We start from the raw sequence: 136,855 nt of genomic DNA on the forward strand, positions 1-136,855 counted from the left end.
ATAAAAACGTACAAATCACCTGCAGCACTCACCTGACTTGCCGGCGCCGCGGCTTCCCAGCAGGGCGAGCTTGATGTCGTTCATGCCTGTTGTCTGCGTGGCGTCTGCGATGCCTGCAGTCCAGGCTGGACGGGAGGACGCCCCCCCCCCCCCTCCCTCGCCCCCACTCAGAAGGGCTGTTTAACTTGAGTTTTTTTGAAAGCTGGAGAGGATGGAAAACAAGCGTCCTCCTCTTTTCCCTCCCTCTGTGTGTCTCTCTCTCTCTCTCCTGTGTTTCTCCCCCCCCTCTGGACCCACATATCTCCCCCCCCCCCCCCCTTCCGACCAAGATGTTTCTCAAAGGCTCGCGGGCCGACTGAGTCTAATCTGCTGCTCCTGTAGCCGGGCTTCCATCTGTGCACGTGTGTGTAATTCGTCCTGTGACGTTATGGGACGACACTAATGCCACCTTGTGTTTTAGAAAGGGTTCTTTAGTGAGGTTTTGGGGACTCGACCCACCAGATAAAAAATCAAATCTTAGCCCAGACCACTGTGGACACGTCCCTCACCATCCTGGATAAAAAAGAATAACTGTTACCTGTTTTTTTTTCTCCTGCTCGTCAATTAACTCTACTGTCCTTCCAGGTCCTGTCATCAACACGAGATCCTCTTCACCTGGTCCTCATGCGCCCCCCCCCTGCAGCCCTTTCCCTCACTAGTGCCTCACTTTTTAGGTCCCCACACCTGCACTTCTGCCAGATTGTCTGATGCGGTTTCCTGAAGATCCTGATTGATCCTGTTCTGACTTGGTCTGTCTTTTAAACCAATCTGATGTCTATTTTAAGCCTTTTTGTAAAAAAAAAAAGGTTTTTAAACACCCAACTCCCATCTTGCTAAACATGGCCCCCTGTTCCCCTCGGGGCCCCCGCAGAGCCGTGCACCACCTCACTTTAGACTAAACAATGTCTTAAAATACTCCCCCTGTCCTTAGACAATTGGTGGCTCCTGATTCTCCAGACTTTATAGAAAATATAACTATCTGGATTAAAGGAGAATGTTTATCAAAATGGAATCATAAAGGAAAGTGCAATGATTTCTTGATGACTTTTGGTTCCGTTCTTCATCACTTCATGGCGTCACAGCTCAGTGGGCTGCATCAATGTGGCCAGATTTGAGGCTTTTGATCTCCACCCCGGATGCCGAAACCACTGATTGGAGCATCGGTCGCGGCCCTGACGTCACGCTAAACGCATTCAGACAAGCGATCCATTTCCTGGAGCTCCAACTGCCACAGCGAGCGGGGGGGGGGGGGGCAGCCGATAAATCATCCTCCCGTAGCTTCGATTTCACTAATGGCCGCAGGCAAAGGGAATATTCTTCCTTAAACCACGTCTCGGTGGCCTTTGACCCTCCTCCTGGGATTTCTGGAATTGGCTGCACTTGTATTGGTGTTACAGGGTTTCTTTATGATTATAATGGGAGGGGGGGGGGGGAAAGTATCCCAACATTTAGGATTTCCTGAATCACTACCAATGTAAACGAGGCTTCAACATGTTATGCAACACAGAACAATTCATCCACGCGTCCTAAACGCTGCCCCTCGGCACCAAGGGGCGTATTTAAGGCCCGCCGGCGGTGTGTTGACCTCGGGGTCGAGGTTCTTTAGGTCCCGTTAAACAAAACGAGAGAGATGTAAAGCCCGCCCGGCCGCGCCCACGAAGCCGCTCGCGGCGCACGCCGCGCACCGAAAGGATGATCTTTCCACTCAGCTATGTGCAGGGGGTCACGCACCCCGGGCTAATCAGCCCGCCATTCCAGGCCGCGTAATTGGTACCACGTTTTTTTGGGGGAGTTGAGGGAGAGGACTCAAGGTCCCAGAAAACAAGCCTCTTAAATCATCAGAATGGGAATATTGAGAGAGTGGAGAGTTTGAATAGAAGCCGCTTTCCTGCGGGTCTGATCTCCAACTCCAGCCGGGGGGGGTTTTCATCACAACGTCAAATCATTGCCTTTAAAAAATACACGGATTCCAATGGCTTTTTGCTTGTTTCCACAGCTGAGATGTTGAAACTATGACTGACAGGGTGCGACGGAGCTGTTTGGAGGCTTATGGCTTTCGAAGCATCCAAATCTGTCTTCGGCACAAGTTGAACGCAGAAGATGATGTGCAACATTATCTTCTTTATGTGCGATTAGTCACACAAAGGTAAAAGACGTCTTTTGCTGGCATTTTTCTTCCCCTTTGGATCAACTTTGCTCATAAAACTAAAAGGTAGAATAACTGCATCAGCAACAGCTACAGTGCAATCTGTAATAATTCAAGAAAGTAGTGCATTAATCCAACAATTGTTTAATACTGTAAGAGAGGAAAGGAGTCAGAGTGACCTTAAGTTACACAAAGAGAACCGACCAAATGTTGGCGGGCAGATTTTGGGAGGAGGAATTCATCACAAGCAACTGTTCCAGGGGGAAGATAAATGAAAGTATCAGGGATCTAATCGTGGCTGATGCACTCACTCCAGTTGGGTCTAAACATCACGTGTGGCTCTTATCTGAAAGAAGACCACTGCTGGTGTGACTCACTCCACTTCAGAGCTGCACGAGGTCTTCTTTTGATGTTCTTGAATGAAACATCTGCACGTTACAACACAGAGAGAGGGGGGGGGCGGAAAAAAAAGACAACGAGAGCAGACATGTGACCGTGAGGTTTACTGGACGGAATAAAGTGGGTTTAAGAGACCCGAGAGGGGAATAAACCTCCCTTTGAACACATCTCATGGTCAATTTTACCTTCACATTAGCCACGGGGCGGCAGGGCGCCTGAACGCCTCGTCTCATCTTCCTCTGAGCGTCTTCTCTGACCTTCAGCGGATGCACGGATCAAAGTGCTAAACAGCGAGTGGGTCGCATCAGTGGTTGCGACACATTTTGTTCCTTTATGAAAAATCTATTATTGGGTTCAGGGAATAAAAGCACTCACAGTGCAGCCTTTTTGATGGATTTAAATTACACACAAAAAGCCTTTTGACCAAAATCTGAAGTGGAAGCGGAGGCGCTCTCTGGCTCAAATTGACAAATTACGCCGAGCTCAACATCGAGGAGGATAAAACGTCCTGAAACACTTAAGAAAATAACGCCGACGGGCCGAGAGTCCGACGATGGGCCGACCATCGAGGACGTGAATCAGGATTCACTCAGGCAGCAGATGTTTGTGAGATGTTTGTGAGGGAGAACAGCAACGCGTCCTTCTCACAATGATCATCAAACCCAAGTCGTGCTGTGTGAGGATCATTTTATCACAACAAGAGTTGTCCTCTAGTTCTTCAACTGTAACTTGAGAAGTTTCTGGTTTTAAGCAAGTTATCTTTCACGTAAATGTGCAACATGTTGTCTTTATTACTCTAAATTATTCAGTCTCTACGAGAAACTGATTCTTTTGTATAAATCAACAAGGCTTTAGGAAACGTTTGTTAAATCATACATATTAAAGAATAAATACACTAGGTGTGAATATGGTGTTTCTGTCTATTGGAGGGTTCTCTGTGATGAATTTAGGAGCTAAAACAGTGTAATGGTGGCAATGCAGGTTTAATAATGATGAATGGAATTATTGTAGGCTGTATACAAACTCTTTGTAAAGGGTGACTTATCAGTTTTTGTTTTTTTCACGTTCTTTTTCCAAAAATATAACTAACTAGTAAGTAATAGCCCCCCCCCCCTGGATCCGTCATTGGGTTCAGTTCACCAGGCGACAGTATTTTACTGAAGACTTCAGTGTTTTAATGACGTGGCTCCGCATGATGTCATCTGCCCTGACAGGATGATGGAGTTCATCATCAGCGGCTCGCGGGGTGACGCCAGCGTAAAGAAACCTGCTTTGTGGAGAATACGTTCGAGTCATGGTGCTCCGGCTTTCTGACATTTCAAACAATTATTTTGGAATTTGGACTGTAAGCCTTTGTTTATTTCAATACATTTAAAAAATTGAGAGGATAAGAGCTAAGCTGCCTGCAAAGAGAGGATAAAACAGGGGGGTTTTGAGGGATTATTTCTTGTGATGATTGATCAGAAGCGTCGTTTCACAAAGATTCCCAGCAGTCTTCAGACATGCCCACCCATCAAAAATCACACCATGACATGAATAAACCAAACTAAGGGACAATAAAATGCGGGACAAAAAGACGATGGACTAAATAAACTATGGATTCATTTTTAATGTAATTTATTATCTGCTCGGGGGTCAATTTTTCCTTCAGAGCAAGAGAATCGACCTGAAAGAAACCAGCTGGGAGAGAAGTAGCAGGGTTATTTAAAATGGAAAAAAAAGAAAATGCTAAATAACCTTTAAGCTGTAATTTTAAACCTTGGACTGTTTATCCAAAAGTCTAAGATCCAACACGCCACCTGGTGGGAGAACATTGGAAAGAGAAATGAAGAAGAAAACCCAGTAATCCAACGTATTGTAAGTAAGATTGATTTTCTTTTTGTATTCCTACTCAAGCATTTTTAACCTGGTAGTTTTACTTCAGTAAGATCTTTACCAGCCAAATGATAAATATTCACCGTAGCAGGGATGATAAAAGTCCAAGACCGGAGAATGATTTATATTATTTTAAAATACATCCGACTTTAACTTCAAATACAGTAGATACAATGTAAACTTGTGTTTATTTAGCCCGGGCAAAAAAGGACTGCGAGATCAATTGTGTTCATACATTCAGATGAGCAGTTGGAGGGTGCGCAGGTAGACCGGCAGGTGGACCGGCAGGTGGATGGGCAGGTAGATAGGCAGGTGGACCGGCAGGTGGACCAGCAGGTGAACCGGCAGGTGGACCGGCAGGTGGACCGGCAGGTGGACCGGCAGGTCATTGCTGGCATGCCGAAGCAGGAATGCCGGGAGTCCTTTGGCTGTGCGGCTTGTTCTTATTGTTCAAACCAATCAAAGGTAGTACTTCTTCCCACTGAAGACGAATCTCCTCTTCCTGTGGTTCTCCCTCCCCTTCCTGCAGAGCCGGCGGAGGCGAGCGCCGTCGCTCCAGCCCCGGCTGCTCGAGGGGAACGCCAGGTGGGGGAAAACGTCCGTCAGTTGGCTCGCGAAAAACTGATGGAGGCTTCGGCCGGCCTGGGCCACCTCCGAGTCCGGCTGAGGGCAGACAAGAGGACGGATGTGTGACTCACGAAGCTATGCTAATGGATTTAAAACCTCATTTATATTTATAGTCCACCAAGGAGCCCCGTTGACAAGTTTGTCACCTCAACAGCGGGCGACATTTCCTTTTAATTCACCACTCAAAACATGTCCCTGTTTACTTCTATTCTCTGAAACTTGGTGACACATTAAACTAAAGATGGAAAAGATGTTGCATTGAACACGGCGACATCAGCATTGAGCTCAAAGCTGAGCACTGGGCCTCGTAAAAAAAAAAGAAAAAAACTGCCTGGATCTGGTTAGAAAGCTTACACACGTGGAATACGTTTGGGCCACGGTGCAGAAATAGTTCAAATCACGCTTTAGATGATCAGATCAAGGCGGGAAAAAGACGCACTCACGTAGTTGAACGTGGCGCAGTTCTTGAACATCAGCAGCACGTCATCCACAAACTGTTGGGCAGTGAAGTAGTGCAGAGTGTTGCTCTTGTCCAGTTTCCTGCGAATCACCGACAGGTCGATGGGCCTCTTGATGATCTGGTAGTAGTTTCGGGCCTGGAGGACATTCACAGAGATTACGTCATTGTGGTGGAGATAGTTTTCCGTTTTTTTCCCCCAGATTGTTTTGAAATGTGAGTGGAACCTTTTGCGCGGAGAGATTAACAAGCCGATGTTTTCTCTACTTAATGCCGTCATCACCTGCTGTTTGCAATAACCTCTCTGGACGAGAGCTTCTCTTCGCTGTTGATGAACCAACAGTGGTGTCACATGATGGCGTGTAGGATGGAACCCATGTTGACGTTTTTTTTACATACGTTTCTTTAACTTTCTTGAAGATTTGTGTAGGTTTACTGAGATTTATTGGCAGAAAAATAAGAATTTTACTGGGGATTTACTGGCAGAAAAATAACACATGTTTCTGCAGTAGGCCAGAAGAGACTAACCCAACACAGGTTCTGGAGGGAGACTCTTGAATGTGACCTGAAGGCCACCTGAAGTTCTCCTTGTGAGCAGAGGGGTGTTCTGTTGGTAGCAATCAGCAACTAGACTTCACTAAGTCCTCCACACCGCTCCTTTTAAACAAAGTACGCGGCGCAGTTTCTGATGTTTGTGGTGTGGGCGCGTTGGACTGACCAGGGCGCTGACGGGCTCGTGGAACGGCGCGCTGAGCGCGTGGCGGTACAGCAGCAGAGTCAGCTTCTCACACCTCTGTACGGAGGAAACACACACACACACACACACACACACACACACACGCAGAGTCAGCAGCAAACATCTGCTGCACCCACTGGTGGGATGATGTCTGACGTTTGAGACACATTTGGAAAGAAGAATGGAATGGATCGACTGCATAACTTTCTGTACACTTGGTGCATGATGAATGAACCCGTTTCTACTGGTCTCTTTGTGTTGAAACCATGGAAACAGAACAGGAGCGGAACCAACCAATCGCCCCGCAAAGCATCGCGTTGTGGCGTTCCCCCCCCCCCCCCCCCGCGCTTTAAGTTTCTAACTTCGAGTCAACCTGTCGCCACGGCAACGAAACGGACCGTCCAGACGTGTTGCTCACCCTCTGGTCCCGGCTGGACAGCGCGTACGGGGCCCCGACCCCCCCGCAGGAGGGCTCGCTCTCGCAGTCGTAGGTCTCCAGGGGCTCCTGGTCAGCTCTGCACAGCGTACACGCCCAGTCACCTCTGTAGGACACACAAGAGGGGGGTTGGGGGGGGGGGGCGTTACTTCACGGTCTAAACATGGGAGACAATTCACCTTGTGGTGTGTTTTATTTTGTTGGTGTTTTTGGCGCGCTGCGGCCCTCTCACGGCGGGAAGCTGGCGAGCGCAGGTACGTGACAGGCCAGGTGGTAAACTTTGGGGCAGCGGTCGCAGCAGAGCAGATCTCCTCCGTTCCGACACACGGCACAAAAGTCTTCGCTCTCCGCTTCCTCGGATCCGGGTCCGGGTCCAGGTCTGTGGACGGATGAGTCCTCCTCCTCCTCCTCCTCCTCCTCCTCCTTCGGAGAGCGGCAGTCTCTTTCGCATGCGCTGTCGTCCATTTGTACCACCTCGCATTCGATTTCGGCTTCATCCTCCAGCTCCAGGAAGCCGCCGTGATCCGCCACCGGTTCGGGATCCAGCTCGATCACGATGGTCTGCTCCGGATCCGGATCCAGATAAAACGTTGCAGAATCGGCTCTCCCGTCCGGGTCCCAGTCGTCGGAGCCGGAGTCAAACAGGATGTAGGCCTGGTCTGGATTAGAGTCGCAGTCAAAGCCCGAGTCCTGCTCTGGTTCTCCGCAGGGGGAGCCGTCGGGGCAGTACGGTTCGGTCCAGGAGGTCGGCGCCGTCTCTGGTTGGCCACAGTGGTTCTGGGGGGACGCTTCTGCTGCCTCTGAAGGGTCCGCCTGCGCGCCACTGACTCCATTCTGCAGACAAGAGACACGCAGGCGGTCACAAAAAGATCTTAAGCACAAGTCAGGTGCTCGGACCTCGGCCTGCGTACCTGCTCGTTGGGCTCGGCCCGCCCCCGGCCCGGCAGCCGGACCAGAGACACCACGGGTTGCAGAGAGGTCAGGCGAACGGACCGGAGGTTCAGACGCCTCAAGCTCACAACGGGTATGCGGGAGTTACCCAGAATCCTTTGGGCCTCCGGGGGAAACCTGTGGAAATATATATATATATATTTACGAAGGCTTGTTGGACTGGTAAGTAGAATATTAGCTGCCTGGGGGAATAGTCACATGACGAGCTACGGCACCGGCGGTATCGTCCGACGTGGACAACACAACAAAAGTGAAGGCCCACTTCCCTCGTTCTGTGACACACACGCACGCCAGGCTTCTTCAACACAGCGAGTCTACGACGCCAGAAATCACGTCAACACGTTTCCACTCTGTAAGCTGAAGAGGTTCTTCACCTGCTTATCACTGCTAACGAGCTTCCCCCCCCGGTTGGCCTTTTTTTATTACCTTATTCTTTTCAGTAAAGCTGCCACAGCTCTTCCAGGTTGTGGTTTTCCGGATGAAGGCGAGGCGGCTGCCGTCTTCCCGTTGCAGGAAGGCGACTCTTGTTCCATCTCACAGAATCCAGAGCTTTTAACCAAATAGAATAAAAGAAATGCCGCCTTAGTGACTTCTCGTCAAATCAAACAACAAGAACCCTTTGATGGCTCCCTCCCTCCCTCCCTCCTCTTTAACGGTGTGAATTCTCCCCCCCCCCCCCGCCCCCCCGGGCCGTCGTGATGAGCGCGTTCGGCTCGATCGTTGAACCCTCTACGTGTGGAGAGTCTAATGATCGGCTCGGCTCCTCTGCCGTAGTCGTGGGACTCGGGCCGGTCTCCGATGGCGGGGCCTCCGGTGCCAGCCGCCGCTCGGCTGCCCGTGGCAATAGTGCGGCCCTGCCGCCTTTTGGGGGGAGTTGCCATGGCGCCTGTGAGGCAGGTGAGCCATCTCCATGAAGATGGGGGGGCCTCTTGGGGGAGACACAGTTGAAAACAGAAGATGCTGCTGGTTTTGAGATGTCCTCCTGTGTGAGCCCAGCTAAATAATTAAAAGAAACAGAAAACATCCAAAGAAACCGCAGAAGTAGTGTAATTTTGAGATGGATTTAACTTGTGCAAGAAAAATATATATTAAAGTAAACACGTGAAACAGTAATAAACAAAAACATTTTACATATTGAAGGGTAAAGTTGCACTATGATTATTTCTTATGTGAATGTAGGCGAGAACAAAGCGAGGTCTGCTTCAGGAAGACAGGTGAGTGTGCCTGCAGGTGTGAGCTGGGGACCTGAGGGACGACACTTGTATCGAGGGGGGGATCACTTGAGTGGTGACATGAAGTACAGCCATCAGAGACCCGGGTAAAAATAAAAAAAGAGAACAATCCCCTCCAGGTGTGTTGAATTCGAATCCCGTGGTGGCTCCGATTATTTCCTCTTCGTCTGAGGATACAAACATATTTCACGATTCTGACCAATGACCAGCAGGCTGTGAAGTTGACTCAAACTCTGAATGACAGACAACGTGTAAATGTTTCTCTGGTGCATGTTTCTCTTTTGGATAACTTCATCAAGGTTTATTTTTTTGATCTAAATAAGTTATTGCATATAGCCAACATGCATTTGGCTTTCTGGGGGAAAAATTCTGATTAGTAAAAGTACTGATAACACTCTGTAAATTCTTCACAAAAGAAGTCTATTTTTCAGAATATCAGGTGGCATTAGCTGAGCATTTTTTTATCTTTAAGGAGTTGCTGATGACCTTGGGCTACGAATGCTCTGAAAAGTGGTATTGATTCATCCTCTACAATGGAATTCAAATTAATTTTAAATATATATATTTTAAATTGTATTGAAGGTATAATTGTTGAGCAGATAAAACAATTACATACATAAAATGTATATATATAAATAAAGTAATTTTCAGATAGTCAACAACACTGTGTAGCAGTTCTTCGAGTGATTTATAATATTGCTGTATTTCACCTGTGTTTTAAAAATGTCGAGATAATTGTTCTTTCCAAATCCTATATTATTACAGGGGTGAAGGTTTACATAAAATAAGCCTATGAATAAAACGTTTCAATAAATAGTTCATAGTAGTAATAGTAGTAAGAACTCATCTGTATTATTTGATTTCTCTGTACATATAATATCTTCTTATATTATAGTGGGTGTTTTGTGTTGTAATTCCCGTCGTCCACCGCTAAGCGTCGCTGTGGGTTGATTTGCACTCTGTCGCCAGGGAGCCAAATCTCGCACAAAACCGCGTGGTTTGCGAATCCCGTTCCTCTTTCAACTAGCCTCCAAGATGGTAGGTGCCGTCATGAATCCCTCTGCTCCGAAATGCATCTAGATCTATGCCCATCCACGTTGATTCTTACAGCAAACTATCGTCCGGTGGCAGTATATTATCTAGCCGGCACCTACGGTTAATTACAGGGTTGTTTCCCCCGTGTTATAGTAGCATTATGGGATATTGTGAGCAAATTACTGTCGACTCGGCGGCCTGCATCACTCAGCCAGCATATTCGCTCTTATAATCACACGTCGTACCCGCGTACTCTGAATAAATGTTAGAGCCTTAGTCACGGTTTAAAATGCAGAAAGTGACCGGTAAAACATTGTAAATCGTATGCTGTACGTTGTGATGGACCACAGTCGCCCGGTTTATGCAGTTAGCATTAGCTTTCTGTTACTTTAGGCAGCATGTAAGCTGCTAGCTTACCAAGGGACCACGGTTTTGATTTATTCCGTAATAATTAGTAACCGCATGCGAATGCCTGCTTCGGTGTTATGTGATGTCACCGGTTTAAAGTTAACAACAAAAGGCCGAACTAAAATCCAAGTAACGCAAGCAACGATTAGCCTTCTTTGAACGTGCTAGCTAACATTGCGCCACTAGCAATGATCGAAGCACGATTGTTGACGCTCGGTACTTATTCTAACGATACCAAGTGTTTCTGTTACAGCCCACCAAGAAGACCAAGACTAGGAAGCTCCGAGGACACGTCAGCCACGGACATGGTCGCATTGGTAAGTGATGACATGACCTGTATTTTAAAAGTACCTCCAAAGCTTCAGTTTGTCTCAATGTGGGCGCGACACATGTTTTACTTTCAACTCTTCCAACTTCCACAGGCAAACACAGAAAGCATCCTGGAGGTCGTGGTAATGCTGGTGGTATGCATCACCACAGAATCAACTTCGACAAATAGTAAGTGCTGCATAACACGATGAGCTTCTGCTAATTGTGATGGTGACACAATCTGTTGGTAAAGTGAGCCCGTAAATTGCAGCTGTTGGACTGTGTATACTTTCCCCAGAAAACGGATCATTAAGCCAAATAGAAATTGGGTTTTCATCATGTTACTTTGCAGTTTTCCTTTTGCCTCATGTTTCGGTATCTGTTCAGTGGGTGATTTTTTTTCTTTTGCTGTAGAGACTAGAGTCTCACCTTGACATGACTATTGGCTCGGTGTGCTAGAGTACTCTTAGATTGAAGACTGTTCCTATTCACCGACTGGCCTGTTTTGTAGTCCAGTCAACCACATGGTCAGTTACAAACTGCTTGATATCGCTTAAAATAACGGGAAATAATTGAAGAAAGTACTTGTGACGTTTTGCATTCATAACATCTTGCCACCACTGCTCCTAACCTTTCTGACGCAGCTTTCAGCTCATGACCTGGAGTTGCTGTTTATTTCACTCTTTGAAGCGATGACATTTGACCTTTTTTCTTTCCTCCTTGACTCTTTAGCCATCCCGGGTACTTTGGTAAGGTGGGTATGAGACATTACCATCTGAAGAGGAACGCCACCCACTGCCCCACCATCAACCTGGACAAGCTGTGGACGCTGGTGTCCGAGCAGACCAGGCTCAACCACAGCAAGAAGCCCGACGGACCTGCACCCATCATCGATGCTGTGCACGCCGTAAGTACTGACCGATGCCAGAGTCCCAGACGAGTATTTGGTCTCCAGCCCTCATCTCTAAACAGAGTTGGGGCCTGTTTCAGAGTCCATGAGCTGATGTATCCACTAATAGTAGCAAATGCATTAGCATAGATGTTGTTGCTTTTTAAGACTGAAAGTATAGACGTACAAAGTTGTATCTTGTGACAAACGGCTGTGGGGGGGGGGAACAGGTCTTGGTCTTAGTGGCAGGTCGCCCACTCATTGGCGCTTTTTGTTTACCAACCGATGTGCTTAAAAAAACTGCATCCTGAAAGTCGATTGATTGGGGTATGGCTGTTACCTATTCGAAATAGGGTCTTTGGTGTATTTGAGACATGGTTGAAAGATAACATTTTAAAATTAAGATTTGGGGTTGCAATCTGGATACAAATGATTATTTCACTGGTCCCATTTTTGATAAACATATTTAGTACCTCCCTCTGTATTGGATAAACTGATCTCATCTGATGTGTACAGTATTAAGTTAACTTTTTTCCTAGTCAGAACTCATAATTTTATACTATTAAATAATTCAATAAATTCAACCATGCTTAGACCATGAGCTTTGATACTATAGTGACAAACTTTCTGTCCTTACTTAAATGTGTTGCTAGTTATAATACAATGAATAATAACATGACAGTAGTAGATAAGGTAATATCTCATCTACTGATTCAGAAATTCCTAACTGTACTTTGTATATAGTCTCTCATATGTGTTCATTAAGTGGGATTAATTTGCCGCTGTGGGATAATGGTGGTGGATCCATAATATGATGGGCTTATTGTCCATTTAGGGAAATGGGTAGAGCCGAATTGTCATGTAAAAAGTTCACATATGGTTATCGGGTTGCACTAATATTGTTTTGTTATTTGCAGGGCTACTACAAAGTCCTGGGCAAAGGCAAGCTGCCCAAACAGCCTGTGATCGTCAAGGCAAAGTTCTTCAGCCGACGGGCTGAGGAGAAGATCAAGGCAGTGGGAGGAGCCTGTGTGCTGATGGCATAATGTTCCTGTCAGTGTTTTTGCAAAAATAAACTGTATAAATGGAACTACATAATTGTCATGTCTAATTTAAATACTTAAAATATGACAGTTGTGATTTGTGCTGTGTTTGAATCTTGAGCTTAAAAGTCACGTGTTGCATGTTGAATTAAGTGCAAATTTGTTAATTAACATATTTCCAGAATTGCAGTGTGCTCCGAATGTATTTCTTATCCAGCAGTGCTAGACTCAACCTGCTGGGGTTAACAGTAAAAGCCTTAACTCAAAATGTATAAAATTAAGCCAGCCAGCGAAATCTAATGGTTCTCCTCTGAAGAATATTTCAGACCCGGAGAACATTTTCGAGTCTTTAAGCTTAATTACAATTGGCTAAGTGATAAACTTGCAATCCTAAAGTAGAGGAAATCAAGACTGTCAACCAAAACGGCATTTAAAAATACCAGAAACTCATTTTAGTGACTTCTAACAAGTTACAACTAAGCAGTTCTTACAGAAAGTGTATTTATAAATCCAACATGGGTGACTAATGTCAGGGAAGTTTTTTTAATTTTTTTAAATTTGTGTATTTATATTTTTAAAGTGACCTCTGGCTACATCAGGGCCCAATTCCAATACCCCCCCCCTCTCCTAAACCTGAAGTTACCTGACCTCACCTGGTTAGTGGTTGAGTGTGACTGAAGCCTTTAGATGGTTGAAATATGAATGGGACAGCACTTTCCTGCCACATGTCAAACTTCACGTCAAAAAACATGATATACAATTGTGGGGATTTATACTTTTTATACTTATTGCAGGCTCATAAGATGAGGATAATGTTATTGTTTATACTATGGTTTTGTCATTATTGCGGTTACAAGATGTTTTAAGTGAATATTGTCTTTTTTATCTTTCATGTTTTAAATGTATGCATTTTAATATGACAGTCTGATCCCACTGTGCAGTCTTTGTTTACGTTTTCAGCCCGTTTCGAAGGATCCGACGGAATGGCGCAGACGAGTCGCAGCCGCTGTGACGCGGTCGGTCGATGAGTGATGACGTAGGCTCTAGTGGATACGGCAGCCGCTTGATCGGAACACCGCTGAAGAAAGGTTAAGTTGCAAGGCGGGGTTTCCTGTCCCGTCACTTGAAGACACCACCGCCTTCATGAACATTATCGTGACATGCAGCAAGCTGAGAGCTTGTGACGATGTGTTTTTCCCCTGTGACCTGCTGATGGTCAGTGCGTTTCACAGGTAAACACACACACACACACAAACTCTCTCTTCGCCCGGTGGTTTGGTGACGCTGTGATAATTGGAACGTGTAATTGTTTGACTCGGTGTTCTAATTAGACGAATCGCCACGACTGTTTTCTTTTTTTTAGAAGGGGAAGTAACGTAAGTAACCACTTAAAGTAAAACCCGAGCCGCTTTATGGGTGGTGTGAGTTGCGTTAATCTTCACGCATGCGCTGTTTTCCTGTCAAGTATACTTAGTTATTTTTCGTTGATCTCCAAACTTTCTGTAAATCGATGGACAGTTCTAAATGTTCATTTCATATCCCCCAGCCTTCAAAATTCATGTTAATTCTGTTTGATACCAAAGAAGACAGCAAATATTCAATATAATGTTATGAAGACTGGTATCAAATAAGCTGGAAAGACCAGTAGATTTCTGCTACAACTGAACTCAATGTGTGTACTGTGCGGTTCAGAAGGGTAAAGAAAGCAGCCTGTTCCTGCCCTCAGGTGAAGGACCCCTGAGTTTAACTGGACCTCCTCATGGCTAATCAAGCCTGGCTGGAGTCCTCTCTGCGTCGCTCTGCCAGTTTGGGACAGGAAGTGCTGCAGCGGGCCTCCAGGCGCAGTGTGGACTGGACGAGCACCGGAGTGTCCCGGACCCCCACTACGACCGACGAAGACGCACGGATGCCCGCCAAGGTGCCCCTGCGTGCTTTCCCTTACGTCCACCCCTGTCGTTTGGGCCTCAAAGATAATTCTGTGTCTCACTTCCATCGCATTTGACATTTTGCAGAGACCCCACACAGAGCTCGACGATGTCTTTGCAGCCCTTGCAGGCCTCATGGCACAGACGACGCATCAGTGCAAGGTCGGCGACCGTTTGCCTGCCCCTCAGCGCTTTCAGCCCTCGACCCCCGAGCAGTAAAACGTGACCGGTTCCCTTTGTCTGCAGAGGCTTTATGAGTCCGGCTGTGGCTCCGAGCCCTCCGACGCCGAGAGGAGCCACGTGTCCAGGTTCCACTCGCGGCCGTCTGTTGGGACGACGTCAGCCAGAAAACACCCAAAGGTTCCCCGCTGCAAGGTAAGAAGCATCCGCCCCCTTTTTGAAAACACTATTTTTATTCAAGAGATATTTTGGTGCTTATGGATTTGCTGATTTCTTGGAGCCAATGTCTTTCTCTGCAGGGTCGTGCGTCGGGTGAAGATTTCGTCATTGAGGTTTCGCCGGGGACGTACGCCGTCACTGCCATCGTTCCGGAGTTACAGCAGACTCAGCTGGTCAAGGTCGGAGATGGAGAGAGCATCTACCTGACCTTTGATCTCTGACCCCTGACCTGACCACTCAATACTTAAACCAACCAAAGCTTGTGCGTTTTTTGTGTGTTTATTGCCTGGTTTTGCACAGATTTAACATTTTATTTTGCTAATAATGTTTTTATTTGCATCTATATTTTAATTTATTTTACACGTTACTTTATCTCGTGTCCAACAACATCATGACTTTTTAACTTGTACTTCAACTGCATCAGTGTAGAAAAATAAAGTTTTATTTTTTATCAAATTCATGAATCTCTACCTTTTTTTTTCTAAACAATATTTTTACTTAAATCAGCTAAGGGGGGGGGGGGGGCACAAACTGTCTGTACTTGTATGTAAATGTTGGACGTGTCACAGCAGACTCTTCGTGTCCCGGAGGTCTTGGCCCTTCATGCGGGGGGGGGGGGCGAGCTGCAGACCCTCCCCGCTCTGGAGGCCCGTGAACGTCTTCTACCTGCAGGACTCAGGTGGTCCGCCCCAGAGGTTTCCTGCAGTGTTTGACCGGGGCCACAAGAGAGAGCTGTTGTTCTAATGAATGTTTCCTCCTCTTATGGAAAATGTTGTCCCTCTCTGAGACCAATGCACAAGGTCAAATCCAGATTTCAGAAAATCAATTCACACTTTTTCAGCAAAATTTTGACATTTTTTTTTCCAAAAGGTTCAGTTCACAACTTTCAAGAGGAGCTATCAAGTGATTTAATTTGGATCAGTAGTTGACAATTGTTTTGGACAATAAAGATACCGCGGAAAGAATCATTTGACAAACCCTTTTTCTTACACTTCTATAAATAGTAAATATATATGTATATATATAGTTAGAAGTTAAACTGTCAATTATTTCTGAATCAACAGTTCATAATTGATGTTAATAGTTTTTTATCTGTTTTTTTGCGGCGCTATAATGTTTTAAGTTGGTCGGTAAACCTGTGAACCAGAGGAACTACTGTCAATTATTAACAAATGTATTTTAATTCTTAATATAACATAATGGATGTTAAACTTTTTGTGTTTGATGAAATCCCCTTGTTTTAAACGTCCGTACGGGCTTTATTGTTGTTAAACAGGGGCATGCAGATGTAGCTCTTTTATCATCAAAATGTTAGATCAGTGACACCTTGATTTTAAGTTTAAGCTTAATTTGAAAGGTCAGAACACAAGTCGCACGTGGCTTCCTGCCACAGGAGTCACTTAACTACCTGCACGGCTCCTATCTATAAGAAAGTGACTAATGTATAAGCACCAAAAGCAATAGTCATATTGAGTGCAGGTTGTATTTTGTAGTTTCGTAATTGTAACCTTTACCGTAACAAAATAAGAGTATTGATACTTTTACAAAAGTTAAATGAGTTAACTTCATCCACCACTATGTTATATGTGAGTTGAAATCCAGTTTTGATTAAGGTTATTTATTATCGCTCCAGCCTCACTTCTTCACTGCATTGCCCACATTCCCCCTTTTTTTTACCCACACGACCTTGTTTTCAACATGGATGCCGAAAAACCTCCACACACATCGCTGTTTATACTGCAGGGGAACCCGTCTAAACAGCTGGAGTTGCACACCGTGGCTTGTAATCGACAGTCTCGTTCGAATGTCGTCTTGAGTTGAAGCCCACACACTTAGTTCCCGGCGACGACACTACGCATTTTTAGGTGGAAAAACCCCGAGACAATACGAAAACCGACGCGGAATGGCGTCTGCCTGGGGCCCGGGAAGCTGAATGAAAGCAGCGCGGCCTCCGAACGACGAATCGCAGTCGGCGCTGCGAACAGCTCGACGAATCAGCGCGTCCGAACCGCGAGGAGGCGGGCGCAGCCGCGCGCCCGGTTCTGCCGCCATACATGTTCCCGGCCGTGCGGAGCGTTTCCTGCACTGGTGCATGGTGGTCGAACAGGAGGAATTGTTGGAAATTTTTCGGAGGTTAGTGTATAAATTGGTTTTTACCCAGTATGCATTATTCCCACAGCCATCTCTGAGACGGAGAGGGAGTGTCAGGTTGCGACCGGGATTCAAAAGACGGATAGGAAATAGTGTTTAAACGTGAATTACAAAATGACACCCAGCGAGTCAAAATGCTTAAGTTATCATTAATTAGCTCGGTGTTGTTTCCTAGTTGTAGTAGCTCGGCTGTGAGCTGAACTGAGACCGCAAGCTAGCGACTCCGGCTGTCACAGATCGGACCAAGTCTACAGATATCCAGTCCTCTTATTGCGGGTGTCTCACTAACGTGACAATCGGCAAGAAGCAGTTTGCGTGTACGCCACTAAAGTAAAAAGGAGTCGTGACACCACCAAGTCTGTTAGCGTAGTTAGCAACGCAGTTAGCATGGCGGCTAACCCCGCCGCGTTAACGTTGCGTGACATTACTACGTTCCGGCTGCGCGTTCGGACGTACTGTCCGTCCGAGTGCGCTGACCGGGCGGCCCGCCACGACAGAACCGCTCCGCTGCGTGCGCGACCGGCCATAATGTTTTATTACAGAGGGACACGAGTAGCAAGTCATAGTGGTGCTAACGTCGTAGCTAGCTAACCACCTCCGAATGCTCTGTTCAAAATATCAAGCGCCAAAAAACAGCTGACATGCAGTAGGAGCCCCTCAGGTGGGGGGGCTTTCATTAGCATGAAAACACAGTAACTCAAGTTTTCCATCCTATTATGTCTTAGTGGTGTGTATATACGTACTTCAATAATACATATTAATAATATGAGTGTGGTTGAAATGTATTTAAGGTCATACGTTTGTATTGTTTACTCTCGCTGTTTTAAAACTGCTAAAGCTTTCCTTCATAAAACTGTCCGTTATTTAGATTTTTTCATCCACATCCACAATAAACATATTACTACTGATCTATTGGCTCTTTGCACACTTTAAAGATGCTAAACCTTTGATGTGTGCAAATTATAGTTAATTTGACATAAAATGTCAAAAAATAAGGTCAAAAAACAAAAAAAGCTGGCAGTTTATTGGCAGGTGTGGGTATAAGATTAAGGATTATAAGTGTCACTGGTATATAAGGAAAGTTTACAGTAATTAGTCAAAATTTAAGAGGAAATGTGAATAGGAACATCCACCCCATAAACCACAGTTGCATTGATGCAGGTTGTGCTTCGTTCCCTTAAAAGACTTAAAGCCTCCGGCTTGTGGCTGCCTGTGTTAAAATCTGGCTGCGAGGCCTTCATTAGGTTTTAGATTCTGTTTGCACATTGCATGTTCACCGTCATGTGGACACCACCATAGAGTTTCATGCAGAGCTCCCCCCCCCCCCCCCTTGTGTGTCTTCTCCAGCAGCTGAAGCATGCTCTTGGCCCAGATAAACCGGGACTCCCAGGGAATGGCAGAGTTTCACGATGCAGACGGGCAGCCGGTCACCCTCTGTCTGGCGGAGGCTGTGAGCGTGTCAGGTGAGCTCCCCAAACCTCGCTCGCTCGCTCGCCGCCGCAGCACAAAACTGGAATACAGCACAACCAAATTGATCTTATTTCTTATATCATAAGACGCGACAATCAGATGCAAGACATTTTACAGTACACAATGCGAAATGTGCAGGTGCATTGAATAGACTTTATAAGCATGTACTGTCAACAATATGACGCATAACAAATATGTGGAAATTTGTAACGGTATTTCTTATTGCACTGTCTGTCAACATGAGCGTGCAGGGTGCATTTTAAGTATTGTCCCTTTCACATGGTTTCCCCAGATGGCGATCAGATGGAGAGCATGGACACCGTGAGCCTGCAGGCCGTCACTCTTGCGGACGGATCCACTGCTTACATCCAGCACGACTCCAAATCGTCCTTTTCGGATGGACAGGTGATGGACGGCCAGGTGATACAGCTGGAGGACGGCTCGGCGGCCTTCGTTCAGCATGTGTCGATGCCCAAAGGAGGTAAAATACACACATGCAACCAGTTGTTATTTTGTATTTCATCCGGGTGGCGTAACACCATCTTACTACTGTGGAAATGTCCACAGCCTCAAGCTGAGCAGGGGTTACAGTCGACTGCTTTCTTCTGTTTTAGGAGGGGACAGTTTGCAGCTTGAAGATGGACAAGCAGTTCAGCTAGAAGATGGAACAACCGCCTACATCCACACACCCAAAGGTAAGAGGATTTACTTTCTTTCGTCAAGTGCCACTTGACATTTTATTCCATAACAAACCATGAAAGGTGAGAACCACAATAAAAAATAACGTTGTTAAGCTTCAGCAGGAAGTGCATTTCACCCCCACTCACATTCACGTAGGAAACCAAGTGAGCAAACGACCATCTCGTAAGTTCCCCACCTGAACTTCCCCCTCCGCGCAGATGCATATGACCAGAGCGGCCTGCAGGAGGTGCAGCTGGAGGACGGCAGCACCGCCTACATCCAGCACACGGTGCACATGCCCCAGTCCAACACCATCCTGGCCATCCAGGCCGACGGCACCATCGCGGACCTGCAGGCCGAGGCCACGGCCATCGACCCCGAGACCATCAGCGTGCTAGAACAGTACACCACCAAGGTAACCGCGACCGGACAAGTTTGAATCTGTGTTGAGATTCCCTGTAAACAGTTGGTGCTTTAGTGAGAAACTCCTGACGATTCAATGAGTGCTTATTCGTGTAAGTGTTAGTGAGCGAAGGATTGATCCAGTCGAGTCCATTTTAAATGATCCCAGATTTATTTACATAAATAAATAAACAATTCAAATTGGTCGTCAGTTTTATTTTATAACTGCAAATACATAAAACAATTTGAATGGGGTCAAGTAAAGATGTACTTTGGTTAAGTCGATTTTTAAAGTGGGGAAAAAGGATGCTGTAGATTCATCGCTATGGTTTATCTTGTGCAACGTTTTTGCAGATGTGGATGACGCAGCTGTGTGCGTTTGGTTGTGAATGTTCATAATTCTGAGGCATGTGCCGTAATACTTGAGTGTCCTGCTGCCCGCCAGGTGGAGAACATTGAAAACCCCTTGGGTTCCTTCGGCAGAGTGGAAGCAGACAATGGCGTCCACATGCGGGTATCTTTTTCTACAATAACTCATTCATTACATTTTCTTCTCTTAAAACAAAGAAAAAAGGCCGGGGTCTTTAATTCAGGTGTGTCTTTCAGATCGTGTTGCAGGGTCAAGACAACAGGTCGGCGAGGAGCTCGAACGTAGGAGAGAAGTCTTTCCGCTGTGACTACGACGGCTGTGGAAAGCTCTACACCACCGCCCACCACCTCAAGGTGCGCGTGGGATTGTTCGAAGACAGGCAGCGTCTTCCCGTTGGTGTTTGTGCTTTACGTCTCCAGCCCGCTGTGTCTCGTCCCTGCAGGTACACGAGCGCTCGCACACTGGAGACAAGCCGTACGTCTGCGAATATCTAAGCTGTGGGAAGAAGTTTGCAACAGGTAGAGACCATTTCTCTCTATTTATCGTAGTCATTTCAAAGTCAACCAATATCTTTATTAATGACTTCCAATTACAAAAAAACTAGATGTTTTCTTCTTACCTAGAAGAACTTCAGGTGATTTTCTGACATGGAAGAATTATGCAAAATAATACCAGAAAACAATAATTAGAATACCAAAGATATTAAAGAGCAAAAAAGGATTTCTATATCGTTTTAATCTTTGCACAATGTTTCAAACTCAAAGATATAGTTGACATGGAACAAATCAACAAGTTAATAAAACGAGTAAAATAGTTTACACCTCGCCACATTCACATTTAATAACGTATGTCATCTTTTCACAGGTGTAGATTTGTGGATAATCAACTAACTTTGTTTGACCTTGCGAGGGAGCGAAAACACTGTTTTACAAGCATCACAACTATCAGACTTCTGTCATATTTTTTGCCATATTGCATAATTTGGATTCAGCAGAACATTCAGCCTTTAATTGTCCTGGAATTCTCAGGGATTCTTTATTGGTTGTTGAAATACTTTTATTGGACGCCTCAGTGAGAGTGCTGTTGTTATTATTATTATTATTATTATAGTGTTCTTATAGTGTTACTATGCTGTCGTGTCGTCATCAACTAACATTTTGAGTTCTAAGTGTTGAGGTGTTGTGATTAACCCAGAAATGAGTTTTCATGGTGTAAGTGAGTGTTTCTTCTTCTTTTCAGGGTACGGACTGAAGAGTCACTCACGCACACACACGGGGGAGAAGCCATATCGATGTCAAGAACTCAACTGCTGCAAGTCCTTCAAAACATCTGGAGACCTTCAAAAGCACACAAGGACTCATACAGGTGAACATTCCTTGGAAAGTCTTGTGTTTATTTAATCACACAGGGTCAGGGTCAGATTTTATCCTCTGAAATGATGCTTTTAGTTTGATAGGGAAGAGATTTAGTGTCTTGTTTTGGAACTACCAGCGACACCCTGAGGTGTGGTTTGTGAAACCACACCTCAGGGTGCTTTGCCTCTGTCCAGGCTGAACACACTACATGGTTTTGTTATGTGGATGTGTGGAGCTGATCTTCCCCACAAAGTGCTCAAGGACTTTCCAGGCACAGGGTCACATCACAAGATGATTCTGTTCTTATTTTTGAATAAGCTTTGAAATCTTATTGGCTCAGGGAGACGGACAGAATACCAGCACGTGGAACGACAAACCTCTTCGCCTTCCTCTGCAATTTGAAAACCCATCAATTCATTTTCATAGCTGTTAAAACACATCGAAGAGCTGACATATCCGTGAACTCAACGTATAGAGTGTAAAAATATAACATTGTCTTTAGGAGAGAAGCCTTTCAAATGTCCGGTGGACGGCTGCGGCAGGTCCTTCACCACCTCCAACATCCGCAAAGTCCACATCCGAACGCACACCGGGGAGCGGCCGTACTACTGCTCCGAGCCCAGCTGCGGCCGCTCCTTTGCCAGCGCCACCAACTACAAGAACCACATGAGGATACACACGGGTCAGTCCTTTGCACGCCACCGCCCGTCCCCACCCACTCGTCCCCCAAGTCCTGGTTTGGTGTCCCGAGGCGTGACGTCCAGTTCTTCTTCTTCTTCTTCTTCTCCTCCAGGAGAGAAACCTTACGTCTGCACCGTGCCCGGCTGCGAGAAGCGCTTCACGGAATACTCGAGCCTTTACAAACACCACGTGGTTCACACGCCCTGCAAACCGTACAACTGCAACCACTGTGGGAAGACCTACAAGCAGATCTCCACGCTGGCCATGCACAAACGCACCGCGCACAACGACACGGAGCCCATCGAGGAGGAGCAGGAGGCCTACTTTGAACCCCCGACGGGTCGGTGTTTCTGTGTGTGGATAAATGTATAGTGATGCAACAATTAGTCGATGGCCCAAAAATTAAATCAACCCTTTTATTTATTTTTCGAGGACATTTTTTTTGGGCTGTGGAAAAATGAGAAAAGTCCTTTTTTACTTAATTTTGTGACACTTTGTGCTACAAACCATTAATCAAGTCAAAACATGCCAGTTAATAACTACTTAATGATTGTTGAATTAATAAAATAATGAACGACATGGAATAAATATCTCAAAGGAGGATAAAACAACCAAATGTTTCCTCTCCCTTCAGACGCCATCGACGACCCAAACGCCAGCTACACGACGTCGGTTGTTGAGGCGGACGACTCCGGCTCGGAGCAGGCTCCCGTGGATGGCTCGGACATGATTTGTCAGCAGCACGTTGCCTTGGTAACGCAGGAGGACGGGACACAACAGCAGGTAATGACACTCTTAAGTATATTACTTATGTTCGAACTGAGAGATTATTGCCCTTGAAGACAAGGGACTGGCTGGTTTAATTTGGTCAAACTCAATTATGATTGAGCCTGATTGTTTTTAAACACTAAATGATGTTTGAGAAAGAAGTCAGAAGACCACTCGTATTTAGCATCAGCTGCAGTAGCTCCATGCGCAGTTGATTCATCCAACGTTAAGTTAGTGAACGCTACATGAGCTAACGTTACTTTGCAGCTATTTCATCAAATAAAACAACCCAATGTGGTTAAAACTTTATTTCACGTCTTGTCAGAAGTGCTTTACAAGATAAAAAACATAAAAACTCACTTATTTTATATAAAGGCTGAAAAAGGCAACACTTGACCGTGTTGTTCATTCTTAGTTTTCAACCTTCTTCTTCTCTGTGTTTTCGGCGCTTCACGTCAGGTCAGCATCTCCGAAGCGGACTTACAAGCTATGGGCGGAACAATCACCATGGTAACCCAGGAAGGCACAACCATAACCATCCCGGCCCACGAACTGACGACGCACGCCGGTCACTCGGTCACCATGGTAACAACGGACGGCTCAGATGAACAGGTGACCGGGCCCTTCATGGTGCAGATGTGTTGATGGAGCGATTGGCTTTGGGGTATTTCGCGACTCATTGTCTGTGCACCAAATCAGGGACAACGAGGTGGAAATGGGCCGTAAACAAAAGGCCGCTGTCTGTAAACGATTAAAGGATGGTTGTACGGATAGAGAGTTACTTTATTAATCCTGAAAAGAAATTAGAGAGTATTATATGAAATGCAAAATATATATACCAAAGTGATGGATTTGACCAGAGGTGATTTATTTAAAAAAAAGAGAGTATCCTTATTTTGCGTTTACATTAACTGCCGCGTGATTTGATCGGGTGTCTCCCTCAGGTGGCCATCATGACGCCGGACATGGCCGCGTTCCAAACCGTGGAGGAGGCCGGCTACAGCCAGGAGCAGGATGACATTCACCCTGTCACGTTACTCGCCACCTCCAACGGCACTCACATTGCTGTGCAGGTTGGTAGAACGACGCCGTAGGAGTGAACACGCCGGTGGGTTGAGTTTCACGTCTGTGGATTTGTTTAGTTGATCAGAAAGAAGAAGAAGAAGAAGCTGGAAAACCGACTGGAAAATCCAAGTCTGCCATGTAGTCTAAATGCAGACGATCTGTGAAATGGAACATTTGGGAACAAAGGTCCGGCAGTAGAGGCCCGTTGAGCTCAGAGGTATTAGTCATAAACGTGGTATGGATCCGACAGGGTCTGCTGCATTTGTGATTGATTGATTTTACTGACCACTACACTCGGGGTGCTGTCGTCCATACGATACCAACAGGAGTTTCGGTCATTGCGGTATTTAAATACCCGGATCCCACCCCAGCGAGCTATTTGCTTTGACACTTAACTAAAAGTCATTGCTAGGTGGGGTATTACGTCCCAAAATTATCATAATCTTTAATCCATGCAACAAAAAGCTTTAACTACACATTATTGTAATCAATTCAAAGGAATAAATTGGCTTATCAAGCCTGAAACCACAGATTATAATCTCATCAAAGGTCACAGGTCTCGTGACTTTACCGTAACAGGAAAAGCTGGTTTTCCTTCGCCCCCTTCGGGTCTTTCTGTCATGGTAATTACGCAACAAACCTCCTATTCCACCTCTTACCAACATGTGACCGAGCTTTCAACGCGGCCGGTCAGTCAAGCCTTGCTGTAAGTCTTTTGAATGCGTGTTAGTTAGTTAGTGATTAACGGCGGCTGTCAGTGTGTCGATGGGTGGGTGTGTGCGTCATGTCCATTGTTTTCCCTCTCTGTAGCTCAGCGATCAGCCTTCGCTGGAGGAAGCCATCAGAATAGCATCGAGAATTCAGCAAGGAGAGTCGCTGGGCCTGGATGATTGATGCCCCCCCCCCCCCCCCGTTATGGACCGTGAATTAGGATTTTAAAGAAAAACACGTCTCACTTGGACTATTATCTGCGAGAGAAATCACACGTCTTCCTCCATGTGTTTTTTTTCTTTCTTTTTTCCACTAAAGGACTTAGCTTTTATGTGTACATAGGATTTTGATAACTGGACTTCTGCTCTGCTTCTTTGTTCCCGATGGGAGAGGGAAAAAAATGCTTTCTTATGTTTATGGTGCACAGTGCACAGTTCAGTGTACAGCTAATGCTATTTCTAATAAAGAAAAAAAGAAGTGTCATTTGTTGTTCCTGTTAAACATATATATAGAAAATTAATATATATCTATATATAGATATATTAGGGCCGGGACTTTAGCGCGTTAATTACGATTAATTAATTACAATGTGAATTAAGATTAATTAATTACACAAAAAACACATTAAACATTTTTTACGCATTTTTACACTTATTTTTTGCACCGCGGAACGTTTTGTGCGATTAATTTTGATGAATTAATTACAAAGCCTCTAATTAATTAGATATTTTTAATCGAGTCCTGGCCCTAAAAATATATATATATTATATTATATATATATTGACCTTGCATATATATTTTTTAGAATTTTTTACCTATTATTTAAAAAAGGTCTTTTCTTTTTTGACCCTACATATTTTGACTTTTTTCACAATATTTTTTTCCCATGACATGACTGGAATGATCTTAGATGGAGCAACCTACACGTCCCTGTCACTAATGCCAAATGCCCCAAATTTCTGTACTTTAAACCTTATCTGGGTTCAACCCTCAAGGGACCTGGTGGCTCTTCCTAAATCCTTTTTTAGTTTTGGGTAACTGACATTTATAAAAAATCATAATGGGATATTGCCCCAGAGACGGATTGGTGCATCTTGGAGGATCAACCGTGCTATTCATCCTTCCTGCATTGGTAAAGGCACAAGTGAGTTGAATTTGAATGTAACAGAGAATTGGAGGGTGGATGCACTAAAAAGGGTAAACAAATCTACACCCTGTGCCAGACTGTCAGTTTAAGGTTGTCCACAGGATGCCCTGAAGTAGACAAACGTGATTGTCTTGAAAAATGCCCTCAGAGGCTGTAATAAGTTTCATGTCAGTGTAACCACTGAATGAGACACATCTGCTCATCTACTGACTCATCCGGCCTTCTCTCTCGTCAAAAAGGTGGAACCCTATAGGCTACGTAGCATGGCTAATAAGTGCTAAAAGCAAAGCAATTAACATCAAATGTAGTCAATTCATCACCATTCAAAAGATTCTTCATCATTCTTGACAATGCCATCATAACTCCAGTGAACGCGCCTTGTGTTTCTGCATAACCCCCAGGGTTCACTTCTCTGAAACAACCAGTGGGGACAATGCCCCCACTACTACCTCCGCGGTAGTGCGCTCAAGACTTGGCGGGTGGGATTTGAACCCACTGGCGGTGCGCACAGAGGCTTTTGGCACCCTGCACTCATCCCTACACTACCAGTCCTGGTCACATTTTGGCAACTTTGATTCTCCTATTTAACCTTGAGCATGTGAGTTAAACTTTAAAACTGTTTTAAATGCTGTTTCCACATCTGGGCTTGAACCCACAACCTTCAAATGCAGTGCAGGCTTGTGGCAGCAGCTCTTCCGCTGTGCTAATTCACCACACACTGACCAAACCTTTGTTTGTTGTATTTAACCTTGAGATTGCTACTCAAACCTGAAGTAAAGCCAAAGGCTCAAACCCACAACCTTCAAATGCAGTGCAGGCTTGTGGCAGCAGCTCTTCCGCTGTGCTACTTCACCACACACTGACCAACCCTTTGTTTGGTGTATTTAACCTTGAGATTGCTACTCAAACCTGAAGTAAAGCCAAAGGCTCAAAACCAAGACTGGGCTTGAACCCACAACCTTCAAATGCAGTGCAGGCTTGTGGCAGCAGCTCTTCCGCTGTGCTAATTCACCACACACTGACCAAACCTTTGTTTGTTGTATTTAACCTTGAGATTGCTACTCAAACCTGAAGTAAAGCCAAAGGCTCAAACCCAAGACTGGGCTTGAAACCACAACCTACAGGGTAAGGACAGTAGCTCCTCTGCTCTTGTGCTGCACTACCTCACCATGCACAAATTAAATTTTTGTTTCTCGTATTTAACCTTGAGACTGCTACTCAAACCTCAAAACTCTTTCAAAGCAGAAGTGATGTCTGCATGAAGGGGCATGAACCCACAACCTCAGACAGCAGGTTGGAGCCTGCAGCCCTTCAGTTGTTCCCTTGTGCTATTCAAGCACATACCTCATTGTGTCCGTTTCTCATATTAGACCTTGGGATTGTTTACTAAACCTCAAAACTGTTTTAAAGTTCACAGTTTGAAGCCCTGACTGCAACCAAACCCTCCTTCTGAGAGAGCAGGTTTGAACTGAGGATCCTCCACACTTCACCCTTCCTGCTATCTCCCTGCACTGTTCCACCACATACCTGTTGATGCTTTTGAATCCAACCTCAATTCTCATAGATTCTCAGGCTGGAATCCACAACCTTTCCATACTTACTACTTAATTTCGATTAATTAATTACAAAGCCTCTAATTAATTAGATTCATATTTTTAATTGAGTCCCGGCCCTACTTAAAACACATGATCATCATATGAATGAAAAGCTCAATTTCAACCAAATACAAAATAGTATGTTTACATTGTGTTTTCTGTACATATTGAAGTACTTAATGGGCAGGCTGGTCACTTTTTTATTTTTTTAAATTTTATTCGAACATTAATACTGACCCCCGTAACCCCATAATTACTGATGGGTGATTATATTTATAATGCATCATCATATACTTAGTGTAGTGGAATGAAACGTAAACACGCTCGGGTCTTCCCCTTCCTTGTGGTTGGGACTTATGACCCACTGCAAACCGTTTTATTGCCGTAAAGTAACAGTTGTTGTGTTGCATGTGCATTGTGTTGGAACTGGACCTGCGTGTATTCCCGCATCGCGGCTTCACTTCATCTCGCCGACTAAACAATGGCCGCATTGTCTCGCGCTTTTAACGTAAAAGTGTTACTCCGGTGACTTCAAAAAGGGCACGCGGCATTGGCGCTGGATCCCTCGCCGCGCCGCAGATGACGTAACGCCTCCTCGCCCCACCCCCCCACCCCCCAACTCTGGAACGCCCTTCTTTCAAAAAATCAAGACGCGTTTCGATTGGCTGCCCGGGGGACCGCGTGACCAACGGTCGCGGGAAGTCCTCTGCCACGCGCGTGATAGGAAGAAGCCCTTCTCCACTCGTTCGAACTTTTTTTCTTTTTCCGTAAACATTGGTTTGTTTTTTCGCTGTGGAAAGACGTGTTTCTGAATCGATGAGTCACCGCTAACTTATCGACGGATACCGATACTCGACTGGACCCCCGTGTATTCCGTGCTAGTGGGTTTTTTCTTTCTCCAAAACACTTCGGGGACGTTGTTCCGTAACTCACTCCGGGGCCATTTCTCCGCGCTGGATGGGCGTGTTGGAGTTAGCTCACATGTTAACGTTTCACGGGATGCTAGCGGACCTTTAAGCGACTTATTTTTGACACTTGGTGGAGTCGATACCTTTATTGGAAGGTAGTTGCTGGTTGTTTTGAGTCCTCTCTACTAACGGTAGTGGGGTCCAGCCGCGTTATTCTTTTTCCTTTTTCTTTTTTTTGTGGTTTTTCCTCCTGTCGACGACCCCGGGGTTTAAATCCTGAACATGTCGAGCTTCAGTCGCCATCGGCACGGATCCGCGTCCCCTAAAGCGCCACCGATCCGCCAGAAGCTGCAGTTCGCGTGCAGCGACGGGGAGGACGAGCCCATCGAGGACGTCAACAACAGCACCGGAGGAGAGTCCGGCTTCACGGAGATGGACTCCCCGATGCCGGCGCGACGTGGGGCCGCCGCGGACAAGCGGCTGGAGGGCGACAGCAGCCCGCTGAACCGCTCCGGCGGGGACGACGACGTGGAGCTGTGGGACGAGGAGAGTTTCGGGTCTCCGTCTCACCTGCGATCGCCGAGAAGCGTCGTCTCCGCCAACTGCTCGCCGTCGCCGCGCAAGGCTTCCCGGCTGTACGGAGGGTCACCGGAGCGGTCCTACGTGCAGGACGACGGGGAAGGGTCCAGCTCGCCCATCCCGGACTGCCCCGACACACCGCCGCACAAAACCTTCAGAAAACTCAGACTTTTTGACACACCGCACACGCCAAAGGTTCGTGTTGGTTCATATGTGACGTGCACACTTCGTGTGTTTTTATTAGAGAACTTTGGCACATAATATAATATCACCTTTTGCACGGGGCAACTTTTGGCATCGGCCTTCAAGAGCACGTATTTTGGGCTATTCGCACATTTCTCTTGTCTGCTTTTGGACTTCTGTCACATATTTCAACACCAAGCCTAAACAAACACCAGGGCCATTTTTAGAATCCAGTTAATATCGGTGACCTACTTAATGCAGAAGGAACCCTTGTGCAATGTTCCCACTGTAACTGATAGGACACGTGAGGCTGTATGTTTGGACATGTTTGGGCTTTTTTTAATCCTAGATTGTAGCCATCCCTTCAAGCAGCAGATTTAAAACCTGCAATACTCCCGAACTACTAACCCTTTTTTATTTATTAACCCATTTTAATTGACTCACTTTTATAAGGATGGTCTGCTATTAAATCTTTTTTTAATTAACAAAGAACTACATCTGCCTTGTATGTTCTCTTCCTGCAGAGCTTGCTGTCCAGAGCCAGGGCCTCCGGCTCGGGATCCTCCAGCAGGAGAGTCGCCCTGTTCAAGAATGCGGAGCCTTCAGGAAAGTCGATCACAGACACGGGCAGGAGACAGCAGACCCCCCTGGTCAACTTTAACCCCTTCACACCCGACTCCCTCCTCATCCAGTCTGCGACACAGCAGAGAAACAGGAAGCGAGCACACTGGAACGAGTGAGTTAAAACACCTGTAGTGCTGGTCAAAAAATAGCATGGGGGAGAGGGGGGGCAAGCTGTAGTCAATATAATGGTTCTACATTTACCCGTCAGTTGGTGTGTTGTAACATGTCCTTGTGTTAGTAAAGCAATGCAAAACCTATTAACCGCCAAGCTGGACACGTTCACCGTTTGTCTTGAGCTCAGGTCGAACCCATTGTTCTAATTATGGATACTTTAAGTGCAGGTTTGGTTGGGAAAGGAGACCTCATGGTCACCGCAGGACTTTGCCACGTGCTTGTGAAACCTCCCCCCAGTGCTGCCCCCTGCTGTGCAGAATGCTAACCAACACTGTCTATTGTCTTTCAGCTCTTGTGGAGAAGACATGGAGGCAAGTGACGGTGAGGGAGATGATGAAGTCTTGCCCCCATCGAAGGTAATTAAATGTTCTCGTAATTTGCATAGATTGATATTCTGTTATATTTATGTTGGTGGGACACTGGTTGTGTTTTGTGCAGATCATCTGCTTCACAGTTGTCCAGCATGCACTTGCTCGTAAACTTGTTTAAGAGTTGTAAATAATGACTTTAACTTCATTGATCAACCAGTTACGTGTTTATTTCATTTACATAAATGCTGACATGACATAGAAAATATTCTGTTCTTTTTGGGGGGGATAAATGCTACTCATTATAAGTGTTCCTGTGAAGATTTATTTGCACAATAGAAGCAACAGTGGACGGATTGAATAATCATAGAAAAGTAGTAAAATAGTATTTGACTCAACATTCATATTCAAAAGAAAAGAAAGTCAGATATATTGCAAATAAATAGTATGACCATCATTTCTCAAAATCACTGTTCTAAATGCTGAACCATGCAGATTGACTCGAGACACATCTTTTAGAGGAAATCACTTTAATTTAAATGGCTGTGTAAAATGGTTGGTTATGAAATGTAAATGCTAATAACGAACGTGTCCTTCTGCTCTCAGAGGATCACCATGATGGAGAGCAACATGATGTCCAGGTACGCCTCAGAGTTCCTCGAGCTGGAGAAGATCGGCTGCGGAGAGTTTGGTGCCGTGTTCAAGTGTGTGAAAAGACTCGATGGTTGCATCTACGCCATCAAGAGGTCCAAGAAGCCTTTGGCCGGCTCAGTAGACGAGTAAGTTTTTTTTCAAAGACATGCATGCTTTTAAAAAGGGCTTGCATGTCTCAATAATCAATATTTCATTTGACACATTTAAAGTTACATACTTTTCCCCCCAGCATCGCTTAAAAAAAGCCCTACAACTTGCCCGAGCCGTGTGTTAATTAAAACGTCCTGTTCTCCCCCCCCCTCTCCTCCGCAGACAGAACGCCCTGCGGGAGGTGTACGCCCACGCCGTGCTGGGCCAGCACCCCCACGTGGTGCGCTACTACTCCGCCTGGGCCGAGGACGACCACATGCTCATCCAGAACGAGTACTGCAACGGCGGCACGCTGTCCGACGCCATCGCAGAGAACTACAGGCGGCTCAGTTACCTGAGCGAGCTGGAGCTGAAGGACCTGCTGCTGCAAGTCACACGCGGCCTCAAGTACATCCACTCCACGTCTCTGGTGCACATGGACATCAAGCCCAGTGAGTACCTGTGGTCCTGATAACATCTCGTACAGGGTGATGGACTTTAAGATGCGGCAGAAGAAGTAGAAACTAAAGGAAATGCCTTTCTTCCCCCCATAGGTAACATCTTCATTTCACGGAAATCTGTATCCAGCTGCGATGAATGTGACGATGACGAAGGAGTGACCACCAGCGTCGTCTACAAAATAGGTACGCTGCCTTCACTCGGCTTCGGTTTGTCGCCCTTTTGACTGGTATTTTAAGTCGAGTGCCGGCTTTGATCTGTCCCCATTGTGTTCCTTCTCCAGGGGATCTGGGTCATGTGACACGAGTGAACAATCCACAAGTGGAGGAAGGTGACAGCAGATACCTGGCCAACGAAATTTTACAAGAGGTTTGTCTTCCTACTCTTAAGAACGGCCTTCTTACTTTTGAATGGGGCGTCACAAAGGTGTTAAACGTTTCTCCCCGTGGTTTCCGATCTTCTCTCGTAGGACTACAGCAAGTTGACGAAGGCGGACATCTTTGCCCTGGCTCTGACTGTCGTCAACGCCTCGGGGGCGGAGCCTCTCCCCACCAACGGAGACAAGTGGCACGAGATCCGAGAGGGAAAACTGCCCGCCATCCCTCAAGTGCTCTCTCCAGAGTTTCTCAGTCTGCTCAAGGTAACGGACAACAAGTCTGCTCCACTTTTATCAGTTCACGTCTCTGTGAAGACGACACACGTCTCTGTGAAGACTACACATGTCTCTGTGAAGACTACACATGTCCTGTCGGGTGATTAAATACTTGCTAAATATGTTTTGAATAAAGGTCCTTGATGAACAGATTTCGAGGCCACTTAATGCTGTTTTGGCAGAGACCGACTTTTGATCTGTAGCTTAGATCGGTTGTAAAAGTTACATTTTTAGCTCGTTTAAAGCTAATCATTAGTTCTGAGATGAGTTGAACAAATTTAAAATATATATATTTAAATAACTGAATAGTTTCTATTGGGAGATGACTTTTCCTGTTTTTCTTCTCACGTCACATTGTTTTTTTCCTTGCAGCTGATGATCCATCCCGATCCAAGCAGACGGCCGTCAACCTCCGAACTCATCAAACACCCGGTGCTCCTCACGGCGGCCCGGATGAGCGCCGATCAGCTCCGAGTGGAGCTCAACGCGGAGAAGTTCAAGAACGCACTGCTCCAGAAGTAAGTACTCAAGTTGAGGGTGATGTAGAGGAGCAGTCCTTCAGGTCTCAATGCTAAACTGTGTCCCCCTTTTCTCCTCAGGGAGCTGAAGAAGGCCCAGCAGGCCCGAGCTGCCGCAGAGGAGAAGGTTTTGTCCACCGACCGGATCCTGACCCGCTCCACGGTGCAGTCGAACCCCAGAACCTCCAGACTCATCGGCAAGAAGATGAACCGGTCGGTCAGCCTCACCATCTACTGAAGCTTCACACCCCCGACAGGAAGTGAAGCGCAAAGGCTCATGGACCTATTTAATTGAAACGCATTCAGACGGAATCAAATCTTTTTTTTTTTAAAGGTTTTTCTTTTTCAAGTGAGCCGTGTCAGTCGTGGTGGAAGATACTGAACTTGAACTCCTCTCCACGGACTCTCATTGCCAACATGCTTCAGCCCTTCTTTTCTTTTTCTTTTAAATGAACTTTTATCTTTTGGAAGATATACTGTCATCCCTGAAAGGTAGATTCTTTACCTTGCTTTTATTTTTATTTTTACACTGTCATTCCTTAAGTTTGCATGAACGTCAGGCTCCATCACCGTTTCTGTCCTTGCACTTCGACAAAGCCTGTTGGCCGCGGACCGAAGCCGCAGCGAAGCCCTCTTCAGTGTGAATGTACTTGCCGTGCGCACCTTACTGCCTGTCAAATGCCTGATGCTGGGTACCAGAAGGTCCGAGAACTGACAATGTCCATGTTTGTGTGGAGCACTTTGGAGGCAACAACCTGGAACTTGCCACATTTTCTTTTTTTTTTCTTTTTAAAGAGAAAAAAAAGGAAACCTGCTGCTATTGATGTTTTGTGTGTATCGGGGTTTGGCCCATTTCAGGGTGGATCGTTCTAGAGGTCTTTGGCTCTTATTTTTATGTAGCAGGAGTCTGTACCCCCCCCCCCCCCCCCCCCCACATGTAGTGTTTATTCTTCATGGAGAGTGGAAAATGCTATTCGGGCCAAAATCCTCCGTTTTGTTTTGAAGTACCAAAACCAGTGAGCTGACTCATTATCTGTGAGGTTAGACGTTATCCCGTGTCTGTTAAATCCCCCGTCAATAGGTGCTGCCGACCCCCCCCCTTGTAGCATTAGAACAATCATCGTCCTGTTCGTTAGTTTTTCATGTTTGTTATTTTCTTTCTTTTTCCACTCAACACTCATCTTCTATCACTGGTTAGAAAAGTATTTGTCTTTTTTGTAATTTCTCCTTCTAAGCTCTAACACAACGTTTCTGTTGTTAACCTTGTATATATATGTTCTTTTAATAAATGCTTACCATCTACATTTTGTGTACTTTTCACTGAGTGTAGGAGGTTAACTTTTCAAAATCTGTCCAATATCTGTCATAAAATATAAAGAGTGCATTGTCATACAAAACGAGGTGGTGTAATAGTAAAGTATGCCGCAAATGTATAGATTGTCAAACAAATCTGTTCTGGCTGAAGTGGCATCGCACGGTTCCAGGGGAAAGTGGTCTCCCTCTTTGGAGAAGTATGCTTTCTATAAAAGTGGATGGAACTTCACACAGCGATCCACTCAGGCTCCGTGTGAACCACATCTGGCCCGACATCCTTGGGTCTGTGAGGGCAGGAAAGTATCAAACATCTAAATTATTTATCATGTATTATATAGACATTGAAAAACTTAAGACATTGTAATATTAGTATAGCAGGACATCAAAAATAAATGTTAAATTCATATGTTGCAAAAATATTGTACAGTAGGGCATAAAGAATGTAATATGACATTAGAAATGTAGAAAGTGTACTGTATATTTTAAATTAAAATGGCACGTTAAATGTCAGGAGAGAGTTCCAGTACTCAAGGCGGGAGAAGAGCCTGGATCAGTACCTGCGCTTACTGTGTCAAATGCTGCAGAAAGGTCCAGAAGGATGAGGAGTGGCGGCTCCAGCAGCGTGGACAGCGAGGAGATCAGTCTCCGTGGAATGGCCCGCCTTGAAGCCTGACTGATTGGGGGGGTCAAGGAGGTTGTTACGGTGGAGCTAGGAGGAGAGCAGGTGGTGGGACGGGCAGAGGTTACCAAGGTAAGAACTTGGTTAGGAGACAGGGGGGTGAAAGAGGGAAGGGAGGGAGATAGAGGTGAAGTCTGTGGGACACAAGTGGAAGGAGGTGGGTTAGAGATATGGTGTAATAAAAGAATATCAAAGTATGTACCGGCTTACGTGTGAAGATAAGCAGCCGAAAGAATTAGTTCCGTTTTTAGTTTAATTTATTCACATTAAAATGTTTTTTTTTTTTTGCAAACACTTCTCTCAATTCACGAACTTGCGAACACGCACAAAACGTCAGCTGTTTTTCGTGTGTGTGTGCGTGTGTGTGTGTGTAGTTCTCTCGCTGAGCGGTGCTGCAGCTCTTCAATCACAGCACACGCGCACAAGTGTCATGTGACTTTTCCCCTCATCGCGTCCGACAGAAAGTTCCTCACTCGAAGAGGAGAGGAGGAGAGAACCGAGGAGGAGACGACACCAGGAGAAGAGAGGAGAATAAAGGAGAAGAGAGGAGAATAAAGGAGAAGAGAGGAGAATAAAGGAGAAGGGGGGAGAATAAAGGAGAAGGGGGGAGAATAAAGGAGAAGAGAGCTCCTCATCATGGCGCTGCGGGACGAGCTCCTCAAGTCCATCTGGCACGCCTTCACGTCTCTGGATGTGGACAAAAGCGGGAAAGTCTCAAAGTCTCAGCTAAAGGTAAAACTGGGAACATGCAGTGACGCGCGCGCACCCGCACACACACTCACACACAGACGCGCGCGCGCGTGTGTACGCAGAGACACGCACCTGTTTCCTGATGACACGTCGACGTGAAACCCCGCTGGTCCGAGGAAGAGTTTTCCTCTCACCGTGAACCGATGCTAACGATGCTAACCGATGCTAACGGAGGTGATGGCAGGGTTAAAGGTCTACTGTTGAGTATAATCCATGAAAACAGGATTCCACCGGAGTTTGTAAACTGTTGTGTGTTGTTTTCATTATATTTCATTACTAAAACTTAGAAAACAGTGAGAGAACCACAAGTTCTCAGCACAAGGGGCTTATAAATACCTTTTTTTTCTTTTTGTAATAAACTTGTAATAAAAATCTTTATTACAAATCAATGTAAATAAATGAGAAAACCGGGCCATGTGATGCACAACTAGTGAATGATCGGTCAATCAATTCATTCACCAAACGATCGTTTCAGCTGCATTTTCATACAATATTTCCCACTGAAAATGTAGCAGAATACAAGTCTGTCCCTAAATCAGTAGTCAAGTACACAAGAGTACTCGTGTACATAAGTAAAGTACTTCTAAGTAGAGTACTACTGACTCTACTCTGATCGTATTCAAAGCAGATAATTGGTGGGGAAATGCAGTGAGTCAAAGTAAATGTTTCCTCAGAACCTGACACTCCCACATATTTGCGGCTGTGTGTCACACAGTATTTTTGCACTTGTTTTGGCTTAATTATTTAATGGAGCCCTCCTCCCTCCCTCCGAGTGCAACGCGTCGTCTGTCCGATGCAGGAAAGCACGACGACGACGTCTCCGGCTCGACTCTAACAAAGGCTTTTTTTATACAACATTATTTAAAATAGACCCTTCTTTAAATAGGATGGACGACGACCTCACACAAAGAGAACTGCACAACTGCTCGCGGATAAAAGAGACAATCAGCTTGGTTATTGATCGATGTGGACATTTGCTGATATTTTAAAGTCTTCAAAATGACAGATCACAGATCTTAAATCTACTAATTAAAAGATGACTTTCTTTTGACAGGTTCTGTCCCACAACCTGTGCACGGTGATGAAGATCCCACACGACCCCGTGGCCCTGGAGGAGCACTTCAAAGACGACGACGAGGGCCCCGTCTCCAACCAGGGCTACATGCCCTACCTCACCCGCTTCATCCTGGACAAGGTAGGCGTCATACGGAGGGAATAAAAGGGTGTCGTGACCTCTAACGCCATCCCTTCTGGCTGTTTGGACTCTATTGTGTGAGGTCACAATGCTGCAGATCTAGATCTCGCTTTGTTGTTGTTTACACCTTATTAACTAAGTGTTTAGTGTCGCTGCATCTTCTTGTTTGGCTGCATTTCTTGCATTGTTGAATTTGAATGTCTTATCTGTAGATGTTGTGATACAGTTTTTAGGATTGTTTCTGAGCTGTTACTATTTTATTTGATCAGGTGGTCGACACTGCAGGGACAATCGTGGGGTTTAAGATGACGTCATGGTTTAGTTCTCAATAAGACTTCTCGTCTTCAGCGGTGAAACCTTTTAACCACCGATCACTTTTCTTTTTTCTTCTTCTAATTTAACAAATGAAAGATTCTGTGACCTCGGGGTTATTTATTCTTTCACCCGTAACGTGGCCTCATCAGTTGCTTGTTCCGTCCGACACATTTAAAGAAAGTTGTGGGACCGGTTTAACTGGACCGCACTTCAGTCTGTGTGAAGTCATCGAACTTTAACTCGCCGGGTGAAACACACACACGTTTCCCCCCGAGAGGCTTTATTTAAAACACTTTTTGAAAATGTAACTTCTTTAACTGGAAATCCTGCATTTCGGTTTGGGAAGACGTCATTACTGTACGTCCCCCCCCCCCCCCAAACACACACACACACACACACACACTGAAATGTAGGTGACCGGATGTGGAGAGCAGGTTCAATATATTCAACTGCCCTCACCTCAGGAAACTCCACCCGGTCAGTCAAGGAAACTCTGTGTGTGTGTGTGTGTGTGGGGGGGGGGGGGGGGGGGGGGGGGGGGGGGCGTGTGTAATGATACCCAAAAGGCAGAAAAACAGGAGACTTATTTTCCACATGAATGGAGCGTTGGATGGTGTTTAAAACCGGTTTCAGATGGACAGTGAGAAGTGGTGCAATGCCACTGTTGTAATAGAACATTTAAGGCTTTAGTCCCTCATTTATGTGGCAGCAAACTGCTGCACGTCTTCTTTTTGGTATTTCTGCTTGTTGGTTTGACCGCGTCACTGTGGCGTGATCGCGGAGCTCCGGCAGGCGTCTGATTGGTCGAAAGCTGAGGACTCAGCACTCTGTGGTTTGCTGAGGCGCTGAAACAAGTGACCCTCTGTGACCCTGAAGTCATGAGCGAACGCCACGCTGCATCTCTGGGGCTGACTCGGTTCTGATATTTATGATGCATTTCTCTCTTTTTGGTCGAGATGCTGAAAATTGGAGGAACTGGCAACTTTGCTCTCACTCTGACTTCAACACTTTGACATCTATGTTTCCACGTAGGTGACTTTGCCTTTTTATACGTCTGATAATGAGAACTTGAAGCAGTTTTAGTGATTCTGTGGGGCGAGTTGCTGCTGCAGGTTGCAGGAGATGAAGCTGCAGCCTGAATCCTAATGAACATGTGGCCTTAGAGAGAAAGAGGGAGGGGGGGGGGGGGGGGGCAGCACCCACAAGGCTCTCATTGTTTCAGTGGAGAGAGAGCGAGACAATGACAAGGGGAAACCCAGAGGAGCGTGACAAGTGATGACAAACGTCTCTGCCGTCCTGCGACTCACTCAAAGCCTGAACCCTTCTTCATCACCCTCTTCCTCACCAGAGTCACCACGAGAGGATTCTAGTGTGACCGGAGTCGATATTCAATGCCGGATGTTTAATTTGGTTCCATGAGAGTAGATACATGTTTTTAGAATCTTCTTTGAAAAGTCAAGCAGTAAAATGAACCAATGACAAAGCGCTCTTTCATTTCCTCATTCATTCATACTCTGAATCAGGTGGATTTTAGCGCAGTTTCTATATAAATAAGATCCTATTACGTTAAAGACTAAAGTGTCTTCTGGAACATGGCCTTTTCTGGACGATCCTGTCGATGAAGAAGCAGTTTTACTTCGCAGGGTGTTAAACGTCGGGAGAGAATGAGGCCCTGATTAGATTATATTGTCATTTACAGATTAACCATGTGTTTGAACGGTATAGTTTTTCTTCACAGTCCATTAAATATGTAAATAACCTCACCCGTCCTCATATAACTAACGTCCCCCACATCAGAGCACATTCTAGAAGGAATTAATCACAAAATGAGGAACTTAACAAATTCAGTGCTTTAATTCCAGGCCCAACAATGATTGATTGGATGGTGTGTAGCATTACTTCATTTACAAACTAGTGCATTCTAACAGTAAATTAGTAAAACGTATGGATTATGATTAGTTTGTACATTAAATATTAAGCGTCGACCCGAGCAGCAGTTTTTCTCCCACGTTTCTCTGTCTTTTGCTGCAGTAGCGTGTTGCTTTGGTTCTAATCACGGTTCATACTCGCCGTACACTTGCATTAATATTTACACCTCAATAGGGGCGACGTATGCCGACCGATTGTTTGTGGTCGTTGCCATGGTAACTTGTTGTATCACGGCTCCATTCATGCTGCCTTCAGTGCACGCGCTCAACTCTGTCAACCTGCCCCCAGTTGATTGAACCAGCACTAAACAGCTGTTCTGAAACCCAAAACTCAAGAGTTTCCCATCTCAGGGTAAATCAACCCAGAGTTTGTTGAACCTCCTTCTTGAAACGGACCCCTCGGCCCAAAATGATCAACCTCACGCCCGAGAGGAAGCTACGACGACGGTGGACATGAGCAGATGACCACTTGAGCTGTGATTTAAGACGGGTGGAGGAGCCGTTTTCTCGTTTCCTCGGTGGCTCGTTCGACGGGAGGACCGCCAGGCGTCTCCATGGAGACGCTCCGGTTCACCAACCCGAGGAGAACATTTCTCCTGCAGAGCACAGATTGTCCCCCTTTTATCTTTCTCAAGAGGTTCCCTCCCTTTTTGCTCTGGAATCTAATCTCTGTAGTTTTTCTAAAAGGACCAGTGTGGCGTCTATGAATACATAAATATGTGTGTTTACAGGGTCTTTACCGTTAAACACCGTTTTAAGAAAAGAGGATGAAAAAAAGCTGAATCCAAGGAACAGATAAAAAACCCCGAAAACAAAAAAAACGGACTCACCCAAGTTGTTGTTGTTGTTCTGCTTCAGGTGACGGGCAACTTTGACCTTCAGGACTTCAACAGGATGTGCTGGACGCTGAGCTTCAGGAAGAATCTGAATCAGAGCCAGCTGCTCATCTCCAACGACGACGCCTTCAAGATCTGGTGCATCTTCAACTTCCTGTCGGAGGACACCTACCCGCTGACCGTGGTCACTGAGGAGGTGAGCCGCCTCCTCACGTCAATGAGTACAGGACGCCACCATTAAACTGTCCGGCTTGTAATGTGAGCACAGCTGAATCAATCAGTGGCTTCACCGCCATCATCCAGGGCGAACGTGACACATGTCGCTGATCTTCTAAAACTGTTAATTAACACTGACTCTCAGGAGTAGTTTATTGGTGGCAGTGTGAAAGCTGACATTCAAGACAAAAAACTCTTTTGCTGTTATATTTCGGAAAAGCAACTTTCACGTAAGTCATTAACGTAAGCGCCTTGAGAAGAGTTTCACTCGGACACCAGAGAGAGCGGCGCTTTGGTCGCACAGTTGGGTTCAGTGTTGCTCAAGAGCAGAAAAGGAAGTGTGCGGCTTCCTGTTCTCCTACAAACACTGGAAGATTTATTGTGGGGACAGCAAACATCGGAGCAGCGTCACAGGACGAAATGTGGATTCATGCTGTGTTTACGTGCCATGTAGAGATGTTTTTTAATAAAAAAGGGGACAATCAAGTAGCTTTTGTCTGTTACTATTTAGTTTATGCGAGTGTTCGTGCACTAACGCCCCCCCACACCACACAGATCGAGTACTTCCTGCGTAAGCTGACGGAGGCCATGGGGGGCAGCTGGGTGGAGGAGCGCTTCGAGGACTACAAGCTGCAGCTGGACTCGCAGCAGCAGAGCCTGAGCGCCTGGCAGCTCATCGGCCTGGTGGGCTCGGGTCACTTCAGCAAGGGCATTGACCGCCAGACGCTGTCCATGGGGGTCAACGAGGTCTACCAGGAGCTCATCATGGACGTGCTCAAACAGGTGAGTGGGGGGGGGGGGGGGGGCAACGTGAGAAATCACAGTAGAACTGCGCCTCACAACACTTAGAACATGTGAAATGAGGAAGTCAAGAGTTTGTGAGAGGTCAGTGGATTTAGGTGTGAAAGATTGTCGTCAGTGTTACCGTGGAGACCGAAGACACATTCGTCCTCTCTTTGGCGGTTTGCATGTCCGCGAGAGCGATGGAACTTACTTCTTGAGCCGCTGTCTGCAGGGCTACGTGATGAAGAAAGGTCACAAGAGGAAGAACTGGACGGAGCGCTGGTTCATGCTGAAGCCCAACTCCATCTCTTACTACGTCGGGGAGGACCTGGCGGAGAAGAAAGGAGACATCTCACTGGACCTCAACTGCTGCGTGGAGGCAAGGACGATGCATTTGATCTATTTATAAGTGTTGTTTACAACCTTAAAGCATCATCACAAAGCAAAAGATCTCATTTTTTGTAAACTGTATTCTGTGCCACTGCTCTCCGCAGCCTCTATCAGATAAAGAGGGGAAGAAGTGTCTCTTCCTCATCAAGTCGTCACAAAAAACCTTTGAAATCAGCGTGTCGGACAAGAAGAAGAAGCACGAGTGGATTCTGGGTGAGTGGGGACTCGTTCCTCTCGTCACTCTCATCACACTACGTCTTAAATATTTGTATTGATTACACCAACATGAATGAACCAATTGAATAAAAATGTATTACTAAATCAACGGTTCAAAACCCAACAATGAAAACCGATAAAACCAGAAAGAAAACATAAGAATATTTCATTTTTGCTTGAGACTCTTTAAAAAAATTCCTCAATTAATTTCCTTATAATTCCATTGTTAATTGTTTGTTTCTTGGCCCTCAGCCATTCAGACCTGCGTGAGCCTGCTGCGGCAGGGCCGGCCGGCGCCGCACCGCGAGGCCCGGCAGAAGCGGCGGGAGCTGCGGCTGAAGCTGCGAGCCGAGCAGGAGGAGCTGGAGCTGAGGATGAACCAGCTGCAGCTGGCCAACGAGGCCAAGCAGCTGGAACTGGAGGACATGAGGAAGGTGAAGAAAACCAACCCGACGCACACGTGGAATGTTCCGTCCGGTTCTTTGTTTTTATTTTTTGTATCGGGTCTGAAGTGGAAGCGTTGACTCGAGGAGGGATCCCTGATCACATGGTTCATGCGGAGCCTGTGACGCACCCCCCCTCAGTCCCATCTCTGACATGCGGTGCTGGAATGGAAAAATTTGTATCAGCACGTGAATAAATGGATTTATTTAAGTCACGAAATCACACTGAGGATGTTGCTTCTGGACATCAGAGGAAGGAAAAATAAATGATATATCTAGAGAGAGAGAGAAAAAATGATTGATGCAGTCACAATGAATACTGCTCATAACAACAAAAGCCTCTAAACTGATTGAACAACATTCCTCGGCGGCAGCGTCGCACCTTTTTAAAACGAGAAACTGGGAGGAATGTGTACTATCCGTCAAGACCTAATACACACACACACACACACACACACACACACACACACACACACACACACACACACACACACACACACACACACACACACACACACACACACACACACACACACACACACACGTTGAAGGACGCAGCGTCTCCGTTAATCATGTTCCTCCAGTGAAGCTCCCTGAACTGGATTGCCACGCTGTGATGTCCCCCTATGTGGATTCGTTGTGGTTTGAACGTCTAAATCCTTGTTTAAATAGACTTGTTCACAGAAGAGTTATCCTGATAACATAAAGAATCCCTTAATGACTCTTTTTTTTTATAACGGTACTTCTGTCTTCAGTAAAAGCAGCGAAGAGGAAGCTGCAGGATTATTTACAGCAGCATTATTATTATTATTGTGAACTCATCACATGTTCCTGTGAAAAATCTCCATCATCATGTCTGCATGTTACATGAAAACAAATGCTGCAACAAGCTTCATGATGGGATACAAAGAGCAGTGAAACAGGAAATAGAGGTCGATCCTTCATGAATCAGAAAAACCACCGACGGGTTCCGTGTTTGTATTCTGTGTCTTTACTTCTCCGTCCTCGTTGCTCGTGTCCTGCTCAGAGGTTAACCTCGCTCTGTTCCCCTTTTAGGAAAATCAGTTGACAAGTGGGGAAATGTGTGTGTGTGTGTGTGTGTGTGTGTGAGCATCGTTTACACATCTGGCCACTGGCAGTTTGACTGGAATTTCTCATCTAAGAACTATTGGAAGGAAACAACTAGTTAAATCTACTTTACCTAGTTTTTATACATATTTCGACGGCTGAAGAAGAGATCTCAAAAGGATTTTACCCTTTAACGTAACTACGACAACACAATCACAGCAGCTGTTGTTGAGTACAGTGCAGCACTCAAACACAGTGGTTGTGTAACGTACAGATTGCCTTTGTGCCACACTGCTCTCTAAAGAACGCACAACAATCTGCCATTGAGGTGAAAGTCCAGTCTCACATACTGATGGTTGCATGAATGCACAATGAACGCACACACACACAATAGGCAGCCGGCTCTCACACCACGCTGCTGAATTTAGTGGACAGTCTCTCACACACACACACACACACACAAGGTTACAGTTAAACTGCCTGTGAAACGTGACAATTAACTTCCTCTCACACAGAAATACAACGACTCAAAGACTTTTTGTCCCAACACTCACAGATGTTTTTTGTGAAGTGTTTTTTGTGCTATTCTTTACCATCTGATCCTCCTCTTTGTCTTGGACCACCAGGCTCTGGAGGAGGCGGCGATTAACGCAGCAGAAGAAGAACAACGGCGTCTTCAGACCCAAACTGAGCTGCAGGACCGCTACCAGACGGACCTGGAGAGAGAGAAAATGGTACGTCATCCTCCGCCATCGGAACAGGTGGTGCAGCAAGAGCACACCCAAATACAGCTTCCTGTTTTTGGAATACTGAAGGCTTTTTATTATTAGTTAAGTTACATATTACAATGCTGAAGTATTTCTCTGTTCAACAGGTAAGCAAGAAGATGGAGGAGCAGGTGGCCCAGAAGTCCACCGAGCTGGAGCAGTACCTGCAGAGGGTCAGAGAGATGGAGGACATGTACCGCCAGCTGGAGGACGCCCTGGAGGACGAGAAGCGCGCCCGGCAGGAGGAGGAGTCCGTTCGTAGGCTGCAGGCACGGTGGGTCTCTGGAAGGGTGGAGGAGGCCGCTTGCAGGCACAGTGGCTCTATGAAGGGTGGAGGAGGCCGCTTGCAGGCACAGTGGCTCTATGAAGGGTGGAGGAGGATGAGGCCGCCTGCAAGCACAGTGGGTCTATGAAGGGTGGAGGAGGTAGAGGACAGATTTATGAAGATATTCAGCAAAGAGGGGAAAGATTAAGTATGTAAATACGACAAAGCAGGTGATATTGATGTGGATTCTAAACCAACCACTCAATGTGAGCGGAGCAGGTCATGTGACCAGAGAAACTGCTCGTCTCTTTGTGGTTTTCTTACATGTGGTCACAGGAGGGATGTCGCTTTTAGCCACAACTACAGTTTGGCCTTCACACTTATATTGTGGCTAAAAGCGCCGTCTCGGTGCTCCAACAATTGACCAGGGCGGCGCCCCCTGAAGCCCAAAAATAAAGTGAACAAAGTGACATACAAACGCACAGCGTGGGAGTCGGTGAAGAAACGCTTCACTCGGCCCGTCCAAGCTGAATTCAACCTCACAGCATGGATTTTAAATCCTGAAAGTGTGACACTTGATAAAATGTAACACGCCGCTTGTCATCTGACAAAAGTTGTTAGAAACGTAAAATCTGTTTGTAAAATAAGCCACACGTGGGTCTGAGACGTTTATCTTCTACTTCCCTCTCTCCACGTTTCCTTCCTCTTCGCTGACATTTACTTTCCACCTCACGTTTCACCAAAGAGCAGACCAGGGTCCTGTGTGTGTGTGTGTGTGTGTGTCACCACTAGAGTTCCTGTGTGGCAATGAGCTTGTACAATTTTTCTGTCACTATATATTCGACACAAAGTCAATGCAGTAGAAAACTCAAATGTACATTAACAGTACACATTAGTTACATTTTGGTTAATTAAATCTCTGGAAGGATTTCTATTTCTGTTTTTAATTAAATTAATTAACCCAGAAGTGAACTTATAATTGAAGATAAAGTACAGCCTCAATCAGGAACCAGGAAACATTTATTACCGAAATATGTCAGACATACCAGGAATTTGACTTGGCGCTTGGTGCATAACAGCAGACAGTTTGACAATGGGCAACAAGACAAGATAAAATATAATGCTATGGGTAAGTAATCTAAAGCTATGGGTTAGTTTATAATAAGGGAATAAGAGAAAAAAAATAAAAATAAAGTGCATCAGGTGAAAGTGACGTAACGTGTGTGTACATGTGGAGTCAGAGTCAGTTGGTTGATGAGCCTGTTCGTGTGGCGTAACCCAAGTATCTTGCTTTTATAACACGGTTAAATTATACAAGTTAATAGCTGCATTTCAACACGAAATAGTTGTGGCCACCAAACGTTTCTTACATTCTTGTACATTTCATCAGTCTAGAGGAAAAATAGTCCCCGTACGCATGTAAACAGCATTGTTTAATAATGGACCCCTCGTGACTCACTCTCAACCAATCAGAACGCTGGATTTCATCTGCCCATTTTATAATGACCCGTAATCCTAAAAATGCTCTACAGCACCACCTGCTGACACATTGACGCGTCACACCCAGATCCACACATCAACTCTTTCATAGACTGATAACCATAAAAGCAAAAACAAAATAGATTTAATACATTCACTACTTGTATAAATATTGTTCATATAAATATTATGTATAAATAGATAATATACAGTACCAGTCAATAGTTTGGACAACCTTTCTCACAGAATTAAATGAGAAATCTATATTATTTAAACATACTGGTGAAACTTGAAAAATTTGAATATTGTGCAAAAGCTCATTACTTTCAATAATTAAACTTAAAAGGTGAAACTAATATTATATAGACTCATTACATGCAAAGTGAGATGTTTCAAGCCTTTATTTGATATAATTTTGATGATTATGGCTATATAATATATATATATATATATATATATATACATGATTAGTTTCACCTTTTAAGTTGAATTACTGAAAGTAATGAGCTTTTGCACAATATTCATATTTTTTTTTGTTTAATATAATATGTATCATATAGCGAAAATGTTGGGATTGTTCATCAGCTGTTTGAAATGTTTGATTTATTGATAAAGACAAAGGTTTCTTTCGGTCTACAAAGGAGGGAAGTGATCGTATGCAGGTTATTAAATGCCTCCTACAGGATTAATAGACTTACCTGTGTGTGGAGCAGGTTGCTGGAGGAGGAGGCCACGAAGAGGATCGAGTTGGAGGAGTTCCACCTGCGGCAGCAGCGCGCCATCTCTCAGACGGAGGCTGAGAAACGGGAGCTGGAGAAGGAACGTCTGGTCAAGGAGAGCGCCCTGCAGGCAGCCATGAAACAACTGCAGCAGCTGGAACAAGAGAGGCAGGGGGCGCTGGAGCAGTACCAGGTCAGCTGACAGCAGGGGTTGAGGGGGATAGTTCTACTGAGTTTATAATTCTTTTTTTTATTATACCATGACATGGGACCCATCTGCCATCATATATCTGCGCTGCTCCGTTTATTTTTGATCCGTTTTAAATTAGTAGTTCTGTGGCGTAGTACCTCGACTCACCACACGGTGTCACTGTGTGAATGCTAAGTGGAAGGCAGCTACTTACACACGATGCTGAATCAAGACAGGAGCTTAATTAACTATAGGTTTTATTTACATGAATTAAATGAAGACCACTCAACAACTCTGCCTCTGTGCTTTCTTGCGTGAGCAGACGGTGATGAAGAAGCTGGAAGACGCAACTAACAACACAAAGACCTGGAAGCACAAGGTGGCTGAACACGAGGGCATGCTGCGGCTCATTCAACCAGGTAACAACAACAACAAGGGCACAATAACCTCAGTCCGTTTGTACAATGTGTCATTAACAAGATGAAGTATATTTCTCTGGTAATGTTTTACTGGGAGCAGGGGAACTAGTGACCTGCACGTGGCATCAGTGCTCGGATGAAGGCTGAAACAAACACGGTGGACCTCCGTTTATTTAAACATGAGCTCCTTCATCACTGTTGCTCTTGAGTTGCCATTTAAAATCCATTGTATTGACAAATACTTGTATAAGTATTGATACCTCTATGGGACCCCCCCCCCGTCTAAAATCCAGGTTCCAAGGGACAGCAGATGATCACCAATTGGGGTCCTGCTGCGTTTTCTGATGCAGAGCTCTCCCTGAGGCAGAAGAAATGGCAGGAAGGGAAGAACCAGACGACCCAGGCCCAGTAGAGCCTCCGACACGCAGCTCAGAGGATGAGACGCTGCCAGAGAGGTGGGCGAGCTCTCTGGTGACCGGGTGGACATCTTCAAATAAGACCTTTCTCCCCTTTGAAAACCACCGTAGATCAAAAAGCAGCAGAACAGAAACGCCCAAGTCACAATTTCACAACGTGAGGATAAAGTTCACTAATTCTAACAAAACATACCAAGAGCAGACATGGAATGATGAAAGCTTCCTTATCATCTAATAAACATGTTTGTTAGTAGCGTGTTTTAGGGGGAAGTGACGGGAGGAATCATGCACAGGACATGAAATGCTCCGTGTGGCAAGTCGAGTCATTCCTATTGATGAAGTGCATACGGCAAATTTGGAGCAGGATGACGTTTGACCTTTGAACCCTCGGGTGCTAACATGCTAACAAGCTAACGGCTCACGCATACGTTTTTGCATGTCATTAGTGGAAAAGAGGGCGCGTCACTACCTTTTATCCTCTATTACACTACTGCTTCTAATGACAGTCCATTCGGTTTGAGCTTGTCATGTTGTAAAGTTAGGAGATGTTGACCAGCATCTATTGGGTTGTAATATCTTGGCGTTACTGCTACAAATTAGTCTCTTTTTGATATATCCCCGTTAGTGAAAATCTATAAATAAAAAGGGATTTTGTACATATATATTAACATTGGTTTTTGCCGTTGCCCTCACTAAAGTTAAGCTGTATAAAAGAAGCATCGGTAACGTCCACGATGTCTCTCAGTTATCTTCTAATAGAATGTACGAGTTTCTTTCCCTTCTGTCGGTCCGACCAAGATTAAAGAACTGCCGCTTAAACATTTCCTGCTTGTAAATACTGTCATAAATAAATAAATAGGGCGATCTGGCAAAATGTCCCCCACAAAGCAGGATGTTAAACTGCTGAACATTTTGTTGTACTGTAACATTAGTGCCGTTGATATTGTCATTAATGAACACTGATTTCTACATTGTGTTTTTATATATAAAAATGTAAAAAAAGAGTAAAAAACGTTTTAAAAAACAGGCCTACGGCATTCCCTTTATTTTGTATTAATGATCATTCCCTTTATTTTGTATTAATGATAATGCGCGGAACAACCACTGCAGCAGACATTTTAGAAACAACTCACCACCTGCTGCACCGCTGCTGTGACCTCACACGTCCACCGGGGGGCGCCGCAGGGCCGTGAACATCTCAGCATGTCTGATGGCTCCACACTTCTGACTCTTCTGCAGTAGATGCTTGAACTGTGTCTCAGAGGAACGTAAGTTCTCAAGCACTTGAAGTAGGAGAAGTTCCATTGAGACAGAAGGAGACACTTTGGACACTAAGTGTTGATATGGAAATAAACTGGGTTTGAACCAATTTGATCAAACTAAGAATAGGCAGTAATTCTGATATATTTTTATGTCTTAATTAGGGCTGTCAAAAATAGCGCGTTAACGGCGTTAATTAGCTGTTTGTTGTTAATTACGTCAATTTTTTTGACGCATTTCACGCATGCGCAGTGTGACAAATTATTCAGGTCCGGAAAGAACCTCTTCTTCTAGGGAATGCACTTCATCCTATACAACACATTACTGCCACCTGCAGGCATATGTCAGGCCGTCAGGTTCAGCAAGTCGTTTGCGCCAGAGACCCGCCCCCTCCTCCCCCCCTCCCTCCCCGGTTCTCGCGCAGCGGAACAGAGAAGAAAAAAAGCTCCGCCCAGCAGAGCAAGAGCAGCGCTGAGATAGAGGAAAGACCATCGGAGAGACCCGTAATACTGTTCTGAAACATGCGGAGGAAGAGAAGCCAATGCGATCTGAATCCTCCCAGGTATGGGGATATTTCACACTGAAATGGGGGTGGTAGCGGATTTCTTTGCAGCGCCAGTCGTTCTAATCGCCGCGCTCGACTTCAAGGTGTAACCTTTATTATTGTTCGGTCTGAAACGGCGCGCCCAGTGACGGGTGGTGCAGCAATATTGTTGTTCGGGTGGAAATCGGGAGAAAGGTCGGTCCGGGAGATTTTCGGGAGGGGCTTTGAAACATCGGGAGGGTTGACATGTCTGGTCATGTCTGGTCATCGCAGCCCTGAACCATCAGGAGCACAAACTCACAGCAGAGTGGGATAAACTGCAGAGGCTCGAGACCCTTCTAGAGCCATGCAGGGAAATCAGTCTGTAACTTATCAAATAACATTGATTTGATTATTTTCTGGAATGAATTAAACCAAGTCAAATATCAAAAACATGTATTTATGTAAAAAATAATAATTATGATAATAATAATGATAATTATGTATCTGTGTCCTGTTATTTATCTTTAGTATGCATTTCAGAAAGAAAAAATGGTTAGGATTCAGGTGTGATTAATCATGATTAATCCACTGAAAATTCTGATTAATTTGATTAAAATTTTTAATCATTTGACACCCCTAGTCTTAATGTTTATTTCATCAATAACTAATTCATTCAAGATTTCAAAATTCTAACACTAAAATGAATGAGCAAAGTTTTGATTTTAATAAAGTAACTATCGGGTCGCTTATGTCATCGAGGGCGCAGAAACGGTTAATGTACAACTGCTATTCTTTATTTTTGTAGTAATTGATCAATTGTTTGAATCATTTGTCAAGTGAAAAGAGGAATCTGAGGATTTAAATATTCAGCATATTCATTTCCCGATATGAAGACGTCACTGGTTTACCAGCAGTCTCCAGTAAACAGCTTAATTATGCCAGAATGAAAAAGAACTGTTGGCTGCAGGTATTCAGAAGATGACCAATGCAGCCACACAGGATGTAAAGCTAGTTACAGTACAACCATAATGTTTTAATGGCGCCTAGATGGTGAAACATTTTGGAAATCAATGTGTTCATTTTAGTTAGTACCGAGTGAGGCTGTAAATAACTTCGTTATCATCGATGAGCTCCGGGGGGAACGTTACCGGACGCGTCGCTGCGGGTTCGCTGCCGACGGGCCGAGCGCGACTGGATGTGCTCACACGCCTCCGCCTGCCAGCACACGAAAACACAGCATCATCTAAACGTTATGCAAAACAGACCGCCTGCTAAAATCAGGCCCAAAGATCCCCAACTAAGTTAATTCGCTCCATCCGCCCTCCGTATCGTGCAACAGTCGTTAATTTGAGTGAGACAGACCAAACACACACACACACACACACACACACACACACACACACACACACACACACACACACACACACACACACACACACACACACACACACACACACACACACACACACCAATACTCTCCCAAAAATCTGCAGCCCAGATGCGCTCTGCACATACCACAGCTGCACTAACATTTCTTTATGCAACAAGATGGTCATTAAGGCAGAGTGCCGCGCTCTGTCACCCCCCCCCCCCCAGCAGCGTCTGTATCCCATCATGCCTCTCTCTTTTAAACATCCTCACACTCATCAGCCTAAGGTTATGAGGCTTGTGGCACGCGTGCTGCATTCCTGGGAGGTGATGTGAAACAGAAATGCATTAAATTCCCCGATCTGGAATCCATCGCAGGGGGTGTGTGTGTGTGTGTGTGTGCAAGAGAGACAGTGGGGGGACTTAGGTTGGAATAAATGGCGGGGTTAAGGGGTCTCACTGCCCCCCCCGAGTACCAGAGCATCTGAGAGTTTTTAGAGTTTGAAGACGTCTGAGGAATTCAAAATATATAGGGGTTTGAAAGTTTGAGGAATTCTGGGTATTTACAGCGAGTGGTGTCCCCGGGGGGCTGTAGAGGTTTTACGGATCAGAGGTAGCGCTCCTGGGACCATAAAATAAAAACGCCTGCAGAACATTTACCTTCCTTCACAGTATCACCGATGACAATTCATAGACCCCGGGGGGCCGATCCGGGCGTATCCACGGCTCAGAGCATCTGGCGCGAGGGGCGGACAAAAATAGCTCATCACTGCATCTTCACGTCATTTCTACAGAAGACTGAAAGGTGTCGGGGAAAACAGATGTCCACCCCGCTCCTCCTGGAAGTGGAAAACACCGAAGCAGCGTTCCACTTCCCAGCGAACAACAAGAGCTGAGCCTGATTTCACCTGCATCGCCCCCCCCCCCCCCCCACCAAACCCAAATTCAGATTAAGATAAATCAAGACATTTTGTGAGGTTCAAGGGTGCAAAGAGACGGAATTTGGGACAAAGGATCTGGCTCCAATCGGCTCAGGTCGACTCCTCACAGGAAGGCCCAATCAGAGCCGTCTTCCTCAAGTCTTCATTCCTGATATAAAAAAACCCTGTGACCTCCCGTCGGTCACTCTCCCCTCACAGGTCAGAGGTTACTGTGGGTACGTGTTAAAAGACAAATGCAGACATTCCTACTGGAAGTCACGTGCCAGTGAATACGCACCCCCCGCCCCATGCGTGCTTAAGTGTCCGCACCTGGATGAGTGAATGCTGCACGACAGCAGCGCAGCAAACAACTGAACCCCTAAATGTGCAAACTGGAGGACGCCAGTCTCTGTCTCCCCCCCCTCTATGGGGGGAGGAATGCCTTACGTGACAAGATGGAGAGACTTCAACAGTCAGCGTCTTCCTCCTCCTCCTCCTCCTCCTCCTCCACCAACACTGAAGAATGTGCGGCAAGGCGCAAATATAAAACACAAGTGTTCCTGTGAAAAAGAAAAAGAATCCCCCCCATGGACCGCCAGCACATGCACTTCTTCTTCTGTCTCTTTTTTTTTGTTTTCCACTTGAAACGGGCTGACTTCTCCCCACTGAGCCAAGCTCGGCGCTGGCCTGTGACCAGCGGATTGTTTACCAGCATCCTTCTCGCATCCTAACTGCACGGAGCGGATAAAACCGGGCTAAAAATACCCAGAGTGCAGCGGGCTTAAAAGGAAGCAGGTGGACGCGTCTCCAGAGCTTTTTTGTGCTTGGTCAGTTGACAGTGGGTGGAATGACCAGCACGCTCTTGCATCATTATCATCATCATCATCATCCTCTTCCTCCCATTCCCTCGGCACTCAGCCTCTCTCCTCCTCGGGGGTCAGCGGGTTCTTGGGGCTCACGGACCTCCTGCAGCGGGGACGCCTCCACGCTGCCTCCCTCATGTCACACAATCCGTCCTGAGCATCCCTCGCCGTGCACTTAAAGGAGATATGAGATCCGTTAATCGCTTTTAGGTAAAAGTGCTAAACAGCTCGTCAGCCGATGTCATCGAGTTCGTCGGAGTGATCAACCATCCAATCCACTCCTCAGAGTTTACCCTGTATTAGGACCAAAATATGTAGAAACTATTTACTAATTATCATTCATAATTAACTTATGCAAACTATTCAGATTATGTGTTTTATGCTTATATTAAAGTCCTTGAAGACCCACTAATCAGCCGATTGTTCTTATCTGTTCTCAGATTATGTTAAAAACAGGCAGGTGTGTGCACCATGTGATCACTTTATGATTAAAAGTGACTAGTCAGTATTATTCAATGATAAAATACTTGTGTCTGCTTAAAGCAGAGAGGAACATTCAATAATAATAACACATAATTACAAACATGTTTTGAGTGATAAAAAGCCTCCTCTTAACAGACGGGATTCTTACCTCAGAAAAGAGTTCAACAAACCCCCTCGAAGATTTCAAAGAGCACGTCTTAGAAATGCAAAAAAATACTAAGCCATCGCTCCGTTTGGTTTGAAAGTGATGAAACGAGTTCTAACGAGGACAATGTGACAGGAATGCTTCGGCTCAAAGTGCCAGCAAAGCGTCATCTAATCAGAGAGAGCTAAACGTGTTCTTTCTCAAGTCCACCGAGGACACATTTACTCTTCGCAACGAGGACATTTGTGAGAAATCAAACTCTCCGAAACAGCAGAGACAACAAAGTTAAATGTATTCAGTTGATGTCTCTTCAAATTCCCATTGAGGGAAGGTTCAGTTAAATTGGATCAAAACTTTTTTTTGCAATTTAGTTTACAGAAATGTACACTTGGGGAACCAAGATGTAGCCAGTAGGACAGTAGCAGTAGTGTGTCAATAAATAAATCTTAACAAAAACACAATTTACAGCTTCAGAAATGTTAATCTGATGCTGGTATTTTCTTAATCTTGAATGAGCGTAATGGATCTGGGTTTTGAAATGTTTGTAGAACAAAATGAGATATTTTGAACATTTTTTTTTAGCTTTACTAGCAACAGACGAGATCAAGTTTCATAAATAGTAACATTAATCATTTTGTAGAGCACAAAGAGAAATATCACAACAACATTTTGGCTGAATTGCTTTGAACATTTGAACACACAAGAGGAGACTTGGTGTTTTTTACCGGAGCACCAGCACAGGGTTTCCAATTCCGTGAAACTCCTTTGAGGTGTGACACAGCTGGTGTGTGATCAGGTCAAAAGGTTTGAAACCGCGGAGATCAGAAGCGTTTCGCGCCTGTGTTCATTTCGGTGTAATTGGTGAATCACGGAGGAGTTTGATCATCGCAACTCATTGGCACCTCTTTCTTGGGTAACGCATTAAACACAATGCTCAAAGCAGGAGATTAACATCTGGGGCTTCAATACGCGTCGAGATATCTGGCCTTCAAAAGACGTTTCGGGTATTGTTTTGGAAACAAACCTCTCCCCCACCGCCACTGACACGACAGATTTCTACAGCCTGATGATGGGAAACCGTGCGAAGACGGAGCCACTGGCCAATCACTGTAGCTCGGAATGATCCTCAAAACTGTCAGCTCTCACGCAGCACCAAACTGTGCTCTCAGCGCGGCGTTTGGTGGAGATTCACCTACGAAAGACTGCCCAAAGAACACCAGACGGCTGCCACGGGACACACGAACAAAAAAAAAAGAGGACATCTTAGATTGCTTCTTACGGCTTTGAGCTGGGCGTATAAATTATACTGCAAAGCATTTAATAATCAGTTGGAAACCTTGTGTTACGCTGAGTGAAGCTTTTTTTATTTCCTCAGTAAACGCTGTAAACACACGTTAACAGCCTTAACGCAGCATGATGTTCATTTAGTAAATGGTGGTCCGCTTTGAGTCAAACAGAACATAAAACAGGGGATTATTTGCGGGCGGGGCTTACGGTGATTGACAGATTGCTACCAGCGGCGTATACAAGCATCACTACGTCACCCCTCCACGATCACATCCAACACAGTCACATCCTTCCATGGTCCAAGCTGCAAAAAGCCCAAATACAAATCCATCCGTTTCCCAGTATATTTGAATATTATTAACTCCCAGTTATCTTCTAACACGGTGTCCACTGGCTACAAGAACAGCTCATTCTCACAAAACTGATAAACAAAGGGTCACAAGATTGTAGAATTTCAAACATGCCAAAGAGGCCTGTTACAGACTCCCACTTAAAATTCAACGCCTGATTTTTCTTATTTAATTTAATTTAAAAGACTTTTAACCTAATTGAGTGTAAACAAACTAGTTTGGTTTGTTCTGTTGTATCCACCCGAACACATGGGTCATGAATACATGGAACATTGCCGTTCCCTTGGGAAAAATGATATTTTCCACCTGTAATTGGTAAATATCTCATCGGACCAAAACAACACATACGGGGATTTTCCGTTGTTTGGGAAGGAGGCGAGAGGAATGTTTAGAGTGGTGTAAATCACACTGTTCAATTCCAGGGAGAGTTCTCTAATGCAACCCGTTTAATTCCTGCGTTTCTATCTCTGTAGTAATAAAAAACCCCGGAGGATATATGCAACTATAAATAGCGTTTAAATATCTAATATTATCACACAATACGAGCGTGCCAATGTTTAGCTCACATCGGGTTCCACTGACCTCTGACTGTGGAAATCAATAGCAGCTTCGTCCCCTGAGCAAACACCACGTTGTCTTCATTTCTTGGATATGTAATGCAACAGCTATTCTCGCAGCAAAAAAAGTCAAGACGGAAAAATGATTTACAGTATGTCTTGGCGTACCGGTAGGGATAGTGACCATTTTTTGATCATGTGTTTTGGAGTAACGAAACTCGGCATCAAATTGATCACTGAATCATCTCTTTGGCCGCGTTGTTACCATGACGCCGTTGTGTTTACCTGTTCAAAGCATTCCAATGCATTACTCGTGTGCCTCTTTAGACCCATCCAAGCTGTGTGTGCCACTGGGCACTGGGTTTGGTAAAGTCACACCCCCCCCCCGTATAGTCAATCAACCTCTCAGTTACGTCCGTCAACAAATAGTGAGTAATCTCCTATTATTAACACAATGTCTTCGGGGAGTTGAGAAATCGCACCCAATTCATGGAATTCAGAAGGTAAAAAGATAATGACAAAAGACGTGTGGATTTCACTCCAAACTGTAGGTTGGTTTTCATGTCTTTCCATTTTCCATTTCTCCGTCCACCTGGGAGACCCGCAAACATTTCTCAAGTGGAGAATTCAAGTGAACACGAGTACTGAAATATGAATCTTCGTCATTTCAAAGAGTGAGATATTAGCAAACACTTCCAGTGGAACCACATCTCGACACAGACCAAACTCTTTGGCTTCTTAATGTGGCGTCTCTCTTGGGGTCAAGGTCCATGTTGACCCCTGTGGACACAATGCGCTGTCGGTGTGTTCGCTAACGGGAGGGAGTCATGTGTGATCAACACACTGGTTTTAATGCCGCTGGCTGAGTGGCGTTCAGATTGATTGAAGTGCACCAGTTCAATTAGAAGCACATGTTGCTTGCATAAGCCTTCACGGGGCATGCAAGTTATTTAAAGTTTTTTAAACCGTATTTAAACATACTTAAGAAGCCATTTAAAAATCACAGATGGCCGACTGACTGAACGAACGTCATTCAAACACACGTCTCCTTTAGAACACTAAAAGCCAAAAATAACCAGTTGCAAGATGGATGTTAGACAAGAGATAATGGCCTCCATTTGCAAGAAATACACTTTGAGAGAGAAAAGAAAAAGTTAATATTTGCTAAATTTACAAAGCCTCTTTTTCCTTTGTCACAAGCTCGTCTGCATTAGTCACCTCGTTAGCTGACTCCATTGTAATGCCTGCATGTTTTTGGTTTGAGGGTCTTCATGTGGGGTGGATGGGGTGGACATGAACGGTCCCACAGTCCCTCCCACTGGCTCTGGGATTCAGGTACAGCTCCCTCCCTCCTTCTATAAAGCCTCTCATGTTAGCCGTGTAAAACTTCAGACTACAACTCATGCTAAACTCTTTACAACCGCAGAAAAAAGAAACTGGACGCGCATCATAGATTCTCTGCATTGAGTGACGAGCTCAAACGCCACGTAAGTGACTTCTATTATTTTAATATAAGTTTAAAGTTTAAAGTATATTATTATTTTCAAGTGATGGGTGAAGAGTTCTTGGAGTGGAAAATAATCCAAATTGACTGAATCGAAATTTGGTTTAACAGGTTTGTAGGAAAGCTTTTTATTTTTTTTTAAACCAGTGGGTTTTGGGGTGCAATGACAGATTCATTTGTGATTGACAGGCCAGCCGACTGTGACTCCCGAACCCCCCCCCCCCGCTGTGCAGGCTGCAGCTGACGTTCCTTCGTCTGCACCTGACGGTGTCGCAGCCAACATGAGACTGGCTCTGCAAGCCGCCCTGTGCTGCTGCGCCCTCTCCGCCCTGCTGCCGGCGAGAGGCGCCGCCGCGGGGGAGCTCGACCGCCGCCCGGAGGAGAGGTGAGCCGCTCATTCCATCACTGCAACCGGTCAGAACAGATGCTCAGACATCTGGCCGGCTGCAGGTACAGGCCGATGCAGCTGTTCACCTGTGAAATGCTCGGGTCTATCAGTCGTGCGAAGGTTCAGAGCTACAACCCAAGTGTTCTTTGTGGTCCTGGATGTCGTCGCTGTGTGTTCAGGCTTAAAGCGCGGCTGCAGAGCCGCGTCGAGAGAGACGTCGGCTTGAGGACGGCCAGTGACCAGCGGCTCCCCGACGGACAGGAGGAGAACGCAACCAGTGTCTCGCCTCCACCGAGGTAACGGGAAAAGCGGCATATTCGTGATTTGATTGGATTGCCATGAGACAAAAAGGAAGAAAAGAGATATTTCTCCAAGAGAATTTAAGGGGATGATTTGTCCTCCATTGCTTCTATACATTAAAATCACAGCGTTATTGATCCGAGTTTTAGATTCAACAACCAAGCACACATTTTGGTTTCCTTTCCACCAGCTGCGGGCTACTCATCAGATCCAGGAGGTCAACGTCCAAACCCTCCGGCTGCCAGTTGGTCACGTGCGTCTACCACGACCTCATCTTCCAGCTGCACCAGATCCACCAGATAAAATCATGTGCTCCCGTGAGAAAGATCGGCCCAGGCGGCTACGGGCGCCGCCGCCGCCGCTCGCTGGCTCCTGGACGCCGCTCGGCCCGCCCTCCGGACACGAAGACAGCGACAACGGAGCACTGAAGATGGTCAGAGAGTCCGCAGACACTAAAGCACACGCACAGTGGCCTAGAGACAGGCGCGGAGAGGCAGAGGAGAATCCTAGTTGGGGTTGTTTGCTCACAGCAGATCAAGATAAGTCCCCTCAGAAGTTTCATTTCACAGATTTACAACTAGATAAAAACAACAACAAAAAACAAGCTCAGGTCACTCTGGATGAAAGCGAGATTGGGAGCATAGATCTGTGGAATTTAATTAATTTAAATAAAAGCGTGATTCATGGAGGAGATCGAGTCACACCTGACAAAAATGTCTGTCTCTTCTTCAGCTTCCAAAGAGCGCTCGGCCGCTGGGATACGAGAGCATTCCTGCACATCTCCTCGTAGCAACCCGTGAACCGGGGAGGAACCGGGGAGGAACCAAGGAGGAAATTAAAAATATATATATATATATATATATATATATATATATATACACACACATTTCTGGACCCCAAACTGCATCAAGCAGCAGCATCTCTTAAACAATATGAACTATATCCAAAACATATAATCACCAGCCTGTATATAACAAGGAAGTATAAAGCCACCTTATATTTAAGTATACTATACAACTATATTTTTATACGGCCTAAATACATATCAAACATGATTTTTTTTTATTTGTAACTTCAATGAAGTGTGTATCTTGTAACTATCCTGTCCGGTAACAACTTGTTGTGGGACACTGTGGTGATGGATACGCATTAGGTCCTCCGGTGATGGTGAGTGGATTAAAGTGCTTTGCTGCCATCTAGCTTCACAGCAGGAAACGCCTTTCAGCTTCAACGACGCACAACATTTGGTTTTATTAACCTTTGCTTTGAATCGTATCCGCTCATACAGCCTAATTTAGTCCGCTGCAATTACTAAAATACTGTTATCTAACATGGTGTGTTGTTGGGAGGGGGGGAGGGGGGGGGGGTTCACTGTAATGGTTTTCAGCTGGAGGCAACATACTTGGTTTTGAAATAAATGAATGAATGCAACAATGAAAAGAACTTCAAGCGGTTTTATTTGGTGACCTAATATCATATTATTCTGCTCGAGTGCACGTGTGTGTGTGTGAGGTGTCTGAAAGCAAGATGCTTTAGTGCCAAGAGTCCATTTCTGATGCTTTGGTACATTCCACAAGCAACACATGATTTATCAGCTGCACAAACTAAATTTGTCTCGGGGTCAAAATATTGCTCAAACTGTGTAAACATGTCTACGAAATGAGTTATGGGATGTACGCTTTGACGGATGGGGGGAGAGAGAGCGGCATGGGGGGGGGGGGGGGGGGGGGGGGGGGGGCTCCTCTTTAAATCAGGACAAGACAAAGATGAAAATCACCATGGAATTTGACCCCCACTCTTTACAAGTCAAACCCTGGATATTCTCATCAAAGCGCCTGTATTACAATGACGAGATTAAATGAATGACTTTCTAATTTCATTTGGCAAACATTTTCTAAAGAATATGTTTGCCAATTATTGTTTGTGTTTTAAGTGAAAATACATGAGTCTCATTAAAAAGTACCCAATAACCTACTCCTTCAAAGCTGTGTATTTAGATACAGGTCCCACGTACTGCTACACATTTTTTAAACCAAATAGATTTTGACTTTTTCTTCCGTGACATTTGACTTATTTTTGTTTCACAAACACTTTGGACCGAATATTTTTTCACATTTTCTGAAAACATTTTCTTGCCTCACTTCTTTTTCACGACATATTTTGGCCTTTTCTTCCCCCCAGACCTTTTTTAACCAAAGATTTATTGACACATTTTTCAACCTAATATTTCTTTAATTTTTCTTCCAAGACTTTTTCAACCTAATATTTTTGGACTTTTCTTCGGTCATTCTTTGACCCAGTAATTTTTTACTCTTTTTCCAAGACATGTGTCATTACACATCCCATAAATCTGCTTCTCATAATTAGATGTAGGCTGATGAATATCCCATCAGAAGTTAAATAGATTGTCAAGTGGTAAAAATACCAAACTAGGTTTGAGGGACTTCTAGAAGCCTTTAAATTGTTCGTCCACTAGAGAGCGGTGACACGTTTCTTTAACTCACCTGCAAAAGATCTTCATAATTAAAAACAAGCACAAAGCATCCAGCAGATTTAATACTGGCTAAATACTGTTGGAATAAGTCAAGCAATAGAAGCAATGAGGGGAAATGAACCGTCCACAGCGGGCCGTTGTGAGCTCGACCACAGCTGATCTAAATCAACATCAGCCTCTATTTGCATGAGAAACCGTCTCCCTTTTTGTCCACGGATCAACTGACACTTTGGTAGTACATTGACAGAAATGTTTCCCAAACAAAGCTATTGTAAACACCTGAATTAACAATCCTCTCCCTTCCTGCGTGTAGCTGAGAGTTAAAAAGGGTAAGGGACACCGCTGTGAGACGCACTGCATCGTTCCGTAAAGGTACCACAACACACCTGGAAACAAGCAACACGGCATCATAGGGTGTTTTGGACTCCCACACTAAGCGGTAAGTTGACACTGTAAATATTGGCTCAAACATAAATGGAGATAAACCCTATGCTTCTGTAAATAGCGGCTCCTTCATAGGCGTTTTTCTTTTTCAACAGGTTTGCCTTCACAATGGACTGGCATATGTCCAAAAAACAGAGACGGGTGTGCTCTATAAATAGTTTCCTGTGGTACTTCCTCTACAGCACAGAGAGAACAGAACCCCCCCCACACCCAACCCCCGTCCCTCCCGCTGCGATCACTTCCTCGTTCGCAGCGCTGGGACTATAAAAAAACGCCAGAAGCGTGCAGTCCTTACACCTGTCCAGACAGGCAGTGAGAGACGAGCCCCCGTGAAGCCTAGCGAGGGTCTCTGTGGCGACGCGCCTGCAAACAGTAAGTACGCTGCTGTCATCGGCAGCACAGTTCTCGGAACATTCTTTTCCGGGCCTCCTATCAATCGCCTCGTCGCTTCCCCTCCCTCTGGGGGTCTCTGTGGCGTCTTCGCGTGGTGTCTGGTGACTGAAATACACTGGCTGGGCTTTTCCCAGGAGGGATTCTACGCCGAAGGAAATATTTCTGAAGTGTCACAGGATTTTAAGTCCAATAATATTCATTTTTATTTACATCAGAAAGCATCTAGACAAGTCACACACGAGCCACATAGAACGTTGGCACATATCTGCTTCTCTTTCAAGGAAAATCCTGCAAGTGAGGGGCGATTAAAGCTGTGCTGGCAAAAAACATTGTCAGGAGATCTCTCTCCTCTGCAGCATCGAATCAATACAAACCACAAACAAAGTTCAGGGGAGCAAAGTGATTTTCCCCCCATTGACAAACAGTCGAAGGTTTGAAAGGCAAAGTGACGACGGCATCTTTGAGCCTTCAGGAAACGCAGGCACTGTGACGACTGTGAAGCAACACTTCCTAGACACCGCACTCACGCGATTGTGAAAGTTCTGTTTAGCCAACAGGTTTGGACCCTATTTGGGAAGAGCCTCAGAATAAAAGCGCTAAACCAACCCAAGTTGGTTTATTCCACCTAGTACTGTACTGTGAACGCATCCACGCAATGGCGTCGAACAATATACCCGTAATATAAAAAACAAAACACGAACAAAAAGAAATGAACCATAAAGGTGCGACAACGGGTACGTTTGGTGCTGGCTTTTTGGATTTGGACAAAGTCACAGCTCCTCATATTTGAACATTTATTGCACCTCTTTGTGGCATTTTGTGGATATTTGAAACAGCTAAAACGACCTTGATCCTCTGGCTGGGCGTATTTTCCAACATTTTTAGCGGATGGGTCTGGGCTTGCCTGTTAGTACAGATGTAAATGTGTGTGTGTGGACAGGTATTTTTACACTCATAATGCCAGGCCACTCTCAGTTGATGCCACGCCCCTCTAAGCCAGAAAGGGGCTCATAGTCAAAGTGAAGAAATACGATCTAAAAGTTAAAAAAAATAAAAGATTTTAAACAGATTTGAATCTGAAAATTAAAAATCTGCAACTGGAAGTAGAAAAAAAAAAAAAAAAATTAAGAATGAAAATAATTTATTCAAAATCATTCACAAACTGAATCAAAATGATGTTTGAGCAAAAATACTAATATATATATATATATATATATATATATGAATACATTATTGTATTTTTCAATATTCAAGACCAAAACTTTTGGCCTGAAATCAGCCCTATGAATGTCTAAGTCCAAAATCTGGATTAGATGGAAAATGAACTGTATTCTTAAACACTGAAACAGTAAACCTGTGAAAACTTCCGTCAGTTACCAGAACTCGACACGACATCCTTCCTCTTGGATCAACAGAAGCACACAGAACAATTGTTACCAGAAGACAAAGCGCACTCAGCCACGACTCGGGTGACCCCGAAAAGCAGCCGTAGAAAAGTGCAGTGGTTGGGTTGGGAAGGACGGGCCCGAGACCATTGGGGCCAAAGTCTGCCTCACCGGTCTCAGCGAGGTGTGTGTGTGTGTTACCTCACAAACAGTGACTGCGCCCTTATGACTGCTGCGTGAGGTGTGTGTGCTGCGGAGTCTTCTTTTACTCAAACCAGTCGAGCACCTCGCAGTGAATGCAGGGCTTACACTTCATATCTAGATCTAGATGCTGCTCCTGGCTTTGACTGAGAAGGCTGTCGTGTGGAGACCTGAATTGCACTTTAATCTCCTTTAACCCCCCAGCAGGTCCCTCATTACAAACACATGTTGCCTGGCCAAGCTGCGTCCAGCCTCACAATCGTGGCAGTCGAGTCGATATTTTGGCCGCGCCAAACATTTTTCCATTTGTACCTGCACGGAATCAATGTGTTATTCTTACAACACTTGGCTGTGTTCAGATCCTGTTTTATTGTTTCACTGTTTTCTCTCAGTATGAATCTTCTCACAACATCAGCATCTGCCAAACTTGACCTCAACATGGAGAAGAGTATTGTTGAAACCTTTCTGAGGCTCAAGTCTTTTTCACCTTTAGAGAGAACCAGAACGTGGTTCTCCAGATTTCTGTTTGAGCCAAGTGTTTATCTACAACTGCATTATGATAGAATATTTATTAATCTATTTAATTTATGATCAGTAACAACTACAACGGTCGGTCGGTCGCTCTCTCTCCATTTAAAAAAGGGTTCCTATATGGACTATTGACCCCCACTATTCACATGTGAACATCATACCGTACCACTTTGGAGCCAACTAATTACGAGCTTCATTTGGTTCTGAAACCCGCTCACGCAGGAGTCCCATCTGAGATACTACACCCTTTAACTGTGTTAATTAAAGCGTTATTTCTCCATACAGATCAAAATGGAGCGACGGGACACGCCCCTTCTCAAGCAGCAGTCGACACCAGGCCTTGGGAAAGGTGAGAATGTCCTCAAATGTAACGTCATTTTTACTTTATCAAAACGCTGTTCTAATCGCCTGGAATCTTAAAACTGTCAAATTAGCATCTGCTGTACACCCTGATATCTCTACCGTATGGCGTTTAGAGTTTATTTATCTGTGTTGTAGCCTTCCCTCATAAATAGACCGTGAAATATTAAGAGCTTTGAGGAAACTGGTTGACATTCACAATATGTCATAATAAATGTGTAAAACATTATTATTACAATTGTTTCAGGGGAAGAGTAATTTAAAATGTTGGGCTGTAAAAAATATAAATAATGAAATATTGATCCGACTACAGTAAGATTGATCTTTAGGCCTTTTGGGAGTCGTTCGTGGTGATGAAAAAGGTCCCAAAAATGATGTGAAAAACTTGAGACTCGACCAACCGCACCAGATACAAAGCACCTGGGTCCACTGTGGTATGAACATGGTTTACATAAGCACAGACACAAGTACACTCCACCGACGTAACTCAACCCCGACCTCCACCCAGCGGACCTCAAAGGTCTCCCTCCGTCACTAATGCAGCACAACCACAATCCTCATGCTCGACTTGTTGTGGCACTAAATACCCAACAGGAAGCAGTTTTTAATCAACCTAATAAAAGATAAATTAAGTTATGTGTGGCGTTGTCCGAAGCCAGATGTCTTATTTAATTCAATTCAGTGAGATAATCTCTCGACAGTGTCCTGAACATCCATGAGTATCTGTAAATGACTCTTTGCTTGAGCCCTGACACGCCCGGTCAACAGTGCACGATTACTGGAACCGTTGTCTTTGGGTGAATAATGGATGCTTTAAAATACCAAAACCCTCTATATATTCTAAATAGTCCCTACGGCCCTTAAGTTCACAGGCCAGTGACTGTCATCTGGGGGAAAGTCCCGATTTTTCACACGATTTATTTATAATGGCTTTGAGCCAGAGCGCGTTCACTCTCTCCTCACAGATAGCTGCTCGCGTGTGACGTACCAGCCTGGATAAGCAGGCCCTGTTGCCATGGCGTTGTCACCCTAAAATAGAGGTAGAGAGGGACACTCCAGACAACAACAACTAGCAGCTGCATTGTACATGCAGCCGCCCTGGACCACATAAACAGCGGAGCGAAGCTCGACCGAGGCAGAGCAGCAACACAGAGCCTCAGGAAGCAGACCCGAGGACAGTGCCGACCGCGTCCACGGGTTTCCGCCTCACTTTGAAAGTCTTTTTCCGAGCGAGAGAGAGACGTCTGGGAGCTATAGTGAGTAATAAAAGAGACCGAAGCAGACACATAAGAGCTCAAGTACTTGACTCGCCAGGCAGAGACAGAGCCAAACATGGCCAAAATCACAGCGGAAGGTAAGAGAAACTTAGAGCTTTCCCTGCTGATTGTGGGACGACACAGAAGTGTGTTGTGATGATGATGATGATGACACAAGTTGTCTATGGGTGTATTATTCGCTTTCTGCAGGTACGTACACCGCAGTATTCTTTAATCACTTGAGCATTTTAACAAACACTTTAATTATACATTGGGCTACATAAAAGGTGTAAATTTGCCAAAACATAGATGTGCATATTTTTAGAAACATTGTCACAGCCAGGTTTCTAAAATTAAGGATGTAGGTCAAGGGCGTCTAAGAGGCTGCTCAGCTGCACCATTTGGGATTGCATGGACAGCTCCAGAGGCTCGTCAGAGATGCCGGCTTCCCAAACATGAAAGCAGAGGAGCGGGCAGGAGAAATTTAAGCCCAATGTCGTATGCGGCGCCGCCAAGATAGTTTGAATTTCAGATGGATACGGTTTCATGTGGAGAAGTTTTCTGTGTGATGTAACAGTGCAGCACTTGTTGACTGGAATGCCTCCCCGGGAATAATTGATGCTGGAGTGGTTCCAGTGATCGTGATGAAATGGTGATTATCAATAGAGGATCACTCTATATGGTGAAAGATGATTATATATATATATATATATATATATACACACAACTATTCTTTTGCCAATCACTGATGATCTATATTGGCAGATCATTCCAACCATCATTCATAAAAACACACATTTAAATTACACAGAAATAAATCGCATTTGCATGGATTCAAACATGTTGTTTATGATGAGTTACTAGCTGCATTGGGCTTTGTTTAAAAAGCTTCATAACGTAACTTAAATATGAATTCAAAGGGTCACATGTTTAAAAATAGGACCCTGTCTCCTTGTGCCAGGGTACACAAATAAACGGCACTGTTTTGCTTATAAGGGCCCCTCTCTCTCCCTCTCAGACCTTCCTTTCCCAGGATCAGTGAGAGCTGACTTATTACAGTGCTTATCTGAAGCTTTGTACTCAGCCTGCTGGTCCTGCGCTGATCTGGTTTTAAAGTTCCTACAGATACGCCAACTTATCTACTGAAATGTTGAGGGTAGCATGACTGAGTGAAAAGATCACCACGGTGAATTGCTGATGTTTAAACGTGATAAACTATTATTAAGGCTGGGTTTCTTATCAGTATCTGTGTCAGCCTTCTCAGTACGTAAACAAAAACATAAATCAGTCTGCAGCGATGCAGCTGGGTTAATCACCGCGTGTCACTACAACGCCACGGTTGATTTTCAGCCGGCATTGCAAGAGATTTCTTAAGATTCTGATCCGCTTCTATGCATCAAAATCCCAAATGTTCCACCGCCAGTCATCCGTGCAGACCGGACCTAAATGGCAGGATAAAGTCCAAAGACTTGTGTTGCTTATCATTACTGGTGCCGTGTAATCACAGATATGCTGACTCGTAGCCCCCCCGGACCCCTCCCCCGGCCCCTCACACTGCCAGTGAAGGGCAGCCGGGACAGTGATCAACTGTGTTTACTGTAACCGTGTCTGACGTGTTGGCAGGACACGGAGACACTGAAGACATGTTTACTGGTGAAAGTTATGAGGCATTGCAAAACATGCCTCTCTTAACCCCCCCCCCCCGAGCCCCCCCTAAATCCACCTCATGTTCGGAGGGCTCGTGTGTTTTTACTGTCACTAAGATAATGTTATTTCTCTCTGACAAACTGTCCATCCTTCACCGCGGTGAGTAACGATGACTTACGCATTCCTGGTTACGCACCAATGTTACAATAGAGCATCTCTCTATTTATTAAAGGCATTTGTAGGAATCTTTATGGTTTTTTGTTATAGTATGGTTAAACCAGCCGGGAATCGAACTGGTGCTTTAAAAACTGGACTTCTGGGTTGCCCCAAAAGCACATGTCATTTCTGTCATTGTTTATGTTTCCAGCACCAGTGAAACAGAGTTTGTGGTTTTTCTCCTTGCCCACCAAACATTCTTACATGTGACTGATGATGATGATCATCTGGCGTTAAAAGATAAATCTCTCTGCCCAGAACCAGTCCGTCATTTACATGGTTTTCAGGATTTACTTTGTGAATCCTACTGAAGTAAAATGTCTTCCGCAATGCAAAACCTTGCTTAAATAAAACCCGTTCTTTCCTGACTCCCTCAGGAATGCCACGGCTCTTCCAAAGGCTGTCTATGAACGAGGTGGACGAGCATGTGCGTCTGCTGGCGGAGAAGGTGTACGCCTCCGCCCTGAAAGAGGAGAACAACAAGGACGCTCTGTCCCTGTTCAACGTGCCGGAGGACTGTCCCATCGGCTTGCACGAGGACAGGGAGCGGGCTCTGCAGAAGGAGATGGCCGCGCTGCAGTCCCAGGAGTCCGCTAAGAAGTAGGAAGAGCGGTTGCATGGTGTCCTCAGCATCTGGAATCTCCGGGCGAGTCTGACCTCCTGACCTCTTGCGCTCTCACTCTCTCCCACAAGGAAGAGGAGTTTCCGGTTGAAGCGTTCGCAGTCGGTGTCTTCGCAGATACCTGGAGACGACGACTTGGTCCGCTCCCGGCTGTCCCCGGTGCTCGACTCGGACGCAACAGAACCGTTGGCGAGAGAGGACTTCCCTGACTTCCAGAGAGTGACCATCAGTGGGGATTACTGTGCAGGGGTAAGCGCGCTTGTATCTCTGGCTTCAAATGATTGGGACACAATAAGTAGACAAAAAAAAATATCCAACTTTAGTAGGAAGCACGGCATGCAGGCTGCAGCGGCCTTTTAGAATTTATTTAGATTGGGGAAAAAAATATATTTTTCAAAATAAAAACGATGTAAAATAAGATTTTCTTGACGTTTCCAGATCACAGTCGAGGATTATGAGCAGGCAGCCAAAAGCCTCCTCGGGGCCTTGGTGATCAGAGAGAAGTACTCCAGACTGGCCTACCACACCTTCCCCAGGACCACCGCCCGATTCCTCCGAGACGCCGAAAATGGGAAGTGGCGGGAAGAGGACGAGCTCATGCCAGGTGGGGGGCGTTTAGAGAACTTACTTTTGTACACAAAACATGTTAAGTTCATATTCCTGCTTTTTGGTTTTATATATATATATATATATATATATATATTAGTACCCTAAAATGTTTACCTGCTATATCAATATTAAGGAATTTGGTCAAATGATATTTCGTGCAGTTCATCCAGCCCCACCTCTTGTACATCTAATGGTTAAATCATTTATTATATTTGAAGAAATATATTTAATAGGTATATAGAGTGAAAAAATAAGCAGCGACCACTTCAACTTTGCTGCTCTATTGAATCTTCAGCCAGACCCGAGTTAATCCGTCTCTTCATCTCAACCAACCAACAGAACTCTGCAAACATTTGTGAAACCGTGTGAATCCGTCATGTAGTGGGGGACATATCTGATTTTTTTTTTACCGTCAGTGAGCCACATTAAGCTCCGACAACAGCGCCAAGGTCAGCAAAAAAATTCAGAGTGAGAGCAGAGAGAAGCAACAGATAACTCCAGAGACGGATAAAATACCCGCTGTTTCCCACATTCGAGGCCAGGAGGGTCCTTTAGAGAATGAGAGAAAAAGAAAGTTTTGGCTCAACTACTGCAAAAATGGATTTGATGTCAGAGGTTAAGAACAATCTGTGATCTGGGCTGTTTACGTCTAGTTGTGTATTGAATGGTTATGTTGAACAAAACTATTGTTTTTCTTCTACATGGATACTATTAATATAATGTGTACTGAAACCAGTCCTTTAGGTGCACAGTAATACACCAGTTTTCTATAAGGGGGGAAAGAGCTGCATATAGAAGGTTTACATCTCAAAGGGTTAAGATAAACAGTTCAGAAAAAGCATTTTAAGTTTGTTTAGATAACACAGATGGCCGACTGGTAAACATAAGCAGCAGGGTTGTCAGTTCAACGACCAAGTGAGCCAAGACTACTTTCAGCAAAAGAAACTCGAGGAAATAATGTAGTTTACTGGTGAAGTCCACTAAAACCTCCAGTGACAAAACAGCCAACAGAAAAGACCAAAAAATACTGTCGCACAGCTTCTTCTTATCATTTAAAGTCCTTCCTTGGGCGGTTTACGCAGCTTGTGGCACATACACTTATCCAAACATATTGGCCGAATCCATTCCGAAGCCGGCCAATGCATGCCATGCAATAGGAAATGAAAGATAACTGATTCATGGTTCATTCCCCCGGTTTCCTGCAGACATCTGGCCTTTTCCTCGCAACGGAGAGGACCCATACTCCACGGACGGTATCCCCGAGGACCTGAACTACGTGCTGGAGATGAAGGACGGCATTGTCCATGTGTACGATAACGCAGAGGCCCTGGAACAACAGCGGCCGCACAACCTCCCGTACCCCGACCTGGAGACCTTCGCCATAGACCTGAGCCACGTCCTCGCAATGATAGCCGACGGCCCGACGTGAGTTCACACACCATTTGAATATAAAATGGGCATTTTCACAAAATAACCTTCCCCCGACTGTGGGGGCATTACGCGTGGCGCAAGAGATGAGCAGTCACATATCTGACCTTGTCCTCCAAACCTCACAGGAAAACCTACTGTCACAGACGGTTGAACTTCTTGGCCTCTAAATTCTACCTCCACGAAATGATGAATGAAATGGCGGAGCTCAAAGAGCTGAAATGTGTTCCACACAGAGACTTCTACAACGTCAGAAAGGTGGGTCTGTGTTTTTTTCCCCATCTTGTTCCGCATGCAAACATTCAATAACTTGGTAGAACCGCTAGATTAAAACCATCAGTCTGAGCTTTTACTCTGAAGGGCAACCGCAGCAGGCGCTTTTGGTCTAAATAAACCTACTGTGTAAAGTCCTGTGTTGCTCCGCGTCACACACAGGTGGACACACACATACACGCTGCTGCCTGCATGAACCAGAAGCATCTGCTGAAGTTCATAAAGACCACGTACCAGACGGAGGCGGATCGCGTGGTCTTGGAGAAGGGCGGTGAGAAGTTCACGCTCAAGGAAGTCTTCAAAAAACTTGACATGGATCCCTATGACCTCACCGTGGACTCCCTGGACGTGCACGCTGTAAGGACAAAGTTCACAACAGTCAGATTACGGCGACATTTGGGGCACACGCTCACACATCAGTGTCGCTTTGTACAAGTTGTCTGAAAAGAATTAGGTGATATCTATAATACACAAGAACTGTGTGCATGGCGTCATTTAATTATGTCGCGTTCAAATAACGACAGATGTTTTCACCGACCTGCGCTAACTGACACAAGGATGCAATTAAGGGCGTCCAAGCGGTACGCATGGTGTTACGCAATCATTTTTATCTTCCACGCGAGCGCCTCTTAATCTGAAAATAATCAATACAGTCACTCTGTTGGATGGAGAACACGATCACAAGATTCACCATCTCTCTCACGGATGACTCTCCTAGGGAAGACAAACATTTCATCGCTTTGACAAGTTCAACTCTAAATACAACCCGGTGGGAGCCAGCGAGCTGCGAGAGATCTACTTGAAATCAGACAACTACATCAAAGGAGATTACTTTGCACGTCTCGTCAAGGTGGAGTATTGAGTTTATGTGCCAATGGCACCTTTCCTTTCTTGGGTTGAAATGCTTTAACGAGATAAGAGCAAATGCTCCTGAGGATATTAGAAAAATATATATACAGTAAATGGGTACACCAAAGGTGTTTAGGCCTTCGCCTTTACTTGGCTCTTTGTGTTTTATTCAAAGTATCTCAAGTGTATTTTGTGTAACTTTATCTTTGATAATGGCTATGGTTGTAAATCCTACTGGCAGTAGACAACTGAAATGAAGTACATAAAGTATTTAGAAACGCTGTGCACGCAACAATAAACCTCATCCGTTCCAAACTTACAAAACAGCCACTTCTGCTTTTTGGAGAGACCTCACCAACGTCTTGTGGTTTGGCGTCCGTTGCAGGAAGTGTCCAAAGAGCTGGAAGAGAGCAAATACCAACACGCCGAGCCCCGCCTGTCCATCTACGGCCGCTCCCCCAGCGAGTGGGAGAGCCTGGCGACCTGGTTCATCCAGCACAAGGTCCACTCACCCAACATGAGGTGGATGATCCAAGTCCCAAGAATCTTGTAAGGAGGCTGCGCCCTTTTAATTAATGATGAATAAGCAGGAACTAAAATGCCAGCATACATTGTATTTAGAATATAAACACAGAATTAAATTGAGAGAAAGTCACCAATAATTAATCCAGTCTAGTCTGTACCAAGATAATTCTGAAATCGGTGCATCCATAATTGTCATTTGTTAGACCAAGATGTTTCGAGTTTTGCATTTATGGAATTGTAGATTGAGAAATTCTGAACAGATGAATTGTGATGAGTTTCTAAAACTTTGGCTTTAAACTGACTCTAGTTGAGGAACATTTAAATTGTTATGAATCAGCAAAGAAATGTAAAATCTGTTTTTTGTATTGGAGGATGAGTTCATTGGATTCCTTTTGTCTTGCAGTGACATCTTCAAGTCAAAGAAACTATTTCCAAACTACGCCAAGATGCTGCAGAACATTTTCCTCCCACTCTTTGAGGCCACGGTTAATCCCCGAAAGCACAAAGCAACTCATGTGTTCTTAAAATACGTAAGTATTCCTGTGACGGGTGTAATCTGATAAAGGACATGTGAAATAAAAGCCAATAGCTGTTTGTTTGGTCCGAATTATTCTCTGATTTCTAGTGACACTTCTTTGGAGACTGGCCAGCCAATCATTAGAGAGTAACATTGTTATTTTGGCCGGTGAGTGAAGCCAACCAGCCAATTAGCTTTTGCCAATTCTGAGGCGTGCTGAAGAACAAAGGAGCATGAGCGTGCCATATCTTTGTTTGACCAACGTGCTGCTGTCCCGTAGGTGACGGGGTTCGACAGCGTGGATGACGAGTCCAAACACAGCGACCACATGTTCTCTTACAAAAGCCCCAAGCCTGAGGCGTGGACCACGGACGACAATCCTCCTTACACCTACTACTTGTTTTACATGTACGCCAACATCATGGTGCTCAACAACCTGCGCAAGTACGTGATGCCCGAGTGGTTTCCTGGCAACCAAAGCCAATCCAATTAGCAATCCAGTCAGTGACTTTGGTCACTTGCCAAAGTTCAATCTTGTTCAGAGTGAAACATTTCTAGTTTCACCAGAAATGTTTCAACAAGTACACTGTCTCATGACTTGTCCCTACTCAGGGAGCGAGGACTGAACACCTTCCAGTTTCGACCCCACTGCGGCGAGGCGGGCTCCATCACCCACCTGGTCTCGGCCTTCCTCACGGCTGATAACATCTCACACGGACTCAACCTCAAAAAGGTGCGGCCCCGACCTTAAACTAGGCTTTGATACTCAAGGTCAAACAACTTGCTGCTACTTTTGACAGAAACCCTCAAATCAAGCGCAAGACCATGCGTACACTCAATGCAGTAACTCCAGGAGCATTACTCACATTGGCCTCTTCACCCTCCTCCCCCAGAGTCCAGTGTTGCAGTACCTGTACTACCTGGCCCAGGTCCCGATCGCCATGTCCCCGCTGAGCAACAACAGCCTGTTCCTGCAGTACTCCAAGAACCCGCTACGAGAGTTCCTGCAGAAAGGCCTTTGTGTGTCACTGTCTACTGATGACCCCATGCAGTTCCACTACACCAAGGTCAGAGCCAACAGGACCAGGACGGACGATTTGGGCTTCCTTACAACCGGGATCACTTTATTCTCTGAAAATGTTCCCTTTAACCCTTGTAGGAGGCACTGATGGAGGAGTATGCCATTGCGGCGCAGCTGTGGAAGCTGAGCACCTGTGATTTGTGTGAGATAGCCAGAAACAGCGTGTTGCAGAGCGGACTCTCACATCAGGTAAAGTACACATTTGTTCCATTCCATCTGTTTCATTGATGGCTTTTACCAACAGAGCAAGTGTTACCCTGCTTCTAAACTATATGCCGCATGAGTGATTGATTACAGGACAGGAGACATGCAATTTAAAATAAACTTGCCACTGCTCTCTGCTGGACAAACTATGTAATGATGACACTTCCTAGATTACTACGGTTTCTTCCTCTTGTCAATAAACACATCCGTTTGCTAAGCCAATATTGGTCCATCCAAATTTTGCAGTTGGGCTCTCTCAAAATGTACCCCAAATAAGCAAATGATCAGCCAAACATTACATTATATTATCCCTACTTATATCATTATATTGAGGAGAGCTTCCTCTTTTGTACAATCCCTGCCTCATCCAAAAGGTCCATTAATGTCCTGATACGTCACTATAATAAAAGATACGGATTATGGAACGGTCCAAAATGAAGCCTTGTGTCTTGACTCATATTGCTTGCTACTGTGTCCTAATACAGAGGAATATTTTTAAGTCACGGTGTACTCTTTAATCACGATTCAACCACATCAGCACACGTATCCCACATGGAGGTTGCATACCTGATAAAATCCCTCCAGCGTGTTCTGCGTCTTCCCCAGGGTTTAAATCTATCCATAGGATATCTATTATATATCCAATTTGAACCTTTTCACCCCACAGGAGAAGAAACACTTCATTGGTCCAAACTACCTGCAGGACGGGCCGCAGGGGAACGACATTCGGCGGACCAACGTGGCGCAGATCCGCATGGCCTATCGCCACGAGACGCTGTGCAACGAGCTCAGCTTCCTGGTGGACGCCGTGAAGACGGACGTTGCCACTAACCCACCAGAGTGATTTACCACGCGAGCACCAACTGCGTCCGAATTTATGACAAAACAATGTTGGATGAAACAGCAGTTTAATCCTTATTTAGTTTTATGAACCGGGCTGTTGGCAGAATCGTTGGTGTTACTTTATTATTAGACTGTATTGAATGTTGCATCTGTGGACTTTGCCCGTGTGCCTCATTTAGTTGGGAGAGAAGTTCTTTTTTTTTAGATAATTTAGTAACACAATTATTTAGAAATCGAATGAAAAGTGATTCTATTGAAAAGGAGTTATAAAAACGCCAGCAACACAAAACGGAAAATTTGATCGGGGCTTATTTGAAAATGGCCTCGTGTAGTTGGCAGTGATAAGTTAATTCTGACACTTGCATTTATGCATGTTACAAAGGCCTTTCTCTGTCTGGAAAATACATCCAAATAAATTGAGCTTTAAACTACTTTTGTTAAAACTGTGTGGTGAAACCAGCATCAGAAAAACTCACAACTAGTCTATTTTTTATGATTGTCATTTCTCTTGGATTTTTGATATGTAAATAAAGGCTGCAAAACAGTCAAATGTTGTTGCACAGTTAATTTCTTTTACACTTGTTTATCTCCTTTTTATGATCAGAGTGCAAATCATTGGTTCAATTACCAGCCCTTTATTGCTACATCTTAAACCAAATATCGTTCACGGTTTTTTGTTTTGTTTTTACCACAGGAGCTAACGGGCGCAGCAGCTAGCGTTAGCTTAGCCTCGCTACTGCTAACTTTAGCCTTAGTGACCTACAAATCACATTTTTCACGCATACGATCATTAGAAACGTTGACTTGAAGAAACGTACAAACTTACCGGAGGGGTTGAGGTGAACTTCCCAGCGACCCATCCTTTGGTGAAATGCTCGTAAAGATGGCGGCTCTTCCTGCTCGCGGGCACCGCTCGGCGGGAACTACCGGTTGTTGGTAACCGTGACAACGCCTCGGAGTTAACGTCGGCGCGTCCACGGGTTTAAACGGTTAGCTCGTGGTCAGAAATATCATGGAAAGCAAAGCAGATTTCCAACGGATTAAAAAATTCCAAGAAGGATGAATACACTTGATTAATGCAACGTACTTCTTTATTTTGGTTTCAAGTGTTTCTATTTTGTAAATATATTTTTAATGTAAGATTAGAATTCATTCTTTCAAATATTGTCCATGTAACGAGAATGACACTCTAAATCATTACCGAGCATACCATTACAAGGGAAACACAGAAAAAGGAGATTATACAGTGCAAAAATATCAAACACTGTTTTCTTTTTGTCTTTTTTTGCAAACCAAAAATGGCAAACAAATTTAAAGAGATTTATTTCCTTAAAGTGCAAAAAAGTGAATATCTCTTTATTTATCATAGTACAATACAGTACAAATCAATTTCAATACACCTTCCATTCAGCAAATTTGATATACAAGTTATGTGTCAGATCAAATATTTTACAGTATTCTCATATGGAAGTTGATATATAATTCTTAAAATATCTCCTAAAGTTGCATAACGTTTGGCTGTACTGCTGTAAAAGGATTGATGTATTTAAAATGTCGGATGATGTATTTCACCACAGAGATGAATTTATCTGTTGTTGCTGTTCACAAAGTTAGAGAAAGCTACAGTGAGGTTTCAAAGTGCAGTTTTTAAGCTTTGACAACTTAAACTTCACATGTTTATGGTCTGTTAAATTAGGATTATTCACATTATCTAATAAGAAAATGCCTACTCTGCAATTTTAAAAGCTACAATTATCTTAACAGAATGGGTACCTTTAGTACCTCTACCAGCAGTTAGATTAAAATAACCATAATAAAATTATGGTAAATTAAAAATATATATATAAATACAAAGTAAAAAGATGAGAAAGCGTAGATGTAAAATAGTGGTTATCTCCAACAGTGAAAATAACACCTCAGCAAGCAGTCATTTTAAATCATAAAACTGCTTCTGTACACACAAAAGTTCAACATTTTGGGGAACGGATTCAGTTTCTTCCGGAGAGTCGGATGAGATGATCATCCAACGATCCCAAAGGAAGTGAAGAAGCACATTACCCAACTAACATCCAACTATTCGTTTGGAATTTCACGACCGCCGAGTCAGACTGACGATGGCTCCTTAGTCTCAGCCTCTGTCTCGTCCTCCTGTTTTCAACACCAGTCTTCCTCACCCGTAGGGAATGAACCAAGCCGGATATTAATGTGAGAGCTGCACTTCTGGTGTGTCGGATTAATAGTTAGTAATTATAATCTCTTTACATACGGACGACGTATTATCACACACATTTCCCATAAAGCACCACATGTACAACACTTTTTACAAAGAGCATCCAGGTTTTTGTTTTGTTTTGTTTTCAAAGGACTTAAAAGAGACAACGGTTTAATTTTCTCTGGGAACCAAAAGGAATCTTTACTCTATCTTTGCTCTGGAAAAACAAAAAGAAACCCTCCTCCTCTGTGGAAGTGACCTTCTGTGTTGCGACTTGTCAAAGTGTACTTGGTGCGAGTCGACTCCTCCCGCCACCCACTGGGCGCCGTGGTGCTGTGCGTTAAGGCCTGTGCGGATGGCCCGCCTCATCCGCCAAGTTGAGGATGTAGCCGGCGATGTCGTCCCCTGTGGGGAAATCGGACATCACCCACGAGTCGTTGGCCGCGGTCACTTGCAGGCGACATATGGGACAGTTTCGGCTCTGCCCGCTCCTGCAGAAAAACAGGCGAGGGCGTTTGTGTGAGCAAAGCGGTGCGATCGTTACGGAGATTCACCTGGGCTTCAAACCGTCATCTTGCCATTTATCGATGCACTTCTGGCAGAAGCTGTGCGCACAGGGCAGGATGAGGTCGGCCTTTCCGTCCATGCAGATGCAGCACTCCTCCTCGTCCGTCAGCTGCTTCACTCTGCACGGCCACACCCACAGAGAAGACACACGGGAAGGTTATCGCCCCCGGAAATGATCTTATATTGAACAGCCCCTTTTCGAATGAATCTTAATGGCTGACCTTAAAAAGGTAAGCTGGAGAAAGATATATTTCGTTGTGATGAAAATGGAAATATAAAAATGATTGTCTCAGCCTCCAGCAGCTGCTGCTCTGGATGGGGATTTGTCTGCTAAATTACTTGTTAAATCCATCATTTGAGTTGAAGGTGGGACATTTAAAAAGCCCTGTTCCTCCTGCCCAGCAGCATCCACATCTGCACTGAGCAGGAAAAGAAATGTCTTTTAAACTGCATTCATTTGAGTTAAAGACAGAACCTTAACATATTGTCACGCCTAGAGTATCCGTCTCTTCAGCTCCTTCTTCCTACTCCACTTAAACTTCATCGGTGGGGCTTTCTTTTGTCAGTGAAAACAGCGACGGGGTATTTGACTGTCTGAGGGACACTTCACATGCACCTACCTGCCCATCCACATGCTGGCCTGGCAGGAGTCGGCTGAGGGCAGCCGGGCCGATGGGCCCTCGGTGGCGCCCTCCGCAGACAGCACCTCAGCAGCCTGGCTGGTGACGTCACGGTACAGCTGGATGAACTGGTACAGGTTCATGATGCGCGACGCTTCCATCGTGCCGCTCTCTTTGTTGATCTGGGAGGAGACAGAGGTCATCACATGACTCGCATGTGCACACACACGCACGCACGCACGTAGTCACAATGTGTGAGAGAGAGAACAGGTCGTTTGGTCCCACCTTGGTGCAGAGGACCCTTACAGCCACCTTCCACAGGGCCGTGGAATCGGACCCTGGCTGCACCTCAAACAGCAGGTGCTTCTGCTGTCCAGTCGCTAGCTTGGCCGTACTGAGAGAGAAAAAAAGATTCTACAACATTGCTACATTTAGCACATGGTCTTCACCTAATTTAAAATGTTGTTTGTGGCCAAAACTGGTGCTTTTTTTTCCCCCACTGCAGTCGAAGTACGTCTCACTCACTCAACATGCTCCTCTGTGGAAGCTTATTAAAGACAATGCAGATGCATGCAAATATTTATCGGTTCAGACCCCGAACTGGCAGATGAAGAGCGGGTATTCCTAGATGTGATGATTTATTGCATAACCACTACACTGCATGAATTATTATTTGACTTTTGACCAAGAACCAGAACTGACTTAAGAATAACTCTCTCTTATTGGCAGGGCTTTCATGCCTAAGTAGTAAAAAGCATAGAGGACTTACACGTCGTTAAGTTCGGCCACCCTCGCCAGAAACTCCTCGTAGGTCAGGTAGCCGCTGTCACGCACCAGTCCGGCGTGTTTCACCAGCTTCTCAGGCAGACGGGTCATCACCGCCTGACCTGAGAGCTGCTGGCCCATCCTGGCAGCAGCAGCACTTATGAAACAGCAGTGGCAGAAAAGCTGCACCTCATTCAACGCCTGTTAGGAAAGTAATGAGGTAAAATGTCTTTATTTTAGCTCTTCTTGAAGATAGGTGGACAGTTGGTGTTGAGATCAGTTCTCTGGGTGACACTCGAGTTCTTAACACATAAACTTAAATTCAATCATCAGATACATCTGTATGTGGTGATTCTTTGACATGCAGCCATTAGGAGCCGGGGATCAAAACCGAGATTAAAAGACACGGGATACAGCACAAAGTAGAGGATGAAAACACATTTCCGTTAAAATGTGGTCTAAACTTCTTTCATAATAACCCATTTGCAGGGGCTGCATCTTAAAACTGTTAACGTTAAGTAGCAACGTAGCATTAGCATTCTGTGGTGACGTCCTATAGAGCAGTAACGGTAGCTAACGGTCATAAAAACATCGCTCCGGCCACAGTGTTGACTTGTAGCCTCATTCTGTTATTTTAAAAACAAGTTAACAACACAAGACATTTTAGATATAACGTTCATCCACCAACCTCAAACCAAATACGATCTGCTGGCTTTAGCGACGGCAGTTAACACTTCTCCACAGTCGGGCATTACATAGAACGTATTTAACGATTCAATTCAAAAGTCCATGAGATATATTGTTAAATAAAAATACAATCCCCTGTTGTGACATGAGAAAAAGCAAGCTATTTTCCTTACCAAACACTTGACAACGTTAAAGGCAGGAGGAACGGTAGTCCAAACTTCACTCTTCGCTCTTCGGCTTGAGTTGACATAACACGGTCGCAGTTTGATGACGTCGTAGAGCTTCATCCTCTTCTTCTTTAACTTAAATGACGGCACGTATGCTGCACTACTGCCACCTCCTGGCGTTCACTGTCTCCTACATTGCCCAGCATGGCCGTTTTCTTTCGTGTACTTTTATTTAAATATCCAGAAAATAAAATAACCGCTCTGTTTTATCAGATCACAAATAATATTACTAAACACAAACTGTCTTATACCTTATGATAGCAAACATCATGCTATTACATTGACAGCAAAATATTACTTATTATTAACTATTTTATCTGATGATTACATTTAACAAAATTTGATTCAAACTTTGATTTGAGACATTTACCCAAGTGATTGTTACCGAGTTAATAAGTTGTTAGCGTGTCATGTTTGTTTCTACCAGCAGAGAGCAGCAAAGGGCAAACTAACAAAAGATGTACCTCCTTTTTAAAAGGCTCAATTGTGCCCATTCTTTAAGGAAAAAGGTACTTATTCCCAAGATATTACTCGTTGATTGTTATTGGTTGAACTGAACATGACATGAATTAGTTATTATTATTAGTTTTTTTTAGCGTATTATTACACTTTCCACCAGGAGAAACTTTTTCAGACTTGAAGAGTCTGAAATCTCCCTTCACACAAAAGACCAAATAATCCGAACAAATCAACATCTTTACTAAACCGACATCTATTTCAATCCACTGTTGTTATCAGCGATAGACGAATGGTGATTTTAACGTAAAACAGCTCTTTGAGGTGCTCTGACGAACAAACAAAAAAACAAGAAAGCAGCCATGTAGGAACTATTTTATCGAGATATTCAGGGGAAAGAAAATACGTATGAAGCCTACTGTCATTTTAACACACATTCACGTTGAAAACAACCCAAGAAAACATGGATCGCTTGAATCCCATTAACTTCCCAGAAGTCTTCCAAAAGTAACGCCGGTTTTAAAAAGCTGCTCCGTCACTTCCTGAACTGACCGGCGGGCTGCGCGGTCCATAAGCTCACCGTCCTGATGATGAGCCACTCCCTCTGGCCGGCAGTGACCACCACGCGCACGCACTCAATGTCGAAGCCGATCTTGCGGTCCACGTCGTCCACCTCGATGCTCCCGGCCTTGAACTCCCCCAGCGTGATGTAGGAGGCGCACTGCCTCCCCTGCTTGGTGTCGGCGGCCTTCTGCCCCACCTCCAGCGCCCCGTGGTGGAGGACGTCGCTCTGGCGCTCCTCCGTGCCCGTCACTATCTTGATTCTGCTGATTTTGGTCGACTTGTTGAAGATGATGAGGAAGAAGTCTCCGGTGGAGGGGGGCTTCCCCCAGAAGTACTCGTCCACGGTGCTGTAGGCCTTGGTGGCGTCGTAGTTCTCGAAGACGTTGATGTTGGTGTACGTGCTGGCGGGGGGGTTGTCGGGAATGTCCACGGCGTCCTCCTCGAAGTCGTCGTCCTTCAGCTTGTTCTCGGCCCCTTTGTAGGAGGAGTAGTAGCCCATGTGCTGGAACAGCGAGGGCTTGAAGCGCATCACGTCCTTCTGGGCCAGCAGACCCCGGAAGTGGATGAGGAGCCAGTCGCAGGGCATCTCCTGGTAGAACATGAGCAGGAAGTGGGCCAGGCGGGGCAGGTCCCTGGAGTGGTACAGCTTCCCGATGTAGCCCAGCTTGGAGAACTCCAGCATCACCCAGTAGGAGCCTTCCCTGGAGGTGATCACCTTCTTCAGCGCCGTCAGGAAGTTCCTGGAGCAGCGCACGTCGTCCTCCAGCATCACGTAGAAGTGGGAGAGGTTGGTGCAGAAGTTGAGCAGGAAGGCGTAGTCGGCGTTCTGCTTGGAGCGGAAGCGGACGCGGTCCTCCGGGTCGTTGTAGTTCCTCTTCAGCCCGTCCAGAGACGGGTAGAACTCCTCCGGGGCCTGGATCACCAGGAGGCGTCCGGCTATGATGTGGTGAGCAAACTTCCTGGTGATTTCCTGCACCAGGTTCTCACACCAGACCAGGTCAAAGTCGGCCAGGTGGACCACGACCACGATCTCTTTGAGCTCCTCGTAGCTGGACTGATCGAAGATGGACTTGATGGTCTCCAGGAGGTAGTTCCCTCTTTTTCTCTTGACCGACGACAGGCCGATGGTGAGGTACTCTGTGGACACAAATCGCTCCGTTATGCAACAAAAAGCAACATGGCGTCCGCCGCCTCGGTGAGGGGGGGGGGAGGGGGGACCTACTTTTACGTGGCACAGGAATCCCCGCGAGGTAGCGATACGTCACGTTTATGGTCCCGGAGAAATTGGACAGATCTGTGAATGTGTGGACGGACGGATGCATCAGCGCGTCTCCCAGCTGTCGTTTTTCAGCCTCCTAAAACGAAGTAAATACTTTTTATTGATCTTTAAAAAGGCATCATTTATTCACAGGTAAAGCAATAACAATAGAAAAAGACATAAAGAAATGCACTATACGTACAAAAAATGCAGTAATATTAAATGACCTAAACTAAACAATAGTGCAGAATAAAAATCACAGTTAAAAAGCACAATAGTAGAAGTCATTTGCTTTAGTAAGTTCTAATATCACATAGTGAAAATATTCCTGTATAAGTAAAATATGACTTAAGCACAAGCAGGTAGTATTGTGAGGAAAATGTACTTTAAAGGTACGGAAATGTCCCCTGTGACTGTTTTATTATTCTAAATTAAATCATTAGATCATCATCAAAACGAATTGAGGTGCAGCTGATTACAAACTACTGACTAATGTGTCGTAAATTCATTTAATAAGTGAATAAATATGTTTCAAGTTCACAAATATCCATGAAAGGTAATCATTATGTTATTCTTTTTAACTTAAGCTGTTCAATAAATGTCCTGAGACAGAAAGCACAACATCTCCCCCTGAAAGGTATCAGGGAGGAAGCGTCACCATGGAGACGGTCCCAAAGTACCTCAAAGGGAGTACTTGAGAACAGTACTGAGCACAGAGCATCAACCCTCACCAGCACGAATCCATCGTCCATGTACAGGTTGAAGAAGAGGAGGAAGACGATGAGGAAGCCGAGGAAGGGGAACACGGAGCGTTTCCTGAAGCACCTCATCCTGTCACTTCCACATCAGCATGAAAATCACTGCAGGAAATCACACAAAGATGGTGATTAAAACTGCAATAAAGACGTTAAAGTTACAAAACACACTGGCTAAGATTATGCATCTGATACGTTGATTCAAACAACTGATCTCACTCAGACGAAAGAAAAGATGAAATGACAAATGATCCATTAAAGCCGGACTCGTTCCGCTGGAAAACATCTGGACGCCAGCAGGTAGGGAGGATGAGAGCCAGAAGAGTCAACCGATTGTTCACGTGCACATCGCCTTTGTTCACGTGCACACCGCCTTTGTTCACGTGCACACCCCCTTTGTTCACGTGCACACACCGGTCTAAAAGCCTCGTCAGCTCTTCTTTAGTCGCCTCGTGGGACAAAAGAATGTGTCCTCTGTCCTATTTGGCTCCTCATGTGAGAAAACACTGATCCCACGACACCCCCCCCCCTAATTCTGATGTTGCATAACGCAAAAGCCCCCCCCCCCCCCTCCCCCCTTTACGGCCTACTTGAGCCAAATAACTCAACTTTTTATTCGCTGTGTTATCATCAGAAAGCAGACGTTTGGTGTTTCTGCTACAAGAGGCAAGAAGAAGATGAAGAAGATGAAGATGAAGATGAAGCAGAAGAAGCTCTACCTTAGAGTGAGGGGAAACACAATGACAGCTGTGAGCCCTCAACACACACACACACACACACACACTGTTACTTTGAAAAAAGCAGCCCGCAAAATCAGATACGCAGACGGCGGGAGAATATTTAACGAGGCGAAACGAGGGCCGGATTCCCGGGAAATGCTGCAAAGAAATGACATTTTTGTGTTTGTTTTCTCCGAGTGAATCCAAACAACCAACAAGCCTCCCACAGGTCACGTACATTTATATGGAAATGAGGGTCGCTCTATGAATAAATGAGCCCCGGTTTGTTGGGTCTGTTTGCTTTAGTTTAAAGAAACGCTGCTCCGCCAGGTTGCCTTTTTATTTTTGTTGTGTGTGTGTGTTGTTTTTCTTCAGCAAATTACGGGCGCGTTTGCCCCCCGTGAGCTCATTTCTACCACTGAAGTCATTTCAGATTAGAGCCAGTGAAATAATAACCGGTAGAGAGGAATACCAATGAGTCCTGTGAGAGGGGTTTATCTTCAGCGGCGCACCTCAGCGGCAGAGGACCACGCGACGTTCGTCCGCTTTGGGGCTTTCCTTCTGAGAAGGAAGAAGCACGTTTGTAGTCTCTTCAGGGTTTTAAATGAAAAAAAACAACAACAAAAAATGTGAAAGCTGAGTGATTTGGACATTTCAACAACAGCTGGGGAGCAAATTATGCTCAAAGGAACAGACTTTGGAGAGCTGCAGCACATTTTTATTAAATTGGGGGCCGCTGCTCTCTCAAATTGCACATGGAGGCGCCGCGTGTTCACCGCAGCACGAAAAGATTCGGTCTTTTCTTCCTCCCGGCTGACGTTTTTTTACTCGTCAGTCTGAAGAGCAGAAAGCTGCGCAGACACTTCAAGTGGAGTGAAGGTTTATCACTGTGCAGACGGGTGGAGTCACTACGGGGTGCCTTGGGGGGGTTGTGGAAGTTCTGAAGCCTCCTTGTTTAATTTTTTGAGGCGGCCTGACAATTAACTTAAGCCCCGCCCTCTCTTTAATTTTAAATGGAGCATCATTCACATCATGCTGCGTTGAAGACGACTTGAAACTAGAGACTGAGACCATTAACTCAGGTTTACAATGTTCACTGAGGGAATACATCAAGAGAGAAGTAGAGTCATTTCCTCACAGACGTCTATGGGAGCAGAGGAGTCGCCCCCTGCTGGTCACTACACAGAAGTAGAGTCATTTCCTCATAGACGTCTATGGGAGCAGAGGAGTCGCCCCCTGCTGGTCACTACACAGAAGTAGAGTCATTTCCTCACAGACGTCTATGGGAGCAGAGGAGTCGCCCCCTGCTGGTCACTACACAGAAGTAGAGTCATTTCCTCATAGACGTCTATGGGAGCAGAGGAGTCGCCCCCTGCTGGTCACTACACAGAAGGAGAGTCATTTCCTCATAGACGTCTATGGGAGCAGAGGAGTCGCCCCCTGCTGGTCACTACACAGAAGGAGAGTCATTTCCTCACAGACGTCTATGGGAGCAGAGGAGTCGCCCCCTGCTGGTCACTACACAGAAGGAGAGTCATTTCCTCATAGACGTCTATGGGAGCAGAGGAGTCGCCCCCTGCTGGTCACTACACAGAAGTACAGTCATTTCCTCATAGACGTCTATGGGAGCAGAGGAGTCACCCCCTGCTGGTCACTACACAGAAGGAGAGTCATTTCCTCATAGACGTCTATGGGAGCAGAGGAGTCGCCCCCTGCTGGTCACTACACAGAAGTAGAGTCATTTCCTCACAGACGTCTATGGGAGCAGAGGAGTCGCCCCCTGCTGGTCACTACACAGAAGTAGAGTCATTTCCTCATAGACGTCTATGGGAGCAGAGGAGTCGCCCCCTGCTGGTCACTACACAGAAGTAGAGTCATTTCCTCACAGACGTCTATGGGAGCAGAGGAGTCGCCCCCTGCTGGTCACTACACAGAAGTAGAGTCATTTCCTCATAGACGTCTATGGGAGCAGAGGAGTCGCCCCCTGCTGGTCACTACACAGAAGGAGAGTCATTTCCTCATAGACGTCTATGGGAGCAGAGGAGTCGCCCCCTGCTGGTCACTACACAGAAGGAGAGTCATTTCCTCACAGACGTCTATGGGAGCAGAGGAGTCGCCCCCTGCTGGTCACTACACAGAAGGAGAGTCATTTCCTCATAGACGTCTATGGGAGCAGAGGAGTCGCCCCCTGCTGGTCACTACACAGAAGTACAGTCATTTCCTCATAGACGTCTATGGGAGCAGAGGAGTCACCCCCTGCTGGTCACTACACAGAAGGAGAGTCATTTCCTCATAGACGTCTATGGGAGCAGAGGAGTCGCCCCCTGCTGGTCACTACACAGAAGGAGAGTCATTTCCTCATAGACGTCTATGGGAGCAGAGGAGTCGCCCCCTGCTGGTCACTACACAGAAGTAGAGTCATTTCCTCATAGACGTCTATGGGAGCAGAGGAGTCGCCCCCTGCTGGTCACTACACAGAAGTAGAGTCATTTCCTCATAGACGTCTATGGGAGCAGAGGAGTCGCCCCCTGCTGGTCACTACACAGAAGTAGAGTCATTTCCTCATAGACGTCTATGGGAGCAGAGGAGTCGCCCCCTGCTGGTCACTACACAGAAGTAGAGTCATTTCCTCATAGACGTCTATGGGAGCAGAGGAGTCGCCCCCTGCTGGTCACTACACAGAAGTAGAGTCATTTCCTCATAGACGTCTATGGGAGCAGAGGAGTCGCCCCCTGCTGGTCACTACACAGAAGTAGAGTCATTTCCTCATAGACGTCTATGGGAGCAGAGGAGTCGCCCCCTGCTGGTCACAGCAGAGAAGTAGAGTCATTTCCTCATAGACGTCTATGGGAGCAGAGGAGTCGCCCCCTGCTGGTCACTACACAGAAGTAGAGTCATTTCCTCATAGACGTCTATGGGAGCAGAGGAGTCGCCCCCTGCTGGTCACCACACAGAAGTAGAGTCATTTCCTCATAGACGTCTATGGGAGCAGAGGAGTCGCCCCCTGCTGGTCACTACACAGAAGTAGAGTCATTTCCTCATAGACGTCTATGGGAGCAGAGGAGTCGCCCCCTGCTGGTCACTACACAGAAGTAGAGTCATTTCCTCATAGACGTCTATGGGAGCAGAGGAGTCGCCCCCTGCTGGTCACTACACAGAAGTAGAGTCATTTCCTCATAGACGTCTATGGGAGCAGAGGAGTCGCCCCCTGCTGGTCACTACACAGAAGTAGAGTCATTTCCTCATAGACGTCTATGGGAGCAGAGGAGTCGCCCCCTGCTGGTCACTACCCAGAAGTAGAGTCATTTCCTCATAGACGTCTATGGGAGCAGAGGAGTCGCCCCCTGCTGGTCACAGCAGAGAAGTAGAGTCATTTCCTCATAGACGTCTATGGGAGCAGAGGAGTCGCCCCCTGCTGGTCACTACACAGAAGTAGAGTCATTTCCTCATAGACGTCTATGGGAGCAGAGGAGTCGCCCCCTGCTGGTCACCACACAGAAGTAGAGTCATTTCCTCATAGACGTCTATGGGAGCAGAGGAGTCGCCCCCTGCTGGTCACTACACAGAAGTAGAGTCATTTCCTCATAGACGTCTATGGGAGCAGAGGAGTCGCCCCCTGCTGGTCACAGCAGAGAAGTGGAGTCAAACCAAAGTGAGAAGAGGACGGCGTGAACCAGCTGTAAATGCGTCACTGTGGAGTCTGGTGGCTTCTCATCTTTTAGGAATATTCAGGGAAGGATCTTTTTCCCGCTGAGGAAGCAGAATTCGTTTGCCGCCACTGAAGCGGATGATGTTGATGGCGCCTTGCTGAAAGGCATCTGGTTGAGGTCCTCGGTACCGACGCTCAAAGCCTGCGGCAGTGAGCTCGTCTCCTTTGACTTATTATCGCGGGCTTCTTCTCCTCGGCCCGTTAATCTTCATTTCAGGATCGGGTTCTGCCACAAACTGACAGGGGGGGACTGTGAAATGTGCAGAATCACTCCAAGAAGAAGACGTGTCTCGGTTCTTCTGCTCGACTCCCGGCTGAGGTTTCTGTTTTTAGCTGCTAATCCCACAAAACCCCGGATTAAAGTCCCAGAACCTCCACTGACTGTATGAGAGGATCAGTTTAGTAAAGTAGCACAACTCAGCTGGGGAAAGCTGTGGAATCTGATCCTTTGGGTTTCGTTTAGCGCCATCGTCTTTGGGTCAAAGGGTCACGTCCAATACCAGTGACGACCGTAAACAAGAGTTTATGGTTTATTACCTTCTTTTCTTTACACTGTTGATAGAATAATCCACATTACGTTCCTCTAATGTGGTTTTCATTTTTAATTAATTGTAAAACACTCGGAAATCAACACGTAACACGTATCTTTTAACATTGTACGGTTAATATCTTAAATATTTTTTACTTTCATCAACTCTTCTATTTGTAATAACTCCTCTATTATTGTGAACATTTTTCATCTTGGATGCCGAGTAAACAGTCTTTTGGTGCGTAACCTTGTGTAAATAAAAGCAGTGATTTATCTGCAGAAGTTCAGCCTGAGCAGGAGGAGCGATAAAGCCTCTGCAGCACGATGTTTGGGAGAAGCTCATCGAGGCGCTCACACGTGCTCTGGAATCCGTGGCAAAGGCCTTTTGGTATCTAAAAAATGTTCAAATCCCCTCTAGTTTATTAACTTCACAGAGCCGTGTGGATCTCTGTGAATATAATTGAATACACAATGTGCGTCTAAGAGCCATTATTCTCTATCCAGCCTTGGGCAGAGAGATAATGTGGGTCAAAGACTGCTGAGAGGAGAACCCATCTCATTGCAGGAGGAGAACCAGGAGATCTCATCCTTATTATAGGAGAACCAGGAGATCTCATTCTTATTATAGGAGAACACATCCTTATTATAGGAGAACTCATTCTTTTTGCAGGAGAACTCATTCTTATTATAGGAGAACTCATCTTTATTATAGGAGAACACATCCTTATTATAGGAGAACTCATTCTTATTATAGGAGAACTCATCTTTATTATAGGAGAACACATCCTTATTATAGGAGAACTCATCCTTATTATAGGAGAACTCATCTTTATTATAGGAGAACACATCCTTATAATAGGAGAACTCATCTTTATTATAGGAGAACACATCCTTATTATAGGAGAACTTATCTTTTTTATAGGAGAACCCATCTCATTGCAGGATAACCTCCTTTTCTTCCAGAACAAACAGGTTGTGGTGCACTGGGTGAAGAATTCTATTGTTTCTCATCCTATATTCACATGATATTATCCAAAGCTGCAGAATAGCCGATGAATGCTCGGTCAAGGATGAACTTTGAACCTCAGTCCCGATGGACTGTACACACAAAGAGCAAATTCTACCAGAAAATTTAATTCTCTCCTCGTAGCCTCTAATGAGGCCATTTTAATAATGCTGTGTGTGGACCAACAAAGCCATTTGGTAAACAGTGCTGTTGACTTCCAGGCGAATGACTGTGTGTACGTGTTTGTGTGTTTGTGTGTGTGTGTGTGTGTGTATGAGGCAGGAAAACAGGCAGCAGGAAAGTGTTCATGATGAAACTGTTTTGATGATGTTTCTTAAAATGTTTACAGTTTTTTGTTCAAATAACCCTTTGAACACGGCGATGAAGCTGAATTGTGTCTGAATGAAATGTGAAACAGGATGTTTCCTTTTTCAGGAAACAGGTGTGAAAGGTGATAAAAACGCCTGCGTGACTTTACCTGCACATAAGAAAATAAACAGGCCTTTTCAGAAATATTCACATCCATTTCCTTTAGAAGGATTGTTGCGATGCTGTTTTTTAAGTTGCCCCCCCAGGAGGAGGAATCACTCCTGAGTGACTCTCTGAAGCTTCCTAGCAGTTTGCTATTGCAGCTTCCCTGTTGAATGGAAAAAAACCCATAATAATTATTTGGAGTGGAAGATTCCCCCCCCCCCCCCCCCCGCCCCCCCCATGTGAGGCTTCATCCACACTTCAAAACAGTTCCATCAAATGCATAATTCTTCTTCCAAATGTAATATATTTAATGTCCAAATCATTTTGGGCAGAAGGCACCTCGGTAAGATATTGAAATCCCGACCTGTAACGGTCAGGTGGGAGTGTGGGGGGGGGGGGGGGTTTCCTTAATAAGGGCTGCTGCCGCCGGTGTGAATGAGGCTCTGAAAGGAGAATTAAAGTTGACGCAGAGTCGGAGTGAAAGGAGTTAATGGAGCTGGAAGCGAGCATCAGTGAGTAAACAGCCTCCTCGCTGCAGGCCTCGGGGCTTCCACGTGTTTACTTATTCATCAAGGTGCACGGGGGGCCAGCTTGATTCCAGCAGTTACACCCCCCCCCCCCCCCCCGCTGCTGGACAAGAGAGGCGGACCGGCATTAAAAATGCATTGGAAACAGGCGAGAGCTTTGCCCAAATACGTTTTGGTTGTCAGCATGTGGAGCTGATACAACGCTCTCAGGAGAGGAGGGGGGGGGCTCCACATTCTAATCAGTTCATATTCAGGTCCAGGTGGTTTAGGTCCACGTTTTTGTGGAATGCCAAAAAGAAACAAATCAGATAAATGGATTTTAGAAGAAGACACGAGGTTGATCAGAAAACGCAGTTTGATGTTGATTCGCTTCGATCGTCGGCTTCAAGCTCACATTCCAACACGCTGGTGTTTAACCGCTTGGTTAGAAGAGTTTTAGGTTAAAGGTCACAGGAGATTAGTTAAAGCATCTCAAATAAAGCACACTGTTTAAAGTGTATTGAATTCATCAAAACGAAACATTTAGGAAATATTTGAGACGAAGAAACAACGTTTCTTTTTTACCAGGTTATCGTGATGAAGATGAAATGTTCCATCGACGCACAGATTGAATCGACACATTCTCACGCGTGTGTGTGTGTGACTCCCTCTATGTGCGGCGGCAGCTGGTCCGATGATTACGTGTCGTGTTCCGTGACGAACACAGTCGGACCTTTGTGTTTTATTTTTTCTCCTTGTGACGTCATCAGGGGGCCGGTGACGGATTCGGGGGGGAGGCGTTAATTCGACGTTGTAAACCTGGATGGAATCTCATTTTGTGTTGATTTCTCCATTTGTTGTTAAACACACTTATGAGAGGGGGGACTAGAAGTCACGGACCTGAAGTATCAGGTCAGACTCTGAATATTCTCACATTATTACAATAACAAATAAAAAACAAAACAACTGAATCAATTGTAAAGCACGTGTGAGCTTATCATACAAATGATATTTCACACATTTTTAAAACAAACACACATTTTTTTTTTACGAGAGAATGAATAAGATTGAAGAGCTTTTGTCGGAAGGAATCCGTAAATATGACCACTTAAACAAACCGTGGATCTCCTCAAACGTCGGTTTGCTGGTCGAGGAGGAAAAAACGCGGCAAAAAAGTCTCTGAGAAATAAATAAACAAACAGACGACTTCCACACACAAAGACGTCACTCTGTAGGTCGTCTTCGACTAGAAACGTTACGCCACCTGGCGTTCTGCAGGAACGCATGCGCCAGCCTTAAGCCCCGCCCCCTCGATGTCAGCAGACTGACAGATACTTTCACTGAAGAGATTTCCCTTCACTTTTGGAGTTTTTCATCCCGCTGAAAAGCCGAAGCCAATCAAACGTCTGCATTCTGACCAGGGACCATTTGACCAGTTCTCCTTTGTGTGGCCGGGACACAGATTCGAACCAGCAACCTTCCGCTCAGAGGTAATTGCAGGTTGGTCTGTGAGGCCGGGGGGGGGGTCGGGGGGGGAAGCGCTGCGACTCGTTCATCATTCATCGGGCCAACGAGCTGAGACAACAGTAAACACATTTTTTATTTAGAAATCAATAAATCAATCCTCCTGTTATTGCCTCTCGCCAGCTGTGGGGCAATAGGGTGAAGGGACATCATATCACCAGCGAATAATAAAATTCCATCAGCGAGAAAGCACCGTGGGGGGGGGTTTGGGGGGGGGGTATTGGGCAAGTGTCAACTCGGTCTGAAGCGCGTTTTCAATAACAAACAGCCCTCCTGTGAGAAGTCAACAAGGCCCCAAGGTGAGTGCTTTTTGTCATGACGGACGCCACTGCATCGTGCGCCTGGTAAATGTTAAATATGTGCCAAATGCCCACGGGAGAGATCGGGGGGGGGGGGTCGCACATCTGAAATGAAACTGCCTGAGAGTGAAATAGTTAGGACATTAAGCGCCCTCAAATAATTGAAATACACATTTACAAAAACAAGAAAAGGGTGCAGTCTGATTGCCACTCGTTTGGAAAGGTGTAGGAAAAATCTATCGGAGGGATGTGAGGCGAAGAGGAGACTGGTTTCCATGGCGACGAGTACTTAATGGAAACATCGGTGGCATCGAGACGCCCAGAATCTGAAATGATACCGCTCACTGTACAAAAAGAGACATACCTGTACATATATATATGTGTATATATGTGTCTATATCTAGGTACAAACAGTACATACATGTGGAGAGAGAGGAGGAAGCAGAGGTGACACACTCACTCTCTTTTTTTCTCCACCAGTGATAATTAAGGAGTGTGAAGTTGGATTCACACTCCGGCTGAGCAGCGTCCCGATTCAGACTCGCTGCCTCCACCCATGAAGGTGTTAAAGGGGGGGGGGTTGAGACTCTTATTGGTACTTGTACTTCATCCCTGTCATAAAGCACTTACAGTTACAGTTGTGGCAAAGTAAAAACAACATTGATTGACAATGTTATAGATTCATATGATCTCTGTTGCATCTTCATTGTAAAAAACACGTGATGCTTCCTCGCGTGTCCATATTGGAGTTGTCTTAATATTTAATGTTCTTATCTATTATGAAGACACGGCCGTGAGGTAAATAAAAACAGTACATCTCTGGCCTTTGGCATTTTGTGGAAATGTTATCCTACCAGCAATAATCAAACTATTGATTACAAATATATACTAGTAAGAATAATAATGTATTGTGTTATTTGTATGTGTTGCAGAAGTTGCATCTAGAAGATAATCATCGGTGTCCGGGCGGCTAAACATTAGCATTGTAGCATTACTGTTGTTAGCATTTAGCTTAGGTGCGGCGTAACGGAGTCGCTACGTCTGGCTGGAGAAACTAGCATTTAATATTTGGAATATGTAGAACACCAGCAATGAATCGATAAGGGTTCAACACTGAGGAGGTGTTTAGTTGTCTAGACGGTAAACGGTCTCTAAAGAACTACATTTTAATCTGATCAAGATATTGTGTTATCTGTGGGGCATTATTAGCTGCTGTAGGCCTCCATTCTCCAGAAAACTAAAGTAATTAACACCATCTAAATGCTGATAAAGATCAGCCGAGGACAGTGATCACATGGGTGGTCTTTCTCTCTCTGAAGGGTTCAGAAGAGAACGGGTTCGGGGGCCGCCGCCCCGCCCTGAGGTCCTGAGTCGGATCATCCATCCACACGAAGGGCGTTTAGACGAGGAGGAGACGGAGAGAGAACCCTGCGGGAAATGTGAACCGTCTTAATCCAGCTCTGCAGGATCGATTGCAATTTTGTTCTTGAGGTCGAGGCGTTTCTCACGTCGCTGTTTTTCTTTGCTTCAGCTTCATTGGACCTTCGTGGTCACAGAGAAGTTGAAATCCAATCTCATTTCCTGACAGAGACACGCACAACCATTTGTCTCTTTTCAGGGGAGCCTTGAGGCAAATATTGATGTAGTTTTTAAACGAGATGCTCGTAATCTGTTCACAAATCCCACTGCCGGCGTTTCCACCCATCGGCTGAAATACATTTTTTTTTGTATTTTTCTAATCATACAGCTATCGTTAAAGACGGCTGGACCCCCCCCCCACCCAGACTCCCCCCCCCTACAACAAGGAGACTGGAGCCTTTTCGTCTCTGCCGTGATCGAAAGTCTTTAGGCACGAACTGAGAGCGTTTCCCCCGAAAAGAGGAGGCGAGCCGGCGAGGCCTCAGGAGCCTCCTGCTGGGACGCCTCCCTCACAGCAGCAGCTCCGCGCCGCATCAACAGCGCACGTCGTCTCGTGCACGACAGCTGGAGCAGATGTTTGAACGCAGCGCGCAGCGTGAACAAGCCCCCCCCCCCCCCGCGGTGCCTGTCAGTCTAATGTGGAGTCTGCTTTAATTAAGCCGACAGGGGAGAACTCTCTGATGCTGTAACATGTAAATATATATTTGTTTACCTTTGTTGAGGTTCTGTTCGAATGCTGCTGTCTATTTAGCGTCTGTGCAAAAGTGTAGCTCTCCAAAGAGGGAGCACCCAGCTTTGCCCTTTGACCTTTCTGCCCCCCCCCCGACTAGAACACAATAGACGCTGTGTGCAGTTCACTGACATGTCATAACCTTGCTAGCGCTTTTTATTTAGTGTTGGGACAGGACGCCAGGAGGGAGGACGATGGGAGACAATGAGGAGGATGATGATGACACTGCAGCACAACCGCCGCACAGCTGCAGGAGGTGGAGGCGTGAAGGCAGGAGCAGAGCGCTCCCTCAAACTTCAGTCCGTGATGAAATCCTCCTCCGGGGATTTCGCAAAAAAACAAGGCAAAGCGCCGAACGCTCCTCCGGACCAATCGCTGACGAGCCTCGGTTCGTGCCAAAGAAGAGGAGCGCGCCCGCCTCTAATTAGAGGAATAATCCCCCCCCGATCTGAATCGGATGAGCCGGGGATGTAATTTGCGTTGCTCTTCACGGTCGAGTCGCTGCCGTCTGATTGTGGCAGAGATTACGGAGGCCCTTTGTTTGTTTATTATCAGCCTCAGCGTTTATTTATGGAAGCGTTGGTGTTGGTGGAGTTTGACTGTTGCATTGTTTTGTTTTCAGAAGTGCTTTTCTGGAGATTAAGATAATGATGATTGTCATTATTGGGAGTTTTATTATTGGTAGTTTAAGTCATTCAGAGCAGGTCAGTGGTGAAACACTAGTACTCAAGTTATGTAACTCAAAATATATACTTTTCACGAGACATCTGAACTTAAATTGCAGATTAAATTGTGTATGTTAAATGTTAATCTGCTGATAAGATGCTGCTTACACTCTAATGCAACATTTGAAATAATCCAGAATTCATAATATATAATAGTATTCTGCACCCGTGAGTACTTTTACTTTTGATACTTTTCGCGTCTCTTAACACGGGTTTGGATTCCATGAAGGTTGGTCAGAAGGAGGGTGGGAGGGAGAAGGGAAGAAATAAAAACCCTGAATGTTTCTCCTGCCTCTGACTAACAGGGTCGTTGTGGTGTTAATTATTTTAAGGGTCATTCGGGGACTTTTATCTTTTATCGCCACGAAGAACGTCACAACGACATCTGAGACGTGTTTCAGTTAACGTCACGTTATTCAACCGACAATCAATAAAAACAACTAACCTACCAATATCATTTAAGCTTTTAAAGGATCCCGAACATGAATAATAGCAATGAAAGGCCAGAAATGCAGAGAGTTCCGACCTTGGTTCGGTCAACAAGTGGAACGCAGCGTGACTTTGTCTCTTAATTACTTACAGAGGTGAGAGTGGAGATTTGAATCCTTATCACTTTGTCTGATATGATCATGAATCATCATCGTCCGTAAAGCTTAACCTTCACTCCGGAGGAGGAAATTAACTCCGTTCAACATTTGTCCAAACATATTAATTATGATTGAAGATGAAGATTTTCTTTTTTTTTTCGGTTTTGGGAGCAGATTTGAAGGGGGGGGGGGGTTTCCGCCTGTTAAGCAGCTTTAGCTTCACGACGTCACTGTTGGAGGATAAAGTCGCTGTTTTGTAGATTTTTCTATAAATCTGCACAAAGCCTCACAGATAGTCTTCTGTGGATCCTCACTGGCTTTAAACCCTCAAATGTCTTTTAGATACTAAAGAAAAAAAGATAATAAGTGTTGTTTTTTTCCACATGAAACCGGAAGCACACTTTTAAAGGCGTAGCTCCGCCCACAGCTAATGACCCCGCGTCCCCGCCGACAACAAAACTCATGACGGACAGACGCGTTTATCCGTTTTCTCGCGTTGAGCTCGTGGAGGCGTTGCTTTTGATGATCTCCAGTCGGAGGGATTCTGATGCAGAGCTCTCACGGGGTTCGGATCCTCTGAGTGGAGGCTTGAAAGACTTTTTCCTCCATCTCTTCTCGACTCATCTCTTCAACAATAAACAATCGAGCAAACAGATGTAAAAAAAAAAACAAACAGCCTCACTCGTAGTGACAAAAAAAAATATCTTATTACGCTTAATAAAGTCACTCTGGCCCAGCTTTGTCTTTTGAGCACCTCGCTCTCATCTTTCCCTTTGACACAAATTGTTAAAATCTCCTTGAGCTAAAAAAAAATCCCAAATAACGGTTCTGCAGACTTTGAGGAGGCTTATTGAAGCTGAGATGCACTTCAGAGGAGAAAAGAAATATTCTGATGAAAGAAGAAGAAGCAGTGTCTCATGTGGACTCAAACATCCTCAGAGAATAGGACACAAAAAAAAAAGAGAAAAACTGAGCAAAGCGCGAGGATGGACGCGGTTATTAAAATGACACAAAAAGCTTTGAGACAAAAACACACTGCTGTAAAAAAAAAAAAAAAAAAAACCTTCATCCTGCTGCGGCCCTGCGAGCTCGTCACCCCGACCGGCGGCGTTAGATGAAAGCGCGGAGGAGGGGCCGTGCGCCTGCAGCATCGTGGGAGATGGCGGTCGGCGGCGTCGCTGCACGTCCAGCAGATGTTTTGGCACCGAGGCGAAGGAAATGGAAGCGGACGACGTGCTGCGCCTGCCAAACACGGCCTCTTGATGAGAGGCCAGGTGATATCCGACTATCTCCGGTAATACCAGCGTAAAACCAGCGCCCCCCCCCTCCTCACCCCCCCCCCCCCTCACAGGGTTATCAGTGGGAGGGATAATTGAGCCTTGAGGGACTGTTGTCGGTTTGCTCTTCGTAAGTTGTCAAAAGTTAGAGGGAGGCGGGTCAAACTAAAATAAAAAGCTTCATCTACAGGAGACGACAGCAGTTTGTCCTTTTGACTTTCAACTTGCAGATAAACAAATGCACGACAGGAAGGAACCACACCGTTTAAGAATCATTGATTACTCGTATTCGACCGCTTTTTGTGAGTTGCTTTTGGAGAGTGGAAACGGCCATTATGAGACCAGGGAACGTTTCATATGCACAAGTTACACCTTTTGATGCCCGAGTCACCAAACGCCGTCACACCTTTTGAGAATAACAACACTTACGCCGCAATGCGCGGTCAGACTTTACAAAGAGACGCCGGGTCACCGTGGCGACGACCAGCGGAGCTCCTCAGGGCTCTGTGCTCGGCCCCCCTGCTGCTGGACCCCAGACGCTCCCTCTCCCCCCCCACCTCCCCACCCGGAAGGCATCTCACCTGCTGGCCGCTGCGGTCGCCGTCAGGGCTTCGGCGGACGGACATCGATCCCCAATCAGCGAATGAGACGAGACGGCCTGAACGGAAAAGAGCGGAGGAAAAACAGCCTCATTATCCTCCATCTCCAGAACACCGTGGTCTTTATGGCTCTTTGTTGTCGTCTCCAGATAAACACGCTCATCCCTGCTTCTGCACTCCGGTGTTTCCTCTTCAGGCGAATGTGCACACGTCTTCGGCCGGGAACCGTTCACCATTCACATCATTTACAGTTTCATATTAATATAGATTGGTTATTTGTTGCTTCTTTGGTATCTAGGTAATGATAACCTGCATTTACCAAATCGTAAAGCACCCCGAACGAATCGCACGCCGTTCGGTGCGTGCCGAGGAGGACCCGAGTTCGGAAGGAGGACACGATCTTCCTTCAACAGACATGTCGCTTCGAGAGGCGAGAGAGAACCTGCTCGTTCGCAGCCTTGATTAAAAAAAATATGGATTCTGTTGCGAGCAGATGGCCGCGTAGACTTTGCTTGCTTGCTTAAAAGTAGGCAGGCCTCCCACCTCCTGAAAGCCTCACATGTCCTCTTCATGAGGGACAAGCTGCGTTCCGCATTGTTTTCCAAACGCCAAACGGAAAGGGACCCTTCGACCTTTGTCCAGACTCTGTGAGTGACGACAAACATCCATCGGATGGAATCGTTGATACTCAATTTGGTTTTGAGTTCACTGACTGAATTGAATGTGAAAAGAACAACAGGCGCAGTTGGTGTGAAGAGCTCTGGTGACCCCAGAGGTGAAAGGTCAGATCCTCAGGAACACCTGTGTCAATTGTGCTTTAAATAGTGAACACTGTGTAAACACTACGTGTTAATGCCACAAAAGTATCGACTTTAGCATAGCTAAATAGCATCATGTCCTTTTAAAAGTCACTTCTTCCAGAAACGTGAGCGAGTAACTTTGTGTGCTTTTTTCTAAACGTCCCTCCAGTTGAATTAATTAACCGAGCGATGCTGATCTGCAACCGGCTGCTGCACGAGTTGTTTGAGTTTACCAGCTGTAACCCCCCCCCTCCCCCCCACCTCATTGTTTCTGCTTGTTTATTGATCCTCGAGTGTTCGATATTTCCCCCAACCGCAGCACTGAATCTTTAATATGATCTACCGGAGCGATGAAGGTTTTTGTGCTCGAGGAGACGAGACAAAACACCAGCGAACAAAATCTGAAGAAAAAAAAACTGGTCAACGGGTCAACGGGGTCAATCCGCCGGGCCTCCGTCACTGATTCCCTGCATGGAGTCCGTACCAATAAGAGCACACAGGTAAAGAGAAGCAGACAAATCAATGACCAGGGCCTCCAGGATGTGGAGAAAGAGAGATTCAATCCAGTGTCGGGGACAGTTTTTATGACACAAATATCCTCTTGACTTCCTCTTGACTTGTCCTTTACACACACGGAGAGAGAGAGAGAGAGAGAGAGAGAGAGAGAGAGATGGAGAGAGAGAGAGATGGAGAGAGAGAGAGATGGAGAGAGAGAGAGATGGAGAGAGAGAGATGGAGGTGAACCGCGGCGATAAATCCAGCCCACAATAAATGTAATTTCTAATTTTAAAGGGTCCATTAATTCTTGTCCAGCCCCCCTGCCAGGAGTTCTTTTGATGGGGGTCAGGAGGAGGGCCGGCATTAATAACAGCCACCTTATTACAACCCGGTGCGGCTGGGAGGGCGCCCCCGCCCACCCCCCACCCCCCCCCTCTGCACACTGTCCTCTTGAAAATAACATATGATGCCATTAGGTTCCATTATGGGTCAAACCCGGCACAAACACACCGGGGGCCGCCGGCAGGGCGGTAAATCACTCTAATCCAGGGACCAGGGCAGGTTATCCCCACAGCCCCGAGGGGGGGGGGGGGGGGATTTGTGTCAGGAGATGAGCTGCAGATAGAAGCCTGTCACTCAAGGGGGGAGGGGGGGTGGGGAGGGGGGCGCAACTCTCTGATCACCTGCCTGAAACCCACCAGCCCAAAACTCACACAACTCAACTCAACTCACAGCAGGGAGAAAACCAAAAGAGGAAAAACAACTGACAAGCAGCCAAGGCTTATTTGTGCAGGATTATCTACCCAGATCCTCATCAGCTGATGCTGCTGTGCTACCCCCCCCCCCCCCTGCCCCCCCTCCATGCACAGATTGGACCCACCTCCCCTCCTCCTCATCCTCCTCCAGCCCCGACTGTCAAAACCCAGACGCCAAATGCTGCACAGTCTGCACGAGCAGACCAAGTAGTGCTTCTGTTATGGTCAAATGTGGGGGGGGGGGGTAGAGGAAGACCCAAACTCTGCAGAAGTTGGTTGCTCCTCCTGGCAGGAGAGAGGATACTGAGAAATGTACAGCCAGAGAGAGAGAGAGAGAGAGAGAGAGAGAGAGAACTCACCTGCCCGCGGCGGATCGGTGGCTCCTCACCGATGCCCCCCCATGAAAAGCCCCCCCATGAAAAGCCCCTCCAGGACCGACGAGGAGCGAAGCAGCCGGCTCGCAGGGAAAAGTGGAGTAAGAAACAGCCGTCGCAGAAAGGCAGGAGGAGCGCTCGCTGCAGCGCTGCTGTCTCTCCTCCTGGTTCCTCCTCCTCCTCCTCCTCCTCTGTCGCTTCCTTCGCTTTGATCTCTCTCTCTCTCCATCCAGTGGGGGGGGGGGGGGGGGAGCCTCTCCCTCCGTCTCTGCCTCCCCCTCACTCTCCACCACAAGGTGTCACAAACAGAGTGCGTCTGCACCCGCTGCCTCTTATTGGCTCTCACCCCCCCCCTCTCTCTCCCTCCTCTATTCGGTTTTTAAGGCAATGAATCACGCCACAGCTGCACACAACCACATTTTAAAACCGTTAAAACGCATAAATATCATGTGCAGGTCCTGTATTGTAAAGCGGTTCTTCCTCTGCTGGTGGATTGGGCGAGATAGAGGGGGGGCGGGGGGGGTCTCAGTTGGAAATACAACATATTCTTGTTTGGATCCAGCGGAGTGGCTGATTGTTGTTCTGTTCTTGTTGTCTGATTGCGTTCTTCTACCTGTTTACTTTGTTGTTTTCTCCCCTCCGGGCCTCAAGAGTTCTGCCCACAGGGGGGGAGTGGGGGGTCCCCATCACGACCCAGCAACCGTGTCATGATCACAAAATCACGATGAATAGTTCATCAGAAGACCTGCATGGAGGGGGAGCAGGGGGGGGGGGGGGGGGGGGATGTTGACTGGGGATAAGAACTCAAACATAGCAGTATACTTCTTAAGCCTCCTCCCCATTCTTTTTGCTACCTGTGCATTCTACATGGTGGAAAGGGGGGGTGGTGGGGGTGGTGTGGGGGGGTGATTTAAAGCCGGACCTTCCTTCAGCGCTGACACAGCACGTCTCCCCCCGGCCGGGGTTGGAGAGCAAAGCGCCCCCCCGACTGCATACGTCACTGTTTTACCGTCTCCATCCTCTGGGGCCCGCCGGTGTAGGAAAAGGATTAGTGGGCTTCGGACAAAGTTCTTTTCATCGGAGACTCACGCCGTGACTCTTCCCTCCACTGAGAGCAAGGCGGGATTTAGACGTCACGCTTCTCTCAATTATACACCTCGACTCCAAGAGCGGGGCGCGGGGGGAGCTTTAATTCCTAAAGCGTTTCTTGGAGGAGCTCTTCATTTCGGATGGAAAGCCAACGGCTCGTTACAAATCCCAGCGGCGGCGGCCATTAAGTAAATTGAATTAGGCGTTTAAAACCAGACCCGGCCTCATATCTCAAACGCTTTATGGACTCCAAAGGTTCTGCCCCGCGTTCAACGTCTCCGTCGCCAAATAAAACCGCCTTTTGTGCATTTGTGACTGAAGACGTGTACTTATTCATAGTGGAGGTAAAAGATATGTGGGGATATATATGATATAGATATGGGGGAAAAAAATAATAATAGTTTTTGTTTATATTAAAAATACATTTGACAAATAGATAATATTTGTGTTTTTGAAATTTTGATTATATACCCGGTAAAAATGTGGAAATTAAGATATCTGGGCAAAACACATGCTTTTCCTGCACGTCCTCTCCTTGTCTCAGATAAAGTTAATGAGTGACATTATAATTCCAGCGTCCTTTAATACATTGAGATTTGGGCCTTTGGGCGAACTACGACAAGAGCGACCACCAAGCGTCCTTCCAAGAAGACCCGCCCCGAACTCGGTACCTGAGAAGAACTTTGCTGGAGAAACTTGAGGGAAATTCAGCTGGACCCGGATCAGCCGGACCTCACAACGCGACAACGGACCGCCGCGAAAGAGAAGCCGCGCACATGACGCTTCTGTAGAGACTTCTACACCTGGGACGTTTAGCTAGCTAGTTAGCAACATGCTAACGACGTATATTCGCTCGCCGCGCGCATGACGTCACCCAGCCGCGACGCACCAGGACTGCGGTGAAAACAGCAAGTTTTATCCAAAATAATTAACTGTTTGAAGTTTTTGTTCTAATAGATTTTATATAAATATATTTATCCTAATATAATATATTTATTATGTGATATTTATATTAGAATTTGTATATGATATGGTCGTTATATCATATTCTAATATTGTTTTATATATAGATATGTATATATACATATATATGTGTGTATGTATATATATAAAAGCATATATGTATATATATAAAAGCATATATATATATATTCATAAAAATACTCAATTATTTGAATAAGATGTCCTTATCATGTTTTAACCGTTAAATATTTAACTGCAGTAATAATGCGTGTTTGATACTTTTTTGACTGACACTGATTGGCTGGCGCTACCAAAAACAACAATTCACGGGCCGCCACTTATGAGGTGAATGAAAATGAAAAAGTGGAGCAGCGAGCTCCCCTCCCTGAGAGGAGGTGCCCTTTAACGATCAGTTCGGACTGGCACCGCGCCCGAGGAGGGCCGGGAGTCAAGCTGCCAATTTGCAATTATAATCAGCCCCCAAGCCCCTTAAAATGTAGATTACATATATTATCCGTGCCGCCGTGTTTGTTCTAATTCGGCGTGAAAAGCGCAGACGGGGCGCCGCTCGCTGTCGTGTTTTTGAAAAACGTGCTGCAGCTGTTTTCTGAAATGTAAAGTGGGCCCGAATCATTCAGATCACGCGGCGTGACACGGAGCCCCCGCTGCTACCAGACACCCCCCCGCGGGCATCAGCTCAACCCAAGCGCCGCGAACGGGAAATCAAAGGGGAACCGCTGGAACATCTGTCCCGCCTGGCTCCGTCCTGGTGGCTTTTATTTGTGGGGTTCTGTTTGTCAGCCTCGAGGAAACACGGGGAAACCGGGTCGAGGTTCGGGGCACAGAACTCCCCCGGGGGAGGGGGGGGGGGGGGGATCCAGGGTTTGATTTGTGATGTCATTGCAATACAATATCTTTCTTTTATTTTAGTCATGAGATGCAATTAAGCAGTGAAGGAAACATTATCAATACCGAACAAGGCCTCCCGGGCTTAGAGGAGGCGGGCCCTATAAAAGGATTATTTTATAGTTATTATTGACTTCTAGCAGCGGCCTGATGTGTTAAAGATGTATTTATTTTCATCTCTCTAAATCACAGCTGTGAGGAATTGTTTACCACAGGAAACGTTGATAAACTGGGATCTGATACCAGCTGTAAACTTCTTGATGGAACGATTCCCTTATGCTCTGGTGCTCAATCCCATTGATTTAAACTACAAAATATGGTTGAAATCGGGGTGAAATGAGGTCTGAACGTCTAGGACCTCATTTCAACATCTTTTCAACCAAAAAAGTGCTAGAAAAAAATGTGCATAAATGTGTCATGTTGAAAGAGAGACGATATCATTACAATTTTCATAAACAGATTTGATCACTTTTTCTGTTAACCCATAATAAAGTCATAAAAGAACCAAAAGAATGATTAGTCAAATAGAGGAGCAAGACAGAAGCAATCGACCCCAGCAGAAGGAGGTGATCCATGTGACCATAACCAGGAGACAGTTGAAGATGGAAGGAGATGTTTCTCATCTAGATGCCTCAGACGACCTTTCATGAAGACAACTATGGGTCACGTGATCTTAGCTCATAGATTGACAACAACAGTTGACCACCTGCAGGTAAATGTTTGTCTTTCACATCGTTGCCTCAGCAACGATCTACTGATGTGGTATGAAGTGTATATCCGTCAGCTTCTCCCCAATAAAGCCAAAGATTTCACTTGTGAGGTCATGAAAGATCAATACGAGGCCTTGAGGTGCAGTGAGAGCGGTAAATGTGCAACGTGAAGAAGAAGAGGAGGGGTCGATACTTTCCCTCATCTCCTCCATACAACCACAGAGGGGGGGGGGGGGCACATTACATCAACTGGGACGGCCCAACCCGAAGCTCCGATCCATCAGCCCGTTACAAGCTTTCTATTGGGATCGGGGGGGGGGGGGGGAATTTATTTACATCCGTGATTAATTGAGGTGTAAAATCCTTCCTAATTTAATTTGTTTCTCATTCCTCCACAAACAAACTACTTGTGGGGCTTCTTTAAGGAAAGTGCAGTCCTCCTCCTGCAGGAACCTGAGGATCCTGCAGAGTCTGTAGTTTTCTGTGGTGTCGATGTACCGGTAGTACCAGTAACAGACCTCACTCTTTACTTCATTGTGTGTTATTAAGTATCTCAGAAGCTGCTTTCAGAAACTCAGAAGATATAAAGTGGGATTCACAGCTGGCAAATGACTCGATTCTTGATTTTCAGGTCATAGTTTCCGCACTGTGGTTTTTCACTGCCACTTCCAGGTAATAACTGCGGACGTCCTCTACCCCCCCCCCCCCCCCGTTGACTGAATCGATGGCAGTGAAATGCATGACTGCAGCGGTAACATTAATTAATCCTGCAACATGTGCCTCCCACACGGAGCGAGTTCAGGTTAACGAGGGCAGACACACTCTCATCAACTTAAACTTTTTAACAGTAAGGGGGGGGTGAGGGAGGAGGGGAGGGGGGTGAAGCTAAAACAAAGCTGCATCACGAGGAAGTAGACATTTTCATTATTTGATGTTGTGTTTTATACATTTCACTACAATTATCACCTTTCTTTCCCCCCCAGCAGCCATCACTGTGATTCCAGGATGTCACCTTCATTGCAGCACCACACCCCTGCAGTGTGTTAATGGTGTCGTCATGACAACCGTTTTCACATCATTTGGAAATGGAAAATTTTGATTAGCTCCAGAGATTTGCATTTAAATTTATTTTGTTTTTTTTCTTTCCACGAATCTGGACGGCACAAATAATATTTCCAGTGGGTGACAAATGGAAAAAAGAGCTTCTGATCACACACACATTTGAATAATTTGAGGAGTAAAACACAATGTTTGTTGTTCATGCAGAGGAGGCCCTCGGGAATTATGTTTGTGCTTCTTCATTAAAAATTATTTTGTGTGGATAATCACAACAAAGCGGCCCAAACGCTCCCGCGAGGCCCCAGACTGTCCCCAAACCGGCCAATCACAGAGCCCGTTTCACCTCTCGAGGGTCCACCCCCTCGGGAACAAAGCGTTTGGCTCAACCTGTTCCCTGGTGATCAGCGCGGAGAGGCCCCTCGACGTGATCCACGCAGGATGTGACCGTGTTTTGGGTCTGGCGCAGCGAGGAGGGGTGAGTCCTTGTCGAGGGGGAGGGGGGGATTTGCATGTGAATAAAAGGTTGATGATGAATTCCTCCCACTTGTTATTGTCTGAAGTGAAGCGGTACACGTGTTCCCTCGTCATTGTTGGAGATGGCGCTACATCGAGAAGCTTCTTTATGGAAGCAAACCCTCAGTGAAGCATCGATTGTTCAAAGAAACAAAGCATTTCATGCAACTTAAGTGACGCTATTGAGATTTATTCACATGAGGGTCATTTTCTACATGCAAAAAGCGCCGATGCGAATTCATTTATTTGCATTTGCAACATTAATTACAATATAGTTGCCAATGCAAATATGCTGAAGAAAGATAATGTTTATTAAAATGGTTCCATTGGCTTTGGAAAAAAACGAATTGAATAACGAGTTTTACAGAATTCTACGTTAGATATAAATATCAGATCCATTTCAGAGAGGAACAAAGAACCCACCCGAGCCTATTCCTATAACTAGAAAATCAATATAGAAGCATTTTAAAGATCAACCTTTTGTATCAGGGACTATTCTCTAGTCTTTAATTTACAGGAATTATTATTAATTATGTGCTGAGACGTGTCTGTACCGATAAATAAAGACGCAAAATGCTTCCATGATGACAATCTACAAGTGGCCCGCTACAAGTGAAGCGCCGCGGTGAAGCCCGAGGGTCCACCAAGTCGTCTCCATGGAAACCGGCTCTCCGCATCACATCCCGGGCCCACTTCAACCGGTACTCAAAAGGCGATGAGCATCTAGAGTGCCGGTACCTTTTGGGTCGACTACGCGACCGCTGAGACGTAGAGAAGCAGCCAACAGTTCAGCCCCCCCCCCCCCCGTCACACACATTACGAGCCAATGTCATCTCTTGCGTGATGCCGTGATCAGCTGCGGTCACCTGGAGCCCGGGACACCGGATCATCGATCCACTCGTCCATCAAACCCCGCTTTATGTGTTCAGGTGTTTTTATTTGTATTTATTGCTGCTGGTGAAGCTTCTCTATTCAGAACCTGTTCATATTTACACAAAGGGCCGCGGGGGTTAAGTGTGTGGGAGGAAGCGTTACGCCTCATTAATATTGCAATAGCTGCGTCTGCAATGATTACGCGCCGCTAGCAGCCAGGCCGCCGCTCAAGGGCACATATCTGACCCCCCCCCCCCCCCCCCATTAGACTGACCCCCCCCCATCAGACTGAACGGAGGAACCACGCAGGCAGAGCAGCTGCTTCTGATGGCTTCTATATATGCTTTCATTTTATTTGTGGCTTCATATTTTGGGCAAAACGTACCTGCGTACCTCGTTTATCCATCACTGGAGGTGTCAAATAAAAAAGCTGAAACGGAATACAGTGGATGGAGGCGATCATCGGAGGGACGCCGTCACGCGATCTCTCGCGTGACCTTTTGACCTCTGCGGCCTGAGAACAAACTGCTCTTACGGCGTTCTCTTTAAACGAGCACCACGGCTTCTGAGCAGATGGTTTCTGACGCAAATCCTCACTCCGGAGAAGACGCGACGTAAATAATTGATAAATGGATTGTTGTATGTTATAAGCTTCTCATGTGGATGACTTCAGACCGGAGAAGAATACTGTTTTAAAAAGTGCCTGAAAAAGTAAACACACCGTCGCAAAGTGTTGACAGAAATAAATATGATTTATACATACAGAGCAGGTTGGAGTTTTACCCAAAAGGAGATAAGGAAAAGAGTTACTTTCATATTATTCGAGGGACCAAAACAGGAAGGGAAGAAAAATATATGAAAGCAACGCAGCTTTTGATTTATATTCAAATGAGAAGTATACAAAGGGAAATTGGATTCTTCTTTCATTTCAGGGAACGAATTTCCTGTTGGCGGATCGCGTCGTATCATCTCGTGGCGTTAATACCGCGCTCCGAGGGCCAGGAGGGTTCCTTCATCGCAACGACTCGGAGGAACTTTTTTTCACACCTCGTCGGCACACAGAACGCGACCATCATTTGCATCATTTGCATCATTTACATCATTTGCATCATCTCCAACGTTCCAACAATCACCCGCTTTAATTCACACATGAAAGACGAGAACATGTCAAAGAGAACTCGTTTCTGCTTCAACCTGCCGGGGCCCCGTTGGGCCCCTCGGAGCCAGCCAGCCGGGGGGGAGGGTGGGGGGGGGTGGGGATGCTCTCAGGGGGTGTAAGTGAGTTCAGCTTGTTACGCCGATTAAAAATTCAACAGCGTTCACAAGAATTCTAATCAGGGGGAAATAAGGCGGCGGAGCTTAGCTGTCGTGAGGCCTGATTGGGATTAGGTGTTTGAAACATACACACATGCTGTAATCCCCGGGGGGGGGGGGCACACCGCTCACACGCTGCTGTGACATCGCTGGTCCTAAAACACACAAAAAAGTAATTCCCAAGGGTGCTGTGTGGACATGACAAAAAATCTAATGATAACAAATATTGGGGAAAATGAAGATTAACTGGATTCTTTTTTAAGAAAGAAAAAGTGACATCCGCAAAACGCTTGCTTGACCATACAAAATATTTTATTCATTGACAAACTGTCCAAAAAAAACTGGAACCGGACAAATGTAGCATTTCTGCATTTAAAATAGATAATTAGATCATTTCTTTTTCCATTAATCGATCAACACGATTTGTCTTCTGTAAACTCCAACACGACCTGAAGGCTGCTGGTCAAAGAGCAAATATACATCAAAGCGGCTGAATCATGACCGGATCCAACAATATACGATGAAGCACGGTAACCGTGGTGATCCATCACCATCATCACAGAGGGATCTCTGACCCCCCCGGTGGGTTTACACAGACCCTCAGAACGTTGCTGCAATGATGCACCAGCAATTAGTTTAAGTGTTTTTTATAGTTGGTGAAAAAAAACATATTTATTCCTGTTTAGTTTGAGGGAATTTGTAATGCTAATAGTTAGATGTTATCAGTCTCTCTGCTGCCACTAAATAGGACAAATAGGTCTTTGTCCTTTTGTACCATATAAAACTAGAGTTAAAATTGATGAGTTTTTATGCACAAGTCCAAGTTCATTTCAAAGCTTTCTAGTCACAAAACAACGTCTCACTTCTCAAAAGGACAAAGATGACCTTTAAGAATCTTTTAATCCTTTTACACATCAATATTTTAATTCTTGATTTGCTTGTTGACCTTCTTCAATGTGTTTTGTTGTTCATTCATGCGATTATTTATTTATTTATGTGTAGTTTAGCATTGGAAAAGAACCCCGAACGAATAAAAGCCAAAACTCAACAAACGAGTGCTTTTTTTAATATAGTTTGGTTGATCGGACCCTTTTTGTCCAACGCACAGAACTCACAATACCGAGACATGTATCCAGCAGATGTTTAACCATTTCCTCAGAGACACCAACGATGTGACGGACTGCGCCGTTTATTATTCAAGAAAATTGAGGATGTCGTTCGATGGCTGTACACCGTTAATGCTAAAACTGCACTGTGAGGATATCGGACATCCATCTCCTTCGGTTCACGTTGTTCTTGCATGCAAACTGCCAAAGTATCCAAATAAATGAGAGGAGTCCAGTTCTCTCATCACGAAGGGGAAGTTCATAGGAACATTGAAAAGTCAGGCCCGTCATTTGATTTCCGTCGTACGGTACTTCTTGTGTGATCACATGGGAAATAATCCGCCGTGGTTCTCCCTGCGAGTCTCGGCCAATAGAACAATAATAATATATTCCAAATATGATGCAACTATATTGTTCAGTAAAGAAGAAACAATCCGCCCGTTGGCAAGTCCGTGGAAGAGATGCCCTCTTAAGCGAGACAAAAAAAAAAAAAGAGTCTCTGGACCACAAGAGACAAATATTTTTCAAAGTGAGCGCAAGATCCTGAAAGGACAGCGGCTCCGACGTGTCTCCAAAGAGTCACGAAAAACATCTGTTGTACCTTTGAGTCACTCGCACACATATTTGAGTCTCAGCAGGATCGCACTCTGCTGTTGGGGCACATTTGATTGCAGCACTTCACGTAGCAGAGGGTTGTGTGCGTCTATGTGCGATGAGCAAATACGCTGTAATATGTATGATGTGGCTGACAAAGAACACGTGTGGTCAGCAAAAACCAAGTCAAAAAAATGAGTTGGAAAATTGGGACAGCCCCCCCCCCCCCTCTTCCACCGTATCTGCACCTCTACTCTGCACACAAAAAAGAAAGTTTTCAAAAAGAGCTGCACCGCCTCCCGGCTGGCTACACTGCGGCTACTTGGCGGCGGAATCCCCATCGGGCCGCATGCTGAAGGGCTCCAGGCGCTCGCTCTCGGGCAGCATGTTGTTGAGGCGCTCCATTAGCGGCACCGTCTGGTCGATGCCCATCTGGATGCGTCTCAGGATCATGGACATCTCGTTGACCTTCTGGATCTGCTCGGCGTACTTGGCGTAGCGTTTCTGGCGCTCCTGCATTATGCTGAACAAGGTTTCCACCGACAAGTCCATCTGATAGCAAACAGTCGGGAGACAAGACTTTTCAGATACTGCACCAGCCGCTCTGAATGCAAAGATACGATTGATGTAATCCAGCGGCACACAGTGCCAGCACCTCTCTGTAGGGCAAATAACATCTTGAAATTATAAGAAAAGGAAGTGAAATCCAAACAATAGCAAGAGTCTAATGAATGTATAGTTTAAAAAAGACATTTCAACGTGTAATCAATTGTAAGTCCCTCTAACTTAAGAATTTGAGAGCTATTTGACATTTGCAGATAGTTTCATTGATTGCACAACATGGTAAACATCTCATGCTGCACCTCTTTGATCCTCTTCACCAGGGCATTCTGGTCGAAGGCCACGGCCTCGGCACACTGGTGGAGGTGATCCTGGTAGCGGATGCAGAGCTGCAGAACCTGAGCAGCGTCCAGCCTTTCCAGGCAAACACTGCTGGGTGACGTCTGGCCACTCAGCACTCCTGTGGAGAGCAAAAATCAAAAGGACTTTTGGGCTGCAGGAAACCATCAAATGACAGATGTCGTAAAAAAAAGAATCTTGTAAAAGTTCATTATCATTGCTCACTTTGGCCCGGGCAACAGATTAAGTTGTATTCCTTATAAATAAGTATTTATACTAAAGTTCCTAAAAGCCATAGAATGTCTTTCAGACATCTTTCCAACTATAACCATCAGTCTGATAGATGACTGTATGATTCCTGTCAGCAGCACAAGGACTTAACAAGTTACCTTTTAAAAGCGGCTGGAAGGTGGGGATCTCCTGAAGCTTGATGACATCTGGGTCGTTGTGGATATTTCGCATTGATTGGGTCCCCTGAGCCACAACCACAATGTCGTCCATCTTTGCTTTCTGCTTCGCTGGAGAGGGAACCACTGCAATGACAGAGCGCTGTTAATACTGACGGGCAGCAGTTATTAGTAAGTATTATCAGCAAATGGTAGGGTTTGGGTGAAGGTTACTTCAGAGAATTGAGTGGCACTCATTACCTCTGATCCACACTTACAGCACAGCATATGCTACTGCATAACGAAGTTAACTTCTATAAAAACCAGATCATATGTTCTCTTCTCTTACCCGATGAGCTGTAATCGGAGTGTTTGTGCTCCGCGTCTCCGCTCTGCTCGGCTCCCATGCTGCTAGCAAGCTAGCGGTTAGCTTCCGTCAACGTCTCCACAGACGGCCGCGAGATTATTTAATCCAAAAGCGCGACAACGATTATTTAACCGTGTCTGTAACGTTAAATGCTTCCCCCGACCTTTACTCACGACGGGGACACCTGAAAGGAAGGGCTGTGGTTGGCTCTGAGGTTTCAAGCTAGCAATCTAACGTCAGCTGTTGGTGCTAGCTAACATGTTAGCATAGCTTCCTTTGAAGCTAACAACGTGAGAGATAAGCAGGCTGCTTGATCGGAGGGATACCGATAGATTTTTAATTGAAAATGAGCAATGTTTACGTGACACGATACGACAGAAATGAAGGTAACGAGGGGACACTTCCGTCAATATTGGTCACGTGGTCTTCGTCTCCAACGTTTCAATACAAAATTACCGCCCCCTGCTGCTGAGGCCCAAAATAACAGGACACAGCGGACAGGAAGTTTCACATATTTTACTTCAGTCATTTAAAGTAAAAACACCAAAATGTTAAATAATTGCTCTATACTAAATTATTCGGAAAATGGTTTTTATCCATGTCTCAACTATAAGAACTGATTTAGGAGAATCACTCTTATACTGTTATAGGAGCAGTGATATACTTAGTTTAGGGCAAATCTTTGAACTTTTTAAGTGTAAAAAAAAACCTATGGGTTGATGAGTATATAGTAGTCTAAAATACTATGGCAATAAATGTTCCTGATTCCTGAATAGAAAGTACTCCATTCTACATGAAATGTTTGCATCAGTAAAAGTGTGCAGTCAGCATGATGTATGACATGGAAAAATATAGATATACAAAGACATCTTTAACTCTGTAGATTTAATGAACAGGAATAATGTTCTTAAAAGCACAACTGGAATACAAAACACTTAACAGCATAATTAACAAGTATAAAAAGGTACTATACCAACATGTAGCACTGTGGAAATAACAAAGACATAAGCAACAACATTTAAGAAACATGAACAGAGTTCTCTTTTCATGCCGTTGGATTTGATATCTAACCATCAAAGTGTGGTCATTTTTAGAAGTAAAACCGGTGTATTTAAAACTTTGTGTCTTGTTATTGACAACCAGATTATATGGACAACACTTTAAAAATATAATCCCAAACAGGCTCATAGATTTACAAAAAATCTATCTGGCAGAAAAGCCTGAAACTGAACACAATTAAATACTCCTTTAATTCAATGACTCATTCTACTGAAAACACAGGACCATCGGTATGGTCCGGAACAAAAAAGAAAGAGATACATACAAAGGGCTTCATGCAGGAGATTCCAGGCTACACGGGTGCTGTCTTCTCACTGTCCTTCTGTGACCCAATGTCCTCCTCCACCAGCGGGTAGGGGCGCAGGTCCAGGGTCAGAATGCGGCTGAACATGCATTCTTCAAACTGTGAAAAGTAAAAAAATGTATTCACTGTATGGTCACAACATGTAGAAATGAATGATTTTCTTCTTCTTGTGACAAAAGTTGGTTACATCGGAGTAGACTCCCAGCAGAGCGTCGGCTTTGGAGAAAAACTCCTCCTTCAGGGAGATGACGATGATCTGCAAGTTCCCCTGGGATTCCTCTCTGATGAAACTGGTCACCTGGATACAAACAGAGCACCCGAGGATATAACTCATTCAAATAAGGATAAAAGTGCCCTCTTATCAAACCGTGTCACGTTGCACCATGACGTCAAATAACGCCACGATGGAACATGTGTTTCATATGTTCTGTTTCATATTAGTTTAAATCAATCTATTCATCTTCTGAAATGTCAGAAAGAGCGAAGGTCCAGTTTCATAGATATCAAGTCAAACAGACATTGGAGAGCACAGTCCAAGCAGGTTGCAATGCTTGTTTGATTCATTGTTTTTTAGCACTACTGTAGATATGTGACTTGTAAACCCTGGCTGGAACCGTACCTTGGAAATGTTAGTGTTGTCCAGTGCAGCGTCCACCTCGTCCAAGATGAAGAAGGGAGCAGGACGGAAGCTGAAGGAGGAAACGAGCAGTCAATCACAGCGCGGATCCAGTTAACCAGGGATGGGTTCATATGTAAAAAGCCCTTAGCATTGAGTGCTTCGGGATAAAGTTTTCACTGCAAAAGAAAATAAGACTGAAGTATCGGCAGAAAGATGTCAAGTGTCTCTTCCGAAGACAGTTTGTTGCACTCAGTTAATGTTGTGAAAGACATCTAGAGGCCTTCTAAGGCTGTTCATCAGTTTAAAAACTCTTACAAGTTAAATCCTCAAATTCCCCCCGAGAGCTGGTGAAACGTGTCGTGGTTTGTCACCAGCTGTGCTAATTCATTTTCATTTTCTTCTGCTTTTGCTTCATCGCTGTGGGGGGGGGGGGGGGGGGGAGTTATCCAGCTGTCCAGCTCACACAGATTTAGTCTAAAAGTGATTTTGGGGAATTCAATCCATCCTTACAGATTTATTATTCTGCTTCTTCTACTGTTATTTGTTGCTTTTATCTCAAGTTGCCTTCTGCTTTCACACTTTCCCCAATTATAATTGTGATAACAAATCACAAATATGCCTCAAGAGAGATTTGTACGGCATAAAACATCCTCTTTCCTTGGATTGGAAAAGGAAAAAGGAAACCTGTGAATTCCAATGGCATTATGTCATGTTTTGTGCGTGTTGTGTTCTACATTGTTGTGCCGTCTGATTGGTTCACCTGTGGATGGCAAACACCAGGGCGAGGGCAGCGATGGCCTTTTCTCCCCCGGACAGGTTGTCCATGGACATGAAGCGTTTTCCCGGCGCCACGCAGTTGTAGTTGATGCCTCCCAGGTACGGCTCGTCCGGGTTCTCTGCACTCAGGATGGCCTGCAGCACAAAAGGCAGGATCTGATCATTTAATGGAGGAGAAGAATGTGTAGGTCCTGGTTGGTTTTGTTTCAGCAGTAAAACGGAGAAAGGCGGGAGCGTGCTTCAGCAGGTGAGGTTTTTGTTGCGTCACCTGGGCGCTGCTGTTCCTGCACATTCTCTTGTAGATCTGATCGATCACGACGCAGACGTGTTCGAAGCACCGGCTGAAGAGGCTGAAGCGTCGGGCTTTGACTTGCTCAAACTCCTGACTGCATTTCCTGGCTGCTCTGGCGCTGACGTCAAACGCTGAGCGAGGTAAAGCGAAGCTGACTCAGCGGTCTGGGTGCTTTAGTTATTGCACAACAACAATTTAATTATACTTATTAATGATAATAATAAACGTACCATCAGTCACTCCCTGAAGCTTGTCCTTCACCTCCCTCATCTTGGCCAGAGCTTTCAGGTTTGGGGCCGTGGTGCGATGCAGCAGTCCCTCTACGGAGGACACGGACTCCTTCTGCCGCTCCAAGAAGGCCTCCACCTGCTCCTCTGCCTGCAGACTCTGCACATGCACACACACGCACACACACACACACACACGCACACACACACACACACACACACACACACACACACACACACACACACACACACACACACACACACACACACACACACACACACAATATAATATAATATAATGCATGTTACAGGTGCATGTCTGGCAGTAAGTTGGGAAGCTGGGGGACAATAATCAGGCTTGAGGTCTCCACCATGACTTCTGGTTCCAGGCTGGAGTAGTCAATGACTAGTTGTGCCTCTCTCTCGTAGATGCTCATGGTGGCCGAGGTGCTGTGCTCGGATTCTGTGTCCAGCTGCGCAGTGGAGAGAGAGAAACCAGCCATGGGGTGAGACTGACCCCAAAAGTGCCTCAAGTCACTTAATTACTTTTTCTTTTGGGCTTTAAAATATGATCATTTGAACTTGAATTAATATGCAGTACTTCAAAGGGTCATTGAACAAGAACAATGCACATTCCCTCCATCGTACCTGCACCTCGCTGATCTCATCCAGGCTCCCCGACAGCAGAGTAACGGGCAGACTCTGGATCTTACAGGCCAGCAGCATGTTGTGTCTGAACAGGCGCTTGTGCTCCAAGGCCGTCTCTGCGGACATCACCTCCCGCTGAAGCTTCACCAACTCTCTGCCAGAAAAGTCGGGGAGAAGAAAACGAGCGGATTGGAATATTATTGTGAAGACATTACAGAGAGAGAACATCTCTATACTGTCGGGGATAGAAGGCAGAGACGGATAATCGCCACGTTATTGAAATGTCACTAAGTAACAGATGTGATGACTCACAGGGAAAAAGGGCTTAAGCTAAATTTTTCTTCTTGAAGGATTTCATAATTTTGTTCATCTGGAAATGGATCTCAAAGCATCTCCGTGTGAACCAGTCGAGTCGCATTTTACATCCATATCTGTCCAAAAATGTCCTCACGAGGCATTTGTATAAATTTGTCATAATTAGCATTTGAATTCTTGAGAACAGCGACTTTGACCTTTAACAACTAAAATCGGATCATCCCATCGCTGCGTCTTATGCCACATCTTTCTTCAAGCATACTATTCTTTGCAAAAAGAGCCAGAACAATCCAGAACCTTTTGGTCATGTTGACATTACAACAGGCGCTTGATGTTAATATCTAGTCACCATTGGAAGTTGAGTTTGGCACTTTTAACATCTAGGCCTTTGTATATATATGGCTTGTATAAAATGAGTATTTGAGTTACTTATTGATTTCTTTGAGGCTCCGGGTGTTCTGGTCCAGCTCAGCTTTGGCAGCTGCCACCTGGCTGTTCTTAGACAGCAGCTGGTTGTTCAGCTCCAGATGTTTTTCCTGACCGTCCTCCACTGCTGCCAGCAGCTTCTCCTCTTCCTGCAGGGGGTGAGGGGCGAAAACATCAGGCCGAACAAAGTCTGCTGAATTCTTTTTTTTTATTTCACACCAGCCACTAAAATGTCCCTAAACTTAAAACTTCTCAAATGTTAGAAGTTAAAAGTAACCGATCATGCAGGAAGATTAATTCAACCTGTCACTTTGGGCACATTTTGACAGGTAGATCGCGGAATGACTACCTCCCTCTGCTCTGCAATGCTTCTCTGCTCCTTGTTGATGGTTTCCTCCATTATGCGGAGCTTCTTCTTCTTCTGCTCCATTTGGTCTTGTTCGTACTCCAGCCGCATATTCAAGCGGGTGCGCTGACTCTCAAACTCCAGCCTGAGAAGAGAGACATCATCAGTTCGTTCATGTTGTTAAACTCAACATCCTTCAAAAAACATACATTTAATACAAGCAGAAATCACGTAATTACACACAACAAGATTATTTAGATCCTCATTTTCTATTACTACTCGTGTAGTTTAGCAACGACATGACATTTGACATTTAACATGTGATTGCATTCAGAAAGTCATTGTGCAATGATATTGGAAAAACATTCTCCTTGTCATTCCAAGTTCACCATATTGATTTCTTTTTGGGGATGTGGCTGGTGAAGCTCGGCACATACAGTACACTAAGGAAGCTTTGATGTACCGCTTCTTGTCGAGCTCCGTCTGATGTTTCAGGTGCTCCTGTTCGTACTCTCTGATGCTGTCCACACCGATCTCAGCACAGAAGTCAGAAAACACAGTGTCCTCCATCTAAAAGCCCCAAATTACAAATGACAAATTTACTCCTAAGGGGCGTCGCACTCTGACCAGCAGAAGACACCCCCTTTTCCTAAACCCCCGAAAATACATTTTTAACAGGGAAAAGAAAAATAAGAAACATCTGCAGGAGCAACAGTGAGGGATTCCTCTCTCTGGACCAGCGGATGAACAACAGATGCCGTGTGTAGAAAAATGACACATCGAGCAATCACATGTGACAACTATGCACCAGCCATTAGATATAAAAAACAGCTATAGCAGATGCCAGGGACATATTTATATCGATTTGGTGTTATGTAATCTCGTTGTTGTTCGATGATGGAGACCCGAAGGGAAACGGATATCCGCCATGTTACTGAGAACGACTTTACCTGGTTGATCTGGTCCCTGATTCTCCTCATCTCTTCATCCTTTGCCTCCACACTCTCCTGCTGCATCTGAATCTCAGAGTCCAGGTTTGATAGTTCGCTTTCCATACGAGAAATCTCCTGGAAACAATCAGCAGGAGATTTACTGTCAATTTACCCTCTGCCTCTTGTGTCACCAGCACACAATCAATCCCTGACCATCTCAAATGATTTGGGGATCGGAGTAATAAGTAATAAGGAAACACAAGGGGCTCTTATACTTGTGCACAGGCCGTCAATCCCTGACAGAGAACTAATGGTGCAACGGATCACATGATGGTTACTAATCGCCGATCGTTGATGATCCAGAGTGGCACGTACAGATCCCTTTGTTGTGTGACTGTTGCAAAATTAATTTCAACTCCTCTGAAGTCAGTGAGAACAATCGAAAATTCAAAATGTTTTCCTTTCCATACCTTCATGGATTTACACCACTACAGAGAACACAGTCTCAATCATGATAACATTTGAAAGAGTCGAACTTCTGCAGATCTTACCGCTTGGCATTTTGGGATGTTCTTCTTCTGAATGTTTTCCAGTTCTGCTTTGGCGTATTTGAGGCGTGTCTGAACGCCCTGAGCGTTAGCAACTGTCTGCTTCAGGTCTGAGTCCTTCCTCTTTAGCTTCATTAGATCCTGCAAGAGGGAAAAATGATTGTGAATAAATGATGCGTTGTGAAAAGTGACTCCAGCCCATTTGTGTGCTTAATTCTAGACCAAATGGACCGTCCTGGTATTTTGTGTGTTGACTAACGCGCATCTCTGCCATCAACTTGTCCTTGCGAGCCTTCAGCCGCATCATGTCCTTATCGTCCCAGACTTGAGCTCTGGTCCGCAGGGAGCTGGATCCTCCAGAGATCTCGCCTGCCTTCGTGAACAGCGTCCCGTCCAGAGCCACCGCCTGCGGGGAGAACATCTGATCACTCTCCAGAAGCAAGTTCAAGGCACCAGGTGGTACTGTTAAAGGAGGGATTGCGTCCCCTTATCAAGCTCTTTATAGCTTTATTTAATTTGCATATTCCTTTATTTTAACCCAAATTATCATTATGAACACGCAAATTTCAGTCAGTGAATTTTACTTTTTTGAATAAAAGTCTTGTAAGCTGTATTCAACACTTTCGCATCACATAAATGACTCCTGTTTGCAATATGAAAATATAGATTTCTTCAAAATTCAATGTTTTGTCAGGTTCGGCTGGTGAAAGATGAAACAAACTGGTCCGCAAGACTGCATTAAGGGGCCATCTCACTTTTCCATATTTAATTTGACATGTAAAGAACTGTATATCCACAAACCAAACAGCAACTAAAGGGAAGTTCAGGGTCACCATGGAACTAAAAAAAGAGAACTAAGCTCCATTGACTTCCATCACATGCACTACTTCTTACCTCTATTGTCATGAAAAACTATGAACGCTGAGTCACAGATCACGGGGCACGAGACTGAAATAAAATCCCACAATAGTTCACGCTGCTTAGTAACACGGACTCTGACTGGCCGAAGGCCGAATTTACCTTAATGCGCATCTGTCCGTCGAAGGCCACCCTCCTTGCTTCCTTGATGGTCTCGCACACCACAGCGTTGCCGCACACAAACTGCATCACTTTCCTAAGCTGCCCGGCGCATGTGCCAGTGTTGATCTTCACAACGTCAACCACCATCTTGGCACCGGACATCTCCCTCAGCCGCTCATTCAGAGGACTCACCTGGGCACACCCGGGGGAGATGGTTATCACATGTGCTGCTACGATCGACAGAGACAGGGTCCGCATACCGAAAAAAACATCGCCTGCCATTTTGTATTTTCAACAATCCAAAAAACAGAACATACCTCTAAGTAGTCGACGGGCAGGAAGGTCTCACGTTCGGCGCCCTCCTCCTTGACGAAGTAGATGCAGTCTCGGGCCACTTTCTCTGTGGACACCACGATGGCGTCCAGGAAGCGGCCAAACACCTTGATGACAGCCAGCTGGTACTTCTTATGGACAGGGCTGCACAAGTCAGACAGACGACCAAACTGGGACAGGAACGTAGAAAAAAAAAATGGTTTCAGTCATTTCAACTGACAAAGGCTTTCTGAAGCTCAAAAAATAGCGAGACATGTCTGATGCTTCTAAAAAAGTATCACAAGATCATGTAAAAAAATATATTTATATATCCCCCTAAAAAGGTGCAAGGTGCTGATCGTGCTGCTAGGAGCACACACACACAGCCTCAACTGATCATTTATTTACATACTCGCATTTGACTTTCACCTTCAAAGAATTCTTTGTTCTTTTTTCTCATCCCCCGCCGACCTCCATGGGTCCAAAGGAGAAGAAACACTAAACAGGAGAATCTTTCAGTTTCCCTTAACTCAGTAGTGTGGCAACAGTTTGCCACCTGCAGAAGATTTAGAGACTAAAGCAGTGGAGCTGCCCTCTGGTAGCAAAGAAAACAGAGCTAAAAAAACTGATAGTTACAGCTTTGTAAAGTTAAGCATGTTGACACCGACAGGCACTCTGTGCTTCACGGTACATCCAGGTGTATCTTGTAGACTCTGATAAACTCACGACTAGTAAAATACCCTCCTGCCATCTAGTGGATGTGGTGTATAATTTATATAACATTACTTAGTATTTATATATAAACACTTGGTTAGTATTTCGGTTATCTTTATTGTTTTGATGCTATAAGTTGTACTGTTGGTTAAAGAATTTAGTCATCATTCTGATGTTTAGTGGCGTATTCGGTCTCCTGCACATCCCTGCACATCACTGATTGTCTGTCTCTCACCACTGATTCCGGGTAGAGTCTGCGGAGCTTCTCTAGCAGCTCTTTGCGCCGCTGCTGGGATTTGGTCTCATGTCTCTCCAGATTTGCATTCCCCAGCTCCTCCATAACCTGGCCCAGCTCCTGGTTCAGCTCCTCGCTGCGGTGGCGGCCTCGCTGCAGCTCCGCACTGAGGCTCTCTTCCAGCTGACGGCACTCTTCAAGGGACGAGCTGAAACGTGCAGTAACTCTTTCAAGTTCTATCTGCGACGTTGCATCCTGATTTCAGGAAGTACATAATAAATAAGCATCAAGTTGTGGGGCACGTGTCATACTTGCAGGACTTGGCGTACTCCTCTAGCGTATCTGCCCTGCGTATCAAATCCTTCAGCTGAGTCTGGTTACTCCTGATGGCCATCTACAACAGATGACTGTAATTCATTTATTGTTTGGATTCACTCTCACTACTCTTGTGCCGTTACTGCCAGCAAACAGCTTCTGAAACCCCCCTGTACCATTCAGTAGATGAGAGGGAATTTTGATCATCTAGGTCATCCACATCATAAATATCACTACCTCCACTTCCTTCTTACGCCGCTGGTCGAAAGCCATCTTCTCGTTGTCCGCTCTCACTTCCCAGTGCAGTTTCTCTGCCTGCTGGCTGAGGACAGCCCCCTTTATCCGGGCCAGCTCCTTCAGCTCTTTGTATCGCTCCAACTGTAGTAGTTAACAGTTATTAACATAAACTTTGGATGAAACACTGAAGCCTTTTTAATATGCATTTTTTGGCAAAAGAAGCTTTGGTGGTTCAAATTGATTCAAGAAATATGTAGTGTGTTCAACATTCTATTCAAGACAAATGGTTTTTAATCAAATGCTCAAAATGATATATATAAATAATATACATAATCTGAACTTAAGTGTGGCCTTGAAACATGACATATGGGCGCAGCTCTGCCAACAAGTTGAATGATGTTATTCAAACTCACATGTGTAATCACCTACAGTGTATCGTACGGTATAAGCACAAAACAAAAATCTTTATCTTCCAATATTCAAGATCATGTCGACTCACCACAAAGTTTTCCAACTCAGACTCACCTGACCCTCATCCAGCTCGATGTCTCTTTCCATGGACGTTCCCTTCTTCTTTTGCTGCTTCTCATAGTTCTTCCAGATCGTCTCCAGCTCAGAGATCTCCTGCCTTTCTTCCGCTAGCTCCTGCTCTTTGATAGCAATCAGCTTCTGACTCTTCTTCAGGGCTTCACGGACCTCATCCGCCTTCTTCATGTGATGGGAGGTGTTGACTTTGGCTTTGATGTACTGGGATCGACACTGGGACAAGACATGCTCCTGGGCGCTGAGTGACAGGATGAGAGAGGACACAGATGTCATGCGCCTATTGCGTTTGAGCTAGATATTAAACAATGGACTGTCTTTAAAACATTCCTACATTTAGAAACAAAACAGCTGCTGAGGGACAAATTGAATGCGTTCATATGGGTATTTTCTGATAGTGGTAAATCATTTTTTAAATCTACAAACGCACCGGATCTCTTTCTCGATGTGCTGCTGCTCTCTGGTAACACGTCCATGTTCCTTCTTGGAGGTTTTGACCATTTTCTCTGTCTTCAACAGCATGTTGTTCTTTGCAGCTGCAGCCAGCTGTTTCTCCCCCAGGGATTCACTGAGAGCGTTGACGCCCTTCTCATTAAAGTAGAGCTCAGCCAGGCTCAGCTGCAAGCGGTTTTGGTGAAGGTCGTCCACTAGGGCCTGGTATTTCTGGGCCTGGTATAGTGTGAAGTGTGTGTGTGGGGGGGCGGGGGAGAATAACCAGTGACTAGTTTGACAGGAAAGCTGAAGAGAAACTAAAGCCAATAACTACAATCCAGTTGATGCGCTAGCAAGTCCACACAATAGGGTGACAAACATATTTCAGATGCTACTTTAACAGGAAGCAAGAGTCATATCCCACAATGGAAACATGTATAAAAAATAATTAGAAGAAAATTAAAAAATCAAAAGAGAAAAATTGAAGAAATGTATGAAGAGGATCCCTTATCATGTCAAAACAGCAACATTCTTTTGCTTTGATTCATAGTTGGACAAACTCGTTTTGTGAGCTATTCTAGTAAAGTGAAAAAAAGTAATTCCATTATGTGATGTTGGCAAGGCGCTGTAGTGTGAGACCTTCTACCTCTATTTTCTCCTGTGACACCTGTTTCTTCTCGACAGCAGCCGATTTCTTCTTGTTGAAGTGAAACTGTGTGTCCTCTTTAGCCTTCAGCAGGGCCTTTTTCTTCAGGTCATACTCTGCAGCGTGCTCTCTCGACTGACTGATGCTCTCAAACATCTTGGTCCTCTCCTTTGGGTCCTTCAGAGCTATGGACTCCACCGCCCCCTGGTAAGAAGAGCAGTTAGTAGCAGATATGTTTCTGAAGGATTACTACTACAAGCTATTAGAATGCCTAATGCAAGAATACTATTATTACAATGGTGGAAAAGCATTAATATAATGTCCTTAAATGCACCTAAATCAATGTCTATAAAACTGTTTACCTGGAACACCAGGCAGTTTTGAGCTTTGGTCACAACACCAATCTTCTCCAACTCCTGAATGTATTTGGCAAAAGTGATATGAGCACCATTGACCCGATACTCGGATAAATCACCTAAAAGACACAACGAGTGAAGTACGTTAACTTTATACACACCGGAAGAGAGCTCTTGCGATACATATTACGTTACATATTATTAGTTATTTTCCATTAAGTCGGCTTTTCTACAGGCCTTCAGCCTGAAACGCCAAAGCTCAATCATGAGTAAACTAAGAAAAAACTATAAACAAAATGTAAGTAATGGCTGAATGAATAAAACTGACCCGCGATGGTGCGGCAGAAGACGGTCTCCCGGTCCTCGTCGTCACAGTACCGCAAGGCGACGCTGGCGGTTTCCTGGACCGGCTGCCCGATGTGGGCCCCGTGTACCAGGTCCCTGAGGTGCTTCACCCGCAGGGCGGCGGCCCGCTCCCCCATGGCAAAGCTCAGGGCGTCCATCACGTTGGACTTACCTGTAGTGGGATTTTAACGTTAACGTTACATATCGCCGAATAACTAACGTCAAAGCGGTTGGTTTAAGATATTGGCTAATTTAGCTCAATTGCTAAATTGTTGTTAGCTCGGTTTGTTTTACCAATGTAGCATTAATTAATGTGAACAAAAATATAGGTTTTATCCGGAAAATATGTTATAGTTTTAATCAACTCCACAATTGTAATCGGTATAAATTATTATTGAAATATTTTCAAAACTTTAAAGAATGGGCGGAATTCGTGCATTAGCTATCAACCTTTAATTAACGTTAATGTTAATCCAACTAGACTATGTTAGCATACTAATAGTAGCATCGGGAGCTAACGTTAGCTCACTAGGGAGCTAGCGTCACTGCCTGGAAAAAGCTCACTTACCAGATCCATTTGTGCCAATTATACAATTAAATCGCATGAATGGACCGACGACGGTTTTCCCCCGCCACGACTTGAAGTTTTCAATGTCAATTTGTTTCAGATACCCCATTTTAATCCCGGTTGCTTCAGCAATCAAGCAGCCAGTCAGCTAACGTCGGTTATTGAAGGAGGGCGAGCGCGAGGCGGGAAGAATCATTCAGAGAAGAATTTAAAACAGATCAGTGGATGTAACATAAATTTATTTATTCATGGCCAAACACATAAAATATAATTTATTTTTAATGCGGTTGTAAAGAGTAATTAATACAATTTCCTACAAATAGTAAGAATAGTACAACTTTTGCTTAAGTTTTAAGTTCAAAATATACTTTAAGAACTAAAGGTCACAGAATACTCATTGTGTGGCTTATTTACACAATATTGCTGAATTTTAGTGATTGTTGCACTCATATGTTTTATTTAGAATTACTATAGATGTTGGGTGCTTTAATCTATAATAAGAAAGCAGTCCTTTTTTTCGTATGTACAATTTAACTTTTTCTCACCACTGAATGAACTGATAGCTGATTGCAGATTTGTATTATTAAATTATAGTATTGTTATTCATGAATAAAATAATAAATGATGATGTATACATTTACATATTTTTTGTATATATGTATTAATTAAGATACCCGTAACTATATTTGATCATTTACTTTAGCTCCACCTGCACCAGCTGAAACATTAAAAGGGTTAGAAAAAATAAAAAATAAGTGCTGAAACAAAGAATAACGATATGGTCACAACTTTATTGTGAAGTCAGATCATGTTTAAAGCCCATCCTCTTTCCACAGGTCACAGGGGTCAGTAGGGATGATCGCGGACGTGCTCCATGATGTGTTTCAGGCCCAGCCAGGTCTCGGAGGCGGTGGGGACGATCTGATTGGCCGGCAGGATGAAACCATAGCGACCGGTGTCCCTCAGCTCGAAGGCAAAGGAGTACTTGATGCCGAGGTCGTAAGACCAGTCGATGCTGCCGCCGCTGGCTTGATCTGAGAAGATGGGTAGAGGATGAGGATGAAGAAGAGGAAGAGGACACGATGCTGGCAGCTCTACTTATCACAGCATCTTGTTTTTTTTAATTGAATAATACAGTAACTGACATTACTAAATTACTTGTACTTATGTTACTGGTATTTAAGATTAGTGCAATTAATAATTTATCTTCAACGTTAATTTATTTATCATTTTCAGCTGTATTAATTATAATTTGTCATAACTGCAGCTCTGCGGTTGAGATTTGAGAGCACCGGCTGCAGATTTAATCAAATATTAATAGTGATCACGATTTTGTTCTCTGACATTTCAATGAACACGATCGACTTGATGATTAAAACCCCTAACCCCTAAAAACTAACTGACAGCCATCCAGTGGGGAGCGATCAGGATTTTTTTTGGCCTTTGGAGTAACTTATTTCTGACACGTTTTGAAAAAACAACAAGGCGCTATATCCGGGTGAAGGTGAAGGCCCTTTTTTTAATCTCTTTATCTCTTTTCTGATGCAAAGATGTATTGATTAGAAGGAATTAGACATTGAAAGAAAAATAATTTGGACTACAGCATACGTGTCCAGCCCTAATCTGTGAAGGGAGAAATAAAAGGCGACTCACAGATGATGTTGCAGATGCTTCCGACCTTGTAACTGGTCCCGTGTAGCGACGTGAGTTTCTGCACCGCCGCTCTGCCAACGGAGTCCTACGGGGAACAAGGAACGAGAACATGGCACTGTAGTGATGCACGGTCAGCGGGGGGAGAGGTATTCTGATCTCCTCCCTACCAGCTCGGGCTGATGGATGGCGTTCTTGCAGGTGTACCCATACGGGTACATGAGCAACTGGGAGTACGCGTGCACGGAGATGAAGGCCTTGAAGTTGCCGTGGTTGGTGACCAGATCCACCACGTTCTTCACCTCCACCTCGGAGTGGGCCGAGGGGCCGTGGAAGGAGTCGGAGCAGGGGTTCCTGCTGGCCCCGGGGCCTGCAGAGGAGACCAGTAAATAGGGTCCAACGAATGCACATCGCCATCAAACCCCCTCAATTGTTTATTTACATACATGGACTTTTTAAAATGTATTACAAGTTTTCCAAAAAATGTATGTTATCTTCTGTTCTTTGTAACACAAATGTAAAAGTGGGGCTTTGAATGATGATGAATAAACCTCTGTGTAAAGAAGTACCCAAGAAGAGATTTCTGAAAACAAAAATCAGTTGGAGAGTTTTTTTTTTTTTACATATTTACCTGTAGTGTCATTAAAAAAATTTACAAAACATAATAGATATCAACATGAAACTTTTCCCGTTGATTACTTATTAAGATATTTGTCTTTTCTAAACAACTTTTCTGAAACGTCACGTTAAATAATGCAAATTGGATTTTTTTAAATTATGGCTTCAGGTGTATTTAGGAGAAAAGAAGTCAAATAAACACCTAAATGTGTATTTTGGATGTTTTCTCATGAAGAGCATGAATGTAAAACAATGATTTCCTCCTCTCGGTTCTAAAGAGGAGACCAGAGAGGCGTCTCTTCGCACTGACCGCCAAAGCCTGCGTCCCAGTTCCTGTTGGGATCGACCCCCCGGCACACCGAGCCTTGGTTCTTGGACCGCGTCTTGCGCCACATCCGGTCCTGCTCGTCAGGTACACAGATCAGGGGGGTTAAGTGGGCATGTTTTTTCTGGTGGGCCGTCGTCCCAGATGTGCACCTCGCGCGCACACAAAGTGTCAAAGGTCAAAGGGGTTTGGGCCGTACGTTGGAGTGGGTGTAGGCGTAGCCGTCGGGGTTGGCCAGGAGCAGCATGTAGATGTCCATGGTGTCCAGGAGGGACGTCAGGGACGCGTCGGAGCCGTAGTCAGAGGCGATCTGAGCAAGGGAACCCGGCTTTTATTTTACAGAAATGAATTTATTACAGTTTAATACAGTTTTTACCCAGTTAACAACATCAGCAACACCCGAGGCCACTAAAAGGTCATGAGGGTGCCTGTCTGTGTGTTTGCTGTGTCTGTGTACATTAGTCCAATGTGGTGGACATGTCCTACCTTGTTGGCTGTCCACACTCCTGTGGCCTGAGACACCCATTCCCTGGAGTGGATACCAGTGTCCATCCAGATGGCGGGACGTTTGTCCCCTCCAGTGCTGAACTAGAAAAACGACACACAGTGCTCCCGTTAAAAAAAAAAAAACGTGAAAAGGAGATATGTGAGCGGAAGAGGCCGCGAGGCCGTGAGAGTGGCGTCCCACCTTCAGCACGTACATGGGCCTGTCCTCATACGAGCGACCCATTTCCAGCTTGGTGACGAGTTTCGGGTGCTGAGCCACCAGAGTGTCCATCCAGCTGTAGATCTGAGCGGGACACACGGCGTCTTAAGTCTTAGTTTAGTGTTCAGACAATATACACATATCTCCTATCTATAAACCTCACCGTCTCCAAACTGTGATAAGCTCCGAAGTTGAAGCCCCTGGTGCTGCGCTCCTTCATCTGGTTCTCCACCATCTCGGCTTTCTCCTCATCGAGGAGGTCCTGAGTGAGACACATGCCAGGGAGTAAGGGGGTGGGGGGGGGACACTGTTGTTAAGATCCAGAGCGGAACGCGAGGCGAGGACGCCGGGGGCCGGTCGGGTACGGACCTGCAGGTCGTGGATGATGACGGAGTAGGGCACGCTGTGGGCGGAGAGGAGCTCCGTCACGGAGCTCACGCTGGAGCGAGGGACTCGGATGTCCACGGGGAGCTCGGTGGACACCGGGTGGAGCCAGAAGTCCAGCTGGAAATCACAGGACTTTGATTCTTTTCTCCAGAGGACACATCGCTCCAGTTTTAGGGGCCTTTTCATTAAATGTCGGTGTGTTTACAAATGATTCACAAAATATTGAAACCGCTTTTATCAAATGCCATCAAATTGAAAAATCTTTTCGATATGAATCAAAATCAAGTTCAAGTCATATAAGCAGAATAAGATGAGAGGTTCATCTGCATATATTTTCTTTCCTCTGGGGGTTTCTGGCTTTCTGCCTCCTTCAACCCACAAAAAAACTGGATTATTTAAAGATGAGCTTGATTTGCCTTCCGTATTTCTGGAAGGTTCAGCGGAAAACTGTTTAGCAAAAGCCGCTGAGAAAACTACGTAGGTGTTGGCACAGGAGTGTGTGTGTGTGTGTGTGTGTGTGTGTGTGTGTGTGTACCTCCAAATCCTGTTGCGTCTCCAGAGCCTGCAGGAGTTGTATCTGTTCCTTCGACTGTACATTGACCCTGATGACCTGATCCCTGCGAGGGCAAATCCCATTTAGAGTCTTAGCATCATTATATATATATACACATGTATATTCACATTCATAATCATGGTTCTTTGGGAGTCTGCTTGTGAGTTCAACTGCGGATGAAGATTTAATTCACTGCTCACCAAAATGAAGAGCAGTTAATGGTGCAGAACAGCTAGTACCCATGAATCCCACCGTGGTTCCCTTTAATTCGTCTGTAATTATGATTTAATCTTTCTCTAAACAGAAAGCTCAGGCATTTTACTCCCGCTGAATACAAATGGGCTATTTTAACTTTGACTTGCTGATTATAGAGCACTGAAAGCAGGATAAAACCCCCCCCCCCACATAATCAAGTCACTGAATACTTTAATGAAATGACAAAGACTGAAAGTTATTTTACTAAACTAAGTGGAAGAGAGTTAATGGACTTAATGTCCCAATGCAGTTTATTCTGGTACAAAGGATATTGTTGTGATAAAATGAACTTCAGAGCTCCACGCTGGCTCTCCCCTTTTCACCTCAATCCTATTTCCTTTTCCAGCTCTTTTGGTTTATTCCCGACTGTTAGAAGTGGTCTCACCCGATGAAGAGCCTCTCGCCGTTGGCCGCGGCCACGAACGCCAGCAGCAGCCAGACGCCTGTCATCTCGCCTGGATGTCCCGAGCTGTGAGTCCCCTCCCTGAGGGCCCCGGGCCTCTTTAAAACCAATCGGTGATGGGGGGGCAGGTGGTCCGCTCCCACGCAGGGGGGGGGGGGGGGGGGTCACCTGAGGCCCGGAATCACAAAAAAAAGATATTCTTAAGGGAAAAACCTGCTGAATCGGCGTGTTTTATCTGTGTGTTTCTCAGCTGCAGATAGCGTTGTTTTCCCTTCGATTCTGGCTGGACTTTATGTGAAGAAGTAAAAGTCCTCTCTCTCTTTGCGTACACTGTTTGCTGGTTTAATCTGTGAGATCAGGTTTTTAGCTTCGCTGTACCCAGAGAACATCGTATCTCTAAAAAGAAAAAGAACAAACAGCCTCTATGGTGACGAATTTTTTTCCATCTGATCCAAGAGTTTAGTTAGTGGGAAACAGGGGGATTTTCTCAGCACATGAAGGAACACTTCATGCTACAGTTTATCAGAAGAAAAAAACAATTTAATTCAAAATCAGCCAACTTAGAGATCTCAGTGGAAACTTTTAAGCAACAACACCTTTCTCTTCCATAATGAGAGCACTTTACAAGAAGGCATTGGGTGAGTGGAAGTCATTCACCTGATCCACCCGATCACCTGATCACCTGATCCATCTGACATCTCTCTGATGCTCCTTGGAAGCAAACCTCTGCAGCCAGGTACCAACATCTGGAAGCAGAGGTGGAGGATGTTGAGCAGCAGAAAATGGCCCATTAGAGAGAGCATAAGAGGGATGATTCTTCTATAGGTATTTCATTTCTGCATCATGTCACATACAGAGATTGTTCTTTTGGTTTTAAACACACTTGTATGTGGGCTCAGTGGCCACCAGATGGCAGTGCGCCACCAAACTTATTTAATACCACGTGATGGTGCTACAGCCCGTTTATGATGCTGAGTGAGTGACATCGGACGAAGCGGGCTGGAATTACCCTGAATCCTAAATTATTGATCAGATGCTAAGTTTAGAGTACTGTCACAAAATGAACTATACGTCATAAGAGCAGAGTGGAACTCGTTGGTCAATTAGTCCGTTTGTTGGTTGACAAATAACTTTTTCATCATTTAATGAGTAATTCTTTGAGCCTCCGAAATGTGTGAATGTTTTTTTCTTCTTTTCTCTGTATCACATGTATGTGAACTGAATATATTTTAAAAAGACAGCAAGCACTAGAGAAAACATAGATGAAGCCAGATTATTGCACAACAAAAGTACTTGCTATACATCCATTTTATATATGATATATTTGAGTTTAATTTCAGCTGAAAAGCATATCTTTTTTTATTACTATGAATTATTTACAGTACTTGACCATCAGTCTTCCACACGCATGTAGAGCACGTCACGTGGTCACGTCAGTGGGAGTCGAGCCGGGGCTTCCTGTCCTTCTCCAGGTGGCAGTTATTTATTTCAATTTCCCTGCTGTGTTTGTCTAAATGTTTAATATAGCCACGAAAAGTGGCTTTACATGCAAATGTGGGTGATGTGTAGCTCTACACCACTCACCCCCCCCCCCTGTCATTTGCCTCTAAAAGCTATATGAACAAGGCCCCCGCACTGTCTTGTTCCACACGACTTCCCCTGCTGCCCTATAAATAGACCCATTTACATTGCATTTTATGGCTCAGCTCGCTCTCAATATTTCAGAGGCCCACCAGTAAATTTATCATTAATCATTTACTGCTGACTTGTTCATCTCATTTTTCTCACATACGCTTCGATATTACGCCGTATTTCCTTTTTTTTAATGTGTGTCTGACGTTGATAAAAATCGCAGAGACCGAAGGTTGGATGCTGTGTGGTTGGAGGAGTTTTTTTGTGATCGATCCTGCCTGGTGGCCAGGTGACCGCGGCGAGGAGCCCTCACCTGTGCATGATGTGGCGTGTTGAAAGCCAGGATGTGGCGTGGTGAAAGCCAGGATGTGGCATGTTGAAAGCCAGGATGTGGCATGTTGAAAGCCAGGATGTGGCGTGGTGAGAGCCAGGATGTGGCACGGTGAGAGCCAGGATGTGGCATGTTGAAAGCCAGGATGTGGCGTGTTGAAAGCCAGGATGTGGCATGTTGAAAGCCAGGATGTGGCGTGGTGAAAGCCAGGATGTGGCATGTTGAAAGCCAGGATGTGGCATGTTGAAAGCCAGGATGTGGCATGTTGAAAGCCAGGATGTGGCATGTTGAAAGCCAGGATGTGGCGTGGTGAAAGCCAGGATGTGGCATGTTGAAAGCCAGGATGTGGCATGTTGAAAGCCAGGATGTGGCATGTTGAAAGCCAGGATGTGGCATGTTGAAAGCCAGGATGTGGCATGTTGAAAGCCAGGATGTGGCATGTTGAAAGCCAGGATGTGGCATGTTGAAAGCCAGGATGTGGCATGTTGAAAGCCAGGATGTGGCATGTTGAAAGCCAGGATGTGGCACGGTGAGAGCCAGGATGTGGCGTGGTGAAAGCCAGGATGTGGCATGTTGAAAGCCAGGATGTGGCCTGTTGAAAGCCAGGATGTGGCCTGTTGAAAGCCAGGATGTGGCATGTTGAAAGCCAGGATGTGGCATGTTGAAAGCCAGGATGTGGCACGGTGAGAGCCAGGATGTGGCGTGGTGAAAGCCAGGATGTGGCATGTTGAAAGCCAGGATGTGGCGTGTTGAAAGCCAGGATGTGGCATGTTGAAAGCCAGGATGTGGCCTGTTGAAAGCCAGGATGTGGCATGTTGAAAGCCAGGATGTGGCATGTTGAAAGCCAGGATGTGGCATGTTGAAAGCCAGGATGTGGCATGTTGAAAGCCAGGATGTGGCATGTTGAAAGCCAGGATGTGGCCTGTTGAAAGCCAGGATGTGGCATGTTGAAAGCCAGGATGTGGCCTGTTGAAAGCCAGGATGTGGCATGTTGAAAGCCAGGATGTGGCATGTTGAAAGCCAGGATGTGGCATGTTGAAAGCCAGGGTGCGACATTTTTTCCTCGCTGGTGAAATTCAGAGCTCCTGATTTATTAAAATGCATCGTGACGTGCAGCCGAGCTCTCTCTTCTGTTCAGTCACCTCTGGTGCTGAATGCTAAATATGTCCAGGTCACAAGCTCTTTGACTCTGAGGGGTGGTGATGTTTTAGATGGCTGCTCCTTTACATTGTGTGAGTCCTGGTGATGTCATCACATTAATGTTGACTCGGTTATCAACACAAACAAGTTTTAGCGCCTGAGGCTGACTGTCGGTTGGCGGTTTGGTGACTAAGTCCCGCCTATCAAACGCATTGATTTCTTCACTCTCGGACTGTTTTTTGTGCATTTGGAAACTTGAACTTTGTGTAACAGTGATCTCCAGGTGATGTGGGGGTTCACTTTTAACACCTTGGATCTGTAGCTTCTTTTTTATCAGCTTGACTTGTTTCCACTGCTGGATGGCATTCTCATCCTGGATATGTCCTTCAAACTCTGTAGACCCCTCCCTTTACTTCTTTTTAGTTTTTGTGGAAAAACAGTCGTTTATGTTTTTACATTGAGATTTAGATCTCTACCAAAGCTTTATCTTTGTCTTTATATGTCACCACTTTGTCATGAGCTGGTCGCTAAAAGGCCAGGGACTCCTTTCCCGGTTCAGGAATCTTTGACTTTATTGTTAATATGTATTTTTTTTTTAATGTAAAAATCTGAAAACTTTTGTAGGGTTTGTTAAAAATATGCATTCAGGCGGTTACACTGATCCGCATAAGCTCTGAAACAGAGTCATGTCTCCAGAAAATCCTCCGTGGCGCCGTCACATTCGCATTCTCCACGTTGCCCAATTGACTCTTGACGGACATCCGCACATCTGTGCAACATCACAGAGAGCGCTGGGTTCCCACCACACGTCGTGGAAGGGTTCTCTCCTCTTTAATGCTGTTTACTTGTGCTTACCCGGGATGACAGGTCTCCCTGAAGACGAAGTGTGCTTTTTGGCTGTTTGACCCCGTCAACACTCACACATCATCAGCCTCCTATATAGGCAAAAAAAAAAGGCTGCATGCACGGCCTCCGCCGCGTTCCCCCTTCCTGCACGCGCCGCATGACTGGATGCCGGAATAATTCGTTTCGGGGGTCTGACTCTGCATTATCGCGCGATGCCTTGAGATTTATTTATTACGTAAAAGTCTAAGAAAAGAGCAGAAGAGCCCAGGAAGGCCTCGGCTCGCGTAAAAATAGAACGGCAGGCACAAAGCGACCGGGCTATTTTTAGCAACACGCTCCCGTCCACTGCCAGGAATAGCAGAGGAGGCATTTTCATTTCCACCCAAAGACTTGCATGTTTTCGGCAGTCTTCTGAGCGGAACGGACGGCGCTGCTGTACGTTTGTGTGCTGGCTGTGGGCTTTTTGAGGTGCACGTCATCAAAATTTTACACACTATTCCTTCTCCCATTACCCATCTACGCCGGTTTCAGCGAGCGGGCAACTCGCACTTAATGAGCTCATAAGGGGGGAGCGATGGGAAATAAGAAATGTAAAAAAAAAAGAAAAGAAAAAGGCCGAAACGGCAGCTCGGAGACTCGAGTAGCTCCCCGCGTCGGGTTCAAGTGATATTAGAATCACGCTGGGCTTGATCACCTCGGCTTTATTGCTTCGGAGGGTTCACACGGGGAAGCCGCGACGTGCGAATTAGAAGCTCGACGGAAGCATCGCTTCTGACTTCATTCGCTTTCACAAGATTGGATCAGATGACCTAAATCAGTGTGCTTGTGGTGCTGTTGTGTTACCTCGGCGCTGTGGTTTGTTACCACCGCTCTCATTAAAGCAGATGAGAGAGCAGAAGACCAATACTGACACTCTCTCATTAGTTTCTTAATGAACATGCTGGAGGGAAGGCGGGATTAGCTTAGCTTAGCATGAAGCCTGGAGAGCGAGCGGCTCCCAGGGGCGGAGGAGGCTGAACGGGTCTGCGGGGACCCCCCTCCTGCCCCTTTCCTGACGCCGCAGGTGTACAGGTCCTGGATGGAGGGACGGGTCGAGCCGGTGGTTCTCTCTGCAGACCTGAGGACGTAGCCTGCTCCTGTCCATGTTTCATCCTAACATCTTCATCTCATCCCTTCAAACCGTTTGGACATCTGAGCGAGATGTTTCTTGAGTTATTCTGTGAGGTCACAGTGACGTTGATCAAAAGGGTCGATATCGGGAGTAAGAAGGGTCTGATTAATCCTCCTGTTGCACTTGCTATCCACACACCACCCCATCATCTCTTTCCACACCGATAGAGCATCACACCTCTCACCATACAGCGGTAGCAGCGGGAGGCCTTCAGTGCGTAGATGCTCGGACGACGACCTGAACTTTAAAGAAATCTAACTCTGACCAAACAGAGGCCGTGATCATCATCCGTGAAGGCATTAGTCCACTCGTGTTTTAGCAACTGAGGAATGCCGGGAATTAGATCTCTCCTGTCATGTGAGGCAGGATGATGTGCTTCGATTCCCTCACGCCTCGGTTATTGTGACGCCTCGCTTTCAGTCGAGCTCCCCGAACAATTGTACAGCGATGTAACTCACTGACCAGAAGGAACGCGTTCTTCACACAACACCCGGTTTGGGCTTAATTTCATTGACTGACAAAATCATTTTGAAATACTTTTAAACCGCAAACTCGACTTGACGTTAGAGTATTTAATTATATAAATAGGTTCAAACAGGACACCAGAGAGAGATGTTTTTAAATGGCTACTTTCTGTAGTTACTGTTCGATCACAAATGCTGTTTGCAACCCGTCTTTTTGATGTTGATAACTGTGCGTATTTTTCTATCATTTTTTAATTGCATGTGTTATTCTTATCAAAGGTGCTAAACAAGCCGAAAGTCGTTTCAGCATCTTTTAGCAATAACTTGTTATTGGTGTTTTTTTGTGCGCGTGTGCGCTTTACAGTGCCAATTCAAGAGTTCCAATTATAGCTTCGAGTGGGAGGCGACGGTAATAAAATAATAATTCGACGTGAAGTAAGAACTCCCATGCTGATAAACACACAGAGCAGATAGCAATGAGCGCTCATTAAAATCTCAGCGAGGACTGGAACGAGGAAGAGAGAAAAGTCTGCTGGCTGCAATTAGCACGCTGTCACTTTTTTACAAAGCCGCGCACGCCTTCAGCACGTCGGATCAGTTCCCAACAGCATCAACCCAATTGTTTGCTTTTTTTTTTGTGTCTTTATTCTGAAAGCGTTGCATAATAAAGCACAAAAAGCCTCCTGGATTTGTGTATCTGTGAAGACTATACACTCTTCTGAATCGGTCAGTTCACACCACTGATTCAATCAAACATGACGCACAAAATATAAGATTCTCGTGTGATGCTTCCTCCCCCCTGCCCCCCCTCTCTTGGTGCTCTGCAGAGTAGTAAATAACACTTTAATGTCACTGTCCTACAGCGTCAACGGCCCCCCAATGCGAGGACCACTGCTTCATCAACCCGGACCTTCTCTTTTTAGACTCTTTGGATTCACTGGAAAATCCACGGCAGTTTAAATGCAAACCCGTTTTTATGAGTTCCTCGAGCTCTCCGGTGCATACGACCTGTATTTACTGCGCTGCAGCAGCCGCAGGTAATCAAATGAAGCTTTACCTGCCAGAGTTTATTCTGAAAGATCTTCCTGCAATTCAAATCACCCCCAAAGCAGTGGTTTGCAGTAGTTTGTTCCTGAGTGCATTAAAAGCCGCTTCTTCACACGCCTCCTCCATTATTGTGTGTGTGCAGTTTTGTGTTCATTATTTTGTATCCGTGGCATTTGTTTGTGGATGATAAAAATGTAAAATAATAACTGGCCTAATCTACAGAAAAAGGAGGCCGCATTTCTCAGCCAGATTTGGAGTGTCTGAGACAGCCCGACACCCCGGTTTAACGCTCGAGATGCTCACCTTACAGGTGCAATGGCGTGAAGTACATCTATTCCAGTGAGCTGGCGCCGTCGGAACCAACAGTTGAAGAGAGGAACCAAAATAATCCTTATTTGCCCCCAAAGATCATTTTACATTCCGAGGATGCAGTGACCTACCAAACACAACGCCAAAGTTTGATATGAATATTTATTTAAAGACCGGAATTCTTACAGAAATAGTCATTTTAAATCAATCTTTAGTGGCTTTAGTGGCATATTTTCTATTGGAACAGTAAAACCTGTGCTGTCTTACAATATAACTAACCCCATGAAATGATATTTAGTACATATTTTCCATCAATGGACAAATCATTTTCGATTAGTGTAATCACAAGCATCATGCAGAAGCCATGAATCCCCTTTTGGTGGACTGATAGAAAGACGTAGCGACGAGTTTGGGGGTTTGAGTACATGATACAATTGGGATTAGGTAGTAGACTTTAAAGATGGCTGGGCAATGACACCCTCGGCTCAATGATTCTGTCCCTTCGGTGAAACGGAGACAGCCCAGTTTCTTTTGTTCTTCCCTTTCGGATCGTTCTCCCTCTTCACATCACTTCAACCAAAGAGAACAATGCCAAGAGATGAAGTCTGCGGAGTGGCTGTGCATGAGGGCACCAAACTAAAAGCTAAAAAGAAAAAGGAACACGTCTTCAAAAGAAACATCCGAAGGCGGTAAACAATTACAAAATTGATCAGTGAGACTTTTAAGGCAAAAAAGTTGTCTGAAATAACACGTAAAGACGTCATATTACGATTATTTTTAAACCCACTGATTCATCTTAAGTTATAAAAAGAAATCTTCACGTGCAAACTTAATGCATGCTACAACCCCGCCTCCCCCTGCAAACAAACATCAGAGTAAAACAGGATATTCAATTCAGCATTCAATGAAACCACTTTGCTATTGTCACAAAGGTACAGTAAGCGGCGTTGGCCGCGTGAAGGTTTAAGACGCCGTGCTGACTTCTCTGAGCTCGTTGGTTGTTGTTGTCATGTTTTCTCCTGCACAATAAATAAATGCTTCTGATTGTCTCTCCAACACAGACGAGGAGAAACAGGGGATTTCACACGTGACAAACAAACACGCCGTCATATTCACTCTGCACCACATGGGAGACTAACACGGGTCACGCAGGCGTGTGATGCGGCCGAGTTTCCTGATCCCGCCGCAATTCCGACAATCTCATTTGAGATAACGACACGTTATCGGTTAGCTTCTCTGATGAGGACTGATTTTAAATGTTGTATAAGCAGCCAAACAGCCAATTAGCAGGCTGATTGGACACTTTTCCTCACCATAGTATCTTATTACCGTTAACTAGCTCAACACTGCAGGACAAGACGAAAGCTCCCACGTCGAGTGCATTGAACCGCTTGCCTGTTAGCGGTTAGCTTTCGCCTTTTGACGTTACACCACGGACGTCTAATTTATTTCATTTATTCATTTAATTGCACAAAAACCTCAATTAGATTCAAAGAGATTCTTGTTTAAAAAGAAGTGAGCTGAAAACATTAAAAAAGGTTTGTCAGGTATGGCTTTTTAAAAAGAGCTCGTGGAGCTAACCTTAGCTTAATTCGCTACGGTTGAAGCTAATTGGAACCCGCTAGCTTCTAGCTTGACATGGCGATGGGGAGGGAGGATGATCTGTTCGATTTAGCTATCAAGTCTATCAATGCACGGGATTTTAGTTTCAAAATAATCCTCGAATGCAGAATGCTGTAGAAGGAATTCAATTCTCAGAACTACTTTGCATCCTCGACCTTTAAGGTCACAGGATAAAAAAAAAAGGCTTTTAAAGCCGCCAACGCACACGCTGCAGATGTCACGTCTGTGAAACCCCTGTTTTCTCTGAGAAAACAAGCACAAAAATAAAAAACCCTTCACTCAACCCCGGCCTCGTTATGTAAGCGTCATGCATGTTTCATATATAAATACATGTACTGGATGTACAGTGTATATACGAGAGTGTGGGTGTGAGATGAAGTTGACATTATGTCGTGATGAATAAATGAAAGGCCCTGCCTTGTGTTTTAAGAGGAGAGTCACAGAGTCTTGGCAGTTCGCTAGAAGTAAACTCTCCAGAAAGCATACGCACAATATATACACAAAAAATGACTTGTTACTGCCTGATCTGGACTCATCCGGCTCAGTCTGGTTTTGCTCCACTTTAAATCCCCGATCTGAGACCAGTACTACGTTGTGCAATCCGCCACTAGACAACAACACAAAAGAGTACACGATCCACCAGACCACGCGTCCCCACACCGAGGGACCCTGTTGGCTCTTCTTCGGACCAACAATGAGACGCTACACTTTGCATTGGGTGCTTTTCCACAGTCAGTGAATCAAACACAGCAGGTGGAGGTGGGAACCCGGTCGGGGGAGAAATGTTCATTAAATAATTAGCTTTTAGTCATTTGTCCAACTTTCAGTGTACATTTTCATCTTTTCATACATGACAAGGCATTTTAAAAACTATGATCCCAACCGTGTGGTTCTGGGACCAATGATTTAGCTCCAGAGTGATTTAATGACACACAGGAAACTAAAATGACTGATTATGCAACAGCTCCAGTTCTCCGTCACAAAGGACCGTCTCACTGAGACTCAGAGCAGTGAGAATGTTCTAATTATAGCGCACGCTTAACACTGACGTTGACTTTTTTGTTTTTTTAATAGGCTAAAATACATTGATGCTTCTCAGTCGCGTCTGTTTTTTCCAGACTTTCTCCATCGACATCCAATCAACGAGCACCTCAATCAACCCCACTTCAAAACACCTGGGTTCCTCCACGAGGTGTCAAATTTCGGCAGGTGAATGTTGCTACGTAGTGAATCGCCTGGTCTACTTTGAAACATTATAATCTAAACCATTAGCTTATAAAAAATACAGGCCTGTCGTTCATGATTTAAATATGAATAACTTATGTATAAACATGAATAAGGCCTGCTAGTCATGATTTAAATATGATTACAGGCCTCAGTATAAAACCTATATCATCAGTCGAGAAGCAGCAGTACACACACAGTATATTGACCGATACACAAGAAAAAAGGCAAACGTTTGTACAGTGTATAAATATCTGAGAAAATGTTTTCGCACGCAGTTTATAAGTCGATAAGATGTGAGATGATTTTGAGGCATAAGTTTAGAAAAACGTTGTAAACCTTCTCTCACGTTGACTCCTCCACTGAACGGGTGGAGGGGGCGGGGGGAGCGGGGGGGGGACCTAAGGAGCTCTGGGAGCAGAGAGAGTCCGATGTGTGGGCGGCAGACGGCTTGTGCTTGAAGTCACTCTGAGAAGTTCTCGTGTGCACATTGACGGGAAGAACAGCAGCGAGGTCACGTTTGAGTTCCGCCCCCCCCCCCCCCCCCACTTCCCCCCCCAAACCTCGGCTGAAAGTGGCAGTGCAAGTACCTGGTTTGGATTGGAGTGTTTCCCCGTTATGAAAGAAGAGTTCAAAACCTCCTGGAGACAAAGGAACGTTTGTGGTTTGCTGTTACCATGGTTTCCAAAGGGGGTTATTTTACATTTGATTGTTTCGGGAAAATGACCCTTTTCTTTATCCCATCTCCGAGTGGACTTTCCACCTGGCAGCAAAGCTGTCAATCAACACCAGGGTATCTATTTAGATTTATAAAAAAACAAATAAATACCACAATAATCAAGTGTTTGATGCGTAAACTTTTTTTTTTTCTTTTTCTGGCGACTTCCCTCGAGTAGGTGAATAGCAACCTACTTCTTTAGGGAATAAAACAGATTTTAACATTGTTGGACAACCAAAACCCCCCCCCTGTCCCAGGCACTACTTCGGGGGCCTGCGTGGTGTAAAGTAATTGGTTGGTTAACTGCTTCCTGTGGCCATGTTCACAGTGGGCTGCTTCACCTGATCTGTGCTTTCATTCTAAACCTACGTCACAACGTGAGAAAAGTAAAACCGTGCCCTCGACCCCCCGACACACCCACCTTTTGTTATTTAAAACACCTTTTTTTTTTTTGGCAATATCAAACAAAGTGAGAGGTAGAGAGACATAAAAAAAAAAAAAAAAGTCTTGGGTGGTGAGATGTGTGTTTTTGACTTCTGGGCTGGGGGGGGGGGGGGGGGGTCCACGTATCCAACGCCCACAGTGGATGTCAGAGAGTAGAAGGCGGGGTTCAAGTCCCTGCTGCATTCGATGTGTGACCCAACTCACCTGGAGTGGAGGTCGGTGGACGGGGGGGGGGGGGGGGGGGGGGGGAGGAAGGAGGAGCGTGGGAACACATCGGGGTGATGGGTTGCTTCTTAATGGAACATGGCAGTGGTGGTGATAGTAAAGGAGGGAGGGGGGAAGGGGGGGGGGGGTAAAAGGCCCTGAGTGCAGGACAACAGTGCATGCTTCTCTTAAAACTAGCACATGCTCCATTTATATAAAAAGAAGAATAACAAAATAAAAACACACACGCTCTGTAAATGAAGAATGTGGCACCGGGGGCCTAAAATGTTTTTTTTTTTTTTGTACAAAGTCACAACTTTCAGTTTCTGCACCCGAAAAAATAGGAATCTGAAAGGTTTTCACATTGATGGGTGGAAAATTCCTCCTGAAAAAAATGCTCCCTTCCATTCCTCAATTTTGTAAACATTTCAACATTGAGCGACGCAATTTTTTTTGTGAAA

General features: G+C 45.3%; 14 protein-coding genes and 1 non-coding gene across 27 annotated transcripts in view; 8 read left to right on the forward strand and 7 right to left on the reverse strand.

Moving 5' to 3' along the window:
- Positions 1 to 152, reverse strand: part of rerglb (RERG/RAS-like b) — a 2,664-nt gene extending 2,512 nt beyond the window's left edge. The window contains exon 1 of the mRNA XM_037451766.2: positions 33 to 152. Coding sequence (XP_037307663.2) covers positions 33 to 84 — 52 coding nt within the window. The 5' untranslated portion in view covers positions 85 to 152. The remainder of the gene's footprint in view (positions 1 to 32) is intronic.
- A 9,714-nt stretch (positions 153 to 9,866) lies between these two features.
- rpl27a (ribosomal protein L27a) lies at positions 9,867 to 12,629 on the forward strand. The gene is made up of 5 exons (XM_037452320.2): positions 9,867 to 9,936; positions 10,595 to 10,658; positions 10,764 to 10,839; positions 11,383 to 11,557; positions 12,457 to 12,629. Exons 1-5 carry the CDS (start codon positions 9,934 to 9,936, stop codon positions 12,583 to 12,585), a joined length of 447 nt encoding a protein of 148 aa, XP_037308217.1. The 5' UTR covers positions 9,867 to 9,933; the 3' UTR covers positions 12,586 to 12,629.
- On the forward strand, positions 11,061 to 11,190 carry LOC119196769 (small nucleolar RNA SNORA3/SNORA45 family). The gene has a single exon (XR_005114353.1). It is a non-coding gene; the product is annotated as a small nucleolar RNA SNORA3/SNORA45 family (small nucleolar RNA).
- An 871-nt stretch (positions 12,630 to 13,500) lies between the features above and the next one.
- Positions 13,501 to 15,362, forward strand: akip1 (A kinase (PRKA) interacting protein 1). Of its 2 annotated transcripts, none has more exons than XM_037452319.2 (5): positions 13,501 to 13,814; positions 14,292 to 14,500; positions 14,595 to 14,669; positions 14,754 to 14,882; positions 14,987 to 15,362. In XM_037452319.2, exons 2-5 carry the CDS (start codon positions 14,342 to 14,344, stop codon positions 15,125 to 15,127), a joined length of 504 nt encoding a protein of 167 aa, XP_037308216.2. In that variant the 5' UTR covers positions 13,501 to 13,814; positions 14,292 to 14,341; the 3' UTR covers positions 15,128 to 15,362. The 2 variants fall into 2 exon arrangements, with proteins under 2 accessions (XP_037308216.2, XP_037308215.2); XM_037452318.2 differs by having other exon boundaries at positions 13,507 to 13,814; positions 14,309 to 14,500; positions 14,987 to 15,360.
- Positions 15,363 to 16,580: 1,218 nt separating this feature from the next.
- Positions 16,581 to 25,043, forward strand: znf143b (zinc finger protein 143b). 4 transcript variants are annotated; one of them, XM_037452212.2, is made up of 15 exons: positions 16,581 to 17,039; positions 18,405 to 18,520; positions 18,820 to 19,008; positions 19,142 to 19,222; positions 19,427 to 19,623; positions 20,056 to 20,124; positions 20,217 to 20,333; positions 20,423 to 20,498; positions 21,220 to 21,345; positions 21,838 to 22,017; positions 22,129 to 22,356; positions 22,651 to 22,799; positions 23,244 to 23,396; positions 23,729 to 23,857; positions 24,660 to 25,043. In XM_037452212.2, exons 2-15 carry the CDS (start codon positions 18,415 to 18,417, stop codon positions 24,741 to 24,743), a joined length of 1,884 nt encoding a protein of 627 aa, XP_037308109.2. In that variant the 5' UTR covers positions 16,581 to 17,039; positions 18,405 to 18,414; the 3' UTR covers positions 24,744 to 25,043. The 4 variants fall into 4 exon arrangements, with proteins under 4 accessions (XP_037308109.2, XP_037308110.2, XP_037308112.2 ...); XM_037452213.2 differs by having other exon boundaries at positions 18,408 to 18,520; XM_037452215.2 differs by having other exon boundaries at positions 16,582 to 17,039; positions 23,729 to 23,892; positions 24,660 to 24,753.
- A 2,943-nt stretch (positions 25,044 to 27,986) lies between these two features.
- On the forward strand, positions 27,987 to 55,019 carry wee1 (WEE1 G2 checkpoint kinase). 3 transcript variants are annotated; one of them, XM_062563176.1, is made up of 11 exons: positions 27,987 to 28,984; positions 29,497 to 29,708; positions 30,060 to 30,126; positions 30,685 to 30,857; positions 31,045 to 31,313; positions 31,416 to 31,505; positions 31,604 to 31,689; positions 31,790 to 31,960; positions 32,345 to 32,490; positions 32,572 to 32,734; positions 55,010 to 55,019. In XM_062563176.1, the coding sequence occupies exons 1-10, from the start codon at positions 28,493 to 28,495 to the stop codon at positions 32,726 to 32,728; spliced, it is 1,863 nt and encodes a 620-aa protein (XP_062419160.1). In that variant the 5' UTR covers positions 27,987 to 28,492; the 3' UTR covers positions 32,729 to 32,734; positions 55,010 to 55,019. The 3 variants fall into 3 exon arrangements, with proteins under 3 accessions (XP_062419160.1, XP_037308158.1, XP_037308159.2); XM_037452261.2 differs by lacking the exon at positions 55,010 to 55,019 and having other exon boundaries at positions 32,572 to 33,794; XM_037452262.2 differs by lacking the exons at positions 27,987 to 28,984; positions 55,010 to 55,019 and adding an exon at positions 29,145 to 29,284 and having other exon boundaries at positions 32,572 to 33,794.
- On the forward strand, positions 34,865 to 47,906 carry swap70b (switching B cell complex subunit SWAP70b). The gene is made up of 13 exons (XM_062563177.1): positions 34,865 to 35,007; positions 35,070 to 35,215; positions 36,288 to 36,428; positions 39,530 to 39,703; positions 40,279 to 40,506; positions 40,739 to 40,885; positions 41,001 to 41,109; positions 41,365 to 41,546; positions 43,250 to 43,357; positions 43,498 to 43,664; positions 45,848 to 46,046; positions 46,366 to 46,462; positions 46,756 to 47,906. The coding sequence occupies exons 2-13, from the start codon at positions 35,120 to 35,122 to the stop codon at positions 46,872 to 46,874; spliced, it is 1,767 nt and encodes a 588-aa protein (XP_062419161.1). The 5' UTR covers positions 34,865 to 35,007; positions 35,070 to 35,119; the 3' UTR covers positions 46,875 to 47,906.
- Positions 55,020 to 55,995: 976 nt separating the features above from the next.
- admb (adrenomedullin b) lies at positions 55,996 to 58,170 on the forward strand. Of its 2 annotated transcripts, XM_037451655.2 has the most exons (5): positions 55,996 to 56,124; positions 56,331 to 56,526; positions 56,709 to 56,825; positions 57,020 to 57,262; positions 57,562 to 58,170. In XM_037451655.2, exons 2-4 carry the CDS (start codon positions 56,423 to 56,425, stop codon positions 57,255 to 57,257), a joined length of 459 nt encoding a protein of 152 aa, XP_037307552.2. In that variant the 5' UTR covers positions 55,996 to 56,124; positions 56,331 to 56,422; the 3' UTR covers positions 57,258 to 57,262; positions 57,562 to 58,170. The 2 variants fall into 2 exon arrangements, with proteins under 2 accessions (XP_037307552.2, XP_037307551.2); XM_037451654.2 differs by having other exon boundaries at positions 57,020 to 58,170.
- A 1,828-nt stretch (positions 58,171 to 59,998) lies between these two features.
- ampd3b (adenosine monophosphate deaminase 3b) lies at positions 59,999 to 73,263 on the forward strand. 3 transcript variants are annotated; one of them, XM_037452219.2, is made up of 16 exons: positions 59,999 to 60,139; positions 62,563 to 62,626; positions 66,134 to 66,356; positions 66,450 to 66,627; positions 66,817 to 66,982; positions 68,193 to 68,412; positions 68,544 to 68,673; positions 68,851 to 69,045; positions 69,407 to 69,538; positions 69,923 to 70,086; positions 70,466 to 70,592; positions 70,860 to 71,023; positions 71,192 to 71,312; positions 71,473 to 71,646; positions 71,739 to 71,849; positions 72,532 to 73,263. In XM_037452219.2, exons 2-16 carry the CDS (start codon positions 62,569 to 62,571, stop codon positions 72,706 to 72,708), a joined length of 2,340 nt encoding a protein of 779 aa, XP_037308116.2. In that variant the 5' UTR covers positions 59,999 to 60,139; positions 62,563 to 62,568; the 3' UTR covers positions 72,709 to 73,263. The 3 variants fall into 3 exon arrangements, with proteins under 3 accessions (XP_037308116.2, XP_037308117.2, XP_062419159.1); XM_037452220.2 differs by lacking the exons at positions 59,999 to 60,139; positions 62,563 to 62,626 and adding an exon at positions 63,672 to 63,991; XM_062563175.1 differs by lacking the exons at positions 59,999 to 60,139; positions 62,563 to 62,626 and adding an exon at positions 63,672 to 63,893.
- A 581-nt stretch (positions 73,264 to 73,844) lies between these two features.
- On the reverse strand, positions 73,845 to 77,942 carry rnf141 (ring finger protein 141). Of its 2 annotated transcripts, none has more exons than XM_037451942.2 (6): positions 77,732 to 77,942; positions 76,876 to 77,072; positions 76,392 to 76,500; positions 76,107 to 76,288; positions 75,498 to 75,605; positions 73,845 to 75,410 (listed from the first exon to the last, which is right to left on the reverse strand). In XM_037451942.2, the coding sequence occupies exons 1-6, from the start codon at positions 77,843 to 77,845 to the stop codon at positions 75,260 to 75,262; spliced, it is 861 nt and encodes a 286-aa protein (XP_037307839.2). In that variant the 5' UTR covers positions 77,846 to 77,942; the 3' UTR covers positions 73,845 to 75,259. The 2 variants fall into 2 exon arrangements, with proteins under 2 accessions (XP_037307839.2, XP_037307840.1); XM_037451943.2 differs by lacking the exon at positions 77,732 to 77,942 and adding an exon at positions 77,560 to 77,692.
- Positions 77,943 to 78,599: 657 nt separating this feature from the next.
- On the reverse strand, positions 78,600 to 99,275 carry LOC119196346 (alpha-1,3-mannosyl-glycoprotein 4-beta-N-acetylglucosaminyltransferase C-like). Of its 3 annotated transcripts, none has more exons than XM_037451940.2 (5): positions 99,109 to 99,275; positions 94,904 to 94,980; positions 80,795 to 80,923; positions 80,028 to 80,160; positions 78,600 to 79,942 (listed from the first exon to the last, which is right to left on the reverse strand). In XM_037451940.2, the coding sequence occupies exons 3-5, from the start codon at positions 80,891 to 80,893 to the stop codon at positions 78,777 to 78,779; spliced, it is 1,398 nt and encodes a 465-aa protein (XP_037307837.1). In that variant the 5' UTR covers positions 80,894 to 80,923; positions 94,904 to 94,980; positions 99,109 to 99,275; the 3' UTR covers positions 78,600 to 78,776. The 3 variants fall into 3 exon arrangements, with proteins under 3 accessions (XP_037307837.1, XP_037307836.1, XP_037307838.1); XM_037451939.2 differs by lacking the exon at positions 99,109 to 99,275 and adding an exon at positions 97,334 to 97,548; XM_037451941.2 differs by lacking the exons at positions 94,904 to 94,980; positions 99,109 to 99,275 and adding an exon at positions 81,038 to 81,317.
- A 6,680-nt stretch (positions 99,276 to 105,955) lies between these two features.
- borcs5 (BLOC-1 related complex subunit 5) lies at positions 105,956 to 108,573 on the reverse strand. Its single transcript, XM_037452396.2, has 4 exons — positions 108,111 to 108,573; positions 107,765 to 107,908; positions 107,339 to 107,496; positions 105,956 to 107,027 (listed from the first exon to the last, which is right to left on the reverse strand). The coding sequence occupies exons 1-4, from the start codon at positions 108,166 to 108,168 to the stop codon at positions 106,794 to 106,796; spliced, it is 594 nt and encodes a 197-aa protein (XP_037308293.1). The 5' UTR covers positions 108,169 to 108,573; the 3' UTR covers positions 105,956 to 106,793.
- A 416-nt stretch (positions 108,574 to 108,989) lies between these two features.
- On the reverse strand, positions 108,990 to 119,934 carry smc1b (structural maintenance of chromosomes 1B). The gene is made up of 24 exons (XM_037451324.2): positions 119,760 to 119,934; positions 119,438 to 119,550; positions 119,076 to 119,279; positions 118,428 to 118,666; positions 117,980 to 118,238; positions 117,455 to 117,595; positions 117,214 to 117,296; positions 116,903 to 117,110; positions 115,959 to 116,144; positions 115,642 to 115,833; positions 114,881 to 115,027; positions 114,625 to 114,762; positions 114,092 to 114,208; positions 113,605 to 113,711; positions 113,145 to 113,286; positions 112,799 to 112,944; positions 112,055 to 112,208; positions 111,778 to 111,879; positions 111,410 to 111,566; positions 111,156 to 111,310; positions 110,871 to 111,022; positions 110,111 to 110,180; positions 109,679 to 109,789; positions 108,990 to 109,590 (listed from the first exon to the last, which is right to left on the reverse strand). The coding sequence occupies exons 1-24, from the start codon at positions 119,932 to 119,934 to the stop codon at positions 109,480 to 109,482; spliced, it is 3,609 nt and encodes a 1,202-aa protein (XP_037307221.2). The 3' UTR covers positions 108,990 to 109,479.
- Positions 119,935 to 121,115: 1,181 nt separating this feature from the next.
- On the reverse strand, positions 121,116 to 125,333 carry cpa4 (carboxypeptidase A4). Its single transcript, XM_037452453.2, has 11 exons — positions 125,224 to 125,333; positions 124,566 to 124,647; positions 124,013 to 124,147; positions 123,807 to 123,905; positions 123,626 to 123,727; positions 123,424 to 123,525; positions 123,137 to 123,247; positions 122,923 to 123,013; positions 122,165 to 122,364; positions 121,998 to 122,082; positions 121,116 to 121,378 (listed from the first exon to the last, which is right to left on the reverse strand). The coding sequence occupies exons 1-11, from the start codon at positions 125,286 to 125,288 to the stop codon at positions 121,191 to 121,193; spliced, it is 1,260 nt and encodes a 419-aa protein (XP_037308350.1). The 5' UTR covers positions 125,289 to 125,333; the 3' UTR covers positions 121,116 to 121,190.
- An 11,123-nt stretch (positions 125,334 to 136,456) lies between these two features.
- Positions 136,457 to 136,855, reverse strand: part of LOC119196309 (copine-8-like) — a 30,377-nt gene continuing 29,978 nt past the window's right edge. The window contains exon 20 of the mRNA XM_037451873.2: positions 136,457 to 136,855. This exon is cut by the window's right edge and continues 429 nt beyond it. The gene's annotated coding sequence lies outside the window, so the exon portion shown is untranslated.

Source organism: Pungitius pungitius, chromosome 6 (genome assembly GCF_949316345.1).
Source record: "Pungitius pungitius chromosome 6, fPunPun2.1, whole genome shotgun sequence".
NCBI classification, from domain to species: domain Eukaryota; kingdom Metazoa; phylum Chordata; class Actinopteri; order Perciformes; family Gasterosteidae; genus Pungitius; species Pungitius pungitius.

What these genes read in the sequence shown, in the direction of transcription:
- rpl27a (XM_037452320.2), top strand. An exon ending in CCACGGACATGGTCGCATTG is followed by an intron (nt 10,659 to 10,763) that starts GTAAGTGATGAC and finishes CAACTTCCACAG; the next exon opens with GCAAACACAGAAAGCATCCT. An exon ending in AGAATCAACTTCGACAAATA is followed by an intron (nt 10,840 to 11,382) that starts GTAAGTGCTGCA and finishes TTGACTCTTTAG; the next exon opens with CCATCCCGGGTACTTTGGTA.
- akip1 (XM_037452319.2), top strand. Translation starts at nt 14,342, where the DNA reads ATGGCTAATCAAGCCTGGCTGGAGTCCTCTCTGCGTCGCTCTGCCAGT. An exon ending in ACGCACGGATGCCCGCCAAG is followed by an intron (nt 14,501 to 14,594) that starts GTGCCCCTGCGT and finishes GACATTTTGCAG; the next exon opens with AGACCCCACACAGAGCTCGA. An exon ending in CAAAGGTTCCCCGCTGCAAG is followed by an intron (nt 14,883 to 14,986) that starts GTAAGAAGCATC and finishes CTTTCTCTGCAG; the next exon opens with GGTCGTGCGTCGGGTGAAGA.
- znf143b (XM_037452212.2), top strand. Translation starts at nt 18,415, where the DNA reads ATGCTCTTGGCCCAGATAAACCGGGACTCCCAGGGAATGGCAGAGTTT. An exon ending in TGTGTCGATGCCCAAAGGAG is followed by an intron (nt 19,009 to 19,141) that starts GTAAAATACACA and finishes CTTCTGTTTTAG; the next exon opens with GAGGGGACAGTTTGCAGCTT. An exon ending in CCACCGCCCACCACCTCAAG is followed by an intron (nt 20,334 to 20,422) that starts GTGCGCGTGGGA and finishes TCGTCCCTGCAG; the next exon opens with GTACACGAGCGCTCGCACAC.
- wee1 (XM_062563176.1), top strand. Translation starts at nt 28,493, where the DNA reads ATGTCGAGCTTCAGTCGCCATCGGCACGGATCCGCGTCCCCTAAAGCG. An exon ending in AAGCGAGCACACTGGAACGA is followed by an intron (nt 29,709 to 30,059) that starts GTGAGTTAAAAC and finishes ATTGTCTTTCAG; the next exon opens with CTCTTGTGGAGAAGACATGG. An exon ending in GCACATGGACATCAAGCCCA is followed by an intron (nt 31,314 to 31,415) that starts GTGAGTACCTGT and finishes TTCCCCCCATAG; the next exon opens with GTAACATCTTCATTTCACGG.
- swap70b (XM_062563177.1), top strand. Translation starts at nt 35,120, where the DNA reads ATGGCGCTGCGGGACGAGCTCCTCAAGTCCATCTGGCACGCCTTCACG. An exon ending in GAAGCACGAGTGGATTCTGG is followed by an intron (nt 41,110 to 41,364) that starts GTGAGTGGGGAC and finishes CTTGGCCCTCAG; the next exon opens with CCATTCAGACCTGCGTGAGC. An exon ending in AACTGGAGGACATGAGGAAG is followed by an intron (nt 41,547 to 43,249) that starts GTGAAGAAAACC and finishes TTGGACCACCAG; the next exon opens with GCTCTGGAGGAGGCGGCGAT.
- admb (XM_037451654.2), top strand. Translation starts at nt 56,423, where the DNA reads ATGAGACTGGCTCTGCAAGCCGCCCTGTGCTGCTGCGCCCTCTCCGCC. An exon ending in GACCGCCGCCCGGAGGAGAG is followed by an intron (nt 56,527 to 56,708) that starts GTGAGCCGCTCA and finishes CTGTGTGTTCAG; the next exon opens with GCTTAAAGCGCGGCTGCAGA. An exon ending in AGTGTCTCGCCTCCACCGAG is followed by an intron (nt 56,826 to 57,019) that starts GTAACGGGAAAA and finishes CCTTTCCACCAG; the next exon opens with CTGCGGGCTACTCATCAGAT.
- ampd3b (XM_037452219.2), top strand. Translation starts at nt 62,569, where the DNA reads ATGGAGCGACGGGACACGCCCCTTCTCAAGCAGCAGTCGACACCAGGC. An exon ending in ACTTTGCACGTCTCGTCAAG is followed by an intron (nt 69,539 to 69,922) that starts GTGGAGTATTGA and finishes CGTCCGTTGCAG; the next exon opens with GAAGTGTCCAAAGAGCTGGA. An exon ending in GTGCTCAACAACCTGCGCAA is followed by an intron (nt 71,024 to 71,191) that starts GTACGTGATGCC and finishes GTCCCTACTCAG; the next exon opens with GGAGCGAGGACTGAACACCT.
- rnf141 (XM_037451942.2), bottom strand. Translation starts at nt 77,845, where the DNA reads ATGAAGCTCTACGACGTCATCAAACTGCGACCGTGTTATGTCAACTCA. An exon ending in TTAACGTTGTCAAGTGTTTG is followed by an intron (nt 77,073 to 77,731) that starts GTAAGGAAAATA and finishes CTTTCCTAACAG; the next exon opens with GCGTTGAATGAGGTGCAGCT. An exon ending in TAAGGGTCCTCTGCACCAAG is followed by an intron (nt 76,289 to 76,391) that starts GTGGGACCAAAC and finishes GTCTCCTCCCAG; the next exon opens with ATCAACAAAGAGAGCGGCAC.
- LOC119196346 (XM_037451940.2), bottom strand. Translation starts at nt 80,893, where the DNA reads ATGAGGTGCTTCAGGAAACGCTCCGTGTTCCCCTTCCTCGGCTTCCTC. An exon ending in TGGACGATGGATTCGTGCTG is followed by an intron (nt 80,161 to 80,794) that starts GTGAGGGTTGAT and finishes ACTTCGTTTTAG; the next exon opens with GAGGCTGAAAAACGACAGCT. An exon ending in GATTCCTGTGCCACGTAAAA is followed by an intron (nt 79,943 to 80,027) that starts GTAGGTCCCCCC and finishes TTGTGTCCACAG; the next exon opens with AGTACCTCACCATCGGCCTG.
- borcs5 (XM_037452396.2), bottom strand. Translation starts at nt 108,168, where the DNA reads ATGGGAGCCGAGCAGAGCGGAGACGCGGAGCACAAACACTCCGATTAC. An exon ending in CTCCGATTACAGCTCATCGG is followed by an intron (nt 107,909 to 108,110) that starts GTAAGAGAAGAG and finishes CTGTCATTGCAG; the next exon opens with TGGTTCCCTCTCCAGCGAAG. An exon ending in CTTCCAGCCGCTTTTAAAAG is followed by an intron (nt 107,497 to 107,764) that starts GTAACTTGTTAA and finishes TGCTCTCCACAG; the next exon opens with GAGTGCTGAGTGGCCAGACG.
- smc1b (XM_037451324.2), bottom strand. Translation starts at nt 119,934, where the DNA reads ATGGACGCCCTGAGCTTTGCCATGGGGGAGCGGGCCGCCGCCCTGCGG. An exon ending in GCAGGAACAGCAGCGCCCAG is followed by an intron (nt 111,023 to 111,155) that starts GTGACGCAACAA and finishes TTTGTGCTGCAG; the next exon opens with GCCATCCTGAGTGCAGAGAA. An exon ending in CTGGTGTTTGCCATCCACAG is followed by an intron (nt 110,181 to 110,870) that starts GTGAACCAATCA and finishes TTCCTCCTTCAG; the next exon opens with CTTCCGTCCTGCTCCCTTCT.
- cpa4 (XM_037452453.2), bottom strand. Translation starts at nt 125,288, where the DNA reads ATGACAGGCGTCTGGCTGCTGCTGGCGTTCGTGGCCGCGGCCAACGGC. An exon ending in AGACGCAACAGGATTTGGAG is followed by an intron (nt 124,148 to 124,565) that starts GTACACACACAC and finishes TGTGATTTCCAG; the next exon opens with CTGGACTTCTGGCTCCACCC. An exon ending in AAGCATCTGCAACATCATCT is followed by an intron (nt 121,379 to 121,997) that starts GTGAGTCGCCTT and finishes CCATCTTCTCAG; the next exon opens with ATCAAGCCAGCGGCGGCAGC.